Source organism: Dasypus novemcinctus, chromosome 2, assembly GCF_030445035.2.
Source record: "Dasypus novemcinctus isolate mDasNov1 chromosome 2, mDasNov1.1.hap2, whole genome shotgun sequence".
Lineage (NCBI taxonomy): Eukaryota > Metazoa > Chordata > Mammalia > Cingulata > Dasypodidae > Dasypus > Dasypus novemcinctus.
This window is the reverse complement of record NC_080674.1, coordinates 91,988,677-92,132,855: the sequence shown is the minus strand read 5'-3', so window position 1 is coordinate 92,132,855 and position 144,179 is coordinate 91,988,677. Positions and strand designations below refer to the sequence as shown.

Below are 144,179 nucleotides of genomic sequence, written 5' to 3'. Positions count from 1 at the left end.
AAAAGGTTCAGTAAAGTCTGCTATGTACACACAAAATACCTTGCATGCATGGTCTCCTATGGAAAATAAAGGGAAAAATGTTCCTTGAACGAATTGGCATGGAGCAAAGAGAAGGAAACATCCATAGAGGCAACAGATAGTATCTTAAAGAATATTGGGCAAGCAAGAACTTCAGTCAGAAGGAGCTTTGGAAAGGAAATCCTGGCAAGACAGAGAAATATCCAAGGGCTGGGAATGGTTGAGTTGCTGCTCGGGTGACAGATATCATCAACACTCTCTGCTCTGTGCCAGCATCATCTGCTTGCTTAGGAATGTCCTTGCATCCACAATAAAAACAAAATCTTCATGGGTCAAAATTTCTGGAGTGTCCTGGTCCATTTTTCCTTCCTAAGACTGGAATCAAGGAAGATGATGGTGTTCTGTGGTTTGTGGTGGATAAAGGTTAATGGCATTTCTTCTCGATGTCCAAGAAAGCAGACTGCATTCATGCTGAGTAGAGAATTAAGCTCAGTTCATTAAACCTGGACCAGATTCTCAAGGTTTGACTTTTTAAAAAATGAGGCAATAATTTCCTTTTTAATCCCACTAAATAGACTCCTTCTGAGAAGGGGCCCATTGAACCAGAAGAAATTTATTTTCAACATACTTTCTTTACTTTATTTTGGAGAAAAGTTTTTAATCAGTGTGTTTTATTCTATTTTGTTCCATTATACTTTCTGTGACCTTTGTCAGTATTCCATTAAGTTCAGTGTAAGTACAACACCAAATAGGGTGGCAAAATTTATGATCATGGAAATGTTAGTAATATTAGTTAATTTTTAATGTTGGTTTTGAGGACCAATTGTAATGGTAGTTCTTAGCCTGAGTGATTGCTCTCTGCTTCACAGAACAGTTTAGATTGTACTAAGGTGTTAAAATAAGCATATTTAGAATATTATTCAACATAGATTTTAAAAAATAATAAACCAGAAAAAACAAATGGGGAAACTAATATTTAAATGGAAGGTAATCCTTGAATATATTATGAGATGTCACTAAGCATATATCCATAAGATTTTCAAACATCTTTGATTAATTTATTTAATAAACATTTATTGAGAACCTCCTGTGACAAAACATTATTCTAGACACATAGTAGGTAGTCCTGATTATAGACCTGGATTACCCAAAATTTGAATTTTTGTATTTTGACCATGTTTTAATTATCCCCTTTAAAAACTTATAATTAAGCCCAAATGTGCTGAAATTTTGGTTCAGTCTCCCACATATTTTATTTAAAAATGTATCAATGATGTCAATCAAGTCTTAAACTTTTAAATGTTGATTTGGGTGGGATTTATGCTCTACAATGCTTATCTGCAATTATGTTGAATGCTGTGATTGTGCAGTTAAAAATATAGTTCATTGTGATTGTTAGATTCATATGTCAACTTGTCCAGGTAACAGTGTCCAGCTCTTTGGTCAAGCAACCACTGCCTAATTGTACTCTGAGGATATTCATGGGCTTAAACTATCAGTGAGTTGATTGCATCTATGGCTGATTATATCTACAATCAACTGAGGGAATTGCCTTCAGCAAAGAGAGACATCTCCTCCAACCAGTTGAGACCTTAAAAGGAGAAGTGATTTCAGCAATGAGAGAGAGAATTCCCATCTCTACTTCAGACAGCCAACTTCTCCTGGGGAAGTCATCAAGGACCTTCCTGGGAGTTCCTGCTTTGTGACCTGCCTTATGGAATTTAGATTCATGCAACCCATGGTCACATGAGACAATTTTATAAAATCTCATATTGACAGATACCTCCTGTAGGTTCTGTTTCCCTAGAGAACCCCAACTAATACTTCAATCATCTCTTAAAATGGTCTTGAAACTAGAAGAAATATTGAAGGAAACTCTGGGCTTTTAATTTTAGATGTTCAAATTTAAATTAATTGAATACAAAAATACATTGAGCACCTGCATTGTTCAAATTACCCTACTAGCATTAGATGTGATGCAACTTTAAAGAAAACAAGCCCTTCAAACGTAATAGTTCAGTAGAAAAAGATCACACTTTTAAGTAGGTGATGTAGGTAATGTGGTGGTTTGGAGCTAGGTAACAGAAAAACATTCTCTTAAACTTAATGCATGCCTGTGGATGTGAACTCTTATAAATAGGATTGTTTGATGAGGTTACATCAATTAGGGTGTGGACCAATTGAATCAGATTGGGTCTTAATTCTGTTGCTGAAGGTCTTACAGGGAAGACCACAAGAGCAAAGCCACAGGGAGAGGCCATCATCTGATGGAACTTGAATTAGAAGGGAAAATCCAGGAGAAGCCACCATGTACACTGCCATATGACAGAAAAACCAAGGAAAAAGGATTGCTGGCAGTCAGTCCCAGAATGTTTTTGGGAGAAATCATCTCTTTGATGCCTTGATTTTGGACTTCTCCTAGACTCAAAATTGCAAGCCAATAAATTACCATTGTTTAAGCCAACCCCTTGCATGGTATTTGCTTTAGTAGCTAGGAGCCTAAAACAGGTAGGAAGTAAGAAACACTTCAAGAGAGCTAGGAGATCAGTACCTTACGCAAGGGAGATTATGTCCAGTTCTTGTGAAGACTTAATAGAGCTGGGATAGGCCCTGACGGAGATAATGTGGTTGTGAGAAATGTAATAAAGCAGATATTAAAAGTGGCCAAAACTGTGTGGAGAAAGCCTTGATAGGAAGTAATGGAAGAAAACTTGAAAAAGGTGGGTCAAAACATGAATGCACAGCTGAGGAATAGGTATCATATACAAAAGGAAATGGGGTGTCTATGCAAGTTCATGAGCAGGGCACTCAATGTTAAACTAACCTTTAGAAAGACTAATTTGACAGTGGCAAATAGGATATCAGAAAGAGATGGTTTATTTATTCACATGAGCAGGAATTCTAGTTGCACAGCTGGTGTCACAGATTCCACCCAATTTTTTGGTATAACCCATTTTTAAGAAATTCCAGATAGTCAAGAAGCAACCAAATAATCATACCCAAACAAATTTTTATTGCTGTTAAAAAGTTACTACTCCCCCACCTTTGGAAGATTGTCTTCTAGTACAAAGAACAACTAATAAGAAAACAACCCCTTCTCTAAAATGTTACTTTTACTACTTTAATGTATTTAGTAAGAGATAAAGAGACATGATTAAAAATGGAATACTGAACCCATCATTTTTTGGGACTTTCTAGTTGTTAACATTTGTCCTAAGCTTATTGTCTGAGTTACCATATTTAATCTTCAAAACTACCACATGAAACAAGCATGTTACAATTCATATTTTGTGAATATGGAAATCAAGGCATTGAGAAGGAAAGTGAGAGACATATGTACAACTGTAATATCTATCTCAAAGTCCCAAATTGATGGAAATCCATAAGAATACATTCAATAAGCTCAACTAGTGAAATAATTAATGCAAGAAAAATAATACAAATGTAAGGCCAATGCATAATAATAGAACCTGTGATTTACTGAATGCTAACTGTGACTAATATGTTGGCTGAATTACAGATATTATCACTGCATTGTTTAGTTAAACATGGAACACCCTCATCATATCTTAAATTTACCATGAATCAGCACAATAGGGCTATTTTTCAGGGGAAATAGACAAATAAAACATTAAATATTAGGATGTGCAATATCTAAATAGGAAGCTTCCACACGGTGTTGCCATTTTGATGACAAAAGAGAAGCAGAATATTGAGAAACTGGAGAGTGATTGAAAGGAAGAACCAAGTTTTTAAGATGTCAGAAAATATTTCCTGTGAGAAGTGGCAAGACTGTGAATCTGAATTAACATGCTTTAGTGCTTTTATATCTTGTTGGCTGTGTAACTTTGGGGCAAATTATATATCTTTTTGGATCTCAATTTCTGCATCTATTAAACAAAGGAATTAGTTAGAGGTTCCTTTGAATAAATGTAAATGTAAAAGCTAATGAAGGATGCATATTACCCCAGGCTTAACTGAGGTGAGAAGGATTTTTTTTTTCCTAAGTGAAAATTCTGCACAAAAACATCAGTGAGATGTGGAAAGGGCAGGCATGGAGCATTCAGGGAACTTCAAGTTCATAACCTGTTAGGGAAGGAGTGATTGGTGAATGTTGGGGAGTTTTGAGAACTGAGCCTGTAGAATTAATAATTACAGAAAAATCAATAATAGGTACAGCAAAGGTGCAAAATGCTGGAGGAGGAAGTTTTACAGATTGTTACCTCCACTAGAAAAATAAATATATAGAAAAAGAGATTTGAATGAACTAGGTGGTAACCCTGAGACTAGACATCTAGAACAATTACAGGAGTACCAGAAAAATCAAGAGGATGCCAAACATTTAGCTTTTGTGAATGTGTTAAGCAGTGACTAGTCCCTATTCCTCAGACTCACGGCAGCAGCTTTGGAAAGGGCTGTGGCTGTGGAAAGGGCAGTGGCTGTGAAAACATGACCAGGATTCCCTAAGTGACTAGCTGGGGCTGGGGTAGGCAGAGAAAACCTTGTCCTCCAAAAGTTGAGGTTGAGGGGAAATCTGAGGGATCAATAGAGAGGCTGGCTTCAGTTTGGGCCCACTGTCCAGCAGCAGATTCTGGACTCTCACCAGCATCCCACAGTAAGTAAAGAGCCAATGAACCTTTTTTTGGGTTGGTTTTCTTTCTTTTGTGGGTGGGTTTCTTGGTCTTGCAGATCCCTAAGACTTCAGGGCAGATGCTAACCTAGGTTTCCGTCCAAGAGTCAAGACTGGCTTCAGGTTTTATATTAGCATTGGCCTGGATGTAAAAAGCCAGTGCACCTTTTCGTTTTTGGTTGGGTTTCTTCTCTTTTTCTTGTGTTATTTGGACTGCCAGGTACCTGCGGGTCCAGCGCAGACCTTAGCCTTGGTTGTGATCCTCTCAGCAACAGTGTCTTCTGGTCTTACCTCAGTATCTACTAATCAACCAGAATTTAAAGAGACAGTGTGCATCTTATTTACTTATTTATTTATTTCAGTTTGTTGGTTATATTTTTTCTTTCTCTTTTTTTTTTTTTGCATTTTTTTTGGTCAGGAGGATCCACAAGGAGTGAGCATGGAAGCTGGTCTATGTTTTGGCCTCAACAATAGTAGCTTCCAACTTCCCATCACATGTATCAAAAATTTTGGAGAGGTATAATACTTCCTTTGTAAAAAAAACTTTCTTTTTTAGTGTGTATATGGTGTAAGATGGTGTTTTATCTATTTGTTAGTATATATTTTCTCCTGTTCTTTTTCTTCCCTCTCTTTCCTTCTTTTTTTTTGTCTTTTTTGTTTACTTATTTTTATTTTTTTCTTGTTCTGATGGATTGAAAAGTAGGAGAACTAGATTTTAAGTGACCACAACCCAAAATTCAGAATATCTAATCCTCAGGAAAAAAAAAATTATAAAATATACACGGAGAAAGGAAAGTATATCTCAGTCACAGGGAAAACAAAAAGAATTTGACAGAAACTATTAGAGAGGAAACTTAGTCCCTGGAACTACTAATCAAGTATCTCATACACACTTTCTTAAATAAGATATGTGAACTAAAGAAAAACATGGAAAACAACTAAAGGAAATCAGAAAACAATATATGAACAAAATGTGAACTTCACTAATGAGGTAGAAATTACAAAGAATGAAACACAAAAAATTGGAGTTGGAAGGTACAATAAATAAAATGAAAAATTCAAAAGAGGGGTTCAGAAGTAAGGATCAACAAAGCTTGAAGATAAGGCAATTGAAATTGCCTTATTTGGCAGTGGACTTGGCCCAGTGGCTAGGGCGTCCGTCTACCACATGGGAGGTCCGCGGTTCAAACCCAGGGCCTCCTTGACCCGTGTGGAGCTGGTCCATGCGCAGTGCTGATGCACGCAAGGGGTGCCGTGCCACGCAGTGGTGTCCCCCGTGTAGGGAAGCCCCATACGCAAGGAGTGCACCCCGTAAGGAGAGCTGCCCAGTGCAAAACAAAGTGCAGCCTGCCCAGAAATTGTGCCACACACACGGAGAGCTGACACAACAAAAAGAAGCACAGATTCCCTGTTCCACTGACAACAACAGAAGCAGACAAAGAACACGCAGCAAATAGACACAGAGAACATACAACCGGGGTGGGCGGGAAGGGGAAAGAAATAAAAATAAATAAAAAATCTTTAAAAAAAAAAGCATATTTAAAAAAAAAGAAATTGCCTAATTTGAGGAGGAGAAAGAAAAAATGAATTAAAAAATGAGCTCAGTATGAGGAACCTGTGGCACAGTATCAAGTGTTCCAATTATGCATACTAGGAGTAGCAGAAGGAGAAGAGAGAGATAAAGGGGCAGAAAACAAATTTGAAGAAATAATGACTGAAAACTTCCCCAATTCTGGTGAAAGTATAACTATACAAATCCAAGAAAGTAAATGAATGTCAAAGAGGATGAACCCAAAAATATCTACACTGAGATACATAATGATTATATTATCAAATGTCAAGGATAAAGACAGAACCCTAAAAAATAGCGAGAGAGAAGTGATGTGTCACATACAAGGGATCCTTAATATGATTAATGTCTGAATTTTCAATAGAAACTATGGAGGCCAGAAGGCAGTGGGAGGACATATTTAAAGTGCTGAAGGGGAAAAAAAGGTTATTATCCAAGAGCAATATACCCAGCAAACTGTCCTTACAAAGTGAGGGAGAAATTGAGACATTTTGGAACAAAAAGAGCTGGGGAAGTTAATTATCACTAACAGGAAATTCTAAATGAGTCTTTCATGTAAAATGAAAGGGCACTAGACAGGAACTCAAAGCTGAATGAATAAATAAATACTGCTGATATAGGTAAACATACAGGAAATATAAATGCCAGTGTTAATGCATTTTCACTTGCAATGCTGTTTTTTACTTCAAATGCACGTGGAGTGGGATAGCTCAGTGACTGAGAGCCTGCTTCCCATGCCTGATGGCCCATGTTTAATCCATGTTTAATCAAGTGCACAAAAATAAACATAAACCTTTGTTATTGGGTATACAATACATAAAGATGTAATTTGTGACAAGAACATAAAAGAGAGGGACAGAGCGATATAGGATCCCAGACTGTTTAGGTGATTGAAGTCAAGTTGGTATCAATATAAACTAAATACTAATAGATTCATGATTTTAAACATAATCCCCACGGTAACCATAAAGAAAATATCTAAAATACTCTATATAAAACAAAATTAGAAGCAATTCAAAGTGGCTCATTATAAAAGGTAATCTAAACAAAGAGGAGGATAGTAATGGAGGAAAGGAGCAAAATAATAAGGAATAAGAGATATAAAATCATGTACCAAAATGGCTAAGTCATGCCTTATCAATAATTACCTTAAAGGTAAATATATTAAATTCTCCAATCAAAATGCAGAGCACAGCAGAATGAATAAGAAGACATGACCCAACTATATGGTTTTTATAAGGGATCCATTTATATCCAAAGATCAAAAAATTGAAAGTGAAAGAATAGAAAAAATATATACATTTCATGCAAGACCTGGAGTGGCTATATTGATATTAGACAAAATAGAATTTAATCATAAAATGGTTACAAGTAACGAAGAAGGTTATTTTATCTATTGATTAAAGGGAAGAAGATATAGTACTTATAAAACTATGTGCACCTAACAAGAGGGTCCTAAAATATATGAAGCAAATTTTGACAAAATTGAAGGCAGAAATAGTTCAACAAAAATACAAATATTGTTTGGTGATTCCAATACATCACTTTCAATACTGGATAGAATGTCTGAACATAAGAACAAGGAAATAGAGAACCTAAACCACACTATAAGTCAACTAGGTATAACAGGCAAATAAAGAACATTTAAAACAATAACAGCAGAATATACATTCTTTTCAAGTACACATGTATAATTATCTAGGATAGACCATATATTAGGGCACCAGAGAAATTTCAATAAATTTTAAAATATTATAGTCATACAAAGTAACTTCTCCCATCACTATTGAATGAAGTAAGAAATCATTTTCAGAAGGAAAAATGGAAAATTCACAAATATGTGTAAATGAAACAGCTCACCTTTACACAGCCAATGAGTTAAATAAAAAATTACAAAGAAAATCTGAAATACTGAGAGATGAATGAAAATGAAGACCATATCAAACTTATGTGATGTAGGAAAGGCAGTGCTCAGAAGGAAATTTATAGTTTTGAATGTCAATATTTTAAAAGAAGAAATATCTCAAATTAATAATCTAATTTCTCATCTTGAGAACTACAGAAAGAGGGGAAAAGAAACTTAAAATTAGTAAAAAACAAAATAATAAAAATTAGGGTGGAGATAAAGAAATAGAGAATAAAAAAACAATTGAGAGAATTAAACAATGCACAAGATTTGGTTCTTTAAAAAAATTAACAAAATCCATTGACCTTTAGCTAGATTGAGATAGAAAAAATAAATAAAAGACTCAAACAACTAAAATCAGAAATGAAAATGGTGATATCACTACTGACCTTACAGAAATATAAAGGATTATAAGACAATACCGTAATTTGTACACAACAAATTGGTAATCCAGAAGAAATGGAAAAATTCCTTGAAATTCACAAATTCCCTAAAGTGACTCAAGAAGAAATAGATATCCTAACAAACCTATAGGCAGTAGAGTGGTTGAATCAATAATTAAAAATCTTCCATGAAAGACAACATCCAGGAACAGATGGTTTTACTGGCAAATGCTACCAAACATTTAAATAAGAATAAAAAACAAACCTTCAACTCTTCTAAAGAATTCAAAAGGAGGAAAGACTTTCTAATTCATACTATTTGATTAGAATTACCCTGATACCAAAGCCTGATAAGTATATCACAAGAAATAAAAATTACAGACCAATATCCCTTATGAATTAGATACAATAATCCTCAACAAAATACTAGCAAACTCAATCCAACAGCACATTAATGATCAAGTGGGATTTATTTGAAGAATAAGAAAGTGATTCAATATAAGTAAATTACTCAATGTAATAGACTACATAAGTAGAAGGGGGGGACACATGACATCTCAACAAATGAAGAAAAGGCATTTGACAAAAATCTAGCACACTTTACTAAATTTAAAAAAAAAAAACACCCAGAAAAATAAGAATATAAGGGAACTTTCTCACCATGAAAAAGGCCACTTACAAAAAACTCACAACTATCAGCATCTTCAAAGTTGAAAGACTTATAACTTTCTCCCTAAGATCAAGAACACAACAAGGATGCCTGATTTCACCACTGCTATTAAATTACATTCTAGAAGTTCTAGCCAGAGCAGTTAGTCAGAGAAAATAATAAAATATATCAAAATCAGAAAGGATGAACTAAAATGATCTGTATTTGCAGATGACATGATCTTCCACATAGAAAATCCAAAGGAATCCAGAAGAAAAACTATTAGAGCTAATAAACAAGTTTAGCAAAATGTCATGGTATGAGATCAACATGTAAATTTCCATTTTTTCCTATAGGAAATTAAGAAAACAGTTACATTTATAATAGTATCTAAAAGATGCTATTAAATGTAACCCAGGACAGAAAATTTATATACTGAATACTATAAACAACTACTGAAATAAATTAAAGATGACTTAAATAAATGGGAGATATACCATGTTCATGGACAGGAAGAGCTAACATAATTAAGCTGTGTCTTAGTTTTCCTTCTGCTAAAATAAATATTATAAAATGGGTTGTCTTAAAAACTGGAATGTATTGACTCACAGTTTTAGAATTTAACAGACTTACTCCTTCCTGCGGTAGGGATCTTTTGGCTAGTCAGCAATCTTTGGGGTTGCTTGGCTTTTCCATCACATGATAATGCACATGGAGGTCTCTTCTCTTTATTCTTCTGGATTCATTTGACTTTCAGCTTCTGTCTTCTGTCTGTGGATTCTACGTCTGAATTTCATTCTGTTATTAAGTGTCCAGTGATACTGATTAAAGGCAATCCTGATTCAGTTGGACCACACCTTAACTGAAGTAACATCTTCAAGAGATTCTATTTACATGGGCTCAAACCCCAGGAAAGGATTAAAATTAAGAACATTTTATTCTGTGGTACATAATTCAACCTACCATAGTCTTACCTCTGGACCCCAAAAAGACATTTTCTTCCCACATGCAAAATACATTCATTCTATCACAACATCTCACAAACCTTATTTCAGTAACAATACTAATTACAAAATCTCATCAAAATCATTTATGGGCATGGTTTGTGTTGGGGTAAAATTTCTCTCTGATAAACTTGTAAAAACTAGAAAACAAGTTATCTGCTTTCAATATAGAATGGTAGAACAGGCATAGGATAAAAATTCCCACTTCAACAGGGAGAAAACAGAGGTCAATGATCCCAAACAAGTCTAAAACCCAGCAGGGAAAACTCCATTAGATCTCAAGGAGACTTCCATGGCTTGATGCTCTGTTGTCTGAGCCTGGTAGAATGGCAGTCCACCTTTTCCAAGTACTTATGCAGTGGTCATGCTCTCTCCAAGTATTGGGGTGTAGCCCCACCCTCTCCAAGCATCAGAATGGTGGATAGGGTTTCTACAAACACTGAGGCAGAGGCCCCACCATTTCTGAACAATGAGGTGGCCACACTATCCCTGAACACTAGGACACATGACCTAGTCCCTCCAAGTTCCAGGGAAGGTGACTTGCACCATTCAAGCACCAGAGCAGATATGGCCTTTCCACACATTTGGGTGGGCCTGCTCTCTTGGTTCAAAGAGATGTTTTCAGTCCAAACTTCAGCTTCTATTGAAGCCCTTGAAGTCATTATTTCCTCAATCTGTCCCTTCTCTGTTTCTTTCAGTCCCAGTTGGCAGGGTTTCTGCTCAAACAAATTGTGAAAAACTGTCAGTTTTGTCTATTCCAGGGTGTCCAAACCTTCAGACAAAAGAACATTCCATGGATAACTACATTCTAAATATTGACTTCATCTGAAATGCCTGACTGGATCATTGTTCAGTCACAACTTCTGTTCGGTTAAACCCTTACATGGAAACTTTTCACTGGAAAGTCACTTCCTGAAAGTTCAGGGACATCCCTCTGATAGACCTGCTTCTGGCCCTAGTCTCAGAGTGCACTATCTGAATAGGCTGCATTTTCAGGCTGATCAGTAGCTGGTTCCTTTATGACAGAGTTTAATTTTCAATTTATCCCTTTCCTCTTACATTTTATCATAAGCTCTAAGGAGAAGGCAGGCTGCACCTTCTACATGTACCTTGAAATTATTCTCCACTAAATATCCAGCTGTTTCTAGCTATTCTCCATGACTTCTCTCTATGTCGGAATTTCACTCTGCCTATGGAGAACTCCAGTAATCTAATTAAAGCTTACCATGATTCAATTGGGCTACACCTTAACTGAAGTAGCATCTTTAAGAGATCCTACTTACAATAGGTTCACACCCACAGGAATGGATTAAGTTTAAGAACATGTTTTTCTAGGATACATAATTCAATCCAAGAAGATGTCATTATTGCCCAAAACAATCTACAGATTCAGTGCAAGCCCTATCAAAATTTCAGCATCCTGTTTTGCAAAAACAGTAAAAGCCAATCCTCAAATTCAAATGCCTCTGCAAGTGGGCCCTGAAGAGCCAAAACAATTTAGAAAAAGAACAAACTTGGAGGATGCATGTATCCCAATTTCAGATTGTACTACAAAGCTACAATAATCAAAACAGTGTGTAAGTGTTGTATTTGCAAAAAGACACACAAGTAGACCAATGGGACAGGGCTGAAAGTCCAGAAATAGACCCAGACATCTTTGCACAATTTATTTTCAACTAGGGTGCTAAGTACATGCAATTGGGGAAAAATAATCTCTTCAACAATTGGTGCTGATGAAACTGGATATCCACATGCAAAAGAATGAAGTTAGACTTTGTACTCATACCAAATATGGATCAAGAGGCTAAATGTGACTTAAAACTATAAAACTCTTAGAAGACAAGGGGAAATTCTTCATGACCTGGGATTCAGCAATAGATTCTTAGTAATGACACCAAAAGCATGAGCAACAAAAGAAATAATAGATACACTTGACTTCATCAAAGTATAAATGCCTGTGCATCAAAGGAAAGTATCAGGAAATTGGAAAGATAACCTACACATTTGGAAAAATTAGTTAAAAACCATATATTTAACAAACACTTAATATCCAGAATATATAAGAAAATTTACAATCCAAGAACAAAAGGACAAACCAATTTGAAAATGGGCAAAAGACTTAAATAGACATTTCTCCTAAGATATACAAAAACCTAATAAGCACATGAAAAGTTGCTCAACATGTATAGCCATTAGAGAAATGCAACAGAAAAACCACAAATGGATACTATTTCATACCAACAAGGTTGGCCTTTATTGAAAACAAAACAAAACAAAAAATGTATTGGAGAAGATGTAGAAAAATTGGTGCACTAGTGCATTGTTGGTGGTAATGTAAAATGGTGTAGTTACTGTGGAAAATAATAGGGTCGTTCCTCAAAAAGTTAAATATAGAATTTCCATATGACCCAACAATTCCACTTCTAAGTATATACCAAAGAAATAGAAAACAGGATCTCAAACAAATACTTGTACAGCAATATTTACAGCATCATTATTCATATACCCATTAGGTAGAAACAACCCAAATGTCCACCAACAAATGAATGGATAAATAAAATGTGGTACATAAACACAATGGAATATTATTCAACTGTAAGAAAGAATGAAGGTATAAGACATGCAGCAATGGAGGACACCAGAAAAATTATTCCCAGCTAAGTAAATAAAGAATATAAAGACAAATATTGCATGATATCACTTAGACATGACTAGAAATAGGAATTATGCAGGGAGAGTACATTAGAAGTTAGCAGAGGATAAGGGAAGTGTGAAAGGGAAGTGTTTGGGAAAAAAATAAAAGAATATTATATCTCAAAATTTAGAAAAAATAAAAAAGAAGAAACCAATAGAGACTGCATGTAATAATGCTGAAGAGCATTGGCTCAGGAATCATATCATCAGGATTCAAATTTCACTTTACTGCTTATTTGCTAAGTGATGTGTAAATTACTGAATGTCTATTTATTTCCTTTATCCTTAAAAAAGGGAGAATATTGGGTCCTTCATAGCACTATTTATGAAATAAATTAATTATCAATATCTCAAGAAAATAGCTGAATTTATTACTTGACAAGCAAAGGTGAATAGTCCTTATAGTACATAGTAAATCTAGATACGTCAAACTATTAATATGGAGTTGGGGAGATTGGTGAACTTTCAGGAGCTGGAGTGTTTGGAATGTTTTTAGCTATGGAAGGATGGTGACTGCAAAATGGTTGACCGCAGAAATGCTTCACTGACTCTCAGAAGCATGGTCACCAGAGTGAGGCTGCTACTGATTGGGACTGTCACAGATTGGTTACTGATGTGAATTTTTCTGATAGATTGAGATGGGTTTAAAATTGGTTCTAGTGGTTACTTGTTCTGTGACCCCCAAAAAATCAGTCTTTTCCCTTCTTGAATATAAAATAATGGATAATTTTATTCTCTTATGTGCTTAGAGATGTGTCTGCTTACAATAAGAATCAATTACTATTACTGGTATTATTGTATATTATTAGATTGAATTGGGAACTTTTTTTCCCTGAAAACAATGGAAACTATCTACAGAAGGATTTTCAGCAACTGAGTAACATGATTAAATTTGTGTTTAAAATTTGTGTTTGGTAGCAATAGGGAGGTCAATGGGAAAAAACATATACATTAAAATTGTATTTTCTGTCTTTGGCTTCATTAGTGTCATGAGCTGTTGATCTCAGATGCATATTTTACTGAGTCATAGTGGCACAAAATGAAGAAAAGGAAAAAGGATTAAAAGTTACTTCATATAGCCTTGTGGCAGGAACACCTCCCTCACCAATTTTTACCAATAAAAATAACGTGCATTGGAAGTTCCAAAGCATTTTCACATTCACTGGGTAAAAGGGAAATCAACTAATTCTCTAACGTAAATGAAATGAAAATTCATTATACAAATTATTTGAATTTGATACAGGTGTTCCTTTCCTATTTAGGAAGTTAAGAAACGAGAAAACAGCTACAGATTTGTTATTGATTTAAAGTGTTCTATTAGTCAGGAAAAAGAATTCTCAGTGCTATACTCCCAAGTTTTCTTCTGAGGAAGTCCTCTTTATTAAACAGAATATGAACATCAGAAAGAAATTAACCAAAAAAGTAATATGTAGTTTATAATATTTGGGTGATCAGGTTGGTCAAATAATTAGGGAATTAGAAGCTACTGGTTCTAAAACCAAATGTTGATTTATTAGTAGGGGCCACCCAGATAATATTGGCTCTTGTGTCTGTGTGATTTTGGAAATGCCCAGTTCCACGCCTAAAAGGAATATGGAGGTTAAATATCTAGTAGAGCTGTCATGAGCCTTCTCAGAGAACTCTCATTCTACTGCCTGAAAAGGGAAGCACAGAAAGAAAAAGATTACACATGAATCTATTGGTAGGAATCTGTCTTCACAAAACTCAACTGTTCCATCTAACTCTAAGAATTCCAAGGAAGTTTGAATAAAAGCAGACTTTTCTCTTTTATACTGACTTCATATAGAAGGGATTCAGGGGATCAACTTATTCGTGAAAGTCTCAACTTGACCTCTTATAATAACACAATTTGAAGCATTATTTTCTACCACAGGATAGCTAGCATATATTTTTCTTGCAGCATTCCACCTCTCTAAGCAAACTGAATTTGTATGATATTCCCAACATGCTTATGCTCGGTAAAGAAAGGCCAATTTAAGGAGAAGCATTACTGGAAAGTAAAATCCAAATCTAACTGTCATAAATGATCTTGGATCCAATAAAACAAGTTTTCAAAATCAAATACAAATTGCAACACAATTTGCCACTCCCATGCACAAATCAAACTGGTTTAAATTGATGTGTGCCTTCTAAGTTTCCTCCTCCCTATACACCTCTCAACAAAATGTAATCTGCCAGGGAATGTAAAATTTAAATGAAGGAATTGTGTATTGATGACCTTGTGTATTTCTACATTAAAACATGACAAATTTTGGGCAGTCACTGTGTGTTTTTGAACACCAGTGATTTATTCCATTTGTCTCCTGTGAATGTATATTGTGGTAATAAACATCAAAACTAAGGGAGGATGGGTGCTTCTTTCTGAAACTGCCATAGTCAACACCTTGAGATGGGGCCTAAGATTCATCATATCCCAAATTCCAATTTAGAGGGTGTGGAATTTTAACATGCAATGTTTTCAACACACTGCAAACATTTAATAGATACCAGTTAGGCCAGTAGTTGTTAAGACGAAGTTTACTGTTCAAAGTTCTTACTATGCCTCCAGGGTTGATCCCTATGTATCTCTCCAGCATTGTGTACCAGCAATCTGTCACATTCAGACTTGAATTTCCAGCCATAGTGAGTACTGTCCCTTCCCAGAAAGAATGTCTTCAGAACATGCCCCCTCCTCTTCTCTCCATTGTTTTCTAGCCATTTTCTATGTCCAAATTTCTTTATTTGACAGATCATCCTTGATGTAACTACCAACCCATAGATTACAATCACCTGTAGATTTCAATCACCCTGTTATTTACTTATTATAAAGTTTTCCCCATAGTTCGCAATTTTCTTATTACATAACTATTTTCCCCTTAAGGCTAAGACTTTCTGAAGAACAGGGACACTAACTTTCTTGTTTACCATTGCATGGAGGCCTTTAGGCCTGTGTGGCACATACAAAGTACCTTAAATATGGTATTGAAAACATATGTAATTCTATCAAGTGCTTCATAAATGGTATATTCCTGCATAAATATTACCTCATCTACCATGTCTGTAGGTCACTTGAGTTTTGGCCTGTTTAAGAAGACCAGTAGTGAGAAGACTCCATCTTGTCTTCTGAGCACCCCAATTAGATTATATCAGAGAATTCTGAGTCAGTCAACTGAGTTCATGGTCTATTCACTTTGATATTAAATTCCCATGTACAGTCAAGTTTCATTACAGAATGATTCATCACTATTAATGTAAAGCTATAGCTCTGGTCAAATTATGTCCACTGAACACCATGATCACAATCAAATGACGAGACTTTCACAAGCTTTTGAATATTAGACTTGTTATTTTCTAGTAAGAGTAATGTATTATACCTTTTGCCATCATGAGCTTTTATAGAGGTTTCCAAAATGTCTTTCAAAGGAACTATTAAAGCACGTTTGGTTTTCTAATGATGCACAGTCAATTAAATCAGTTGACTTACTTCTTGAATCCTATGTTATTCAGTAATCTTTATTATGTATCTGAGTGCTGTTTGGAAACCATAAGCTTTAAACAAAAGCTTACACTTTATTTTGATTTGAGAAAATATGACCTTGTCTGGAAGTACATAATTTTCAAAAGTACAAATATGGAAATGCTTTATTCACTGATTTTCTGGAAGGGATAATGATTTTTTTAAAAGCATGTGCATGTTTTTTTTTAAAGTAGATGATAATGAATGTAAATCATTCTGCAAAACACTGTGAGCTTATTTTCACATTTGTTTGGGATTAAACTACATCCATAAACTGCTTCCACATGTATGCTAATTAACTCTGCAGCAGAACCAACTATGCTACTTTGAGGATTATAGACAAAAGCTTTATTAAATCATACCTTTCAGTTCACCATTTATTGCCATATCTCTGATCATGAAGGCTCAGTTATGAGCAAGTCTATTTTTGGGTCTCATTTGGCTCAGGGCATTGGTAATAGGATATGGGATTTTTTCCTTATAGATATAAAAGGTTCAACACAAACCAGTCTGACATAGATCCACAGTTATTATTATTTTATAACTGTCAACAATGGATCTAAAATGAAATGGTGGTTTTCTAGCAAACAAATCTCAAGATAAAAAAGTCCCTTGGCTTTGGCATTGAATAGCACCATTGCTACCAGCTCCTGAAGGCCAGAGATGGAGTAGACATTCAGCAACATGCGCACGGGTAGGGCTAGGGATTTTAAGTCACACACTAGCAATATTATTTTGAAGGCTTCAGGAGGTTTAAATAGAAGTGTCTAGTCTTATCTGTTTGGAACTGCTTCTTTCTATTTGATGCTTCATTGTTAGCTATAGAAGAACAAAATGGAAATGAAAATCTTTGCTTTTCTGAGTGTGTGTATGTGTGAAAAAGAGAGAGAGCAAACCATGTTTTAAATATAGCCCCTATTTACTACCACAAATTGGCAGAGAGATGGATTCTGATAATATAAGAATCTTCATGTCCTCACTGTGTTAGTGCTTTATTTTATTTCGGTTTGGAATAGGTATGGAAATAAAAATCTTTAAGAATTTTCAGAGCATCTAGTTCTATTTTGATTGAAATACAGGCCAAACCCCTCAAGATAGCAGTTTCTTTCATAGTTCATACTACCTTTTTATATTTTTATAATTATTTAGATAATAATAATGTGCAAATAATGCCAGAAACAATAATAACATGTAGCTTTCAACTGTCACAGAATAATAAAATATTCCAGAATTCCCATTGCTCTTGTTCAATAAACATTTCCTTCTAATCATTATTTTTCCTTTACATTAAAATATACTACATTGATTCATTTGTACATTTAGATGGTAAAAGATAAATTAGGGAATTTAAAGATTTATAGATTATAATAACAAAAGGAAATGGCTCTTTCTTATTTTATCTCAAATATTTCTAGATTTAAAACAAATGCTTTTTATTTAATTCTATTTAATTTTATTTAGTAGAGCAAGAATTTTTCAATCTCTGCCCCATTAGTTTGCTTCCCTACTTCAGATGTCTAAGTAGCACATGATTGCAATGTGAGTAAATATCTATCGTATTACTATGATTATATACATTTTGGATTCAGATAAAAGGAGAACCCTTGAGCCAAATTTCAATTTCTGTGAGATTCCCCACTTCACCAAATTACATATACCTATAGAACTAACATGATGGAGGGGAAAAAATCTGGGTCATAATTGCTATCATTCCATACCAGAAAGAAAAGCCATTTATCTTATCAGACCGTAAGGATCCACTGAAATAGGTCAGAAAGGGTCTGAAGCTACTGACAAAACCACAACACTGGGCCCAATTAACAATACCATTTTTAATTAACAGTTCCTGATTCTTTGCCATTGAAATATTCACGCGCTAGGTGTGAAATGGCAACCCCCATTTGTCATCTCTGTCAAAATTAATTTTGAAATCCCACAGTCGTCCTTGCTCAGGATAGAAGTGAATAACCAGAGCATACTTCGTACCTGCCAATTTTAATTCCAGGACAAAGACTAGGAAGATAGAACCAATAAAAATGATTGTATCAGCTTTAGTAGGACAACTCATATTGATTTTCTTCATATCATTTCTAATGCTACAAACTATGCCAAGATTTATTCCATATTTTGGGATAGGTCATGACTGGCATTTGAAAGTTCTGGCCCTCAATTCATTTTAAATTTTCATTCAAAAAATGTATAAGCTCTAATATGTTTTAAACACTAACCTAGGCATCTTCTCAGGTTATATTTCATACTGAGGTCACAAATTCGAATGTCAATTTGTTCTGGAGAGCATTGCAATCTAATAAAGAAGGAAGAAATCACTAAGTTTCTGTAAAAGTGAGTACTAAGAATGAGAATATGATCTCTTTACAGAGATGTAAACATAGATCACCATAGTGATAGCATGGTGTGAAAGGAGGATAATCTATAAGGATTAATAAGGATAAAGGATAAAGACCAAATAAGCAGCCTAAACCTGGGTAAGACTTCTTGTAAATGGAATATTTTATACACATAAACTGTTTGGGTTGAATACTACTGTGTTGAAATCATTCATGTGTAATTACTGAGCATCTAATTAAATTATATTTTTACAAATAAATAACAGGATTTTATAGTCATCTTGCTTTATTCTCCCCAAAATCCTATGAAGTAGATAGTGTTATTTCTATTAGACAAATGAAATACTTTACTCAAAGACATAATTGACCATCCTAAGTTTACAGAGTTAGAAGTGGTACGGCCAGTTAACACAACATATTGGTCAATTCATTCATTCATCCATTCATTTATTGACTCAACATTATACAAGCTTAGGTATTAGGAAATCTAGAGATGGGTAATGCAAATGTACTGCCCTCAAAGAGTTTACATCTGTCAGAGTTAAGAAATATTTTATCTATGAAATTATGATTTACATCATACCAGGTATCAGGGTAGCACAGATAAAAGAGAGTGCTAAATTCTTCCTGAGGGAAATGGAAAGTATTCCAGAAGAAAATGGCGTATTTTTTTCCCCCAACACACATGTTTCCTTTGTCCATTCTGTGGAAAACACAGTTATCCTCAGAGGAGAAAATTCATCTAAAAACACTGCATTGTTCCAGTGTCAAGAAGCTTATATTCTAATTAAGGAACAAAATACCACCCTTGAAATAACAGAAAAGCCTTGTAGTTTTCAAGGTTATAATCATTGCCTAGGTCTTCAGTTATACAAAAAGGAGACTAAAGGGCGGTGCATGGAGAAGCTGCCTTAATCCTCTACCCTGAAAGGGAGAATTAAGCTGAGTTTATCAAGGGTAAAATGCATTTAAAGAGATTAAATTCAACAAATGTTACCTGGAAATACACTAGTTTGTTTAAATTACTGTACTATGTTTTATGTGGGCCTGAAGATGAACAAGATAAATATCTTATTTCATTGATACTGTATCTATTTTTTCCAAACTCTGACAGTTTTCTATGCAGAAGACATATGCTAATAATTAATTTAGCAATAACATTTTCTTCATTTTATATGCTAATTGTTATGTTAGGAAATATGAGTAGGCAAAAGAAGAATAAAAATTGCATGCGCAGTTTTTCCTTGCTATTTTGTTTTCTACAGTCCTGTACACATACACATACACACAAATTTCAGTACAATTACATTGTATATATTTTAACACGTTTTTTTTTATATTATATGCTAGTAAAGATCATCTAGAATTTCATTTTTAATAGTTGGGTGTTATCGTATTATGTATTAAATCAACATAACACATATTACTTAATAAGTTCTTTCAAGGTTCTTGCATTTTCTCACTATTATAAATAGTAAGTCTTTTCATAGTTAAACCTTTCCTATTTGTGCATTTCCTTAAGATAAATTTCAAAAAAGGAATTGATTTAAATAGCCCCTGGTATTGTGAAAACTTATTTTCTCAAAATCCCGAGCCTCATTATATCATCATTAAAAAAAATAAAACCAGCTTGAAAGGCAATAGTTATATTTCATTGCTTTAATTTGTATTCATTGTTATTAATATAGAACTATTCCCTTTGTATTTCTTCTTTTGTTAATTTTTGGTTTGTCCCTTTGTCCAAAATCTTTCCAATGATTTTTTTCTAGATTTGTGAGAGATATTTGCATATTAATTGCTTTGCTTCTTTGCTCTTAGATATGTTACAAAGACGATGGGTTTTTACTTTGTATTTTTATTTAGTGAAATTCAACAATATTTCCCTACACACTTTCTATTTTGGTCAAATCATACATAAAATTTTTCCAAATTATAGGCTTCTTATGAATTTAGTCTTGTGTTTTTCATTTAGATATTTATTTCATCTAGAATTTGATGACTGGTGTAACATAAGATCTAATTTTATTTTTTCCTAATGGTTAACAATTTCCTCAATGCTATTGAATTCTGTCTTGACAGTTTTGGCCTATAATATTCATTATATTCTCAATTATTAAATATACTTTTATATGTTTCTGATCATTTTCATCTTTACCATTGACTCATCAATTTCTGCATCACCGTTTTATTTATTGAGTCTTTAAAAGTAAAAATTACATATAGTTAATATTAGTTTTTCAAATATTTCTCATATATAACTCCCAGAACACCCTTCAAACAATTTTGTTAGATATGGAAAAACAAGCCTCCTGACATTTTCTTCATGATTGTATTAAGTTCATGTATTAATCTAAGGAAAATTGATATCTTTGTATTATTTACTCTTCTAAACTAGGTATATTGGGTCATCACCTTTTATTGTATCTTCCTCAATATTCCCTAGAAAATTAATAACTATTGATTCTTCATTCCAGAAAACTTGTATTAGAGAAATTCTTGGATTTCATTAGGCAGGAATGAAAAAAGTGGTATAATCCTCTTGAATGAATTACACAAAGGCTAATTCAGTCTTGAAAATGTTTACCTCTTTTTCTTAGAAGAAAAAATTTGCTAAGGGATCGCCAAGTTAAACACTATGTAAAGACATAACATTTACAGTAAACAAATAATTTTTACTACTTGTAGTTTTTATCAGTCATCTTATTTTATCTTTAAATAAATAGAATTTGCTAAAAAAAAAGCTCTGTGAAATTTTCTTGTTAAATCAAAAAGCCAATGAGACAAGTGCTGTAAAGGAAAGCAACGTTTGTATGCAGAAAGATGAAATGCCTCCAAAATTCAAAATGGTCAGGTTAAATATCTGAAATAGATACATACATGGGTGAACCATGAACAGTGGTCACCACCAAAGGTCTGCATCTAAGTCAATGAAGATAATCAAATTAGATACTCATCAGGTGATGGAAACATCAGGTCAGAAATGAATATTTGGAGTAGTACATACTTTCAAAGAAAGAGTACAAGAGCCTGGAAATGAAGAACAGGCCAGGAATGTAACTGCCTGGAGAAATGTCTCCAGATACATTCCAAGGAATAATACAAGGATACAGTCCAGGTGCTTATAGGAAAATCTTTTTTTTTTAATTGGTTCATGCTAAGCAGAGACACCTCAAGGAGGTTAAAATACAGACTTCTATGAATTTTTTTTCTGTGAAAACTTCTGGCAGCATAATTATCTTATGTATTTATAATAGTAGTATATAAAGTTATGAATATAAAACTTTGAGTTATTCCTCTTTAATAGAGATGAGTTTCCTGAACCATATTGAACTCACATTACACACCTTGTGACCAAAGACATGCATCAGCAATGTGAAATAAGGAATTAAAAAGTTATGTTCAAGACATGCAAAAAACAGGAATGTGAGATCCATACAGAGAGAGGAAAAAAAAAGGCAATAGACACTGCCTTTGAGAGGGCCCAGATTTTGGACTTAGTAATCTTCATAGCAATAGTATTATGTACATACTCAGTGAAATAAAGGAAATCATATTTAAAGAATTAAAGGTATGATGACAACATCTTACCAAATAGAGAATATTTATGAATAGATAGAAATTATGTTTCTATGTATATATATATGAAGGCCATGGGACAAAATTGCAATAAACAAATGAAAAAAATTACGAAAGTTTCTCAATGGTAGATTTGAGTTGCCAGAGGAAAGAATTGTTGAACATTATCTATAGAGATTATGCAATATGAAGACAGGTAGGAAAAATTTAAGCAAAATGAATAGAGACTCAGAAAACTGTGGCACCATTAAGTGTACCAATGTATATGCAATTAGAGTGTTAGAAAGTGAGGAGAAAGAGAAAGGGGCAGAAAAAATATTTGAAGAAATGATGGCAAAAACGTCCCATATTTGATGAGAACCATTAATGTACACATCTAAGAAGACTTACAAACTTCAAATAGTATAAATCCACACATAAAATGATCTATAGGCAAAATATTAAGTGCAAAAGACAAAAAGTAACTCTTGAAAACAGCAAGAGAAAAAATAATTCATAATATACAAGAGAAGCCCAATAAGAACATAGCTGACTTCTCATCTAAACAATGAAGGCAAAAAAGCAGTGGAAGGATATATTCAAAGTGCAGGAAAGGGGTGAAAACATTAAAAAATCTATTAACCAAGACTCTTATATGCAGAAAAATTAACTTTTCAAAATAAGGGTGAAATTAAAACATTAAAAAAAAAAATCTTGGAGAGAATTTGTTGTTAGCAGATGGCTCTAATGAGAAATACTAAAATAAGTTCTTTAGGCTGAATGCCAGTAACCCCAGACAGTAATTTGAATCTGCATGAAAAAACAATGAGTGCCAGTTAAGGTAATTAAGTAGGCAATTTCAAAAGATAGTTTAATTGCATAGTCATCTTTCTTCTATTAATTCACTTAAAAACAAGTGTATAAAACTTTATCTATCTATGTATCTATCTGCTTATCAATCAACCTGTGTTGCTTTATTGTGGGCTTATTACACATAAAATTATAGTATATTTGACAATAACAGCATAAAGGATATGGGTGGGAAAATGTTATATTGGATAAGGAAATGGCACTATATAGTAACTTGAATCCATGGAATAAAAGGAAAGAAACAGAGCTAGTAAGTAAGAAGTTTAATATAACAAACTATATAACTATATACTTACTCTCTGTTCTTCTCTAAGCTTCATTAAAAGGCATACATTATATAAAATAATAATTATAATTATATATTGCAGGCTTGTAACATATATAATAATAACAAAAGAAGGGGAGAGGGAAAGAGCTACATAGGAGTAAAATTTCTACATCTCACTGGAATTAAGTTGATATAAATATGAAGTACATTCTAATAAATTAAAATATATATTGTAAACTCTATGATTAAGAATACAACTCTAAACTCATAGTTAAAAAATCATTGAAGGTATTAAAATGCTGCAGTAGAAAATGTTCACTTGAGAAGGCAATAACAGAAGAACAAAGGGACAGAAAAGTTATGAGACATAGAAAACAAAAAGCAATACAATAATTTTAAATGCAAGGATAGAAAAAATAAGATTGAATGTGGATGGGTTAAACAATTCAGTCAAAACACAGAGGTTGACAGGCTGGATTAATAAAAACAAACAAAAACAAGAATCAATTCTATGTTGGCTACAGGAAATACACTATATTCAAAGACAAAAATAATCTGGAAGAAAAGAATAGAAAAAGATAAGCCATGAAAACAGCAAGTAGAAGAGTACTAGATAGGAACTAATATTATAAGACAAAATAAGACATTTGTTTACAAGCCAACAAAAATGTCACTATAGAAAAAGAAATATTTCATAATGATCGAAGGAAATCAAAATATTTCATCAAGAAAATTTAACAACTATAAAACATATGTTCACCTAATAACAGAATCTCATAATACATAAAGCAAAAATTGACAGAATTTAAAGTAGACAATTCAATAACAATAGTTAGAGATTTCAATTTAATAGAACAACTAGAAAAAGAATTTTTAAAAAGGCTATGAACACTTGAACAACACTATAAAGAAACTAAATCTAATAGAAATTTATAGAAGAGCCCATTCAAACAACATTCTATCTATTCATCTCAAGTACACATGCAACATTCTTCAGGAGATTAGACTACAGGCTAGGCCATAAAAAGACTCAATAAATTTAAAAGGATTGAAATCATATAAAGTATTCTCTCTGATCACAATGCAATTAAAGTAGAAATAAATAACAAAAGAAATTCAGTAATTTCATAAATATGTGGAAATTAAACAATGCAACTGACTTCAATAGCAATATTATTACTTTTACTTATGTACTATTAAATGTGAATGCCACTGAGAAAGTTCTTACTCCTGATGTAGAAAATTATCTGTTAATTATCATATAAATATATTTCTGTGCTTTAAAAAATATCCAAATGAATGCTGTTAAGGTATATGCCCAGGGATCTAGAACTTTATATAGGGTGAAGGAAGTCTTGAGTCTAGGCCATTTGGTGTTCAATAAATCCGAATTGACCCTCCTCCAGTCAGTGAGAATAATGCCAGTAATTGTACACCTGGTCCATTCATTATCTCACTTCTGTTTTTTATTCTATACATATTGATTTATTCTTATTATATATACTAGGTGTTAGTTTCAACCCACACTCTCATAGCAGTTCATTGCTCCTGTCTTTCTTCCTGGTTTTCAGTTCCATGCTGACAAGTCAGAAATACCTTGTGAGAAACTAAGGCAGGTCAAGATTCCCACTAATCATCATGATGGTTTAAGTATCATTTTCAACCTTTCTTAGGAAAATTTTTGAAAAATATCTAAAATGACCTCCAGAAAATGTGAACAAGTTTATTCAATTCAACTGCTCCTTTGAAGACAACTAGAACCACTATGTATGTGTGTGCTTGTGTGTGTTTAAACCTCTTCGTAAGCATCAGAAAATTATCAGAGCAATGAGAAATTGTGGATAAATACCCAGGAAGGAAGAAAGCCCATCTGGGGCTACTTTTTCCTCATGAACTTCTTCTGATTCTGAGATCAACAACAGAGAGACTGAGAAGCTGAACAGTAAATTCAACAGACTTTCTAGAGATTCAGTCACCAAACTACCCCTTGTAAAATACTCAGCATTTAGCTGTAGAGCCTAAGGGCTCCACTCTAGGAAAAAATCCATGAGATAAAATATTTTGTACTGAATGATAATAAAAGTCCTTTACGTTGAATCTTGTGGAATCAAGTAGGGGTACACTTACAACAAACCATATAGTTTTAAACACAGATATTAGAAAAGAACTTGAAAACTCAATAATCTAAGTATCTATCTCAACAAATTAGTAAAAAAGAATAAAAGAAAAAAGATAAACACATTAATTTATGAAATAGAAGCAAACATATAATATGAGAGAACCAACAAAGACAAAGTTTGATTCCCTTGAAAAGACTATTAAAATTGATAAACCTTTTGTGAAAATTCACAATTTTCAAATTTTAGGAGCTTAAAGAGTGGCATCCCTATAGATCCACAGACATGAAAAGGATCTAAAGTATATTATGAACAGGTTTATTAAAATAAATTTGAAAATTTAGAAAAACAAAGCTTGCCAAAACTAACTCATGCCTAACAAGACTATCTGAATAGTACTCTATTTTGTAAGGTATTGTATCTGTAATACAAATCTTTCCACAAAATAAACTTCAGGCTCAAGCATCTTCACAGCTGAAATCTACCAAATATTAAAGGTTGAAATAACATGAATCTTAATGCAAATTATTCCAGAAAATGGAAAAAAGAGGGGAGTTTTTTCATATCATTTTATTATAACAAACCCTGACACAGATTGTTAAAAGGAAGGAAAAGTAAGCCAGTATCACTCATGAACAAAAGAACAAATTAACAAATCAAAACTAGTGACATAAAAAATATATCAAATTGGGATTCTTATAGAACGGCAAGTTTTGTTTAACTTTTAATTCAGTCTATGAAATGACCAAGTAATAGAATAATGGAGAACAATTATATCATCTTCTCAACACAAACAAAATGAACTTAAAATATTTCAATATGCACTGTGATTTTTAAAAAATTAAAACAAGCAAACTAGTAATAGAAAGGAATTTTCTTAATATTATAATGCTTATCTAAAAAACAGGTATAGCTAATACTATAATTAATAACAAAAGGTTCCTTTTCTGCTGAGATTAAGAAAGAAAAATTCCTATAATCAAACTATGCAACTCTATGTTGAAAGATATAGCTTATTCAAGAAGGCAAAAAAAAAGGATCATTATTATAACAAGTGTGGGTGTTTGATATTATTGATGAATTCCAAAAAGAAATATTGATTATGTTTGTAAACTGGTCTGTTCCTCTGGACAAGATTAAATTATTTTATGATTAGGGCTTTGACTGGGCCATGTCAGTAGATGTTGAGTCTCTGCCCCCTTGGTGGGGGGGGCAGGGGGATCACAGAGAAGACATGGCAGAGGACAAAGTTTAGAGTTTTTAATGCTGGAGCCTTGGGAAGTAAATGCACAGAGATATGGGAGGAAAGAGAGAAGAGAAAAGAGAGAAGTTTCCATTAGACACGGCAGAAGCCCAGGGAAGAGAAATGAACCATTTGCCTGATAATTTACAGATGGCCTTGTGGAAAGAACAGACCAGCTGAGCCTGGAGAGGAAAAGCCCCAGGAGAGAGATGAGACTTATCCCAGCCTACAGCTCATATTGGAAGAAGCTGGGACCATTGAACCTTAAGAGGAAGAGGAAAGCTGAACCCTTGCAGCCATCAGCAGCCATCTTACTCCAACATGTGGCAACAGACTTTGGTGAGGGAAGTAACTTATACTTTATGGCCTGGTGAATTGTAAGCTTCTACTTCAAATAAATGCCTTTTATAAAAGGCAACAGATTTCTGGTACTTTGTATCAGTACCCCTTTGGCTAACTAATATAAGGTTCATGCCTGGAGAAAATTTAAAATAATTTTCAGATAAATTATTAGATGTCAATTTAGTTAATTTGTCACAAAGATCAATATCTTAAAATTAATTATATTTCTATAAGTGAACAACAAATAACTAAAACAAAATTTAAAATTATTTACATTTTGATTGCAAGGAAATAGGAAATATCTAGGTTTGTGTCTAATAAAAGATAAGCCAATTCTTGGCACAAAAACTACAAAATATTATTAAGATATATTAAGGAAAACATAAAAAAAAGAGTGTATTAGTAAGCTGATGCAGAATATCAGAAATTGGTTGGATTTTATAAAGGGTATTTATTTGGGGTAGAAGCTTACAGTTACCAGGCCGTAAAGCATAAGTTACTTCCCTCGTCAAAGCCTATTTTCACATGTTGGAGCAAGATGACTGCCAACATCTGCCAGAGTTCAAGCTTCCTGGGTTCCTCTCTTCCTGGGTCTTGCTTCTCTTTCCTCTGTGTGCTTACTTCCCGGAGCTCCAGCTTAAGACTTCAGCATCAAATTCCAACATCAAAACTCCAACATCAAAAACCCTCCTACTCTGTCCTTTGCCATGTCTTTTATTTGTAACTGCCAACCACCAAGGGTCAGGGACTTAACACCCTACTGATATGGCCCAATCAAAGCCCTAGTCATAATTTAATCATGTCGAGGTACAGAACAATTTACAAACATAATCCAATAACTATTTTGGGAATTCATAACTATATCAAACTGCTATACTCCACGCTCTGAATTCTAAAAGTCATTACAATATTCAAAAAACCCTTAAATCAGTAACAATGCAAGTACTAAATCATATCACAATCAATTTAAAGAAACACAGTTTGTCTTGGGGCAAAGTCCCATCTGCTGCAGATCTCTGAAACTTACAAAACCATTTATCTGCTTCTAAAACAGAAATGGACAGACATAGGATAAACATTTTCATTATAATAAGGAGAAATTCGGAGGGAGACATGAGTCATGCTTTCTCTACAGTTCAGTAGACCTGCAGGGCATCCTCTGTTGGATTTCAAAGTCTGAAAGTCATTCTTAAGATGATGGTTTCTTCTCCTTGGGGCCACATGGGGACACACCCTTTCCACAGGTTTGCCCAATGGCCATTTTCTTGGTTCCACATTCAACCAAGCATCTGGGTGTTGATCAAGCTCTAGATCTCACCCTCCAAGAGCATTGGGGTGATTGCCATACTTCACCCAAACTTTGGATTAGAGACAACTCCCCTAATACAGGAAGACAACATTCCAGCTCATCTTTGGCATGCAGGCTCAAGACTCTCAGAGCAATGAGCTGACCACCTTACCTTCCCTAATCCATGGGAACAGTGAACCCCTTTCAGATGTATAGGGTGCTGGCCTTAACTGCCCTAATCCTTAGGGAATGTGCTTCACCCTCTCTGTACCCTGGAGTAGCAAAACTCTCCCAGAACATTAGGCAGGAACATCCACCCTCTTCAACTGCTGGGACAAACTCACTCTCTCTTTAGAGATGGATGGGGTTTCTCTCTTGGCCCAAGGTGATGTCTTATTTCCAGATCTCAGCTTCCATGCTTTTCTTCTTGAAGTCATTTTCCCTTCAATCTCTCCTTTTGTGTCCCTTTTATTTCAGGGTGAAGGTGATTTTGTTCATACAACTTTTTGAAAAAGTCTGTTGGTTTAGCATGCAGGAAGCAGGGTATAAGCCATCAGACAATAAGACTTTCCACAAATCTTTCCTAGATAACTGCATCTTCAACCCTGATTTACAAATTCCAAGTTTGGTTAAGTCCTCCAATGGGGCATTTTCATCTGGGAGCTTGATTTCCAGAGGCCTGGAGTTTCTAGAATCAGTTTCTATTTTCTTTATGCTCAACAGTTCAGTCCTCAGCATCTCTCTCTCATCTAGCATTTTGCTGTAAGTTGCAAGCAGAAGCCAAGCCACATTCTCCAGGTTTACTTTGGAAAAATCTTCAGCTAAATGTCCAGGCTCACCGCTTTCAAATTCTGACTTCCATAAAACACAGGAGTTAGTTTTGCTAAGCCCTCTGCAACTTTAAAGCACGGATCACCTTTCCTCCAGTTTGCAATAATAGTTTCATCATTTATTTCTAAGGCATCTAAAAAAGTCTCTTTGGCATCCATATTGCTATCAACAGTCTCTTCAAAGTGACCTATGCCTCTTCCATCAGGCATTTCACAATTTTCTTCCAAAAAATACCCCTTACCCATTTTTAAAACCATTCCAGCATTTTCATAATTGCAAAAGCACTACTCCATTTCTGGTACTAAATTCTGTGTTAGTCAGCCAAAGGGGTGGTGATGCAAAATACCAGAAATTGCATGATTTTTATAAAGTGTATTTATTTGGTGAAGAAACTTACAGTTACCAGGCCATAAAACATAACTTACTTCCCTCACCAAAGTCTATTTTCACATGTTGGAGCAAGATGGCTGCTGTCATCTGCCAGCATTCAGGTTTCCTGGGTGCCTCTATTCCCAAGGCTTGCTTTTCTCCAGATTCAGGGTTCTTCTCTTCCTAGGGCTTGCTTCTCTTTCCTTTGTGTGCTTACTTCCCAGGGCTCCAACTTAAGACTTCAGCATCAAACTCCAACATCAAAACTCCAACATCAAAAACCCTCCAATTCTGTCTTTTGCCATGTCTTTTATCTGTAAGCCCCTACCCACTAAAGGGCAGGGACTCAAAATCCTGCTGATGTGCCCAAATCAAAGCCCTAATCATAATTTAATCATACCCAGGTACAGAAGAGTTTACAAACATAAAAAATATCTATTTTTCGAATTCATAATTATATCTAACTGCTGCAAAGAGGAAAATAATTTAGGCAGGAATTGGAATACTCAATATTCCCCAAATTGATTTATAGATTTAAGTTTCTCATTGAAGTCACATTATGTGGGATGTATGTGTATGTAAATTGATAAGCTAATACTTAACTTTATATAGAAATTGTAAGAGCTTAAGAAAAGCCGAGGCAATATACATTCTCCTGTGTACTCATTCTCCTATTTGAGAATTTGTATTTCCATTTGTGATCATTTCTTTTCAACTTGAAAAAATTTCTTTTTTATATTTCTGGTAGTGTGTGTTGGCAACAAATTCTCTCAGCTTGTGTGGAAATGTTTTCTTTTTATCTTAATAATTGAATGATACTTTCTTTTTTCTTCTTTTTTTTTTAAGATTTATTTATTTATTTATTTCCCCCCACCCTGGTTATCTTTTCTCTGTGTCTATTTGCTGCATCTTCTTTATGCGCTTCTGTTGTTGTCAGCGGCACGGGAATCTGTGTTTCTTCTGTTGCGTCATCTTGTTGTGTCAGCTCTCCGTGTGTGCAGCACTATTCCTGGGCTGGCTGCACTTTCTTTCTTACTGGGTGACTCTCCTTACGGGGAGCACTCCTTGCGCGTGGGGCTTCCCTACGCAGGGGACACCACTGCATGGCAGGGCACTCCTTGTGCGCATCAGCACTGCGCATGGGCCAGCTGCACACAGGTCAAGGAGGCCCAGGGTTTGAACCATGGACCTCCCATGTGGTAGACGGACACCCTAACCATTGGGCCAAGTCTGCTGCCTGATACTTTCATTAGATATATAAATATGTATGGCAATATATATTTCTTTATCTTTCATCACTTTAAAGATGTTATTTGGTTGTCTTCTGGCTTGCATTTTTTCTGATAAGCTATTCACTTCTTTTGTTCTCTTATGTGTTTGTGTCTATTTTTAAAGTACTTTTCTTTAAATTTTGTTTTCAACCATTTGAATATGATATAACCAAATGTAGTTTTATTTTGATATATCTTACATGGGCTCATTGAGTTTCTTAAATAATTGAGTTATTCAATTTTTGAAATAATTTCTCTTCTTTTGGGTCTCTAAGTACACAAATGTTACATTGTTCTACGTGTCTCTTAAAAGTTATTCTTTAGGAGCAGGTGTAGCTCAGTGGTTTGAGCACCTGCTTCTCACATATGAGGTCATGGGTTCAATCCACGGTATCTCCAAAACAAAACAAAACAAAAACCTATTTTTAATATAATTTTAGTTTTCTTTCATCTATGTGCTTCAACTTGAATAATTTCTATTGATCTATTTTCAAGTACATGATTCTTTTAGTCTGTTAAGCCCTATATCCAGCTAATTCTTAATGTATTTTTATTTTTCAGTTCTAGAATGTTAATTTTATTTTGGCAGAATCCATTTTTCTTACTGAAAAATAAAATTTTAGTTCCATTTTGTCTGTCTTTTCTTCAGTATGTTTAACATATTTAAAGTAGTTATTTTAATGACGTTTACCTGTTAATTCCAATATCTGAATCATGTATAGGTCTGCTTCTGTATATTTATTTTTACATTTCAGTTTATGTCTCATCATTTTTCACTGTATTTAGAACCACATATTTAAAATAACCAATGAATTTAGAGTAAAATCATTTACCCAGAGAATGTACACCCCATTCTCTGTCAGACATCTAGTTTGAGAAGATTATCTTAATCCAATTATGAATTCAGGTGGGATAGATCTGGATTGTAGTGTATTTTATTTCATCTTTGATTTCAAATGTTTTAAGAGTGAGATTTTTCCATAAGGGATTATAGACACTCTTTAGCTGAAATTGGAATTGAAGCACTGCAAGAATATGGAGATTTCTCTTTCTAGTCCAGCCCACAGTCTCTTTGCTGCCACTTTATCAGCAAAACTGCATGTGGTAGAACTGGCTGGACAGAATAAAAAGCTCTGAGTTTGGGGATACTAACCATACCAATTCATGCAACTGTGAGAAACTCTGCTGTATTTCTTGATACCCCAACAGAGCATTTCTGCCCATGGCAGGCCCATTTATTGCCCACTTATTCCAAGATATAACTAATGCTAACTGGGCCAATGGTATTTGCTTAACAAGGAACGGCTCTTTCCTCTCTGGAAACTAGTTATTTTAGACTTTCTACATGATTCCCTTAAGTCTGAAAAACAATATTTTTAGTGTACTTTAAAAAATTTGCTTTAGTTGTTATGGCAGGAGTTATGAACTCTTGCCATCTTGTGCTTCTTAAATGGATGTGGAACTCCTCAGGCTACCTGTAATTTACTCTTGTTCATTTACTGTCTTAAAAAGTAACTGATACTTTTTAAAAAGTAATACTTTCTTATTACTAAAATAATACCTATTACGGTAAATGCCACGATAGAACCAATAGAGAATCTATGCCATAACAACAGCTTCTTTTCATAGAGTTCTTGCCATACGCAAGGTGATGGTTAAGTGCTTTATATGTACTATCTAATTTTATTCCCACAACAACTCTATGAGTTAAGTAATATTATTAATCCAATTATACACATTTATTTCCATGTTGGACATCTTCATCCAAGGAAGTGCTTGTTAGACCTTTGTTCCATATCTCTTTCCTCTCCTATAGAAAAAGAACATCTAGAGCTTGGGGAGACAATAGTCATGATAGTTATCTAAGAAACAAAGACTCTACATTAGTAAGAAATAAGGGGTTGAAAGTAATTTCAAGGGATGGCATCATAGTCACTCCTCAACAACAAATTATAACCCCTAAAGTTTCTAAACTAACCCTTCTTCGTTCTTAGGACCAGCACTCTCAGCAGTCTGTATAGTCAGGGGCTACATACATTCCATTAAAAGATACAGAAAGTTCCAAAAATGTTGCAAAATTAAACAAATTTGCAAGATCTACTGAGAAGTTATTTGTGTAGCTTATGCCAATTTTCATTTCTAGAACTTCACCTTTAAAAATTAGTGGAGCAGGAGAGGGAAACCAAGATGGTGGCAGAGTAAGGAACTCCAAGAGTCAGCTCATCCTACAGGGCAGTTAGTAATCACCCAGAGCTATCTAAAGCACCTATTTGGGGACACAAGAGACCCGAAGAACATCCTGCAACATCCTTGAAAATATGGAAGGAGGAGACAGCCCGTCTGCAAAGAAGATTCGAGAGTAGAGTCCTCCATGCCACAGAGGCCAGTGCCTGTAGTGCAAGCCACCTTGGGAGCTATTCCATGGCTGGAGTTGGAAAATCCATTTTCAAAAAATGTGGGAGGAAGACACAGTGTGGCACTGACTTTAGCTATTGATTTCTAATTTGGTGGGCTAAAGTATAATCCTAAGAACTGCTAAACTTGGAACCTGTCCAAGTCAGAAAGAGGCTAGTAGATGCCATTTTAACTCTGCCCCTGGCATGAAGGGAAATGGGGCTGATTGAAAATCATAGTGATATAGGGACTGGTTTATTTCCACCCATATTGGATCACAGCTCTAGCCTAAACCACAGCCCCACTTCTGGCAGGGAATAAGCTGGTGGGGGACCTGCACCACCTCTCTGGGAAACTGCAAGTCACTCTGTAGGGGCCTGTGCCCATCCTACTCTAGTGATGCAAGCTGCCTCAGTAGCTATTATGTGGCTGGAGTTAGAAACTCCATTTCCCATAAACAAGGGAGGAAGAGATGGTTGGCCACCAACTTCAGGTACTGATTAGTAAACTCAGCTGACTAAGGTATAATCCTAGAAACAGTTTAGGTTTGAACTTGTCCAAATTGGAAAGAGGCCAGTGACTGCAATTTGACTCCACCCCTGGCATAAGGGGAAGCCGGGCTGACTGAAAATCACAGTGAAGTGAGGGACTGGATTCTTTCCACCAAGATCAGACAGCAGCTCCAGCCCCACCTCAAGCAGAGAGGAAGCTGGCAGGACCTGCACCAGGCTCTCCAGGCAACTGCAGGTGCTTTCAGCCAGCACAGACTGCATAGTCGGACACCTGGGGCTACATTTCTGCACCACAATAGGATGATAGAGGAGCTGGGATTGTTGGCCTCTCCTGGCACCTGCAGGTATTCTCAGCCCACATGAACTAATTTGTTGAGTGCCTTTGAGTCCATCTGCTTCCCTGCCCCCCCCACATAGGACAGAAGGGGGCTGATGTTCCCTCAGCCTCTCAGAGAAATTGCAGGTGCTTTTGACCTGCCCAGGCCCAACTATTTGACACCTGTGGCTCCACCCTCACCTGCAAAAGGTAAAGAGATGGGCTGTTTGCCCAGCCTCTCTGTGTAACTGCAGGTGCTTTTGGCCTACACAGCCTGGACTGGTGGGTACTTGTGTATCTACCCCCACCCCCCAGTAGGAAAGGAGGTGGCTGGTGTTTGTTGGATGCCTATGTATCCATGTCCACCCCCAATAGGATAGGAGTGGTCTGGTGTCTTGACAGCCTCTCCAGGCAATGGTAGGTATTCTTGGTCTAATGGGGCTGAACTGTTGGGTGCCCATAGAGCCACCCCCACTACCAAATAGGATAGGAGGTGACTGGTGTTTCCTTCACCTCTCTGGGCAATGGAGGGTACTTTCAGCTTACAGGGACTGAACTGTTGGGCATTGGTAGTTCTGTTCCCAACCCTTAAAAGGGAGAAGGGACAGTACTTCCTCAGCCTCTCAGGGCAACTGTGCCCTGAGATTAGATTGTTGGGCAATCTAATCTAATTCAGATTAGATCACTGGGTACTCCTGAGAGTCCATTCCCCAGGCAGAGAGGGGGTCTGGTGCTACATCAATTTAACTGGGCATCTGTGGTTGTTTTGGATCCACATGGCATAGATTGCTGCCCTCAACTACAGCTCCATCTCCACCCAAGTTAGGGGAGAATGGAAGTGAAGATTCATCTGTCTCTCCAGGCAACTACAGAAAGTCTTTTCCCCCACATCTTGGATTAATACACATGCTACAGCTCTGTCCCTATCTCTGACAGAGGAGAAAATTTGGAGAAGCTTCATCAATTCAAGGGGGAACATAAACAGCTTAAGACTCCATAACTTACAGAACCAAAAACATCCTTGGCTCCTACTGCCCAACCAGCAAGGGAGAAAAGGCAAAAAAGCCTTAAACTAAAGGGAGAAACTGCACCCTAAATAAATACAATTAGTAAGCCAGATGTGAAGCCACCAAAAAAAAATTACAATCCATGCCAAGAAACAGAAGATATGGCCAAGTTAAAGGAACAAGATAAGCCTCCAGGTGACATAAAGGAGTTGAGACAACTAATCATAGATGTTCAAACAAATCTCCTTAAGAAATTCAATAAGATAACTAAAGAGAATAAGGATATTAAGGGAAGCGGACTTGGCCCAGTGGTTAGAGCGTCCATCTACCACATGGGAGGTCTGAGATTCAAGCCACGGACCTCCTTGACCTGTGTGAAGCTGGCCCACGCGTAGTGCTGATGCGTGCAAGGAGTGCCCTGCCACGCAAGGGGACAGGGGAGCCCCACATGCAAGGAGTGCGTCCTACAAGGAGAGCCGCCCAGCGCGAAAGAAGTTTAGCCTGCCCAGTAATGGCACCGCACACAAAGAGAGCTGACACAACAAGATGACCCAACAAAAAGGAATACAGATTCCCATGCTACTGACAACAACAGAAGCAGACAAAGAAGAACACACAGCAGACAGACACAGAGAACAGACAACTGGGGTGGGGGGGAGGGGAAAGAGGAGAGAAATAAATAAATAAATCATAAAAAAATAAAAAGAAGACACTGAGGGCGGCAGACTTGGCCCAGTGGTGAGGGTGTTTGTCTACCACATGGGAGGTCCACAGTTCAAAACCTGGGCCTCCTTGACCTGTGTGGAGCTGGCCCATGCACAGTGCTGATGCACACAAGGAGTGCCATGCCATGCAGGGGTGTCCCCCACGTAGGGGAGCCCCACATGCAAGGAGTGCACCCTGTAAGGAGAGCCGCCCAGCGCGAAAGAAAGTGCAGCCTGCCCAAGAATGGCACCGCACACGCGGAGAGCTGACACAACAAGATGACGCAACAAAAAGAGACACAGATTCCCATGCTGCTGACAACAATAGAAGTGGACAAAGAAGAAGACGCAGCAAATAGACACAGAACAGACAACCAGAGTGGAGGGGGAGGGGAGAGAAATAAATAAATCTTTAAAAAAAAAAAAAGAAGACACTGAGGGAACATAAAGAAGAATTTGAAAGCATACATAGAAAAATATCAGACCTTATAGGAATGAAAAGTGCAATAAATGAAATAAAAAATATACAGGAGGCATATAAGAGCAGATTTGAGGAAACAGAAGAAAGGATCTGTGAGCTTGAAGACATGGCCTCTGAAAGTGAACATACAAAAGAACAGATGAGGAAAAGAATGCAAAAAATGAACAGGGTCTCAGGGAAGTAAATGACAGCAAGAGATGTGCAAACATATGTGTCATGGATGTCCCAGAAGGAGAAGAGAAGGGAAAAGGGGCAGAAGGAATATTTGGAGAAATAATGGTAGAAAATTTCCCACCTATTGAAGGACAAAGATAACTGTGTCCAAGAAGCACACCTACTCTGATCTGAATAAACCTGAATAGACCAACTCTGAGACACATCCAAATCAGAATGTCAAATGGCAAAGACCAAGATAGAATTCTGAGAGCAGTAAGAGAAAAGCAATGCTTAACATATGAGGGATACCCAATAAGATTAAGTGCCAATTTCTCATCAGAAACCATGGAGGGAAGAAGGCAGTGGTATGATATATTTAAGATGCTGCAAGAGAAAAACTAGCAGCCAGGAATTTTATATCTGGCAAGATATCTTTCAACAATGCAATAACCAAAAAAAAAAAAAAAAGCTGCAGTAGCTCTACTTAGATAGACTTTAAAAGCAAAACTATTATTAGAGAAAAGGAAGGACATTGCATATTAATAAAATGGATGCTTCACCAGGAAGAAAGAACAAACATAAATGTATATGCACCTAACCAGAATGCCCCAAGATACACGAGGCAAACACTGGCAAAACAGAAGGGAGAAATAGACATCTCTACAATAGTAGTTGGAGACGACAATTCACCACTCTAAGTATCGGACAGAACACCTGGGCTGAGGACCAATAAAGAAACAGAAAGCTTGACTAATATGGTAAATGGACTAAACCTAACAGACGTATACAGAATATTGCACCCTAAAACAGCAGTATATATATTCTTTTCAAGTGCTCATGGATCTTTCTCCAGGATAGACCATATGCTGGCTCACAAAGCAGATCTCAATGAATTCAACGAGGTTGAAATTATACAAAGCACTCTTTCCGTTCATAATGAAATAAAGCTGGAAATTCAGAAGTGGCAGAGAAAGGGAAAATTCACATATATATGGAGATTAAACAACACACTCAAATAATCAGTGGGTCAAAGAAGAAATTTCAAGAGAAATCAATAAATATCTCAAGATGAATGACAATGAGAACACTATATATCAGAACCTATGGGAAGCAGTGAAGGCAGTGCTGGGAGGAAAATTTATAGCCCTCAATGCTTACATTGAAAAAGAAGAAAGAGCTAAAATTAATTATCTAACTACACAACTGAGGGACTAGAAAAGGAACAGCAAACTAACCCAAAAACAAGCAGAAGGAATGAAATAACAAAGATCAGATCAGAAATAAATGAACTTGAGAACAACAACAACAAAAAAATAGAATTAACAAAACCAAAACAAAGTAGGTTCTTTGAGAAGATAAACAAAATCAACAAACCCTTAGCTGGACTGACAAAGAAAAAGAGAAAGAGAAGATGCAACATGGATGGTGCTTCAGAGGTAATCACCGGACATTGTAAATCCTCACAGGGCCCACTGGATGGAATGGAGGAGAGTATGGGCCATGATGTGGACCATTGTCTATGAGGTGCAGAGATGCCCAAAGATGTACTTACCAAATCCAATGGATGTGTCATGATGATGTGAACGAGTATTGTTGGGGGGGGAGAGGGGGGGTGGGGGGGTGGGGTTGAATGGGACCTCACATATATATTTTTAATGTAATATTATTACAAAGTCAATAAAAAAAAAAGACAAAAAAAAAAAAACATAAATGAAATAAAAAATGAACTGGGAACATTATTATTGACCCCACAGAAATAAATCATATAAACAACTTTATGCCAAAAAACTAGACAATGTAGTTGTAATGGGAAAATTCCTAGCAATGTACAAAACTCCTACATTCACCCTAAAGAAATAGAAGACCTCAGCAAACCAATCACCAGTAAAGAGATTGAAAAAGTCATCAAACAGCTCCCCAAAATGAAAAGCACAGGAACGGATGGTTTCACAGGTGAGTTCTACAAAGCATTCAAAGAAGATTTAATACCAATTTTACTTAAGCTCTTCAAAAAAAAATGAACAAGAAGGAACACTACCAAACTCATTCAATGAAGAAAAAAATCACCTTAATACCAAAGCCAGATAAAGATATTATGAAAAAAGAAAATTATAGACCTATTTCTCTAATGAATCATAGGTGTAAAAATCCTCCAAATACTCGCTAATTGAATCCAACAACACATAAAAAGAATTATTCATCAAGATCAAGTGGGTTTTATACCAGGCCTACCAGGGTGGTTCATCACAAGAAAATCAATCACTATAATACACCACATTAATAAATCAAAGAAGAAAAATCACATGATCTTACTGATTGATACAGAAAAGGCATTTGACAAAATATAGCCATCTTTTACTTTTTAAAGAATTATTTTATTTATTTTGGCCCCCCCATTACCTCCCCCCCATTCCTCCCCCACCCTCCCATTGTCTGCTCTCTGTGTCCATTCACTGTGTGTTCTTCTGTGTTTGCTTGTATTCTCATTAGGCAGCTCTGGGAACTGATACTGGGACCTTCTGGAATGAGAGAGAGACGATTTCTCTCTTGTGCCACCTCAACTCCCTGTTCTTCTATGTTTTCTTATTTTCTTTCCTCTGTGTCTCTTGTTGTGTCATCTTGCTGCACCAACTCTCAGCATTGGCCAGCACTCCTGCGCAGGGTGGCTTTCCTGTGCTGGACGGCATTCCAGCATGGGCCCACATTCTGTGTGGGCCAGTTTGCCCTCACCAGGAGACCCTGGGCATCAAACCCTGAACCTCCTATACGGTAGATAGGAGCCCAATTGGTTGAGCCACATCCTTTTCCCAGCAATCTTTCTTGATGAAAATACTACAAAAGATAGGAATTGAAGGAAACATTTTCAACATAATAAAGGTCATATATGAAAAACCCACGGCTAAACTGTACTCAATGGTGAAAGCCTGAAAGCTTTCCCACTGAGATCAGGGACAAGACAAGGATGCTCATTATCACTACTGTTGTTCAATACAGTGCTAAAAGTTCTAGCTAGAGCAATCAGGCAAGAAAAAGAAATACAAAGCATCAAAATTGGAAAGGAAGAAGTAAAACTTTCACTATTCACAGATGATATGATCCTAAGTCTAGAAAGTCCCCAAAAATCTACAACAAAATACTAGAGCTAATAAACAATTTCAGCAGGGTGTCCGGATACAAGATCAATGGTGTTTCTTTGCAATTATAATGTGTAATCAGAGGAGGAAGTCAGAAAAAATTCCATTTACAATAGCAACTAAAAGAATCAAATATTTAGGAATAAACGTAACCAAGGATGTAAAGCACTTGTATTCAGAAAACTACAATGTATTGCTAAAAGGAATTTTAAAAGTCCTAAATAAATGAAAGAACATTCCATGCTCGTGGATTGAAAGACTAAATATCATTAAGATGTCAATTCTACCCATATTGATTTACAGATTCAATGCAGTCCCAATAAAAAATTCCACCAGCGTTTTTTAAACAAATGGAAAACACAATTATCACATTTATCTGGAATGGTAAGCGGCCCCGAATAGCCAGAAACATATTAAAAAGGAAAAGTGAAGTTGGAGGATTTTCACTTCCAGGCTTTACATTATATTACCTAGTGACAGTAGTTAAAAAATAGTATGGTATTGGCATAAAGATAGACACATAGAAATATGGAACTAAACTGATGGTTCAGAAACAGACCCTCACATCTATGGCCAAGTGATTTTTGACAAGCCTGTCAAATCCACTGAGCTGGGGCAAAACAGTCTTTTCAACAAATGGTGCTAGGAGAACTGGATATCCATAGCCAAATGAAAGAAAGAAGATCCTTTTCTGATACCTTATACAAAAATTAACTCAAAATGGATCAAAGACTTAAATATAAAAGCAAGTGCCATAAAGCTCCTAGACAAAAATGAAGGGAATTTCTTCAAGACCTGGTGGTAGGAGGTAGATTCTTAAACCTTATACCAAAAGCATGAGCAACAAAAGAAAATATGGATTAATGATTCATCCTCAAACTTAAACCCTTCTGTGATTCAAAGGACTTCATTAAGAAGGTGTAAAGGCAGCCCACTCAATGGGAGAAAAAATTTGGAAACCATATATCCAATAAGGGTTTGATTTCTGTTCTATATAAAGAGATCATACAACTCAACAATAAAAGAGTAAGCAATCCAATTTTAAAATGGGTGAAAGATTTAAAAAGACATTTCTCCAAAGAGGAAATACAAATGACCAAAAACAAAAACAAAAAATGTTCCTTATCACTAGGTATTAGAGAAATGCAAATCAAAACAACAGTGAGATATCATCTAACACCACATAGAATGGTCATTATTTAAAAAACAGAAACAATAAGTGCTGGAGAGAAGGTGGAGAAATAGGAACACTCCTTCACTTTTGGTGGTATTGTAAAATGGTACAGCCTCTGTGAAAGACAGTTTGGTGGTTACTCAGGAAGCTAAATATAGAACTGATATATGATCCAGCAATTCCTCTACTAGGAATATATCCAGAAGAACTAAAAACTATGAAAGAGGGTGGGTTGGGGAAAAAAATATACCAATTTATAGGGACTATATACCAAAATATAGGGACTATAGTTACTAATATTTTGATGATGCTCTTGCATAGTTTGTAACAAATGTTTCACAACAATGCAAGGTGTTGGTGCAGGGGTGATGCATAAGACCCCTGTATGATGTTAGGCATGTTTATTTTGTAAGTTCACAATCTTTACTATACACTTATTGTTTAAGCATGTTCATGTATGAATGACATACTTCAATAAAAACATTTAAAAAATTTTTTTAAATGTCAGTGGAGCAAGCTCTATCTACATACAATCTATATATGAAAAGGATGGAAAGAATGGTGCTATGGATTCAATTATATACCTCAAAAAGTTACACTGAAGTTCTAATCCCCAGTACCTGGGAAGTTGACCTTATTTGGAAAAAGAATTGTTACAGTAGGAATTAGGCAAGTTAAAATCAGTTTACAGCTGAAAGAGTCTTACTATAGTGTAGTTCCTTATTTTTCTCAGATTTCAGATAGGAAGAAATTCTACATTTCACTCCTCATTTCTTGCAATTTTTCATAACTGGGAAAATTGAGGGTTAAGAGGATTTTAGAGAATCACCCAAGGTGAGACATTCATTAGGGGCTGAGCTGAGACTTTGACTCAGGACCTACCTGAATGTGTCATACCGCCTGGTCTCTCTGAGTTTTAACAATTTTTACACTAAATTTGGGAAAATGTAGCAAATTAAATGGAGCAAATTCAAAACGAATCTCTATCAACTCTTTGTGCTATAACCTGCTTTGTAATCTATCTTGCCCTAAATGTTCCTCTCATTTTGCTAGTTTTCTCTGATGCTGGATTTCATTTAAGGTTTAATTTTAGGAAGTTGGATTTTTAATAAGATGTCTTTAAATATTTTCCATATTTAGTCAGTCTTTCAGTTCTTACCCATACATGGAAGAGCACATAGGGAGCTTAGGAAAAACCTATATTGTTGACTACTAGATGAAACCAGAATTCACGTTCTCTGACTTTTAAGATTTGAATGCAATGCTGGCAATCTCAGTTTATCAATAACCTAATATCTTAACATGACACACTTTCCAGAGGGTTTCTTTATCCTCCTAATGTTTCTTATGTTTCCACGAGTGGGTCTTTCCGCTAATGTTTTCAACTTTACAGATACCTTTTTCCTAAAGTGCATTAATTCAGGTCTTATGTCACCACAATATATCAGTTTATAAATATATGAAGAAGCACATAAAATATTGGAAAATTCATTTCTGACCCTGTTAAATCACAAAAAGGCAAATCTGGGTTTATTTTTATAAAACTATAAAGAGCTTGAATGTTTTTATTGAATATGTGCAATTATCATCCCTCATTTTTTTTCTAACAAACACTTAAACAATTAGTAATTCATTGCTTAGGTGGTTGCTTTGTTTCAGTGAGGTTGTCAATACTGAGCCCTATGACTCCTTATGGAGTGGAGAGAAGGTGGGCAGGAGGAGGAAGGTGGGAAGGAAGCAGAAGGATGGCAGGAAGCAATTTGTTTTGCACAACTTTTATGAAAAAGTGTTCTCTTCACTTATTGCACAGAGTTACTATTATTATCATTTGGTGGGCCTGAGGCATGGGCCACACACGTCATCTGCCTAAAAATAATTCTGTGGCTTCTCTGGGTGTCATTATGCTATTTGTTTCTTAACAACTATTTATGAATCTTTATTAAAATTCAAGAGGGCTTGGGCTCAGAGCCAATGATGGGACCCATCATACACTAATAGAGCACAGTCTGTCCCTTGGAATGTTCTGGCAGGATCAGAGTAGGGTGCATCAAGAACTAGGCACTTGTCAAAGAATTTGAGATGTAGGGACTATGAAAGAGACAGGACAAGACCACTAGGCTGTATCTTTCCCAAACAAGACATGTGGCATTCAGTCTGCTCACAAAATGAGAAGGAATGGACTTGCTGAACCAAAAACAACCTGGATGAGAGTCATGCCACCATTCACCTTGCTGACGGATTTAGGGGAGAGAACTTTGACTTGTCTGAGGTTTCTCTTTGAAGTCTTCTGAAAGTACAAAGGCAAGACAACTGAGCTTTAAGTAGATAAATATGAAATCACAGAAATCTACGATGGGTTTAGATGGTATAATAGCATCAATTATTTCTTACATATTTTGAGATGCAACCTATGTTTATGAAATAAAAAACTCTATAAAAATTGGGAAAATACAGAGTGAAGTTTAAGACTTAAGTTCCAAATTAAATATCTATTATTTTTATAAGTAATTTTTTTCTGAATTAAAATACTCCTATAGAAAGAAGGGCAAATCAGGCTGTGGTATCTGTGTTTGGGAGTGCTGGTGGGGATGGATGTTACTAGAAAGCTGCAGGATTAGTTGGGCAACAAAATTCAGATCATGAAATCATGATATGCAGCAACTAGCTTGGATACTGCACCTGCTCTTACCTTTATGCATTCTCCAGCCTTCTTTCTCTGTTCATGGCCCAGTTATATGAAGCTAAAACCACTTTTAATTTTAGGCAATAAAAATCGTGCTCTTTAGTGATGAAGGAGGGACTTTATTTTCATAGTGCAATATTCAAATAAAAAAATGATAGACCTAATTTATGTTTGTGGGCAAAATGGTTTAAATCTCTTCTCAAAACCTTGTTTAGCTTTTATTCAGAAAGTTTGGTTTGTGGAAAAATGCTGGTCATAGCAGTCTTCCATCTCACATAGAAATTGTGGCAATGACACGCAGAGAAATGAATTCAGAGAAACAAATGCCCAACTTATCCTAAGAAGTTAAATAACTGATGGCATAGAGATGCTAAATTTTCTAAATTAAAGTAAGTGAAATGTTACCTTTTCTGATAAGGGAAAAGGCTTGAGAGAAAGTAGTTATGTGTCTTTTTTTTTCTTTTTCTCTTGCATTTAGAGAAAACATGATAATAGAAGAAAATTATTCATGATTCCAGTAATTATGGCCTTAGAGGAAAAAAATCGCTTAAAATATGATTTTACACTAAATTGATATTATAAGTTTGACCTCTACAGAAAACACATCTTGTAACAATAATAGAGCAAGTGCTGGGGTAGAAACCAAAGTTGCAGGTATCTGCCCTTACCTTTGGAATGTCAATAAGAATTTTGAAATAGGGAACTAAGAATAAAGATAATTAGAAGACAGAAGAACAAAACAAATCCAAAGGGAAGGAATTTCTAATTATGCAATAAAAAATGTGCCTCCTTATTTGGATTAGAATGCAAGTTATCAATTTATCTACATATTAGTATCATCTGAGGGGTTTAAAAAGAAATAGTAATGCTCAGCCTCCACCCCAAACCAAACAAATTAGAATTTGAAGGGAGAAGATTGGAAAAAGAAGCAGTGATGCCCTCACAGCAGGAATGATGGCATTGTTTTTTAATCTCCCCAAATTCCAATGTAAAATCGGACAACCTCTCAATAGCAAAACCAAATCCACATAGACAGCTTTTACCGTAAAATGAAGTCACAAGATAACTGCATGAAACCCTAAATGCAAGAAGTTTGGGACTAATCACCAACAACCATAGCACCTGCAGGGTATCAGTGTAAGAGCAGGAGGACGCATGAGAGAAGGATCCAAGGGAAGCAAGAGAGCATTTAATAGGCTTGAAAACAGCAGAACCCTAAAATACAGTCTCAGGCATTCACTAAGAAGTGGGAAGAAAACTAGTTTGGAATAACAGCTGAAACAGTGCAAGGTTTAGTTTACTTCAAGAATGGGTAAGTACAGGGGGGACCATAACAAGACCTAAAGAATGGGAACAATTGAGTCCTTATAAAAACACAAATCTGACCTGTCAAGGATTTCTTCTAGGACAGGTTTCCTTACTGAGGGGAAAAAAAACAACAAAAGACTGCCAGAGGGACATCAAAATTAAGGAGAAGAGAGACAATAAAGATAGAGTAAAGAAAAAGACTATATAAAGATCTGTAAGTGGAACAAAAACCCAGGAACCTCAGAAGGTAAAATGCTATGGTTTTTAGCACTGTAAGCAAAAAAGAAATGCAGAAAAGAAGCTTAAGCTTGTGAACTGGAAAAACAATTAACCCCCTAAAATTTCAGGAATACCAATGTCACATTTGAAAAATAGGCAACAAAAATTATTGAGGTCAAATCCTATCTTAACAGAAAAAAAAAGGAACAAAAAGCAGAATTAAGTCAATACTGACAATAAAAGATGCCAGAAAGATGCCTATAAAACAGATCAAAACTGGAATGTATTATTTTAAATTTAGCTAATATACTGAAGGGAATGATTCAAAACATGAAAGAACAACATAAATTAAAGTTATGAAAATGTAGAAATCCATTTGAAAACATAGCAAAAAATTGGAAATGAAAAATAATTTCAGAAATGAAGACTAAACTAGAAGGAACACAAATAACCTAAAAATTATATCTTATAAGATATGGAACGTAATAAGGAGGAGTTGCTTAAAAATAAAAATGAAACGAAGAGATAAAGGATTCAAGAGAAAGCAAGTGTATCAGTCTGTCAAAGGGGTACTGTAGCAAATTATCAGAAATCTGTTGGCTTTTATAAAGGGTATTTTGTGGTAAAAAGCTTTCAGTCTCAAGGCTGTGGAAAGTCCAGCTCAAGGTACCATAATAGGTACTTTCTCACCAATGTCAGTTGGCACGTTGAAGCAAGATAGTGGGAGATCTCTGTGACAGTTCAGCTTTCCTCTTGGGGCTTTCTCTTTCTCAGCAGCAGGCTGATGTAGAGTTCATTTCTTTCCAGGCCTTCTAGATCAATCCTAGCTGTTCTGGTCTCTTCCCAAGGTCAGCTGCAAACTATCAGGCAAATGGTCTTCTCTCCCCAGGGCCCCAGAATCAAAAATGATAGAGCTCTATCTCATCCTGTATCTATCTCAGTCAGTCTTTTTCTATGTTTCTGTTTATATTAGACCCAGCAAAGGGGTGGAGACCCAACCTGAGTTAATTCTTACTGAAGTAACCCAATCAAAAGCTCTAAATCTATTTCATCAAGTAATCTTAATCAAATTCCCTTCACGTGAATTAAGTAAAATGAAAGGGTATCACACCCAGAGGAATAGAATAGTTTACAAACATAATCTTTCTCTTTTTGGGATTCATAAATAATCTCAAACTGTCACAGCAAGATTGAAAATAGGCAAAGAAGATCCAACATATGGACAATAGTTGTTCCCAAAAGGGGTTAGGGGAAGCAAAGGAACAAAAATAATCCTAAAAAATTATTGTAATGCTTTGCAGCTATATGGACCCCAGAATACCATGTTCTTAAAGCTAATCCTTTTCTATTGGTGTAAACTTTTGTAAGTAGGGCCATTTTATTAGGTTATTTCAGCTAATACATGACCCAGGGTAGCCATACCTCCCTGAATGCGTGCAATCTCATCTGATCTTAGAAGCTAAGCAGAGTTGGGCCTGGTTAGTACTTGGATGGGGAGATAGAACTAGATGTCGACAGGCCATCAGACTTTAATAGGAGAAGGGGGATATTTAACACCTACCCCTGAAAAAACAAAAGAATAATTAAGATCCTGCAAGGCTAAACAGCCAGAGGTGTCCTGATGCCAAGTCAGTTCGAAGTTTGAAGATACCTGCAAGTCATATCAGGAAGAAATTAAATATTTTTAAAGTTTAAGATTAGTGGAACAGCTATCTAATTATATTTTAATGCTTATAATACTTAAATGTTTGGCTGAGTAGATGGATAAGCAGTATGTTGTAGTGTAAGGATCTGTATAAATTGGATGGATCTAGTTTCAGATCTTGGAATCACCATTTATTACCTATGTAACTCTTCTGAACTCAGTCTACCTCTGATTCTATTCCATTGTATGTAAAATGAGAATATTAAGCCATACCTTAGAAATTTAGAAAGAAAAATAATATTCATGTGAATGCACCTGTTTTCTTTGATTTTTAAATATAAGTTTGTAATTTTAATGTGAATTTTTACTAAGAAAAGAACAAAAAGCAGATACTATGAATCTATTACTCATATTTTAAAATTTTAACATTGTACTTTAAAAAATAAAGTAGCACAGATAAATCTAAAGCACCTGCATCCCTTTCTATTCCTTACTTACCTCCAAATTTGTTATATATTTTCCTTATGCATTTTTAACAGCTTTATTGAGAAATAACTCATATCTATTGAGCCATGCATTTAAAGTGTATAGTTCAATGCTTTTTTAGTGTTGTGCAATTTGGTAATTATTTAATTAATATTATGAGGCATTACCAAACTGTTTTACAAATCAGCTACCCCATTTTTCATTCTCATCAGTAGTGTGTAATGGTTTCAATTCCTATACATTTTCTTTAACACCTGTATTGTTGCTTTTTTTTTTTTTGTTCTACTGGGTGAAAAGTGGTACCTCATGTTGTTTTGATTTGCATTTCTCTAATGTCTAATGATTTTGAACATATTTTCATGTGTTTATTGGCCATTTATATATGCTGCTTTGAAAAAAAGTTTACTCAAATCCATTATCCATTTCAAAATTGGGTCATTTGCCTTTTTATTTCTTGATTGTAAGAGTTATTTGTAGAACTGTATGCAGGTCACTTACCAGATACGTGGTTTCCAAATATTTCTCCCAATCTGATTCTCATGAATTTTTATGCTTTATATATATACATTAAATATACAATATATAAGTATGCACATATATATACAATATGGACTATTAGTTTGTGTATTTTAATTTTTGTATACATGGCATTATTCTGATTACATTATTTTGTATTTTGCTTGGCTTCACTCAACTGCATGTACTTGATGTATCTCCTGGCTAGTCTAGTCTAGTACATTTTCTAGTTGATTCATTATAAATGTTGGCTGCTATTTCACTGTGTGAATAAAATGTGGTTTGGTCATTAGAATTACATCCTCCTGTATTCTTCCCTCCAGTCAAGTATATTTCAAAGAGGATTAGATGTCCCCAGACATATTAAGTATTCTGTCATTCTTAAAGACGTTTAAAATTTTTGCTATTATATGCTGATAGGTAAACTCTCTTCCCCCTAAAATCGACTTTCTACTGTCTGGATACTATTGCTCTATACAAATCCTACCCTAGAAACATGCCTTTAGTGGTCATAATTTATACAGTAATGCCTCACTTCTGTGGACTTTGAATTTATTTTTATTCTGTAGGATGAGGTAGGGTCATAGTGGTCATAGCAATTTAGCTTTATGATCCCATAATAGGTTTCTGAAGATTAAAAAGTAGGAAGAGGAAAGATATTCTGAAATTAAAACTTTCTGAGGATAATTCATAAAGTTAAAACAAATCACAAGTAGACAGGTAAGAGCTGAATTCGAAAACAAATAATCCACTGTGAAGTGAACATTGAGTGGTAAAGTTGCTGGGGACTTTTAGGAATGATGCTGAACACTGCAAGGTGTTAAAGACCTTGACAGCTCTCTCTGCCAGACTCTGTTTTAAAAGGGGCACACCCACCTCCATCAGACATTCTGTGTCAGAAATGCACTATACATGCTTCAAAGAGAAGCAGTTATTCTATTCACAGTGAAATGTCCTGATTCTGAGGAAGCTACACTTTGGCCTAGAAAAGTAGAGGGTTCTTGGAAGAGACTTTCAGATTTTATTGTTCTTATGTTTTTCACTTAAAATATTTTCTATATTTATGGTGCTTTGTCAGACTGACTGAAATTGAAGCAATGTTTCTTTTTTGTAATTCATTCACTCATCTCTTAGTACAAAACCATGGCTATCATATGTTTACCATGTTTCAGATTCTGTGCAATTATTTACTCTGGACATTGCCTTTTACTTTTATTGCTTTCTGGATTTTTATTTTTTATTCCATCTTGTATTACTCAACATATCAATTATTTTTAAATTTAATTATAACAGTTACATTGAGATATAATTCACATGCCATACAATTCACTCATTTACATTGTCAAATCCAAAGATTTTTAGTATATTCACATGTATGTGCAATGATCTCCACAGTTTATTTTAGAATATTTTTACCAATTCAAAAAGAAATCTCAGGGGACTTCTGGGGAAGATGATGGACTAGGGAGATCCAGGTCTCAGTCCTTTCACCAAAACAACTATTGAACAGGCCAGAACTGTCTGAAACAACATTTTGAAACTCTGGAGGCGGGAAGAGCATTGCATAACATCCAGGGAAAAGCAGAAGGAAAAGAGGCTGATAAACTACTGTAAAGGAAAGTAAACTGCTCTCTGAATAGTGGCAAGCAGTACCCATCCCCACTCTCATGTCAGGACACCTTGGGGTCCAGTCCTTGACTAGCTTGCTGGTGACAAGAATGGACATAAAACTCATCTCCAAGAACAGGGATGAGAATAGCCAATCACTGATCATGGATTTTGATTAGCAAATTTGGATCTTTGGGGGCTAGGCTCTGAGGTCAGCTATTGTTTCAACCACCCTGGACAAAGGCAGCAACAGCCATTGTTTCAACCATTCCCAGGCAGGTGAGCGGGCAGTGGAGATTTAAAGATTCAAGACTTCCTTAGGGCCATGGGGGAAAGTTAGCTGACTAAAGGGCTGCATGTTCTGGGTAGATGAGTAGCTCAGCTTTAGGGAACTGCGGGAGATGATTTGGCACCGTCCCTGATTACATCCCCAGGGCACTTTGGAACTCCAGTTTGTACCCCCTTTGTAGGTCCCTTGCCCTCTTCTGACTAAGAAAGACTGACTTGGCAAAAGTCCTCTCCCTGTGGTGTCACTCATCCCAGAATTTTCCCTCCAGGCAACAGCAGTTTGAAATAACAAAAGGAGTATAAAAACTATAGATATGGACAGCTTGGGACAAAGCCACGCTGACTGCAAACACCTGGGAGAAGGTCTGTTTCCTGGAAAACAGAGGGGAAAACTAAACTCCTGAAAACAAGGGAACTCCACACAAAAAATAAGCAAAAGCCCAGGACAAGAGAGAGGCGCAGAAAGGTATAGCCCCTGTGCTCTGCGTTCACCTCTCACACCTTCCTGACAGGAAGGATGAAGCTCAGGAAAACCTCTGTCTTATCACCAGTGGTCACAAAACCAAGCAACAAAAATCTCAAAGAATAAATTCTAGAGTTAACATTTTAAAGTATTAACTGTGCAGCATGCAATGAAGAAAAAAAAGTAAAAGACAAACAAAAAAATTGGAAATGACTTGCCAAAAGGAGAGGCTAAAATATAGAAAACACTAATGAAGGAAATGACAATGTGAATATACCGAACATTTAAATGACTTTAAAAAATCATCTTAAAAGTGCTCAAGGAGCTGAAAGAAAGTCTGGGCAAAGAACTAAAGAATATCAGGAAAACAATTAACAGGCAATATGATAGCCTAAATAAAGAGATGGAAGAAACTAAACAAACTACTGGAATTGAAATAACAGTAACAGAGATGAAAAAATGCCTAGGAGGGTTTCAAGTACAGATTGATGTGCTGGCAGAATAAAGAATCAGTGAACCTGAAAACAAGACACTTGAAATGAATCAGACTGAGGAGCAGAAAGAAAAATATCAAAAGGAAAAACAGCCTAAGCCTGCTATGGGACACCATCAAGCACACCCATATGCATGTATGGGAGTTCCAGAGGAGAAAAAAAGAGAAAGGGACAGAAGGAATATTAAAGAAATAATGACAAGGAACTTCCCAAACTTAGCAAAAGATGTGATTATGTATATCCAAAAACTCAGATAATACCTAAAAGCATAAAAATGAAGAAAATTACACTCCATCATATGTTGAGTACACTATCAAATGCAAAGGAGAAGAGAGTGCTGAAAGCTGCAAGAGAAAACCAATGTGTTATGTACAAGGAAGTCCTAACTAGAATTAGTGTAAATTTCTCATAAGAAAGCAGTGGGTTGAAATACTTAAAGTGCTGAAAGAAAACAATTGCCAGCCAAGAATGTTATATCTAGTAAGACACTCTTTCAAAAATGAGGGAGAGATTAAGATATTCTTGGGTAAACAAAAGCTGAGGGAATTCATCATCACTAGACCTGCCTTACAGGCAATGTTAAACAAAGTCCTTCAGACCGAAAGGAAAAGACACTATAGACAATGGGTCAGAGCAGCAAAAAAGAAATAAAGACCTGCAGTAAAGGTAAAAATTTAGGTAATTATCAATGCCAGTATTATTGTATTGTATTGTTTATTGTGTAACTCCACTTGTTACTTCCTACAGGTGCAAAAACATAAATGCATAAATAGTAATGATGAATCTGTTTTTGGACATACAATGTACAAAGATACAAGTGGTAACAAGTACAAAAAAATGGTGGGAGACAGGGGATGTAGGAAAATTACATGTACATGCTATTGAAGTTAAGTTAGTATCAAACCAAAAAGATTATAATTTATTTAGGATTTTATATATTAACCCTATGATAACCATAAAGAAAATAGATGAAAAGTATACTCAGATAGAAATAGAAGGAACTCAGTATTGTATGATATAAAAGAAGCAAATATATATAAAAGTAGGCATGAAGAATTAGGGACAAAAAATGTGTAAGACTTACAAAGGCTAAATAACAAAATGACAGAAAGAAAGCCCTGTATTATCAGTAGTGAATGTAAATATAAATGGATCAAACTCTCCAGTCAAAAGGCAGAGAGTGGCAGAATGGGATAAAAAAATCATGACCCAGCTACATGCTGTCTGCAAGAGACTCACCTTAAATTCAAAGATGCAAGTAGGTCAAGGGTGGAAGGATAGAAAAAATATACTTTGTAAATAGTAACCAAAAGAGAATAGGTATGGCTATACTAATATTGGTAAAAAAAGACTTTAAGTCAAAAACAGTTACAAGGACTAAGATAATCATAATATACTGATAAAGGGGATAATTCTAAAAGGAAGATGCAACAATTATAAATATAAACGCATTAATTGCAGAGCTCCAAAATATATGAAGTAAACACTGATGTTTCAACATTAATCATAAGAGACTTTAACACACCACTTTCAATAATGGATATATATCTAGTGAGAAGATCAGTAAGGAAGTATAGGACTTGTATGATACTCTAAACCAGCGATACATAACAGACATACACAGAACATTGCACTGAACAAAAATAGAATATATATATACTTCTCACATACACATGGATCATTTTTCAGAATAGGCCATGTGTTGGGTCACAAAACAAGTCTAGTAAAATAAAAAAATTGAAATCATACAATATATAATTTCTGACCAAAATAGAATGATGTCAATAATCAATAAGAGAGGGAGAAATGGAAAAATTAAATATATACTTAAACAACCACTGGGTTAAAGAGGAAATCAGAAATAAAATTAGAAATTATCTTGAGGTGAATGAAAATGAATTTAAAACATATTAAAATTTATGTGATGCAGGAAAGGCAGTGTTAAAAGGGAAATTTATAGCTATAAATGCTCACATTTAAAAAGAAGAAAAACTTCAAATCAGAGACCTAACCTCAAAAATAGGACAAAGAAGAAAAAAAAAGAAAGAAAAAGAAAACCAAAACCAAAACAAGCAAAAAGAAGGAAATAATAAAAGATCAGAGCAGAGAGAAATGGAATAGAAAAGGAGATATTAATAGAGAGTATCAATAAATTCAAAAGCCAATTCTTTGAACAGATCAATAACATTGACAAACCTATACCTAAACTGACAAAGAAAAAAAGAACGAGGATACAAATAACAAAAATCAGAAATGAAAAGGGGTGTTTTACTACAGACCCCACTGAAATAAAAAGGAGCATAAACAGGCACTACAAACAACTATATGCCAATAAATTAAATAACCTAGGTGGAATAGACATATTCTTAAAAGCACACAAACTACCTACATTGACTCGAGAAGAAGTAGACAATGTCAACAAACCAATTACTAGTAAGGAGATTGAATTAGTATTCAAAAGCCTCCCAACAAAGAAATCCCAGGACCAAATGGCTTCCCTTCACAGGGGGAATTCTACCAAATGCTTCAAGAAGACTTAACTCCATTTCTGCTCAAAATTTTATTAAAAATTTGAAGAGGGAATACACCCTAATCATTCCACAAGGCTAACATCACTCTCATAATAAGCTAAATAAAGATACCACAAGAAAACTACAAAACAATGTCTCTTATGCATACAGAAGTAAAAATCCTCAAAGAGACACTAGCAAAACAAATTCCAACAGCATATTAAAAGGACTATACATCCCAATTAAGTGGGATTTATTCCTGTTAGAAAAGGTTGGTTCAAGATAAGAAAATCAATTAATGTATGCACCACATTAACAGAATGAAGGAAACAACAACACATGGTCATTTCAAATGATGCAGTAAAAGCATTAAAAAATATATATAGCACCCTTAATTGATAAAAAACACTTAGAACATTCGGAAAAGAAAGAAACTTCCTCCAAATTACAAAGGCCATATATGAAAAACCCACAGCTAACATCCTACTTAATGGTTAAAGAATGAAAACCTTCTAAGATCAGGAAGAAGACAAGGATGTCCACTGTCACCACTGTTATTCAACATTGTACTGGAAGTTCTTGACAAAACAACTAAGAAAGAAAAAGAAATGAAAGTCATTCATACGGGAAAGGAAGAAAGAAAACCTCCCCTATTTGCATATGATACAATCTTATATACAGAAAATCCTGAAAAATCCACGGCAATGCTCCTTGAGCCAATAAATGAATTTAGCAAAGCAGTGGGGTAGAAAGTTAACACTACAAAATCAGTAGTGTTTCTATACACAAGCAATGAGCAAGTGGAAGTAGAAATCAAGAAAAAATTTCCATTCCCTATAGCAACTAAAATAATCAAATATCTAAGAATAAATATAGTCAAGGATATAAAGAAATTGTAATTGTACACAGAAAACTACAATGCATTGTTAAAAGAAATCAAAGAAGACCTAATAAATGGAAGGACTTTCTAGGTTCATGGATTGGTAAACAAAATATTGTTAAGAGGTCAATACTACTCAACACAATTTAAAGAGTCAATGCAATCCCAATCAAAATTACAACAACATTCTTTGCAGAAATGGGAAAGCCAATCATCAAATATATCTGGAAAGGCAAGGGATCCCAAATAGCTAAAGCCATCTTGCAAAAGAAGAATGAAATTGGAGGACTCAAACTTTCCAATCTTAAAACTTATTAAAAAGCCACAGTAATCAGAAGAGCATGATAATGGCTCAAAGGCAGATAATAACCCAATGGAATAGACTTAAGAGCTCATAAGTCAACCCTCACGTTTATGACCAACTGATTTTTGAAAAGATGACAAAGATCACTCAATTGGGCAAGACTAGTCTCTTCAACCAACAATGCTGGGAAAACTAAATCTTCATTAGCAACAACAACAACAAAAAATCGAAGATCCCTACCTCACGCCATATACAGAACCAGTTCAAAATGGTTGAGGAGATTAATATAAGAGATAGAACTATCAAACTCCTAGAAGAAAACTTAGGGACACATCTTCAGAACTTTGCCTTAGGCAGTAGTTTTTTAGTCTTTACATCCAAAACCTAAGCAACAAAAGAAAAAACAGATAAAGGGGAAGTCATCAAAATTAAAATTTTTTGTGCATCAAAGAAATTTATCATGAAAGTAAAGTGACAACCTACACAGTGGGAGAAAATATTTGGAAACCACATTTCCAATAAAGGATTAACATCCAGAAAATATAAAGCAATCCTACACTTAATAACAAAAGACAAACCACCCAATTTATAAATGGGCAGTCATCTCTTCAGAGAACATAAACAAATTCCAAAAAGCACATGAAAAGAAGCTCAACATCATTAACCATCAAGGAAATGCAAATCAAAACCACTATGAGATACCATTTCACACCCACTGGAATGGCTTCTATTAAAAAAAAACTAAAAAACAAAAAACAAAAAAAAAAAAAACCCAAACAGAAAATAAGTGTTGGAGAGGACACAGAGAAATAGGAACATTTGTTCATTGCTGGTGGTAATATAAAATGGTCCAGCTGTTGAAGAGACAGTTTCCTAAGTATCGATTTCCAATATGACCCAGCAATCCCACTACTCAGAATAGACTCAAACAAATTGGAAAGCAGGAATTCAGATAACAACACACTAATGTTTATAGTGGCATTATTCACAATTGCTGAAAGATTGAAGCAATTCCAGTGTCCATTAAGCAATGGATGGATAAATAAAATGTATATAATACAATGGAATGCCATTCAATGTAAAAAGGAATAAAGTCCTGATACATTTGACAACATGGATGAACCTGGAAAACAGGTTCAGTGAAATAAGCTAGAAACAAAAGAACAAATATTGAATGATCACACTGATTTTAACCATTAAAATAAACTCACAGAGTCAGAATGAAGAATATAGTTTACTAGGGGATGGAGTGAGGATACCTAATTAAAAATTAAGGCTTAAAATGTACAGGGTTCCTACTGGGAATGATGGAAAGGTTCGGTAAAGGATGGTGGTTCACAACATTGTGAATGCAATGAATAGAACTGAAATATATAGCTAAATATGGTTAAAAGGGTGTGTGTTAGATAATTTTAAAAATTCATGGAATTACACTACACAAACCATAGACTATATAGTACAATTATAAAAATGTGTTATCATTAATTGTAACAAATGTTTGACACCAATGCAAGGTATTGGTGGTGGGGTGGTGTATGGGAATCCTGTATTTTATGCATAATTGTACTGTAAACCCATAACTTCTCTAACAAGGAAAAAATTTTCATACCCTTTAGCTATCATTCTTTACCCCCACACCACTGCACTCCTCTCGATCTATGCCAACTTCTAAGCAACCACTAATCTACTTCCTGTCTCTATAGATTTCCCTGTTCTGGACAATTTTTATAAATGGAATCATATAATATGAGGCTTTTTGTTTATGGATTCTTTCACTTAGCATGACGTTTTTAAGGTACATCCCAATTGGAGTTTATAACAATACTTCATTCCTTCTGATTAATCATTTTTAAAAACAATTTAATTTTGTTTCTTTCCTCCTCAGGAATATTCAGCAATTCCATTTCTGAAGGCAGATCTGAAATTTGCATCAAAATAATCTAAGAATGGGAGGAAGTGGGTGGGGATTTTGGTACACAATGAGTATATGATGGTAATCATACTATATTTTCTACTTTTTAAAAATAGATTTGAAAACTTCTACAATAAAAATTTTAAAAATAAGTAAGTTGATTCAATTTTTCCCTGCTTAACCTAAATAGGATTATTTGTTTAACCTACTTGAGGTAGAAAATCTGAGGCATTCAGATGAAATATTTTGCCAGTTGTTTAAAGAACATTACAAATAATGTTTAAAGAACATTATAAATAATGCTCAATAATCTCCAGGGAATGTAGGTAGAGTATAAAGACATTTATATATATTTTACATGTATATGTAGCATATTCTTAACTTTACTAGAGTTCTTACATTGAACATTCTAGATAGTAGACTGAATGTAATTTAACCAAGATTTCTTGCTTAATATAATAGAACTGTATTGTTCCATTTGGTTGTTAATAGCCACATGTGGTTATATAAAATTGTATTTATTAAAATCAAATGAAATTTAAAACCTGGTTTCTCAGTAGCACTAGGCACATTTCAAATGCCTAATAGTCATATGAGGCTAATAGTTGCTGTATTGAGTTTCATAGATATAAAGAATTTTCATTATCACAGAAAGTTCTATTGAATGGCAATTCTATGGAATATTACTAATATTTGGATCTAAATATTTACTTTTTCTGCCTCTGCATCAATCTAACTTATTTGTTTGGTCAAGATAGAAAGTTCCTCCCTCAAGAGTCACATACTACCAGCCCTACAAGGGTATTCTGATGATATTTCCCATGGTTCACAGAAGAAATTGCCTTGGGCTGGAAAATTAACAAAGAGACCAGAAATTATAGGATACACAAACAATACAAAATTAGTAGTGTTAAAGTGACGGAAAAAATGACAATTGAGATAAAGTATCTATAACAGGTAACCTAAAAACCATGAGTTAGTGTATCAGGGCTCTCCAAAGAAACAGACCTATCAGATAGAGGAGAGAGATATCTTGCATGTTCTTAACATGAGACTGAGATTATGGAATTCATTCCTGCGACCAGAGAAACCGGCAATTTCACATTCCATGGGACAGAGCCCAAACTGAGAACTCAATGATGGTGATGAATTCCCTGGAGAAGTTGTCTGACTGAAGTAGAGATAGAAATTCTTCTTTCTGACTGTAAGATCTCCAACCCATTGGATGAGGGGACTCCTCTAGCTGCTGAAGGCAATGTCCTCTATAGATTGTAGATGTAATCAGCCATAAATGCAATCAACTGACTAAAGATTTAAAGTGACAAAATGCCCTCAAAGTAACAAGCCAGTTCTTGACCAAACAAATGGACACCATAACTCAGCCAAATTGACATATGATATAAACCATTACAGTGATATTGGAACAAACATGCAAAAAGAAGACTGTATTACCATGTCTGTCATTAATAGAGTTAAAAAGGCCTGGGCAAGCATTTTTTCTCATAGAAAGTAAAAATTATTTACTGTAACTAAGACAGAGCATTACTTTAGGATAGGGTCATACCTGATTCACTTCCTGATTTCATTTGCTGCAAAAAGGAACTAAGGCTATCTTTCATTTATTCATATTTGTTATATATAAAAATTATTTCATTCTCAATTTTATCAGATGAAGTAGTGAAGATACTGTGAGCTGCTTTTAATATGTAAAGAGAAGGACATATTCCTAGTAAATAACTTCATTTTGGTAGTGTTTGTTCCTGAGATTCTTTTATGTTAACTTGCTTATAAAATTAATATGGTTCATAGTTATGATTTTAGGAATTGATATATTCAATAAATTTGAACCTTTCTGATGCATAAAACCTATCTCTTTAAAGCTACATTTGAAGTGGCTTACTGTTTTGATAGATATAGAGCTAAAATAAATGAAATTCCTTTGCCTTATTAAATAAAATTACTTATGTTAAAACCTTTTAACTACCTAGATTCACAATTATGCCCAATGTTTTTTGTATCAATGCCAATACATTGATTTTCTGAGGCTTATGGGACAAGTTTGCTTCTGAAGTAAATGATTGTAGGTAAATTGTGGTTCTGCCTTTCCTTTCATTGTGAATTGTCCTTTCACAATAGGTCAGCTATTAGCCCTCTTCTTGTGTACCTAATCAAGTGTCAAACGTCATTTGGTGACAAATGAAGGTTTCCAAGGAAACCAAGTAGACAAGTTTTGATAAATGAGTATATTTAACACTATACAAATTACGTAGACATTTGGCTCTAGTTTGAGATTTAGAATATATCCCCTACCACACTCCTGGGCTTTGTGATAACTATTTTCTTCATTCTTCTGAGAGATTTTTCATTTATTTCTTGAGTAACTGGAATCTGAGTCTAGATACAATTAAGGTTGCTGAAATGGCTTGCAGTCATATTTCCAAGAAAATTATGAGTTTGTGTTTTTCTTTTTTTGGTGTGCTAATTAAAAATTGGGAAGATACAGAAATAAAGGTAAAGGCAGAACTAGTATAAGAATTAAACCAAGAACTAGAAATTTTATTAAGGCTGTTCTTGAAAGAAACCAGGGATGAACTCCTTGGCAGCAAAACCAAGAGTGAATTATTCTTCCCTGAGTATTGATTTCTTATATGTTCCTCATGTTAAGAACATCATGCAAGATATTTTATTCACCAGGTAAATGGTTCTTACTTTGCCCCTACAAATGTTTAGCTGAAGCTGAATGCTACATGAATAGTAAAATAATTCTGAAAATTCACCTATATAGTAAAGAAAAAGAGTAATTTAAATGTTTTTTTATTTTTAAAGAGTAATCTAATTCTTTAGATTACATAAATGTTACATAAAACATATAGGTGATTCCCATATGCCCTATCTCATCCCCTCCCACACTTTGCCACAATAACAACGTTTTAATTACTGTGGTAAATTTGTTACAATTGATGAACACAAAAAGTAATTTTAAGCTCTGGACTACATTGTAGAACTCAAAAAACATTTTGATCATTGGTATAAGTATTAAATTGTATGTGGAAATAATTTTTTATATATATTTTTAAGTAAATAAAGAGAAACAATTTGCTTTTATTGATTGCCTTATAGGGAAATATGAGTGAGCTAAAAATATAAGGAAATCTACACTGAATTATGAAGGCATACAGGAGGAGAGATCTCTGAAATAAAAACAACACACATTTTTTTTTCCCTTTAAAAAGGAAGACGGTTTTTGAAATCTCAGCATGGAATCACCATCTCAATTAAAAAATAGTTCTGAACAGGAACTTAAAATTTGCTAGGTCATTTATTTTATGCTCTGGCCATTAAGAGTGTATAATAAATAGAAATTAGAAAAATAGAAAATTAGTTTGAATTATGCTTAATACTATAAAGAATAAAATAACAGGGTTTCTCAAATGTAATATATTTTTTGCTCTGCATGTAATATTGAATCTCTCATTATCAATTGTGTAATCAAAGAGTCAAAGACCCAAATTGTCTTTGAGCCAAGTATGCCTGATCAATCAGCTGATGCTTAGCACACAAAGTGAGAGTATAGTGGTTTCCATGAGATTCCTTGGAATTAAAATAGTTATGAACATTTTCAAAGGGGCTGATTTTTACCTGTGTGAGGGGAGTAAGGATATCAATTCTCTCATTTTTATAATGTGAATCAGAATCTGAAAGGGATGGTGACACCCCAGTCAGAGTGAAAAGGGCTTTTTTAGGAGTCATTCTTTATGAACGTTCACAATTTCAGGAAGATGCTCATATGGTCATGCTTTAGGTTCTCCTTAACATTAGGAATTATGATCAGTAGTCCTCTAAAAATATCATTTGCTACTTCCATCAATTCTATATGTTATTAAAGATGTTTAGAGTTCCATATTTTGGGGCTCTTCGCTTCATGCCTTCGTGCTACGGGCCCATCCTGTCACCCAGGGCCACGCGGCACAGTAGTACAGCTTGAACACTGCAGGAGCGTAGACGCTGCCTTGACTGTTGTTTCCTACTTAAACAAAATCCACTCAGATTGTTTAATGCCGAAGTGCACACTCAAGCATGGCAGCCATAAAGAGAGTTAACATTAAAATGACATATCTTTTAAAAAACTAAGTGAGCTGTACCAAACTACTTGAAATTTCTTTCCTGTATTTTGAAAATAAACTAACTCAAGTTTCAGATCCTAAGCAGAAAATCAGCCACACTGATGGCTGTGTTTCTGGTATGTTGTTGTGTTAGGGATCTCAGACTGGCCCATCTTACTACTAAGATTTGTGATGATCAACTGCTGACTCTTTATAGTGAAGACAAACTCACTATAAATGTGGAAGTATATACATTTGTGAAAAGTGGTGAGGGCGAATGGTAGCACATGCATAGCACAAACTAGTAACATATAATACTAATTTAGTTTACATATGATATGTTAGTTGAGTTTATATAGTATATATAGTTTAGAGTATGCAATCCAACTAATATTATATGCTACTTTTCCTTCCTAAAAGTTTATTTAGGATTAGTTTATATGATAGCTCATTTTATGTTCAGGGAAGACCGGGGACAAACTGGGAACTTAAGGGGGGAGATGTAAAAGTAGGTTTGAAGACAGGCAAGGGAAGTGATGGTCTCCACATTCATCTCCAAAACTAAAGTTTAAATATTCGGGGCCATATATGCTGACAAGAGAAATGTCACCACAGATCACGTCTGTTACAAACTCCAGGACACATTTTGGTTGCCTAGGGTGCGTGTACTTTGACTCCTAGTCACAGTGAAGCAAACTCAGCAGCTCATGTTGGTCTGTTTTCCTTTAAAAAAAAAAAAATCAGTGATTATGTCTAAGACTTTTCCTAGTTTTCATTTCTGAGCCATCATTTTTCAGATAAGAGGCCACAAATTTCCTTTTTGCTTATGGTCTCAACTCAGATTTACATAGAGAACAAATAGTGACTCAAATATTCTTTATTTGATAATATATTGCTACCAGCATCACAGATAAAAAAGATATGTTCAAGAAGAAATCTTTTTCCTTTCTTTAAAAATATAACCCCAATTTCAGAATATAAAAGGGAAAGCAATTCTTTTGAAAAAAGGGTTTATATATTTTGCGCTAAAAAAAAGTAACAAAACATGCTTTGTTTTCGCCTTTACCATGTTTAGTGCTTGCACTTTTATATTTATTTGATACCTGCAAGAATGTGATTTTGACTTGTCTCTTGGATTTATACGTGACTTTTCCTTTAAAATATTTAAATAATAGAATAGAAAAAGAGCATTCATATATATTTCATTAAATGTGAAAATGTACTTATATATATCATAATGTCTCTTTAAGGAGCTGGCTTACTAATAAAACCTTATAACTGTTTGGTTCTTTATAGTTTGCAAAGTGCTCTGTAGCATAATAGTAGAAAGTTAGCGATAATAATAATGTTTTCAGTTCTCAGCTCTGCTGAAAGGAGGCCAAAAATGCTCCTAAACACCACTTAATGGAAGGCTTTCTTGAGGTCAACAAGGATGTTAGAATTCCAGGAGTGAGCAGCGGAGAATTTTCTCCATCTTGCAGAGTAAGAGGGTTCGTTATTTGATATTTCCAGGTAACAATACCAAATATGTAATTGGAGATAAATACTGTATGTTGTACAAGAGTCTTGTGCCAAGTATATTTTTTGGCACATATGTTTTCTATTTGATCGGACTATTCTTTTTCTATTATTTTCTTCTGAAAGCACATACAAACAAATGGATAATATATGAAAATGATGAGTTCTCATGCATTTGAGTATATTGTTAGCTAGCCTAGGTGGGGCTCTCAAAATAATGGATTTAATATATTGATCTTCTTGTAAAGGGCAAGTCTGATGGGGTTAATATTGAGGATTTTCTTTTCAAAAGAGACATAGCAAGTAGTGGATGTAGCTTAAGTAGTTGAGTACCTGTTTCCCATATACAGGGTTCTGTGTTCAATCCTTAGTACCTCCTAAAAAAAAAAAGAGAGAATAAGAGCATGTTGCTAGGCACTACAAAGTATACAAACACTTTTGAAACATATTGAACAACTGGGTATACTTGGGTTCCAGGGGCTGAACTAGGAAGTGCATGACTAGTTTCTGAGGATTTCTGTGAGCCTTTTCATCCTGCCCTTGGCTGACTCAATTCTGTAGCTGGGAAAGGGTAGGTCAGATATTTGAACTAGAGCGTCTTTGGAGAGTCCCCACCATTAAAAATAGTCTCTGTTGGCTTAAACTGTGAATACATTTGTATGTTTCACAAGCAAAAAGGAAAAAAGTAAAGTATAAACACTTTTCCTTACACTTATTTATAATGGATTTAATTGTTAGTAAGAGGCATTCGTGAAGAGATACTTTTTTCTTTTGAAATGGAATAGAGGGAAACGGACTTGGCCCAGTGGTTAGGGCGTCCGTCTACCACATGGGAGGTCCGCCGTTCAAACCCAGGGCCTTCTTGACCCATGTGGAGCTGGCCCATGCGCAGTGCTGATGCGCGCAAGGAGTGCTGCCCCACACAGGGGTGCCCCCATGTAGGCGAGCCCCACGCGCAAGGAGTGCACCCATAAGGAGAGCCGCCCAGCGCGAAGGAGGGAGCAGCCTGCCCGGGAATGGCGCCGCCCACACTTCCCGTGCAGCTCATGACAACAGAAGCGGAAAAAGAAACAAGACGCAGCAAATAGACACAGAGAACAGACAACCGGGGGAGGGGGGGAATTAAATAAATAAAATAAATAAATCTTAAAAAAAAAAAAAAAAAAAGAAATGGAATAGAGTAAATAGAGCATACATATTTTTCAAGCCTGATATACTAGCTTTGCTTTGGTACAAGAGCACTCTGCTATGCCCTATCTTGGTCCAGTAGATCCAGCAATTCATTACTATATCAGTTTACTGATCAATTACAATTTATTGAAAAACCCATGTGGTGGATTGAACATGCAGATAACAAAGACATGCTCAAGTCTTAACCCCTGGACTTGTGAATGTGAACTCATTTGTAGAAAGGACCTTTGAATAAAGGTGGGCCTTAATCTAATATGGCTAAAATCCTTACAAGCAGACGACATTTGGATATAGGAGTCAGCGGAAGCCAGAGAAAGAGAGATTGCCATGTAATGGGAGCAAAAATGCATGTCCAAGTCAAGGAACCCCAAGGATTGCTGGCAACCCAGCGCCAGAATGTTAACGACTCCAGAATAAAGCATGGCCTGTCAATACCTTGAGGTTGTATTGTTAGTCCCCAAACTGTGAGCCAATAAATTCCTGTCATTTAAACCAACCAGTGTATGGTATTTACCATTGCAGTCCTTGCAAACTAAGACAGCCCTATAGACCAGGTTGGGAAAGCAGAGTTCTGGTGTCCAAAGGTAAGAATTCTCTTGTATTGTGCTCAATTTCCTACCACCTAGTGATGTAATGAGAAACAGAAAAAGTGTTTTCAAACATCATATCTTTTACTTAGTGCTACAATGACTGAGCAGTAAACAATCTACTTTAGTCCATATATGTGATTCACATTCAACATATTTTCTTGATCCCAAATTCATGGACAGAAATGCTTCACGTGAGTAAATAATTCAGAAGTGTTTCTTGTACCCTTGCATATTATTTGTCTGATTTATATTCTTTTTTTTTTTTTTTTTAAAGATTTATTTTTATTTATTTATTTCCCCTCCCCTCCCCCGGTTGTCTGTTTTCTGTGTCTTTTTGCTGCGTCTTGTTTCTTGTTTCTTTGTCCGCTTCTGTTGTCGGCAGCGGCACGGGATGATTTATATTCTTTTCTGTGCAATAAGATGATAAATATTCTAGCCAGGGTTTTTTAATTTAATTTAATTTTTATTTTATTAATTCTCTTTGCTTTTCTTTTTGTTGCTCTTAACTGACATCTATTCACTTTAAGGGTGATTTTCCTGTTGCCAAGAGGCAGAAGGGACACACCAAGCATCACCTTCAGGAACAAGCAATTTAAGTACTATAATGAGATGGGTCTTTTCAGAGTCTATAATTGGTGACAAGGTATGGCAGCTTCATATCAGACAAAGACGTACAACACAGAGCTTATTAATGAGGATGGAGCGTCATACTCAAGAAAGCTTCCAGTGACGATGAGACAGGAGAATATAACACATAGTGTAGCTTGTTACTATGTCCAATATCTCCAATTTGCATCATAAAACCTTTATGTAAACCAATTCAGACTAATCCAGGATGGGATATTTTACCCCCTTCAAATTCACTAGGGTGGCCAGCAATCCATCACTTTGGATTCCAGCCCTCACAGACAACAGCAATAATCATCTAAACTTGTAGATATGCTCAATTTAATTGAGTTAGTTTAGTAACCTTCGCTGTATTAAAGCCAACTTGCAAAGAGATGTAATATTTTCACAGTTATGAAGACATAGCAGCTGGCCATAGTAAGATTTGATTGTGGTTCAAGAAATCAGATTTTCATCAAGTTAAGAACTCTTCATGGAAATACATATATGGAATAAATAATAAAGTAAAATGATGAACAAGGAGACCAACAAAGATATTGGCACGGCAGTAAGAAAACTCCTCTACTGACAATGCTGAAATCTGTTGCTCAGCTTACTCTGATGGTTTTTTACTAATATTTGGGGAAAATGATTCTTTTCAAAAAGAATCAAAAGATTAAAAAGTAGATTTCAAAATATTATACTATTTTAACATTTAGACACTCTATGGAACTTCAAGAAGTTCAAATTATTTTGTAAATATTAATCCATTAAGCTTTATACCATTTTCTAGGAGAGATACTAACATATTCTTTTTTTCATACGATAAACATTGTTTTAAAAGAAGTTTTATATTACAGAAAAGTACATCAAAGTATAGGGGATCCCATATACCCCAACCCCTTTCCTTTTAACATTCTCCCCTATTAATAACATGTTACACTACTGTGGTACAACTGATGAACAAATATTGAATCATTGTGTTACTAACCAAGGTCTATAGTTTACATTATGGTTTACACTTTGCACTGTACAATTTCATAGGTTTTGACAAAATGTATAATAGCCTGTATCCATCATTGCAATACATACAGAACAATTCCAATGCCCTAAAAATGCCCTATGTTCCACCTATGTTTCCCTCTACCTCCTCTCAGAAACTCTGGTAGCCACTATCTTTATATCAAATTTCTAAGTTCTTCCATTAGTGCAATAATAATAATAAGTCCACTTTGGCCCATGGTTGCTTTCCCTCCTTATGTTTCTTCATTCCTCAGTATTAAGGATTTTGGGATGGTGATGCCTGCTTTCCTTCAGATTGAGAGGGAACTTAGATTTTATGGGTCTGATGGAAGAAACTGTTTTGTTTGAGGTTGTAGATACTCTTTGTTTTTTGGATGGGGTTTGTCCATCATCATCATTTTCTTAGTTGTCCTGGTGAGTCCAATGAACTGGAGAGTAGTTGTTGGCTAAAATTCTGAGATTCGAGGCTCAATTTTCATATGAACACACCAAAGATTTAAGTCTCTCAGACATATATTTAATGAGTCTAGTGCAAATTAAAGGTTCAAATAAAAAGGGGTAGAAGAATCATGTGTAGGGAAATTATAAATAAGTCTTTGTTACAGTGGAGAAATAGGCTACCATATAATTCATGGTAAGGATCACCAATGGCGTGCTGATTTTATGGGGTTGTGTGCCTTCCCTACAGTGTCTGGATGTCTTTAGAGCCCTCAGGAGCACCTTTATTTGAGGTTTCATTGACTGTGATAGATGTGCATAAGCATAACCTCTGGAATGACCTTCCAACTCACTTTGAAATCTCTTAGCCATAAAACCTCTTTACTATTTAATGTTTCTCTCTGAGGTCATGTTTATTTTTTCCAAATGTATCATTGGTTGGGGCTTGGTATTAATCCCTCAGTGCAGGGAGGCTCATCCCCGGGAGTTGTGTTCCAAGCCAGGTAGCGGGCAGGTAGTGAGTTTGTTTGCTGATTTTGGCTTAGAGAGAGGCCACATTTGAGTAAAAAGTTTTCAGGAGATAACTTTTAAACAGTAGTTGCTATTAGCTTGTTTCAATTTCACAAGAATAAGTTCATAAGTACAAGCATTAACATTGGAGGTTTAGCATATTTGTTTTCTTTTATTAGGTACTGCCTATATACTCCAGAGTTTCTTGCCACTCTATTGGAGAATATTAAATTCAGGATGCGCGTTTAATATTTTGTTGTGTGGATCTCCACCCACTGAAATAACATCCTATGACACTATTAGCACATTCCATTTCCATAGAGGCATGCCCCAATTGCACTCTTCCCCACATATCCCACCACCACTGAAACCCTAGACTAGTGACCTTCCTCTGTTATAGTTGCCAAAAGAACACTATCACAATTGTATTCTCAACCACAGTCCTCCAGCCTTCCTCCAGCTCCTTCCTCCAGCCTTCCCCCAGCTTCCTGAATAATCTAACTCACCCCCACAACGCTGCTCACGCTCACATTCTAGCACTGTTGACCCCACTCAAATCACTGCACCATCACCACCTCTGTCCACTGCCAAAACCTGAAAAGATAGACTTTGAGGCAGGCAGATACAATTTTAGGGGAAGTCAAAGGAGGAACACAGGTGTTGGGTTCCTGGTGTTTTATTCTAACTGATAAATCATGCTTCTTCTCTTGTGAACAACAAAGCAAATTATTTAGGAAAAAAACCTTCTTATTAAAAGTAACACTGGGACATAATTTAATGAGAGTTAAGTGACCAAGATATCAAAGAATAAAACATTGCACAATCCCCTCACCATCTGCAGCATATTAACAAATTTCCTTGATGAACTGTTTATATTGTAATTACAAATAAAAATAAGGTTAAAATAAAACAGAGCAAAACATAAAGGATTGGCTAATTTTAAATGTCTGTTTCCTGGTTATCAAACATTCATTTTCATAGAAAACCACCTTCATTTCAGTAAGCATACTTAAAGGGGATTTTTTTTTTCTGTTTATAATTATGGACTCTTTATTCCACCAAGTTGCAGGGTTCTGCATTAAATTGTTACTCTGTGGTAATAGGGAGTTCAAGAATTGTCCAAGTAATTGGAATATTTCTTGAAGTCCAAATTTGGTCTTCTTTGATTATAAGCTAGAGAAGCCTTGACTCAATAAAACTTGTAGAAGCATTTAAAATTATAATTGTATATTGATGAAAATGTCCAGGACCATATTTTAAATTAACAATAATTGCACAGGTGTTATTACTAATGCATCACATATGACAAGTTATAAAGGAGCTAGAAGCATTTCCTTCTAGGCACCAGGACTCAGGAGGAAGAACTTTTCCTGTTTGATGGGGGGAGAGTGTTGTCAGGGTTAATATATTAGAATTGCAGATTCTAGGGCAAATGAATGGCCCTACCTTGTTTCACTCCCTCCAATCAAACTTTGCTTTCCAGTAAAGATTGTTGTTTTGATTCTAACCAATCCACTGGTCAAAAAACTAGAACAAATCCAAATCTATTCCCTGTCTGATTCAGTATTTACTGAGGAAGTGAAGAGGAGGGGAGGAGTTCATGCGGTTCATTAAGAATATCCAATGTCTCAGGTAATACATTTTGTATAAAAGCTACAGACTATTTCTCACATAGAAACTTCTAATTTAGTGCATCGACTTGCATATTCAATTTATAATTCATGTGCCTATTGTACTCTTGCCCATCTTCCTTTCTTTTATGAGTAGAAATGTTAAAAATGGACTTCTAAAGACCTAAGTTTAAATCTTGTCATTCCCCATTTTTATCCATGCTCCCCAGAAAACATTTACATTCATAGCAAAGACACAGATGCCAAATATGTTGAGTAGAGTGTGGACTTTGGTATAGAACAGTGATGAGCGTAAACACAGCTCATTTATGCCCTTAGACAGACTCTTCAGACTCTTGTATGTCTGAGTTTCAGTAGCCTCATTTATAAGCAGAAGTAAAAATATCCATTTTGTAGAACTGGTTTAGTGTTTAGAAATAATATATGTAATGTGTCTATCTTGGGGACTAACATGCAGTGTATGCATAGTGAATGATATTATTTTTATTATTATTATTTCTACTGTTATTCCATGGGGATGACAGGATGGATAGCCTTTCTTTTGCAACTATCTTGCTCTTAAGACAAGCCATGTTTGTGCCTTTCTCCCCATGATTCATTCACATCTTGTCTGGCCACCTGCTAGTAACCTTACCACTCTTTCACTTTCACTAAGTGTGTTAAAATAAGATGACAAACAGTTTGCCACTTCCAAGTGTGGTGACTCAACCTTTAGTGTTATCTGTGAGCTCAATTACCTTCTCTCACTTTATATAGGAGAATATTGGGAAGTAAGGATGTTATGTAATACTGTTTCTTTCCTTCTTTCTCCTGAAACTAAAAAAAGAAATTATTTTCCACATATCTTACCATTTTAGTTAAATAAGATATTTTGTTTACAAAAACAAATAGTGGCATTAGACAAGGATCTGTATAATATTCTAATATTAAAATTCAAATATATATGCTAATAAATAAGCAAATATCTATAAATCCAAGACTATTAGAGATGTATATTTCCTAACAGGTATGATAAACAGTTCAAATCATTTCAGTAATGAAGTCATAAAAACAAATTAACATTAGAAATGTGAAAGTAAGAAGATTTTTTAAAAAAAGATTCCAGGATTAAGGAAAAGGCTAGAAAATAAGAAATAATCCTCCCCCCCCAAAGACTGTTTTCAGTTCTCCAAAAATCTCTTCTAAAATACGTCCTACAAAATGAATTAAGATATATTTTACCTATATTTTTTGACAGGTGTCATTTTTCCAGGGCAAATTTTTCATATAAGTCACTTTTAGAAAGTAACAGCTGCTAATTATTTGCAAAGTTTGAAACTGGTGACCACAGTCTGTCAGGTGTTGAGTCAAACGTCTTTCATAATATTTGTTGGTGATTTTTATTCTCTTTGTCCCTTTAAATGTTTTTGCAGAAAGCCCAATATCACACTATACCTGGCTCAAAACAATTCTGAATTGGAATTTTTTAAACCTGTCTACTTATAAAGCCATACTACTTGCTCAACTTTTAAGGGAAGATGAAAACCAAACATTGAAATCTTCACTCTTGTTTTTTATTTCTTAGGGAACTTATTTTCTCTGAGTAATTCTCTAAGTGAATAATTGTGAATAATTGGTTTAGCTTCCTGATCCTTCAATTTTGTATAACTTATTCCAGTGACTCCTGGTCTTTTGGTGCCATAAATCTAGAGAACATCCCTGTTTATCAATGAGAAGAGGAAAAAACCATATAATGAATTGCTCACTTTCCTTCCCCATTTATTACCTCTGTAATTCAATGGTTATCTTTTATCTGGACATTTAAAAAAAAATAAGTGATAAGTAATGCAGAAAATGATCTTGTATTCTGCTTCCTCTTTCTCTAACAGGTTTTAAACATTTGCTGACCATGAAGAAGGGAGCAGGTATATTCCAGCAGAGAAAGATAGTAGCTGCCAGCTCTCTGGTAGCAATAGCAAGCAAATGTGTTGTCTTGATTTGTAAAGGGTTTTAATGTCATCAATAGTAATTCAGCAAAAAGAGAGTTGTAAAATGCAGCTCAAAATGTAGCAAATTGCATCATTGTTAGTGCTTTAGAATTTTAAAATATCTGCAGCAGATGGTAGAATGCTAGGAGCAATGTCTTGCTTTAGTGTCTAGGAAAAGTTTATGTCATCATAAACCCAAGCATGATGGCAGTTTCTTTGGCCTGGTGAAAAGAGTTGTTATTTATTTTTCTTCAAATAATAGTTTGCATTTAAAAATAAACATTAGGATTTCTGGGAGGAATGGTTCACTTTCCAAAGACATGAAAAATATTATATCGCATACTTAGAAGAAATGATTGAGATACTTTTCTCTTAGAAGAGTTCTCTGCATAATCTTGTCTAATCTTGTTTTAAATGCCCTGCATAAAGAACTCATTCTCATTTTCTTAAAAAAATTAATTTCTAGTAATTCACAAACTCATCAAATTTTAGTTCTGGAGGCTTTCTTAAAGATGAACGACTCATCCTATTATCAGCAATTGTAGGAACTGAATCCCTCAGGAGTTCCCTAGGAACACACAATTGAGAATAAGCTACCAGGTCTCTCTTCGTCTTCTTCAACTTGAATTTTTGTTTTGTATTTTTTAATGCATTCAAATATAGAAAATTAATAAACTAATTAATTTTTCTGACCCATATAAAAACTTTAAAATGGAAATTACTATTTGTCTGTGCAATCATTTTAGCTATAAATCTCCTAGAACCTTGAAGAAACTGACCAATGGGTTGCTTTCTTTCATGTGAAGATTGAATAGAAAAATAGGATACCCATGACATTGTGTTTTAATAAAAGAAGTAAATATGATGAAAAAAATGAGCTCGAAATAGGAAATATTTCACCCCCAAATATAAAGGATAAATGGCCTTGCATATTATGGTAGCTACTCTAGGGATAGGTACTGGGGCCAGACTGCCTAGGTTGGATTCTCAGCTCTGCCACTTAGTACTACACATGATACTCCATCTCTCTGTGCCATGGTTGTCTAATCTGTAAAATGGAGCTCATACCCATTCCATAGTTTTGTTATGAGGATAAATGATTTAATAATGTAAAACACTTAAAATGGTAAATAACACATAAAAAGCTTATAACAAATACCAACCACTTTTATTATTTTTATGTATTTAACAGCATGCATTACAGAGTTAATTTTTCTTTTTTAGGAAGACAACACAGCAGTGGCTGAGCCAAACAAGAATGTACAGGTAACTGGGGAAAGATGACCAGTACCAAAGAGTTGCGAGAAAAATAGGCCATAAAGCTGATTGCTAAATAAAGTGCTTCCAAAATTATAATCTACTTTATCTGCCTTATGGAAATAACCCAAAAGCAGACAGAAGTAATTCTCTTTTTTCTCCCTTAACCTGTACCTCGGTTTCCTCAACCCCTGCACTTGAGTTTCATTTGGTCTATCTATCTATCTATCTATCTATCTATCTATCTATCTATCTATCTATCTATCTATCTATCTATCATCTATCTATCTGGTTTCTTAAAATAAAGTATGCTGTGGACATTAGGAATCAAATCAAGTCTACTGAGAAAAAGTGCTTTGATAAAAAGTGAAAAAAGGATGTTGACCCTTCTGGCTTCTATCATGTGCTCAGCTTCCCATGAAAATATTTAAAAAAGAAAAGGTAATCTAGGAAAAGAGGAGCTTTTTTGTTCTGTCTCACATCATTACAAAGTCTGAGAGAGAGCCTCTTTCTGCTTGTTTCCCACAGTTCATACTGACTCCTGGTAGCAAGGGACCAGGATGACATTTCACTGACTAGTTTTCTTATCCCGCTTCCTCAATCTTTTCCTTCCTAAAGGCCATACACCCTATGGTTCAGGAGAAAATAAACAAGACACAGTCAAAACAAAGGCAGAACGGGTTGCTAGGTATGCTAAAGGAATATTTCCAGAAATCTTTTATTCTGAGCTTCAGTACTCAACTTGTTGTCCTAGTCACCAATCTATAGAGATTCTTTTCTTTTAATTTAACATTTTGGCCTCTCTCTTGCTCTCTCTTTGGTTACATGTAAAATCAGTTGTTAGGAACCAGCATTCCTTAGTCCTTACCCAGTTCTTGCAACTTTATAATCAAGAACAAAGACATAGATGCTGCTGGTTGGTGTCCCTGGCCTATACTTGTCACCACTAACAGTCACTTCTCTGATAGTTGCCTTTGAAAAACTATCTTATTTTTGAAGGTTATCTTCTTTCATAGATTCAGTCCTCAATATAAATGGAAAAAAAAGTCAGTCTTCCTCCACTGTCACCATCTATCAATTCAGCACAGTTTTCTAACTAAAGCATAGAAAAAATAAATCTGTTAGAACACAAGTCTTTCTTACATGGGTTCAAAAACGCTGCATAAAAAAATTAAAACTCAAAAATATGGGAAAGTAACCCAAATAAGAGACAGGAATAATATATTTCTACTATAAACAGAGTATAATCATTATATACGTAATTTCTTATGCCAGAGAAAAACCCCAGGACAGAGCTTTTTCCAGACACCTTGTATTCTTTGTGGATTCTCAGATGCTCTACTATTCTAGGAAGTGCTTCTAATTCAATCCAGTCCCATGAATGAAAAAATGTGGGTCTTTTTGTCATCTTCTCTATATCGCAAATGGAGATGAGCTATCATTGATTGTCAATTTTTGAATTCTTATTTGTTGATGCATAATAAAATTTACCTGCATATTTTCCTTTGAAATTAATAAATCACAGGCAAGGAGTATCTGTGAGGTAAAAGGGTCCTTGATGTCTAAGAATTCATGACCTGAGTATCCTCAGTTGGAAAATTGGTAAGATAGCAAAATCTTAGAAAATAAGAATATGTATTGATGTATGACCACTGGTAAAATTAGTCCCTATCCTCCCCCCTTTTAATTAAGTCTCCTATTTCCTTTATATTGAATCTTTATTGGTCACTTTCTAGATGATTGTCAAAAGACACTGCAAATCAAAGGCAGGTTTAATGTATCGCTGCATGAACCTGAATCTTGTAAAATGATGCTAGATTTTATGAAGTCGATATATCTTGGACTAATCTCAATCTCCCTTCTCCTTCCAAGGTGAGTTCTGTCCTTTTCTTTCAGGCACCTACATAAATCCTCAAGTTTTCTTGCTTAACATTGTAATCAGTCATAAACGTCTCTAAATGACCAACATTTGCTAGGTGCTGGAGAGACAAGAAGTTCGAATCATGCTTTCTTCCTTCCATGAGATTTTTCTAGTTGTGTGGGAGAAACTGGATATGAGAATAAAATAAAGTAGAAGCTAAGGGACAAATCAGTGCTGGAGGTGGTAAGTGCTATGGTCTCAGGAAGGAAGATGTGATTGCTGTTAACTGAGGAAAATATGCTTTAGAAGTCCAATTGTAATTTGCATGCAATCTTGGACTTTGCTATTCAAAGTGTGTCCCTGAGGCAAAGGCATCAAATTCACCTAGGAGCCTGTTAGAAATGATCTAAGACTTTAATGCTAACCTTAACACTGGCACAATTTATTTATTTCACAAGGAAAATTTGAGACAGTATCGATATTCTGTGTGCAGGAAGATTCTGTTTGCAGGAGTCTCTTTGGCAATGCAAGTGTAGGAAAGCTTCCACACAGAGTTCTCATTCCCAGGAATCATCTGTAGATTTCATATTCATTATCTCCAATTTGAAAGCAAGGAAGCATGGGAAACAAGAAAGAGTGCTTGATAGGATGTGTTTTATAATTTCAGTTTGGGCACAATCACATAATTACTCCAGGTAGTAGTTTCTCATCTATAAAATAAGGTTGAATGGTCACTAAGCTTCCTTTCAGCTATGAAAATCAATAATTCAATTTCAGATTTTAATACATTAGAAGCTAAAAGGAATGAGATTAACATTATTTAGCCTCCATGAAATCTTTCAGATAAAAGAATGTAGAATTGATACTGTGCTTAGAGTGTACATGAATACAAATTATTGTTGGGCTTAAAAACAAATAAGTGTTGCGCTTTCTCAATGCCATGTTGTTATTTAAAGGAAATTTTTGCTTACTTTAAAATATAAAACAGACTTTTTACCTCAAGTACCAACTTTGAAATTCTGTACATATTTCCTACATAAGCTAAATGTTGTTGGTGTAAGTTATAAATAAAGATATACTAATGAGCTTAACCTTGCCATATATCCTTATTTTCTTATTTCGTTTCCCCCTTTGACCTAATTTCCTTAAACTTCCTTTCTTAATAAGAGCTGTGCTACTTTGAAATATAGTTACTCCTTATCAAATGTCTTAACTTTCTAAAATTCATAAAGTAAATGAATATTGAGTGTCTCTTAGGGGCAAGGCAGTGCTAATCTCCATGGGGCACTCAAAGAATTAAGACAAATCCATCAAGTTAATATTTTTGATCAACAGAGTGGTATAATCAGGTTTATAAATTCAGGCACAATATTTACTGAAGAAACATCTACCATGTCAGTCAGACACTATGATAGGTGTATTTCATGCATGATCATACTTAATCCTAATGAAGATACTATAAGGCTGATACTTCTATTTAGTGACAGAAATACCCAAGGCTTAAAGAATCAAGTCATTTGTCAAAGTTCACTCAAGTTCTAATTGGAAGCTCAGTATACCATACTCACGCCACACCAGAAAGGCTTTTCTTACTTTGAAAAGTGTGTTAGAATAAGGAAACACAGGAACACTAATTAAATATAAAATAAAATGATAAGAACAAAACAAAACAAGAAGAAGAAGCTTCTGTTGTTGTCCAGCATATAGGTAATGAGGTCTTGAATTAAGGCAATAGAAAATGACCATCAGCATAGAGAGAAAGGCATGAAAAATCCATAGCAAAAGAGAAAAAAATTGTGAAAATTTATGCAAAAAGTCAGTAATTTTACAAAGGGAAGTTAAAAAAAAAAATCAGAAGCTTTGAGCTTCAGGGACCACAGAATCTAGTGCCAACTTTAAAAACTAGGAGTTCAGATGCTTGGGATTGGATGAGGATGGGGTAAGAAGAGGAAAAGACCTGGATGAAATTTACTTTATACCTCCTGAATTTACTATGTCAGTTTAATATAGGGATGTTTTCTAGAAACTAGCAGAAGAAACAAGAGGTACCTGTCCTCCCAAGAGTTAGATGAACTCACTGAGGAAAATAATAGAGAGTGGAGAAAGATACTGTGAATAATCACTGTTTAACACTTACCTTAACCCAATGAAAAAGAGAAGTTGAGGTCTGAGATGAGAATTATTTTTTAAAAATATAGATGATAAAAGTGATAGATGTAGTATATTGAATGCTCTTATGTTCAGGGCACTCTGGGCACTATTACTGATGGTCACATCAGCTCCACATGATGTATTACAGATAGGTGTGGTTGTTGAGAACATATGTACCCCAGAAAATCACGTTTCTAAAGCTAATCCATTCCTGTGGGTGTAAGCCTATTGTAAGTAGGTACTTTTGATTAGGTGACTTCATTTGAGAACATTTTGACTGGGCTACTTCACTGAGGGCCTTGCCCAAGGTGAGTCTTAATCCTCTTACTAGAGTCCTTTATAAATGGAATGAATATGGAGAGAGAGAGAGAGAAAGCCATGGGTACAGAGAGAAAGCCATGGAAGCCAAAAGCTGAAAGCAACAAAACAGAGGAGAAGGGAGAGACCAGAAGAGGCTGTCATGTGCCTTGCCATGTGTCAGAGGAGTCCAAGATCACCAGCAGCTGGTCTTTGGGGAGAGAACATCATGTGCCTACAACTGTAAGCCTGTAAGTTAATAAATCTCCATTATAAAAGCCAACCTACTTACGTTACATTACTTTCAGCAGCCTGCAAGACTGAAACAATGGGTAGCTCACCACCAAATCCTTCTGGAAGTGGATGCTCAGTCAGCAACATGCCCTATCCTGTTTACAAATAGACATGGTCTTATTTGATACTGACTTATTTTCACGAAGAAGTAATACGTGCAAATTACAGGCTGAGCAATTAAGTGACAGTGTATTTCCTTCATACACTCTTTCTTGTTTGCCATATGTATGCAGGTGGACTATAAGACCCTAGAGATGAAGTAGGCAAACTACAGTTCAAGTCCTAAATCATTCTATTGCCCACTACCTGTTTTGTAAAGAGTTTTATTGTAACTCAGCCATGGCCCTTCTTGCACATATTGCCTGTGCCTGCCTTTGTACTGTAATAGCAGAGTTGAGTAGTTGCAACAAGGTTACAAAGTCTAAAATATTTACTATCTGGCCCTTTACAGGAAAAAAAAAAATGTATGGATCCCTGCCCTAGAATAGAGCATACACAAAATTTGGAAGGAGCTTGGGTTCCCAAATTACTCCATACCTAAACCCAATCTTTCTGTACTATTATGTGAGCCCAGAAATGAAGCCCCACTACATTTGATAAATTATATTTCAGTGTTTATTAACACAGCAGTTTTCCTATCCTGATTAATGCATCCACATATGGATAAAAAAAAAGTTAGAGAAGTTAAATAAGATTACATTAGGATGTGAAAAGGACAGGATTTGAACACAGGCTCTAAAGTCTGCCCTATTTCTCCCCTTCTAGGTTCAAAATGATTATCTTTGGGTGGTAAACTCATAGGTGACATTTATAACTACTTTGTTTTCTCATTTATTTTCAAACGGATTTATTGGAATATAATTTACATATAAAAATTCATCCTTTAGAATATACAATTTAATTATTTCAGTATATTCACAATTTTGTAACCATCACCACTTTCTAATTATAGAACATTTTTGTCTTTTCATCACCTATAAAATAAGCCTCATCCATGGTCACTCCCCATTTTCCACTGCCCCCATCCACTGGCAACCACTAATCTATATTCTACCTCTATGGATTTACCTATTCTGGACATTTCACATAAATGGAATTAAATAATACGCGCTATTTTTTAACTGGCTTCTTTCCCTTCACATAACGTTTTCAAGGTTCATCCATGTTGGGAATGCATCAATATGCTATTCACTTATTGAATAAAATTCTATTGTTGGATATAACACATTTTGTTTATTTATTAATAGGTGATTGACATTGGGTTATTTCCTTCTTTTGACTATTATGACTAACATTGTTGTAAACAATGACATACAAGTTTTGTGTCAACATATGCTTTCAATTCTTTCAGTATGTGCATAGGTGTGGAATTGCAGGTCACATGGTAACTCTATGTTTAATATTTTAAGCAACTGACAAATTGTTTCCCAAAGGTGCTGTCCCATTTTACAATTTGGGCAAAGCAGGAGAATCCTAATTTTTCTACATTCTCTCCAAAACTTGTTATTATCTGTTTAATTTTAGTCAATCTTGCAGCTATGAAGAGGTACCTCATTTTGGTTTTGATTTGTATTCCCCTGATGATTAATGATGTTGAATATCTTTTGATGTGCTTACTGGCCATTTGTGTATCTTCTTTGGAGATATACAAATCCTTTGCCCTTTTTAAAAACTGTTATATGCTTTTATATTGTTGAGTTGGGAGAAGTCTTTATATATTCTTGATACATATCCCTTATCAAATATATGATTAACAAATATTTTCTGCCATTCTGTGGAATGTCTTTTCACTTTCTTTATAGTGTCCTTTGAATCACAAAAGTTTTTCATTTTTATAAAGTTTATTTTTTGTTTTGTTTTGTGGTGTGTGCTATTACTGTCTTAACTAAAAAATCATTGTCTAAGCCACAGCCACAAAGACTATATTTTCATCTAAGATTTTTAAAGCTTTAGCTCTTACCTTTAGGTCTATTATCCATTTAGAGTTTATTTTTGTTTATCATGTGTTGTAATGGTCCAGCCTCACTCTTTAGTATGTGGATATGTAGTTGTCCCAGCACCATTATTGAAAAAAACCTTATCTATTTTTCAGATTTGAGGTGTATTTATTTTGTTATTGAAAAGACAAATGTTATATAAAAATTAGACAAATTTTTCAGAATTAAATTTAAAATATTTAGAATAGTAGACTATTACAGAAATTGAAGGCATGGAAGTGATTCAAGGAAAATTTGGAAGACTAACCTATCAGTTGGAAAGGAACTTAAAGGGAAGATATTAAAGGGAAGAAAAAGAGACAAACCTTTGGGAGAATAATTTCAAAAGCTGGAATTGGGGTATTTCAGGTATGTGAATGATGTGGAGGTAGAACTTGTGAGCATGGACTATGTTTTCCAGAAACTTGGTAATGAGGGAGACTCATATTTCTAAGGAAAAGAGGTGGAAGAAAGATTCTTAAGATTCTAGAGGACATGTTTTTGTTTTTGGAAAAATATGAGTTATTAGGGAAAGATGGAGTATGCAAGGAAAAGAAGGAATAATTAATGAAAAAAGTTAGGAGAGGAGGTGACAATGGGCATAGGCTACAGAATAGTTATGGTCAGTGTTATTGAATGTAAGAAAACAGAAGGAGAGTGATTGAGTGAAAGACTGGAAAACTGGAAAGAGGAAAAGGGAAATGTCTTAGTTTGCCAAAAGGATGCCAATGCAAAGTACCAAAAATCTGGTTTTTATAAAGGGGATTTATTTGGGGTAAAAGCTTACAGTTCAAGGCCATGAAAAGTGCACATCCAGGCACTGTCAGAGATGATTTCTCACCAAAGTCAGCCACTGTTGATTCTGGCATGTTGCCACATGGTGAAGCAAGATGGCTGCGTATCTCTACCCAGTTTCTCCTTCCCCTCTATGCTTGCTCTCTCAAGATCAGCTGCTCTGTTTTCTTCCTGATATTTAGCTGCAAGTTGACACAGGGCTTGTCTCCTAGGGCTTCCTATATCAGTCTCAGCTGTTCTGCTGTCTTCCCAAATTCTGCTGTAAGCTATAAGACAAATAGCTCATCTATCCCTGAAGCCTCAGCAGGATCAAAAAGAAAGAGCTCTCTCTTCCTGTGTCTGAATGAGTCCTTTTATATCAGACTCAACAAGGGGGTGGGAACTCCACCTGAGTCACACCTCACTGACTTAGTCCGATAAAAAGCCCTAGAGCAATCTTAACAGGTAATCTAATCAAAGTCCACTCAGCTGAATTTAATAAAATCAAAGACTCTCACACCCAGAGAAATAGATTAGTTTACAAACATTATCTTTCTCTTGTTAGAATTCATAAAATAATCTCAGACTTCCACAGGAAAGTAAGGGAACAGGTACCGGAGAGGAAGGTTGGCAATGAGAAGTAATGGGTCTGGGGTAAAAGAGGATGCATTTTCCTTTCATAAACAAAGGGAATCCTCTGTCCCAGAGTCGATATTCTGATGTGATCATTTTGTCCAAGTTTATAAACAATGAGCTACTGTTTGCCAATTTACCTATGTAAAGAGAAAGCAACTGGGGGTTAACCCCAGATACATATTTTGCTTACCTAGGAACTTAAAAATATGACTCCTGAAAATCAAGACGTCTGGTAATCCTGAGTCTGCATTTAGGAGTATGTTTCAGGTTAGTGGGTCAGTTTAGAGCAGGGGTTCTTAACCTGGAAAGATTTCAGGAGGTCTGTGAGCTTGAATTGAAAAAAAAATCAACTTATTATCTTTATTTTCTCTGACCTCTAACTGAAATGATGTTGAGTGTCATAAAACTATCTGCCGCTACATTCTGAGAAGGGATCAGTGGTTTTCACCTGACTGGCAAAGGTGTCTGTGGAACAAAAAAAGTTAAGAATCCTTGTTTCAGAGAGAGAATTTGCTTCTCAGTTTTCCTCAGTCTTTACTCCTCCCCGCTTTGTATATTCTCTCTGCTTATTCACTGATTAACTGTTTAGTTTCATAGCATTGAAAAGGAGGAATTGTGCATGCTTAATTTACTGAAATGTAACATAGAAGGCAGAGTAAGGTGGTCATTATAAACAACCAGATCTAGCTTTATGGTGTTTAGAAATGCAAGGCCATTTTTATACAAAAATTGTTTACCATAAATGGGAGTTGGAGAGAGGTCTTAGTTTCCTGGTGGTTATCCCAAGATCACAAAATGGGGTGGCTTAAACAATGAGACTTTATTGGTTCTTGGTTATGAGGTTAGGAGAAGTTCAAAACTGAGGCAGTAGCAAGGTGACACTTTCTCTCTGTGGCATTATGGGAAAGGCTGCTAGTGATCATTGAGTCCTTGGTTTTCGGGTCACGTGGCAATGCGCGTAGTAGCATCTTTTCTGTCTTCCCGGTTCCATTGACTTCCAGCCAGTTTCTCTTCCATAAAACCTCCAGTTGGGCCACACCTTAACTAAAAATAACATCGTCAGAATGTTCTATTTACAAAAGGGTTTACACTTACAGGAGTGGATTAAGATTAAGAATGTTTTATTTATTTATTTTCTTGGGCACATAATTCAATAGGGAACCAAAAAATGTACAAAGATATTATTAAATTAGAACAGCTCCAGCTCTTCCTATGTCTTCTTTATGATAATGAGCAAGGAAAAAAAAATGTATAAAATTCAAGATCATCTAATTACCAGCAGGCTAGCTGGTACAAATGACTATTGCAGTTTCACATTTCTAAGAATCTGACAAAATAAGTGTGTTTTCTTATAATATTGCTTTGAGTTATTTTCCAAGCTAAGCCTGTTACAAGTTTATGACTTTTAATTTTTTTCTTAACTGAAAGTAAAGAATGATCCTCAGGTATATAAACTTATAACTATCATTATAGGACTTTTGAATAACTCCCTGAAACTATTAATATGTGAGGCTGAATAAAGCATTACTACTTTCTATTTGTGTTTCAGATTTTTCACTTCCGAAAACCTACAATGTTCTCTTTCCCATCAAGTACATACCAGCATTTTAGCAACTGGAAAGAATGAATTGAATCGTTCCTGCCATTATTGATTCATTGTATATGATATTATAATAATGCTTGATGCTTCCACACATTTAAATCTATTCAAATACAATGAATGTGCCCGCAAAGTTTTCTTTAGAAAAGTACAAACACGAGAAACCTGTCCTACTCTTCCCTTATCCATACTGTAGATAAAGTCTCATAACCATAATGGAGTACTCAGGAGAAGGGACAATCAGGAAGTTGACAGATTTCTTACTCTTTCCTTTGGCATCACAGTCTAGTTTTTCTGGTGTTTTATGGTTAACTCTACTGTTTTACTCTATTCCGTGTGGGACCACCCACAGGTTTTGTCTTTATATCTCCAATATGTCCCTTTTGTATAATCTGCCTCTGATATATTTGGGGGAAGTAAAGAGCAAAGGCTTTGGATGCCAGCAAACCTCATCTTCTGAGTATATCTAATTTACAACCTATATAACATTGGCACAGGGGCACAGGTATACTTGAAGAAAACCTCTATAGCACTTTAGTTTTAAAAGAGGATTTATTTTTTACTTTTTCTCTTTTTACAGGTTTTACTCTAGTTGAGTCCAACTAGACTCATATATGAATGTTAGGAAGAGAAATTTAAATACAGGTGCACACTCGCACATGAGCAAAACTTTGTTTACTGCATTCTTCCTCACCCACCACCTCCTATGGGAGCCAGAGTGGAGGGGCAAGGCCATAAAATAACATATTTAATAATGTTTGGTTCTTGCAGCAGCTATCATTATGAAACTGTCATCATTTCTGATAATACTTTATGTTTTGGTGGTGTTTATTTTTATTTGCACCCCAGAATATACTTGAATGCTTGAGCATATTCTTGTTGTTACTCAGGTTGTTTTATGGGGTGAGCGATACAATGTCACTTAATTGCTAGGTTTTAAAAATAGGGTTAGATTTGACTATCAATTTCAAATCAGTAAATATCACAAAGGTTTCAATCACCTGGTGCTGATCCTTTTGAAAAGGAGAAATTAACAACTTCGAAAGGCAAAATATAAAATTATAGCAAAATTTACTTCAGAGCATATTGGCATATTTAAGCATGAAAACTGTCTTTGATCATGAAGCTTCCTCTAAAATAATTTACTTTGCTATGTTTGCATTCTGATATTATAGAAAATAAAATTTGCAATTCTACAAATTTCTCACTTCCCTCCCTTTGTTTCTTTCTCTCTCTAATACCCTCGTCTTATCTTCCTTTTTTACTAACAGGGTTTGGTGTCTGGCAAACTTAAGTTGATATTTTCACTGTTTAATGGAGTAAGTATTATTACATTAATACAGAGAGTCTTTGCTAATCTTCCAGAACATATAGTGAGAACTCTTATTTCTAGTTGCCAGTAATCTCACTATGCTTCAAGGTAGGAGCTATATTTGGACGATTATACTCTAAATGATATTTTAAAATGTTTTAACCACTGATTTTTGACTCAGAGTAGTGAAATCACTATGCACTGATCAAGAAAAGACATTTTGTGTTATTTGGATTGTTACAATTAGTTACTGATAATGCAATGGGTTGTGTTTACCTCTAGCAGCTTAGTACTACAGAAAGGTAATGCATTCCTGGTTCCGTTTGGTAAGAACAAGGCAATCAAAGGCATCAACTTAAATTAACTTTTACAGTGCAAGAAATTTACTGATCTAAAAATTTACTAAGAGGGAGACCAGCACATCTGCCCCTATAGGAAATGAGTTTTGCATAGTAAGTGTTGATCTGCATAACCATATGATCATTGCAAGCGCTGATTACCAAATCTGAATCATCATTACTTAGCAAAGTTCTATAAATATACATGGCGCCATGTAATATATTCAGCTGTGCTAAATTAATGAAAGAGTCCTTACCCCAAGGAGCTTGGGGGTCTAAAACAAAGAATGGCACAAAAGACAAATATGCAGAACACACACTGAGTTGGGGAAAATTTTCAGGCGAAATAAATTCAGTGAAGGATTTTTATGGTTTGTGACAAAGGAGGAATTAAGGATCTAATTCAGAAACTAGAATATAGGTTGCCAGGACTGGGCTGAGGGTAGAGAATGGGGAAATAATGATAAATTGTACAGTTTCTATTTGGGATGATAGAAAAGTTTTGGTAGTGGATAGCAGTGATATTCGTAAAACACTTTGAATGTAATTAATAGGTTTGAGTTATATATCTGAATGAGGTTAAAGGGGAAATTTTAGATTGTATATATGTTACTAGAAAAAATTAAAAACAAACATAGGACTCTACAACACAAACAGGGGCCCAGTGACTACAGTTAATAGTACACTTATAATAACATTCTCTTTTAGCAGTTGTAACAAAGGTACCAAACTACTTCAAGGTGGTAAAAATGGGTGGTGGCAGGGTATCTGGGAACTCTGTTTTCTGCATGACTAATCTGTAAACTTACAACTTTTCTAATATAAATAAATAAACAAATAAGTACAAAAAAGATTAACAACAAAGTATCACTTGTGCATTATATATTTCACTAGAATAATCACTTTCAAAGTCTTTAGGAAAAAAATTTTGCATTTCAGATTGTTCTCATATAAGTTAAGTGCTGGCATGGGAAAGAACACCAATATTTTAACCTCTTAAACTCTCAGGAAAATTCAGATATGTATTTCTAACTGTGTTAAAAAAATCTACACTCAGTGTTGTGTATGTTCATGTATAAATGATATAGTTCAATAAAATTTTTTAATTAAAAAAAAAGCTAAGCAAAAGCACAAAAACAAACCTTCATGAATCTATTTAAATACTGTAAAATTAACATAGTCAAAACTGAACTCATTATCTCTTCTCTATTCTTTTTTTCATTCCTTAAGTCAGCTTGTGCCTTGGTTGAAGGCGTTGCCTTGTCCCAGTGATTACTCAAGACATTTCAAAGATGCCCACTCACTCCATTTCTCATCACCTGGCACCAAATTTGTACTATATTCTCCATTTCCACCTTCACTCTCCTTATCACATCTTCATAATTTTCCTTCAGATGATTAATGTGATAGTCTCTAGTTTAATCTGTCCTTTAAAGTCATTCTTCTAAAACAGAGGTCTTAGAGGTCTTAGCCACTCTGGGTGCAAAGTCTTTGATGACTTCACAGTGTAAATGTGGCAGTGCTTTAACTGGCTTCCCTGGCCCTTACAATTCCACCCAATCCTCCCTTTCCACCCTTACATCCTACTAATCACTACTCAGCTTATCCTAAAACTATGACATCTTTTACGCTCTTTGCATTGACTAATGGTCTTCCAGCCATTTTATATGGCTGTATATCTTCCTTCTACCTTCTCTATCATTGCACACCTAGGAAGAGTGTACTTCTTTCATGAAATTTACTCAAATAACCCAGGAGGATTTAATTTTACCCTTCTCCATATATGTACCTACATCTATGGTATAATTTGTTTTTGTTTACTAGATATTTTTTTTACCCTTGTTTCCTCTCCAACAGTAATTTACCCCTTATATCATCAAATGCATTTGGCCTTTCCTTTCAAAGTCTATCTTTTTCCTATTCTAAGTTTTGGTGTACTAGTCCCTTCTTGAAATCCAGGGGTGAGTTTTCCATTATTCTGGACCACAATGATTATTTCAAAAGTAAGAAAAGCAACTACTTCTTAAGTTCAGATATTTTGCTGAGACAGTGATGGTCTTTTTTCCCTTTGATTGGACCTATAAAGCCTGAGATTGCTTAATTTATATTTTCTACCATGAGGGGACCAAGACTTTGGTTAGAGTCACCCCCAAGTAAGGAGAGATAAGAGATTCATTTTAATGATACATTTTGAGTTCTTTATCCAGATGCTTCTAAAACAGACCCATCCTTGGACTATTCTGTCACATAAATTAATTCTTTGCATTTTGCTTAAGACAGTGAGAGTTGGGATCTGACTCATGCATCTGGAAGAATCCTGGTTTTTTTTATTTAGGTCTTCTAGTAAACATTTGCTTGCAGCTATTTTCTCCAGTATATAATACACATTCCGTGAGGACAGGGAATGGTTTATGTCTCCTGTGTCTCCTCTTGTACTTATCTTCATGCCTTGAGTTATTAGTAATTGAAACAGAAATGATGTTATCATTCTGTCAAGAATGCTTCCCAAACAAATCCTTCAGAAATGGGAAATTGGACTGCATGACCTGAGGAGCACCTTCCACCTCTCAGAATTTTTATGTGTAGAATAATTTAAAAATACCTAAGGGTGGTCCATGTTGAAAAGCTAATTCTGATGGCAAATCCAGTAAAAAAATATATAATGACTAGTGCTTTGTAAGAGGATGCTATATTGGGACTCCTTGATCTATAGAGGGACCTAGGGGTAATTATGCTAGTGACTTTATCAGTAAAACAGGTGGATGATTAAGACCCTGAGGGAGAAACCTAAACCATTTAAAGTAAACAATGTCAACAAAAAATCATTGGTGAATTGTGAGAAGATGGCATCAGATTAGGCAGCCAGGGTTCAACTCTCTCACAAATGCAACAGAGAAAGAGCCAGAAGCTGTCCAGGGAACCTGCTTTGAGAGTCAACAGAACCAGGAGGGTGAGAGACAGAGAGATGAAGAACCCAAAACAACAAACAAGAGTTACCAAACCCTCACTGCAGTTGGGAAGTGTTCCCCTCACCCATCCCCTAGATATTAAGCAGGGGTAAAATCCCTCGCTCACTGCAACAGACTGAGTGGGGAATAGACATCATCCTCCCTGGCAGCTATTATGAGAGAGGGGTAGTTGGGTGAGGGGGCTTTTCTTTAGTGAATTTGGCCAGCAAAGCCTGCTTTGAATCTCCATTCTGTCCAGACCAAAACACAGGAAAACAGAGATTGAAACAACTCTATGGAAAGGTGCACCAACGCGTGCCATCTGTTGGCTGTTCTGGGAATTGTATGGACAAAAACTGCTTTTGGTTCCCTCTGCACCCTAACTCCAGGGAGAAAATCTGTGCAACATTAGTGAGTCCCTAACCTGAGTGCCCCAAGTTACATGAGTCTCACACTAGCAAAGCTGAAGGGAGAAATAGATATCTCTACAATGATAGTTAGAGAATTCAATACACAACTTTCAGTGTTGGATAGAATATCTGGAGAGAGGATAAATAAAGAAACAGGGGGCTCAAATAATTTGATTAATGAACTAGACCCAACAGACATCTATAGAGAGAGCATTACACCACAAAACAGCAGGATATACATTCTTTTCAAGTGCCCATGGATCCTTCTCCAAGATAGACCATATGTTGGGTCACAAGACAAATCTCAATAAATTTAAAAAGATTGAAATTACACAAAACATTTTCTCTGATCATAACAGAATGAAGCTGGAAATCAACAATGGACAGAAAAAGGGAAAATTCCTTAATATATAGGAGATTAAACAACACACTCTTAATCAGTGGATCAAAGAAGAAATTGCAAGGGAATTCAGAAAAAATCTTGAGAAAAATGAAAGTGACAACACAATATATCAAAGCCTATAGGACACTGCAAAGGCAGAGCTGAGAGGGAAATTTATAGCCCTTATTGCTTATATTAAAAAAGAAGAAAGAGCTAAAATTGATGATCTAACTGCACACCTGGAGGAACTAGAGAACAAACAGCAAACTATTTGCAAACCATGCCAAAGGAAAGAAATAGTAAAGATCAGGAATAAGTGAAATCAGGAACAAAAACACAATAGAGAGAGTCAACAAAACCAAAAGTTGGTTCTTTGTGAAGATCAACAAAATCGATAAACCTTTAGCTAGATCAACCAAGAAAAAAAAAGAGAAGACACAAATAAATAAAATCAGAAATGAGAGGAGAGACATTACCATTGACCCTGCAGAAATAAGAAAGATCATAAGAGGACACCAAAAAACTAGACAATGTAGATGAGATGGACAAATTCCTAGAAGCACACAAACCACCTGAACTGACCTTAGAAGAAATAGAAGACATCAACAAACCAATCACAAATGAAGAAATTGAAAGAGTCTTCAAAAATGGATGTGCAATCTAAGGAGAAAAACAGAAAGAAAAAATCCATTCATAATAGCAACTAAAAAATATCAAATATTTAAGAATAAACTTAAACAAGGACATAAAGGAGCTGTGCTCAGAAAACTACAAAACATTGCTAAAAGAAACCAAAGAAGACAAATAAATTTGAGGACATTCTGTGTTCATGGATTGGAAGACTAAATATTGTCAAGATGTCAGTTCTACTCAAACTAATATACAGATTCAAATCAATCCCAATAAAAATCCCAAAAGCATTTTTTGCAGAAATGGAAAAGCCAATTACCAAATTTATTTGAAAGAGTAAGGGGACCTGAATAGCCAAAATGAAAAAAGAAGTACAAAGTTGGAGGACTCTCATTTCCTGACTTCAAAGCATATTATTTAGTTACATTGGTAAAAACAGCATGGTACTGACATAAGGAAAGAAAGATTGACCAATTGAACTGAAGCAAGAACTCAGAAATAGACCCTCACATGCATAGTCAAGTGATTTTTGACAAGACTATTAAGCCCACTCAGTTAGGCCAGAATAGTCTATTCAACAAATGGTGCTGGGAGAATAGCCATAGCCAAAAGAAAGAAAGAGGATCCCTATATCACATCTTGTATGAAAATTAACTCAAAATGGATCAAGGACCTAAATATAAAAGCAACAACCATAAAACTCATAGAAGAAAATGTAGGACAACATCTTCAAGATCTTGTAGTAGGCAGTAGTTTCTTAATCCTTATACTCAAAGCATGAGCAACAAAAGAAAAAATTGATAAATGGGACATCCTTAAAATTAAACACTTTTGCACCTCAAAGTACTTAGTCAAAGGGTGAAAAGGCAGCTTACTCAATTGGAGAAAATATTTGGAAATCACATATCCGATAAGGGTTTAATATCTATAATATGTAAAGATATCATACAACTCAACAATAAAAAGCAAAACTACCTGATTAAAAAATGGGTAAAAGACTTGAAAAGACAAATGTCCAAAGAAGAAATACAGATGGCAAAGAAACACATGAAGAAATGTTCAATTTATCACTCGGGATTAGGGAAATGCAAATCAAAACTACATTGAGATATCATTTCATACCTATTACCATGGCCACTATTGAAAAGTCAGAAAACTGGAACTGTCGGAGAGGATGTGGAAATATAGGAACACTTACTCACTCTTGGGATTGTAGAATGGTACAGCCACTGTGGAGGACTGATTGACAGTTCCTAAGGAAGTTGAATATAGACTTGCCATGTGACCTGGCAATACCATTACTAGGTATATACCTGGAAGAACTGAGAGCAGTAACACGAATAGACACCTGCATGCTGATGTTCATAGTGGTGTTTTCACTATTGCTACAACTCAGGTATCCATCAGCTGATGAATGGAAAGAAAAGCTGTGGTATATCCACAATGGACTATTATTCAGTAGTAAGAAATGAAGTTGTGAAGCATATGACAGCATGGATGAACCTGGAGGACATTATGTTGAGTGAAGGAAGTCAGACAGAAAAGGTCAAATACTGTGTGACTGCACTATATGTACTAAATATATTTTTTAAACTCATGGAATTAATAATTAGATTATAGGTTACCAGAAAATAGAATGAGGGTAGAGAATGCAAAGCTGCAGGTTAATCTGTGCAGAACTGGTAAAAAGGTTGTTTGTAAATCTTTGAAAATGAATAGAAATGTTCAAAGCATATCGTGGTTTTGTAACTAGCAGCACTATTATATGGGTATGACAGTGGTTGAAAGGGAAAGTCTAAGGTCTTGTTTATTACTAGAAGGAAAGCTAAAACATGAAACATAGGTCTGTATAAGATAGTAAAAGCTCCTCTAAAACATGAATATGGGTGATATTGCATATTAAGACTGTTTTTATGATATATAAATACAAATAAATTAGAGAGAAAGAAATAGAATAGCAACTAGGTATGAAGGGAAGCATAGAGAGTTTGATTTTTATGATTATTATTATTATTGCTGGATAATGAAATGCTCTAAAAATGATTGAAATGATGAATGCACAATTATGTGATTGTGCCAAGTACCACTGATTATACACTTTGGATAGATTTATGCTTAATTAATATGTATCAATAAAATTGATTTGTTAAAAAAATAAATTAATACATATATACATATATACATACATGCATAGGGCATTAAAAAACAGGAGAAAATTACCGGTATTGCCCACAAATAGAACTCAGGCACTTGGTGCCCAGTGACCCCTTTTATAAACAGATAATTTCCCCTGTGATTGGCCTTTACATGTGAAAGAAAACATCATCCCATTGGACACTATCTAGCTCCATCAAGCAAAAAAGTGATTCATATTAACATGACCTTACTGGTGAAGAGGTGATTGTATTTATTTTTGCTCATGAATAAATTAGCACTTTAAAAATTCACGGGAGAAAAAATACTGTATGAAATTGTTTTCACTTTTATGGAAGTTAAGTTTATCGAGATGATAGTATTATATAATTTTATTGAATGAAATGTAATAATATATTCTTTGGGTTCATAACAAGATTAAAATTGACTTTGAACATAATACAGAACTTCTCTGTTGAAAGGGAAACCTAAAGCTTTTTTCATCTCCGAGGATGTGTTGTCATAGGACAAACCTGCTTAAACACAACTGAAGAGTTGGGCATATCTTGGTTCAAATCCTGACTTCATTTAATTTCCATGTGACTGTGGGCTAGATACTCAATTTCTCCAAACCTCAATTTTCTAAATTATAATCTCAGATGGTTGTTGTGATGACTGAGTTAAGTAAATGCATGTAGGGTACTTAGCGTCTGGCACATAGCCCCTAAAATAATTTTTGTTGACATCATTATCATCATTATTACATAGGTCAAAAGAATTTCAATTCAGCAATATTCAGGGCAGTAATAAAAGAGGGAACTACCTAAAATATAATAAACTACTAGAGGAGTTATCAGCTTTAAAAATTTTTTGCAATTGTTCAGTTATTTAGTTAGGCATGTGATCACATATAGAACAATTTTTCTTTGTGAAAAATTAGGGCCTTTATCTTTCTACTACCATGTGAGTTAGAATCATCCAAGTGACTGCTTCTCTATGTCTCTGTTCCTACCACCTAATGTTGGAGAGAGACTTCTTAAGGTAGCTCAATTCCAAGAGCTAGGTACCAGGTCATTCAGAGAGAAATAAGAAGCTTTTACACGATAGTTTCCTGGAACTGCTTTCTACAAAGATGCGAGCAACCAGGAATGACTAGTCTGCCACAGAGACTATGTGCTCTCTCTTGGTTTTCCTCTTTCCCAATTTTTACTGAAAACTTCTTAGTATCTATTTGTCCATCATCTTTTGGTTCTTCTCAACATTTTATCCTCTGCTTTGCTTTTCTTGCCCAACCCTTTCCCTGGATGATCTCATCCTCTCCCATTGTTTCAAATATCACACATGTACTGATGACTACAAACCTCTGTATGGACCCCAAGATCCAAAGAGCCACTTGCCTCCTGTATCTTTCCACCTACTAATGAAGTTCAGTACCATGTGAGCTACAGGAATTGATCATTTGTATACCACATATTCTTCAATAGCTAGTATTTCCTCTGGGTTGAAATCCAGATCGCGCTTCATTTTGTGCACATTGCTTTGAGAACTTCTCTAGCCTCATCTCCCAACACTCCCTGCTTCCCACTCTTGCCTACAATTGTGATAACATCTTCCCATACTGTGTTTATGCTGACCTTCATTACACTGCACATATCTGGCCCTCTTGAAAGACCCTTTGTGCCAACTTCTTGGTCTAAATAACTCTTGGCCCTTAAGTCTAAGCTGAGATGTCACTTTCTCCAAGAAATTTACCCTGATTTCCCTCATTCAAGACAAAGATAGATGTTGTTCCCTTCTTCTGAATCTAGAGCATAAAATTCTTATGCGATTTGAGCACTCAACACGCTATATCTCTAATGCTTCTCTCCCAGAAGACACTAAAGGCAAATTCTATGCTGGAATTGTGTCTTATTCATTGATACATTCCCAGAACCTAGGACAGTATCTGGCAAACAATCAACACTTAATAAATATTTTCTGAATGAGTGTTATGTAGACACAGTGTAAAGTAGCCTTTGGCCAAAGCAATGATTACAGTATTAGCAAATCTGTGCTATATATTTTTTTCTTCAGAACAGTTCACTTTGATTTATCTTGAACTGTTATGCAAGCTGTAACTAAAAACGACTGTGCTTGACACTGACTACAAAAATACCACTGTACAGACTGTGTTTTTAAAATCCAATATTGAAGCTCAAATCATTTATAGTGGTGTCCATATTAAAAGCTCTCTACCTACGTTCGCTAAGTGTTAAAATATTTTTTTTTACTTTTTTCCTACAGATTTCTCCTCCAGCTGCTACCATAATAGCTTCCCTTACTTGGTCCACACTTTTCCTAAATGCAAACAAATCAGACTGTGCCACAGAATCCACCTAATTCCAGGAGTAAGCAGTAGTCCTATGAATCATCCACTGAATCATTCAGCGTAAGCTGCTATTAGTCTAGTGTGGCATTTGAAGGTACATGTAGAGGTTGATTTGACCCATAAAGTGCTACCTACACTTTCTACACTTCAAAATGTATCACATTTGGAGCTAATGTTAGGGTAAGGTAGTGCATGCCCCATCATTGTCTCTTTCTAGTATATGCATGCAAATGGATTTTAAATACCTCATACTTCAGGTTAATTAGTACCCCAGATATAATCAGTGTTTCCTCTTAGATCCTTTGTTTTTCTCCTGGTCCATGATGTTCCTGGTCAGGCATTACTGTGAATCAGATCCTAAGTGTCCAGGTTCCGTTTTGAAAGTATCTCCAGAAAGGAAGCATGACTAGTAATAAAGATGGGAGGAAAAATAAGAAAGCCTGAGGTTAGTTCTGCCTTTATCTCTGTTGTAGTTGGCTACATGCTGCCAAAGTAATATATCAGAAATGGGTTTGGCTTTTACAACGGGATGCATTAACTTATAAACTTAAAGTTCTGAGGTTGAGAAAAAGTCCACTCAAGTCATCAGACACCCCGAAGATATGGTGCTGCCAATCCTGAACTCTTGCCATGTGGCAGGGCACAATGGAGATAATAGTCCTTGCCTTCTCTGCCAGGCCATGTTGCCTTCAGCTCTGGCTTCTTTGTGGGCCTTCTCTCTCAGCTTCTCAGGGACCTCTTTCCATGCCTCTGTGCTCTGTTGCTTCCAGCCCCTGCCTCCAGGGAGCTCTCTTTCAGCCTCTTGGCCTTTTCTCTTTCCCTGTGGCTTTTAGCTGTGTTTGTGACTTTTTAAGTTCTTCCATTTATGAATGACTCCAGTAAGCGGATTAAGACACATTGTAGGACATGCAGTCTAATCAAAGGCCCTTAAGTGAAGTAATTTAATCAACAGGTCTCACCTAATATAGGTTTACATGTACAGAAATGGATTCATTTTAAGAATAGGATTTTCTAGGGTCCTCGAAAGCTTTAAACTGCCACAAACACTTATGGATTCATTCACTTAAGTGAGACACCTGTTTCCTGAACTTAATTTTTTGATTTGTGGAATGAAGCTTTTACAATATTTATGGTACCATTGTGAGATAATTAAGTCAGAAATTATGATGGTGGCACTTTGTAGCTTTTAAAAATACTACATAAGATTTTAGTTATCTTTATCATATTGCTAGTCACAAAGATAAACACTTGTATTATTTTTTCTTAAAGTTAAAAGTTTTTTTCTGAGTCTTTATTGAGGAATACCAACTTTTATTTCATTTCTGACATTGGTCAGAATAAAGAGCTTAGGTGATGGAGTCTTACAAAATTAACCACAGCTTTACTTGTCATTACCTGAGTTTCTTAGAGCAAATTACTTAATTCACAGAGACTCTGGTTACTCTCTCTGTAAAATGCAGCTGACAATTATATCACATGGTATTACAGGACTAAGTTAACGTGGGAAGAAAGTCCTGTATCTAATAATGTATGCAATGATTGAATGTAGTGTCTCTTGCAATGTCTGGGTCTATTTCATAGCATTTCACTTTGTAGGTAGTTCATCCTGGCTTGGCGGGATCAACAGAAGCCAGAATGTAGGAAGATCTTATCTCTGACTTGTTTTATTTATTTAAGGGCCATCATGTAGGAGAGAAAAACTGCTGAAATGTCCTTTGCATGATCAAAAGGTAGTAGAAGGATTTCCATCCTGGTGCTGTCCCTTGCTCACCATGAGACTTAGACAACTCTTAGCAGTTTGTTGGTCTTTAATTTTTCTTCTACTAAATGAGAACATTGGATATCACAATTTATCCTCTTCTTTCTAGGTCTCTGACTCTAACTACATTCTGAGATTCCCAGGTAGGCACCTCTTTGTCCATCATGCAAAGGAACTCTATCCAGGCTTTCCTCTGTTACCTCTTTCTATTCCTTAGAGAGTAAGATAACAACAGCTGCAGCAGCAGGAAAGAATCAGTGAGGATTCATCATGTGCCAGGCACCATAATGAATGCTTTATCTGGATTCATTTACTAAATCTTCACAACTACCCAGTCATTATCCTCATTTTACACCTAAAAAAACTGAGGCCTTGAGTGGGGTTGCCAGATTGAAGGTGATCAAATATTACATTGGTCCTACTTACACAAAAAAATTATTCATTGTTTATTTGAAATTCAAATGAAATGTGCATACTGTATTTTATCTGACAATGCTAGCCCAGAGAGGTTAAGTAACTTACCTAAAGATTCACAGTAAGTGGAAAAGCCAGGCTTTAAACCCTTGCAGTCTGCCTACAAAGGCCCAAATTTTTCTTCTAGAATTTACTAATTACAAACATTTTCAAAGGAAGACCATTTGGTTAGTAAAAACAGAATTAAGGTAGGAATTACCATACCTGATTATTGAACTATATTCCTAGATTGGGTGGGTTGTAAACAGGGTCAAGGCAAAGGCTTCAGAAGGCTTAGAGCTCTGGACCTCGTAACTTAGGGCCTTGATGAGTTGGGCAATCTGATTTGACATCATGAACAGAACAAAGTTTAAAAGCAAGAAGTTTTGTTTTTGTTTTTGTTTTTGTAGTGTTGTTAAGTTTTTGAGGTTTTTTTTTTTTTTTGTAGTGTTGTTAAAAACACTTACTTTTCCCCCTTGCATTGGAAAACAGCCTGAATTGGAAATAATGCTACAGCTGAAATAGCTATAAGCAAGTTCAGAAATGGCTGTTAAGTAGGCTTCTTTGTGTAAGATGGGACTCTGCAACCGCTGTGCCAGTAGTGAGTTGCAATGCACTGAAGCAGGAGCTCTGCCCTTGTGCAGACAGGTCATTATGTATCTAACCTTCAGCACACTGGGTGAACAAGAGAGCTTGGGCTGCAGAATAAACTAGAGATCTGTTAATTATGGCAATTACAAAGTGTGACTATTATTTACACCTCTCTGTTCCCCCTTCTAGGCAGCAAAGATTGTAACAAAAAAACAGGCAGACAAATCTGAACAGAAGAATATTTTGTAGGAGGAAAATATTGGATTTAATTAATCTCCCTACTTACTTTTTCTATAAAATTTGGGTATTTATTTATTTAGGAAGGCTGGGGGAATCTTGACAAATATACTCACTGCTGAGTATTCATATTTAAATAAATCAGAGAATAAGGGAAGAGAGCAGCAAAGCTAAAAATAAAAATAGAAGTGAAAACATATGTGATTGAGATATCTGAATTAAAGTGGGATTGAAAATCATCGGTAATTGATTCCTTGGATGACAGAAGAGCATAGACCTTTTTTTCTAAGTTAAGAAATTTTATTGATTTTTAACTTCACAGCTAAAAGTATTGATATCAAGTAATTTTATTGTAAATATTCTGAGGATTGCTGAGATGGTCCCCAACTTCATAGCTTTTGTTCCAAAGTTTTTGTGTGTGTTTGTTTGTTATGCCTCAATTCTTAATATGCCTGAAATGGTATATTGATCTAGAAAAACAACACTGCAGAGGTTTCTGTATTCTGACCTTGGATTTCAGTAGTGCCAAGCATTTTTGCTCTTGCTCCCTTCATGCCTTTTCTCCTGAAGAGCAAACAGTAAAATATAGCTGTTGCCTTCAGAATAAAATCCAAACTGCTTCCAATGGTTTAGGGGCCACCCATGATGTGGTCCTTAATCTCCAGCTTCACATCATCACCTTCTCCCACTTCTCATAATTACTTTTTATTTAGAAAATCCAGTTAATCTTTTTTTTTTCCATTCCAGTCGTGTCATAACTGCTTCCAAGCATGCTTTAGATACCTTATAGTATAGTTTAAATTGACTGAGGGTAGAGGATGTTAGATACAGGAAAGAAACTAGGAGTAGGATTTAACAAGAAGTAAAAGTAATGTATTTAACCTTGTTTTGCAGGGACTGAATGTTAATAGCATTAGAAAAGTTCAAATGCTGGTGATGCTAGTAATTGTATAGCTTCTGTGGAAACTTATGTGATGTTTAAGGGCAAATATAGTGTAGAATATGGATCATAAGGACAGTTTCGACCTCTGAGTAGTTTACATACAGAGATTGTTTTCCCTATCCTGATGGAGAAAAACAGATGCCTGTGGTACATGCTCATGGCATGTGGAAAGCTTCTAATCCTAGATATGGAAAGAGATTGGTTTAATGTGTAAATATCTGGAACCACTGGAGTGTTTCCCTAATATGTTCTGTGGGCACTGAAGAAAAAGTAGGACACACCAGTACTGCAAATAGTCCAGAGAGGAAGAAAATCCTCGAGTTGTTCTCAATAGCTCTTGTTTCACTCAATAGCTTAGTGAACTATTAGAGTCATTGATTGATCTAAATGTGAGGAAAAGAAAAAAAGAGAAGTGCTTAATAGTTAATTTTTTTTTTCTTGCTTTTAACCTTTTAAAAGCCTTTAGATTTACTAAATGTTAAGAGTTAGTAGGGGCATTACAGATCATTAATTTATACCCACTTCTAAGACAGGTATCCCTTCTATGTTCCTAACATATGATGTCTACCTTCTGCTTGAAAATAGCTGGGCAACTAACTCATTCCAAAACTATTCCCAGTTGGGATTTTTCTCAATTGTAGAAATCTTCTCCTTCTTACCCTAATTCCACTTTTCTACAGGATCATCTTCTGGTTTTGCTGCTAGAAGCAATATGCTATGCCTTACCTTTTTTCTACAGGAAAGCTTATAAATTAATTGAAGACAAACACACATACTCTTTATACATTTAGATAAAATGGTTCCATTCCATCCTTCTGTTCTCCACATTAGGTGATTTTCAGTCCTCTTACTCACCAAGTTCACTGCACAAGATGTGCTTCCCATTCAACAACGTTTCACTGAAAATGGGACCCTCAAAACTGGCTAAATAGTTCTGTTATAGTCTGCCCTGTAAAAAACCTAATGAGTGGTTTTCTCTGACCATATATCCTTACATTTTATCTGTGAAGAGCTATCCAGCTCACTAAAATGCCATAACTTTGGGGAATCTCTAATGTCATGAATTTCTAACAAAATTTTTAGTTCTTAGTTATGTGTAAATCAGGTGCATAGCATCGAGCAAATTGTATTTTCCAGATAACAGCACTTTATCATCATTGATTCAGGCAAGGCCATAATATTATTTAAATTTTACTCACTTTATCCTCAGTTATTATTCCCATTATCTTGACACTCTCCCAAAAGCAATTAGTTCAGTGTGTTAGTATAATTTTGTTTATATGTGTTCTTACAAGTGTGTGTTGTCAGTTATTTTGCATGCATTTTAAATTTGTATGAATGGTATTGTGCATGTATTTCAGTTTTTCCATGGATTTTCTTAATCAGCGGTAATCTTTTTAAGGGTAGATATTTTGCTTTTTTGCCCCAACTGCTACCTAGAACTTCGCAGCCTGCACTAATTAAAATTTCCCTGTCTTTTCCCAGTGATGAATATGCTGACTGCCTCCAACACCTTGATGCAACAAATAGTACTAACAGTGATGAGCATCCTTCACCCTGCGTCAGATTTAGGGGATTGCAGGACCATGGAATGTAATATCTGGATTGCTCTGTCATGTGACCATAACAGCCTACGTGCATGTGCATAAGGGTCTCTATATTCCTATAGCCTTGCTAAAATATGGTGGTTTCCAGGTTTCCAATTTTTGCCAGTTTAAAGAGATACCTGTTGCTATGATATTGCTGTTTTAATTTTTGTTTGCTAATTATGAATCAGTCTGAACATCTTATGTCTGCTAGTTTTCTTTTTAATTTCCTCTTCTCTAAACTTATTCATTTCCTTTGCATTTGTTTTTTTATTGGTGTTTCTATCTATTTTTGTTTTTGAATACTTACTGATTTTATTTTATTTTTTAAATTTATTTTCTCCATTATCTGCTTTCTGTGTCCATTAGCTGTTTGTTCTTCTGTGTCCACTTGTATTCTTGTCAGAGGCTCCGGGAATCTGTGTCTCTTTTTGTTGTGTCATCTTGCTGCATCAGCTATCTGTGTGTGTGTCCTCTCTCCTGGACAGGCTGCACTTTTTTTGCACAGGGCGGCTCTCCTTATAGAGGGCACTCCTTGCGCGTGGGGCTCCCTTATGTGGGAGACACCCCTGTATGGCACAGCAGTCCTTTTGTGCATCAGTGCTGTGCATGGGCCAGCTTCACCATGCAGGTCAGGAGGCCCTGGGTTTGAACCTTGGACCTCTCATGTGGTAGGTGGATGCTCTATCCATTGAGCCAAATCTGCTTCCCATTACACTTACTGATTTTAAACATTGCAAAATATCTTTCTTCAATCTATCATACATGTTTTATTTTTGTCCATTCACAATTATTTTGCCTTATGATTTTTAAAGTTTTGTTTTAAATGTTACTCTTCACACATCTCAGTCTCAATGGTATTTTCCTAAGTTTTCTTCTGTTAACTTGGTAAGTTTTTAATCCATTTAGAGTTCAACTTTGTACACAGTGTCAAGTTGTGAGCTGATTTATTTTACTTCTCAAAATGAGCCACTCTTACCCACAACATTTAATTTAAAAATGTACTTTCCATTTTGAGTTACATCATATGTTAAAGTTCACAGCTATACATGGGTTTATCTCTAAGCACCTTCTTTTGATCTTTCTTTTGTCTGTTCTTTGGGCAAATATATAGATTTTTATTACTATGACCTTTTAGTTTATCTTCATATCCGTTTGGAAAAGCTGCCATCATTATTCTCTTCTTCTTTTAATACTTAGCTCGGGTTTTGTGGTCTTTTATTTTCTATGCAAATTTTAAGGACATTTATCAAAACACCCAGCTAAAACAAGAATAGAATTGCATTGAATTTATAGATTAATTTAAGGAGAATTTACATTTTTATAACGTAAAGTCATCCCATTCAGGAAAATAAAAATGTCTCTCCATTCATTCAGACCATGTTTATGCCCTTTATTAAAGTTTTAAAGTTTTCTTCCTTTATTTATTAAATGCTACTTTAATCAAATTTCTAGATATATGAATTTAAAGCTATAACTTTGAATCTATGTTTTTCACTGTCTCTTTTTTATTACCATTTAATTCCAAATATTTCTTTATTTCCTTTATGATTTCCTTTTCATCCTTAATTTTATATATAACGCTAACATATTACTACATAATCCTAGGTTCCAAGTACATGCTATTTTAAAACTCTCATTTTACTATTAATTTTTGCACTTGTTGCCTTTGGGTTAGAAATCATAGTTGGTAAGATAATGAATCTTCAGAATTTACTTTATAGTCAAATGTGTGATTTATTTTTTGTAAATTATTTGTACAGTCACTGGTTCTTATGTTTGTACATTGTGCATGTATATACAAATCTGTCCATAAAAATAATATATACATTTTCTCTTTTTATATATATATGTATATTTCTATAGAAAAAAGATGTAATGTATGTGTGTATATATTTATATGTGCATATGTGTCTATATACTAGTTTGAGTTAATGGTCGTTTCTACTGCAATGAGGAAAAAAAGATTGTCCTAAGTCATCCTGGGAGAGATGCAAGAGAAGAGCATAGAACGTTTTCCTCTTTCCTACCCTCACATGACAGACTTCTGATTTTACTCCTCTGAAGACAACAGCCATTTACCATCTCCCCATGCAGGGTAAGTTTATCCAGAAATCAATCAATTTTTGTTTCTCTCTCTGTTTGTCCCTCTCAAACTTACAGTTTCTCCAAGTTGATTCTTTGGTATTTGGAAGGGGCTTGAAAGGTTGGATAGGGATAGCCAATAGACCATGTTAGTACGTAAATCAGATAAGTAAGTAAGTAAAGTCATCAAGACAGGCTGCTCCATTTAGTTATGGAGGCTCCCGGGTGTATGATGAGGGCTCGGCAGTGATTAAAATAGGTAAGTATAGGATATAGGATGGGACAGGGAGGGCTGGAAATAGCCAATGAATTATTTAAAAAGGATAATCCCAAGGATAGCCGCCAAGTGGGGATAATAATGACAGGAAGGAAAGAGAAGGAGATAAGCTGGACAGCTGGTTGTAGTCCATGGGCAGGAATCAGAACCTCACAGAGAGAAAACAAACTACCCCCAAGAACACAAAGATCAACGGGCTTTGCTCCTCGTGGCTGGCATGGGGGAGCTGTGCCTTGTCAGTGCTCACTTTCAACTCTCTGAACTCTTTGCGCCGTGGCTTTCCTTAGCATTTTGCCTCTTCAATGCCTCAAAGCATTTTGTTGCCGTTGCTTTATAGTTACTTATACACTGTTTTAATCTGATGTAAACGACACTGTTTATTCCTGTGATCCAGTCTAATTCTAGCATCACATGGTCTCGATCATCAGCTACTCCAAAGAGGCTGTCAGAGAAGCCTGGTCCCTGACCTGGGGCCTGATAATCTCCACAAGGTGCCGTGCTTGTTACCAGTATGTTTTCACCCACCACACTAACTATATTTCTTCGCTTTCATTGAAAACTAACCAGTACAAAAACATCCACTTCTAAGGCCATTTTTAAAACCTACTTTTTCTTGAAGGTACCTGTTGGCAAGAATTTAATTACTTTTGATGATTTGGGACCAAACAAATTTATATAAGATGTTATAATACCTACCCAGGGACAGGACAATGTATTTTTTTAGTTAGCTGTATTTTCCTCTTAAAACACAGTCTTCACTTAGCATAATCCAAATATGTACGTGTAACAAAATTTCTTGACTGTTTTTAGCAGTTTGTTTTAGTAAAGATGCCCTCCCCCCATATTGCCAGACAAAATATACTGTTTTCAGGACTGGTTTATTTCTACAATGGAAAGAGTTTGGAGAACTAATTTAAGAATGTTCAAAAAGAGCACAAGTAATTGCTGTTTGAAACCTAGACTCAATTTCAGGTAGATTAAATTGTAATCTTCTAGGAAGCTCTGAAAATCTGTATCCCATCTTGCTGTCCTTTATACAACTTAGTGAAACATAAATCCTCTAAGGCTGGAATGGTCATGCCCTATGAATATAGTCATATTTTAAAATACATTTTAGTTACCAAATGGAAGGAAGTGATCTGAAGATTGTCTTTAAAATAAATAAATTGTTGCAACCACAAATTTAGCAGTGGAATGACTTGAGCTGCCATAAAAGGATGAAAGGAAACTGAACATGGATCAGTTATTCTGTGAAATATTTTTGATGGAATCATTCAAGTGAAGGACCTCTTTTGCCTAAGCAATGCATATGCTCAGTGTCAAATTTCTGCAGATTGTTTTTTCTAGCATTGCTTGGCCCATTTCTGAGCCCTTTTCAGACTGTGTGAGAAAGGTAGTTTTATTTTTTGTGACTTAAAATATACTGTCATCTCTGCAACAAGTTGAGCTTTTGTATTTATTTTTCAGTGCAAGAAATCATGAAAATTTAAATTCTGAAATCATGGAATTGGACTTAGAAAACAATTGGGTTTTGGAACATCTAGCAGTAGAATCAACTGGGAGGACCCAATTTCATCCAATTTGTAGCTTGATTTCATCCAGCAAGACATACTTAAGCATAAAGACCTAAAAGTGGTAGGTGTTGTATTGAAATAGCATCGCACTTAGGGTGCAATGAGGCATAAAGTAATGCTGAATGCTTTACATTCACTAACACGACATTATTCCAGCATGACACACAATCCAAAGCTTTTGCAATTACACCTGTGACCCCAAATTAGATTTTAAAACATGTATATATGTATATGCATTTTAAAAATTTTCCCTTCGTTTTGTCTCCTAATAGTGTAGAAATGCAAATGCCGGTGGCTTCCTAAAATAACTCTGTGCAGGCAAATATCATCCTCCCTCTCAAACGACTTTTCTTTGGACAAAGTCTGGTCTTTTTAGCAATGGATAAGACTGAAACTTTGGTTTTAGGGAAGGGAGTTTAGGGGCTGAGAAGGCACTGTTACTCTTCTGGTGAATACGCACTATTTATGCAAAATGCTTAAATTGCTTTCTCAATGAGGTAATTTTCTTTTATTTTTTAATATGGATTAACAGCAAGTCTCTGATGAGGTTTATAAAACTACAGTGACAGTGCCACCTGGCCTAGTATAAAGTCGCCCCTCCTCTCCTAGTGTCAAGACTAAGTCACGGGGACTCTAACATTTTCTCTGGGCTTGGGAAGCATTTCTTTTCCCTCTGAAGCAGCTTCCCATTACTAGAAGACTCAAATGGGAAAAATCTCCCAAGCAGCATTTGCTGCATGCCCATAGCACTGGGCCATGAAAGGCCTGGATTGACATGCATGTTGTCTGAATATGCCCAATGTTTGAGCCTTTCCTTTGTACTGTATGTTCCACAGCTTCCTGCCTCACTTAGAAGATTGTTATCATCACTTATCTTTCCTATTTTTAGAGCAGATTAATTTGATTTAGTTAAAAGAGGACAAGGGAGAAAAGTAAGGAATAATGGGAGAAAGTCAATATTATTTCTTTCAAAGCAGTTTGGTTTAGAGTCATGTTAATAAGTCTGGAAAATTAGAGTTGGAAAAAGAAAATCAATTTTGATGCTATATTCTAGTTTGGAAAGGAACATAAATCTACACTACCACCAACTTCCTAGTACTAAATAATTAGTACTGCTTTGAACTCATGTAGGAGAAGCAGGGGACTAATCAGTTTCTTAAATCTATCAATATTATTAACAATATCATGAATACCAAGAATTGTCTTATAAATGCAAAATCATCACAAGATGGCATACATCATGGGAGGAAAAGAAAAGTGACATGTCTACCTTCTGTGGTTGTAGGAAGGCATGGGACTTAACAGTGGGCATCCATGTGAGTCTTTGCCTCCCCTTACCCCCAACTTGTTGAATATCAGATTTTAGCACCTCATTCAAGATGGTTTCTGAAGGTATTATCCTCAAAAATTACTCTAAAATAGGAAAATCAATGCAACTTATAGCATGGATTTTGTGCAATCTAAAGCTAAGGGAATCTTTTGTTTTTTTTTTTGTTTGTTTGTTTTTTTAAAGATTTATTTATTTATTTAATTCCCTCCCCTCCCCCGGTTGTCTGTTCTCTGTGTCTACTTGCTGCGTCTTGTTTCTTTGTCCGCTTCTGTTGTCGTCATCGGCACGGGAAGTGTGGGCGGCGCCATTCCTGGGCAGGCTGCTCTTTCTTTTCACGCTGGGCGGTTTTCCTCACGGGCGCACTCCTTGCGCGGGGGGCTCCCCCACGCGGGGGACACCCTTGCGTGGCACGGCACTCCTTGCGCGCATCAGCACTGCGCATGGCCAGCTCCACACGGGTCAAGGAGGCCCGGGGTTTGAACCGCGGACCTCCCATGTGGTAGACGGACGCCCTAACCACTGGGCCAAAGTCCGTTTCCCTCTTTTGTTTTATGGTTTCTTTTTTTCCCTCTTTTCTCTACTTCATTTTGAAATTTTCAGAAAAAAAAACACAAATGTCTGAGAATATTAAGGTTTATTTGTTAAGCATGTAAAAAATTTAAGTGGTCAAGGTAGGAGGAAAATTCTAGGAGGGAAAACAGAGAAGAAACAAAGACTGAAGAACAGTAGGCTAGACAAAATTACATTCTATGAAGTTGGTCGGAGTGATTTTGAAAAGGAAATGAAAGAAAGAATGCAAAGGTCATGGGAGTAAATTAAGGACTGCTAGAATTTCCCATTTGGAATGGACAGAAAAGAAAATGGTAGAAAACACATCCACAACACAGATATAAATGCATATATTTTAGAAAGATGTTAACTTCCAATAAGGAAAATATTTCATTATGGAGATTAAAGAAGAAAAGAGAGATTGTGTAAGGTGCTACAGAAAATGTAAGGCAAAAATTTGGAAAAATACAGATATTGTGAAAGGGGGAAGAATTCCACAGATTTAATCCCTTACATAAAATGGAAATATATGAACATATATTCTATAGGATTGTTGTATGGTTTAAAGAAATGTATACATGTAAAGTACTAAGATCACTTATTCAGCACATGCTCATTATTTTTATGTGGAAGGGAAAATGGAAGATATTAAGATTCAGAGGTTCAACACAACAATGAAATTGTATTATCTTTCAAAGACATGGTAAAAATAAAGGGTCAATAAATGTTTTATTAGGGTGGTTTAGTTGGGGTGGATTTTGCATTGTAAGTGGAACAATGTACTGGAACCAATATATACTCACTGCTCCCGGTTTTTCAATAAATGAATACTTATTGAGTGCATATATATGCAAAAGTATAAAAAGCAAATCTCAATACCTGTTCTCAAGGAGTTCATAGGGAAATTACAGATGAAAGACAGTTACAATCAAATGTTGTAAGAACACTGATTGAAATATGTACAAAGCATTATTCTAATGATCAATAGGAAACAAATTGGCCTGGAATTTTTCTTCATGATGGCATCTACTTAGCAATAGAGTTGTGTAAGAATAGAGTCAAAGTGCTCCTAGATAATCTGAAGGCAAGATTCAGGCCTTGATCCCTTGAATACAATCTGTAATACAATTTTTGCACCAACATTTGGTGAGTGGTCTCTCTCTGTCCCCACAGGGAACACAGCCACGTTTTACCAGGGGAGCTATTAGGAGGACAGAAATAGTCGCTTTCTCATTTTGGTGCACTTTTCTTCTATATTCCAATGGAATGGAATATAAAAAAAAGAGACTTTTATTGCTACATTGAACCAGACTCACAGTGACCCTCAAGAGAAACCCTCTTGATGCTAAAATGGTATAAAGTCTGAGGAAATGATAGAAAGTAGGGAAGGGAGTCAGAAGTGGACACACCCTGTCGCAGTGGTAGATAATTACCTCTGACCAAGCCAAGTTCCTCAGACTGGGATTGCAAACATTTTCTGGGTGAAATTCACACCTTTACCTTCTGGTTTCTTGGTAATAAGAATGAGGGAGGGGAAGCAGTTTGGCCCAGTGGTTAGGGCATCCATCTACCACACGGGAGGTCCACGGTTCAAACCCCGGGCCTCTTTGACCAGTGTGGAGCTGGCTCACGCACAGTCCCGGTGTGCGCAAGGAGTGCCGTGCCACACAGGGGTTTCCCCTATGTAGGGGAGCCACACATGCAAGGGATGAGCCCCGTAAGGAGACCTGCCCAGTGTGAAAGAAAGATCAGCCTGCTCAGGAATAGCACCACACACATAGAGAGCTGACACAACATGATGACCCGACAAAAAGAAACACAGATTCCCATGCTGCTGACAACAGAAGCGGACAAAGAAGAACACGCAGCAAATAGACACAGAGAACAGACAACTGGGGCAGGGGGTGGGGGTGGGGGGCGAAGGGGACAGAAATAAAATAAAATAATCTTTAAGAAAAAAAAATGAGGGAAGTCACTGGCTGTTCACCAATTTCCGTGAATTTCTGAGTGAAGGAGTGGGAAGTCATCCTCTAGGATAGACTCTTACCTTCTTCTCTCTGAGCTACAGAAGGGTTAATAGTGATCACTAGGGAATGACGCAAGCATGGCTCATCATCTTACACAACTCGGTGGTACAAGGAAGTATGGACCTCCCTGTCCTCAGTGTACCTGAGCCTTTGCAGCAGAGGTACTGAAAGGGAGAGATCAGAAATGCTATGTTATGCAAAAGGAGCAAAGAATAGGCTATATTGGTCAGGGCTTGTGCACAGGACTTAAGCATCAGTGTCCTGTACCCCTGACTACATGCTGTATTCAAGCAAGCTTGAAGCCACTCAACACTGAGCCTGGACTGTCTAAGCAACAATGGCCTTCCTAACTCATATATTCCTACTAACTGCCACTGTTCCTCCTGATTCTATCTGTCACTTTGATGGATCAGTAATATATCCACCAACAATACTATGATCAAGAGGCTAGATTAGCCATACTTGATTTATCTGCAAGGAGATACAGTCTTCTTTCTTGCAATAATTTGATCTGACTCTGCTTTAAACAAGGAGCATGGTATCAATCTCCTTTCTTGTCTGGAAACAGTTTAGACATTTTCCCTGATCAGAGTACTCCTCAGATTAAGTCAACATGCTTTCATTTAGCTACCTTTTGTATGGATTTGGCTTTATGCAGCTATCCAAGCCATCCGAAAGGAAAAACAGTTTGGGGAATGAAAAGGCAAAGGAACCCAGGTAAAGGATATTTTTCCTGAAATCTGCAACTCTCTGAAGCCTGTGCTTCAGCTTACCTCTTAGCGAACAAACACTTCCTTTCTATCCAAACTACCACTGCCAAATCATTAATTGTAAAATACTGAACAAACCTTCAGCAATAAAAGGAGGCTCTAAAGAATATCTGTGAAGAAAAAGTAAAAGGGAAGGTTTGCCTTACTCTTGCCAGAATACCCAGCTCTTACATTTTCCTGGCAACAAAAGCCAAACCTGAAAGCTTATTCTGATGCGCCAACATTTTGACATGGTATGAAAGTGTACTTATGTGTGGTAAATTTCAATTTCAAGGACTTAGATAATATTACTGTAGTTTCACAAACCTGTAAACCCGATTCCATACACACTGGGAAAAGAAGTTACCTTCCCCCACTTGTCTTTCTTTCTTTAGTGTATCCTAGTGTACATAGACTTGTGTACAAACACAGACATACAAGCACACACGCACATATGCATATTGTGGGGCCAGGGCAGCCTTTAGAATACAGAAGACAAAAGTGCCAAGTATAGCCAAGCAAGATCAGAGAGTACTTTATCCCAGTTTTCTCTGAGGTGTCCTCTTGATTTTCCTTTGCTTTTTATTAGTGCTACCACTAACCCCCTAAAATAGATCTTAATATTTAAATAGGAGTGAGCCCAGACCAAGAGCAAAGAAGGAGTAGTGTCCAGAGAATCAACTTTTCTTGGGGCTTGGGAAATGCTTACTCACTGGTGTGATGCTTTGAAAAGTTTTGCTTCATTCCTATGGGTCTTAGTTATTTTTCTTTCCTTTAACATAGGTGTATAGCTTATTCTTGTTTGTTTGCAGAGTGAATTCCAGGAAGACATTGCAAATGTCTTAAATCAGCATATAATAAATATCATAGTATAGTTTATTTCTCATATAAACTGATAAACAAAGGTAAAGTATAGCTGAAATATTTGTCAACAGGTAAATGTGGCTTTGAGCTATGAGATGATAAATTTAGTGGACTCGTTGTTATGGTACCCTCAGTGTTGACTGAGCATTATTCACCAAATCATGACTCTACTGGCCTATCTTTATATAGAGTTTGAAACTTAAAATGATTTTAGCTTGTTCACTATGTAAGCTGTTATTTCTTTTTATACTGCAAAAAGAAAAAGAGTGATTTGAGGCTGCTCTTTAACATGGTACAGAGAAAATGACAATAAAAGAATGGGGCAACTTTTTAAATAAAAGGAAATTGTGAATAGAGATTTGTCTCTGATAGGCTTAACAAAAACAATGTTGCAGAGCCTGCTGCACAAACCCAAATTGAACATAACTCATATATTATTAACTCCATAATTCTTCCACTGTGGAGAAATGAAGGGCATTTTCACCTTTTGAAAGTGAGAAATTCAGTTTGATTATTTATGTGCTTGAATTGTTTGTATTAATAATAATAGTCTCTAATTATTATCTTACATGAAGATTGAGCCATCTCCTGCTGGATTGTCATGTGAGGGACAATCACTTTTCAGTTCTGTCTCAAGTCACATAAGTCATGGAGTTCTAAGAGTAGCAAATATCCACAAAATTAATTTTGGGGGAGAAAGGTAATAATAATGTAATACATATACATGTGAAACTTCCCAAAGTGTGAAAAAGCATCAAAATCGAATACATAATTAATTTGATAGATTCCGCCAAATCACAAGAAGGGCTAATATTGATAAGTTTGCATTTTTTCAACATTTTCACTTGTGTAGGATGTTTCAATGTGAACAATTCCAATGTAAAAGTGGTTGTGATATCTTGGTTGTGATATGCTGGTGATGCAAATAGGATGATTTAGACTCCTGTAACCATCTAACTGCTATTTTTAAGGTTAGTTGATGTAACAGAGGTGAGATTTGCTGGCACTGATGCTCCCAGTGGTAAAACACTTACTTCCCCCCCCACCCCAATAACTTCTCTTTGCATATAAACAACTCTGATATAGTAAGATTTGGAACAAAGAACATACTTATTAACAACAAAAAAAGAGCAACTCTTCTCATTGAATATTTGTTTATCTTTGCTGTCTCCTAACAATGATATTATACCAGTGCTAGCAGTTGTTGCCTTAACTCATGAAGATGATTATTTATAAATAATAATGAATCATCATCATTTCTGAAAGGTCAATTTAAAATTTCAGTTACTTGGTTTGGATTAAGCTGTTTACTGAAAAGGATGAATATTCAGAATCATTCCAGTGATTCTTTGGTTCAAGAACAACATGGAATATCTTTATCATCAGGCAGTTAATCAGACTGCTAACCAGCTAGTTGACTCATTGAGTAGAAAGAAATAAAGTAACTGCTTCACTATAAGCCTAAAATATAATTATTTTGGATTTGATTTCAGATTGGATGATTTTGTTGCCAATTGGTGACTTGTGATTAATATCTTTTGCTATCATAAGTCTTTATTTTCAGATGTTGGTAGTATACACTTCATTTCCATATATGCTCATTAATATCAACATAGAAATAAATATTGAGAGCAGAACAGATAGTAGAAAGTTGTAAGAGATGCATTTTGGTTAAGTTAGGCTTTGAAATTTTTCTTTGGAATTTTGTTTGTTTGATTTCCTAATTCTGCACAAATATTTATAAAATTAAGTTGGCATAAAATTTATCTTATTTTCTTTTGATATTTTATCTACAATTCATAGTAGTACTTGTGGGGATTAAAAGGCCTCTGGAGGATCTGAAAATGATTGGAAATGACCATTTGATAGTACTGATAACATGATAGCATAGAATTACAGTTTGAATGGGATTGAATATTTTTCTTCCTTTTTTAAACAAAAATGTTTATTAAAAGTATCATTAGTGAAATGATATATCTGAAAAATTCAAGAGCATACATGTAACAATCCATGCTATTTATGAGACTGCTAAAAAGGAAATAGTGGCTCTTTTTGTGCAGTCATAATATGTTCATTAATACAATTCCTTTGTCTTTAACAATTGCCAAAGATTTTTCCAACTCTCCAAGCTTTCATCCAGTACTAAAGCACATCAAGTCATGGATAAAATTTAGCCTCTTTTTAATAACACAAAGCAATGTTGGATGTCTATTCCAGTCAGGAAGTGAAAGTTATATCAATACAAAAGTATCCATTTATGTGGTGTGAAATTTCGTCTAGTCGAAACAGCAGCTTATAGTTAAAATAGAAATTATGTTCAACTCGGACTGCACACTATTAAAACAAAGGACAAGTTATAGATCAAGGGAAAGCAATTAGTCACACTAAAGTATAGACTTTAAATATTTCAAGAATTATTTTATCTTTTGAGGGAGGCTCCCTATGCCTCTTACTGTCTTGCATGTAGCCAGAACTTTGTTTCAACTTCTGTTACTTCATAAAACTTGACATTTTATCTTCCTGATAAAGATGGCAAAATGTCAGTCATAAGTCAAATAGCCCTTGTAAGACCTTTTTGGGGTTTTTCAACCCATCGAAAGATACATTCTTTGTTACTAACCAATACATACAAAACATGTATTTGGTAGATGAAGAGGTTAATGGCTTCAGGATCACAGATGAGTTTTAATGACTCATTGAAAATGTGTATTTGTTTGCAATGACTTTGTTTTCTTTTTATCTCAGGAGAAATCCCTTAATGTTTCAGTATTCAAAACTAAGATTATACAAGGCAGAAGAAATATGATTTCTTCAAAGTATACTAATAACACTTCCTCCCAGATGAGCAGGGACTATATGGTCCCATTGGTGGAGGGGGCCATCTTGGAGCTCCAGCAGGCAGAACCTTACCACTCAGGAGTCCGATGCCTGATACATTGGAATGCGTAAGGGTTTCATGGAGAAGTTGAATGACACCCTGATGTGCGGTCCCTCTTGCGTCCCTTTCTTGCCCATGCTAGCAGAGAATATAAAGGCCTAGGAAGAAAACAGTTGGGTTATCAGAACTCCATTTTTCAAAGTTGTAAGATTAAAAGTGCATTGATCATGACACCAAATTTAGTTATTTAGTGATTGCCCTAATTGCCAACTAAACTTTCCATATCATAAGATTGAGAACAAAACCTTTTAGTTAAAATGTTGTTTATAGGGCAAATATTTCATAGTAATTAAATTGCTAATTTTGCTACAAAAAAGGGCATAATAGAATTCTAACCAATTATGTATCTGATACAGTCTACCAAAGTTGATAATTTATTTGGATAATTAGACACTGGAAGAGCGTCTAATATATAGTAGGTGGTCAATAAATTGTGTTTAATTGAATAAATGAATAATTCAGGACAAAACATTACTTTTCCTTCTGTAGCAGATTCCTCTTCTTTCAGCCTGATACATGTATTTAACTAAACCTGTTTTTTCACTAGTTTTATGTAAATAAATCTCTTGTATTTATTAAGTTGAGTGCTGCAATTTAATAGAACTAAATCTGAAAGGAATTACTAGAACATGAGTTTTATAATCATAGTGATGATTTGAAACCCAGCTCTACCACTTGCTACTTCCACAATATTTCAGTTCTTCAGATTTTCCAAAGATGATAATGCAAACAATAACAGTATTTACTTCAAAAAACATGAGAGAATTAGAGACAGTGATATATGTAAAGCATTTAGAACCTTGTCTGTCACATTAAAAATGTTAGCTCTTATTACTGTCCACATAGTCTGGAGCTGAACTTTCCTCTTGTTCATGTAGCTCACATCCCTACTCTTGACTAGGTGATTTCTTGGTTTCATGCGAGGGAACTTTAGACCTTAAACTAAAAGAGGTACAGAGGACTAAACTTGTTTTCATTTAAATAACGTAAGGGCATATTAATCTTACGCACTGCTGAGACTGACCTAAAGATTAGTCCCCAGGTTGATCCATCATGAGTAGCTTGTAGCCAGTTTGTCCTCCTTACCTTAGAGCAAAGCTGAAGAAGTGTCCTTCTTCAACAAACTAGACATTAATTAAGGTAAGCAGAGGACTAGAGTTTATAATTGGTATTGTAAAGTACAAAGAATGTTACAAATAGCAGTGAGCTTACTAACAAAGAAAGAAAAATACAATGTCCCTTCCTCCAAGAAAAAATAGAAGAACATCTCTTTTTGAAGAAATATACTTAAAGTTGTAATAGAAAAACTATTAGGAAAACTCTTCTCCCATTCCCACCTTTTCCCTTTGAAGTAATGCACAGAACTGAGAACATTTTCAGTATAGCTCTTACTCATTTTCTCAATTAGGCAAGGTGACAGCCAAGTACCTTGATGCGGATACCTTGTTTCCTTTCCAAATTGTACAGAATTTCATCAAATTTTTCCATGTTGTCTCCTGTATGTTCCGTAAGTTTGTCCCTCTTCCTAATTTCCCTGTTTCTCTCAGTATCAGTTCGTTTGCTCATATCCTGAGTAGCATCCTTGATTTCTTATCCCATATCTAATAATTCACCAGACTGACTCTGTAACTTTACTCTTGTAGCTTTAAAATGAGAATCTTTCTGTTCATCCTCATAGAGTATAACGTTCTAGTTTAGAGCTCAGCCTCTAGAACTAAGTGACCTGAGTACAAACCCCAGTTCTTCTTTGTGATCTTGGGCAAGTTCCCCATTTGTAAAATGGGGATGACAATATTACCTGTCTCAAAGAATTGTTGCAGGTATTAATACTGCAGTGCATGTAAGGGGCTCGGCTCCTGCCCGCCTGTGGAAAGCCTCAATGCTCTTATAAATTTTGTTACTTTTGTTGTTTTCATCACCACCACTCTAATCAGGACTCCACACTTTCTTTCTTGATCACTGACAAAGATATTCCCTTCTTCAGTCTTTCTCACTGCCAATCATTCTGTACAATATTGCCAGGTTATTCTTCTGATCCCATGATGCTTGACAGATTACTCCCTGCCCCAAATGGCCAAATTGTTTATTTTGACACATATATCCTCCTTTCTATCTCAGCCTCTCCAGTCTCATCTTAATTTACTGGTATATGTTTAATTGATAACTTACCTGGAGTGTACACACTTCTGAGCATGCTACATACTTTTCTGCTTTTGAACTTTGTTTCTACCATGCTTTCTTCTTGAGTGTTTTTTAACCATGGGAAAATGATAACCTTTAGCAGCTTTTTAAATCCTACATCAAATAACACATCTTTCATTAAAAAACTTTATTGGGTTTCAAGTCCAAAGTGATCCTTCAATGCGTTCCTTCAATTGCTCTTCCATAACATTCTATACTTTCCTCAGATTACCTATGATTTTCTATGATGTACTGTATTTGGTTGTTGTTATGCTGGTCTTTTCTTCACGACTCCATTATAAACTCCAAAGGGATGGGTCCTGTGTCCTGAACATTGTTTGATCATCTAGATCAGTGTTTCCTAAAATGTAGAGAGGGTGCTAGTGGATGCATAAAAGATAGTTTTAGTGGTACAAAATTAAGACCCTAAATAACACTGAATTTTAGTCAGGGTCCCCCAGGGAAATAGAACTGATAGGATATGTAAATATTATGAGTTTTATTATAGAAATTGGCTCACATGACTGTAGAGATTGGCCACAAGTTGGGAACTCCAATGAAGGTTTTAAGAATTCCCTAGGAGAAGTTGGCTGGCTGCAGCAGAGATAGAAATTCTCTTTCCTAACTAATAACATCATCAGTGCTCCCTTTATAGCCTTCAAATGATTGGATGAAACTTCTCCTATTGCTGAAGGCAATCACTTTTGTTGATTGTGGATGTGATCAGCCATAGATACAATTAACTGACTAATGATTTTAATCCCAAGAATACCCTCATTTACAATCAGGCCTGTGCTTGCTTGACCAAAAAAATGGATACAATACACTAGCCAAGTTGATGTGTGAACTTAACCATCACACATAATAAGAAATATATTATAGTTAAAAAATCCTGCTTATTCTGAGGAAAAAAAAACACAGTTTGCTATTACCTTTAAAACTTCTTTAATGCCTACTAACTTTTTTTTTTTTTAACATAAAATTGTATAGGATTCGGGCTCAGAAACTTTAGAAGTCATCCATAGCTAACTAGAACTTTAAAAGCTTTATTTCCCTTGCATATATATTTTCCTGTTAAGAAACCATAATGACTAAATAATAGTGCAACTGGTACAAGGATTTGGCAAAAGTAACTGGAGATATTCTGGAATGGCTAAAGTTTGTCATCCAGCACTGTCAGAGTTGTCTGCTAGTGGTAGGTAATGCAAAACAATGCCACTAATTCTTTTATTTCATTACCAGCAGAAATGACTCAATAGCCCCAACTTATTTTTTTCTATATCCACTGAAGTTTTCAGACTGGTCTCCAAGTCACCACTTAAAACCAGATTGCTTCCTTTAACCTCTCTACGTAGAAACTCTGTAGTTGCAGTGTGCTGGGAAATGGCCACAGATCTCTTCTGGCAGCACTGTGATTCATGTGCAGATGCTAAGGCTCTAATCCAGGCTGCTTGCATAAACCCCAAGAAAAGTAGAGTGCATTTAATTTCCTTTGTAAAGAGTTGACTGTAAAGAGATAATTTAATACCAAATGTAAGACTGGTATATAACTTGTGTGTTAGACTGAATTTTGTACCCCAAAAAAGACAAGTTCTTAATCTAAATCCATGTTCCTATGGATGTGAAATCATTTGTAAATAGGACCCTTTGGTGATATCCAGATGCAGTGAGTCAGAGAGAACAGATTCAGGAGAAGACCAAGGACATGGTCAAGAAATAAGAAAGAGAGAAAGGTGCCAAGAAACCCCAAGGACTGTGGCAATCCAGCACCAGAATTGCTCTGGCTTCAGGGAGAAAGCATGGCTTAGTCAATGCCTTGATTTGGACTTCTAGTCTTCAAAACCATGAGACAATAAAAGCTTGTTGTTTAAGCCAATACATTCTGTGGTATTTGTCATAGCCTGGCAAACTAAGACAATTTGTCACTCATAGAGGTAAATGTCTAGGATCAGGGAACTTTCCTTTCAAAGCTCCTTTGGAAAATATACTGCTATTATGACTTCTCTGTTGCCACTTTAGCATCTGCATAACCTTTGAGAATGCTGCTGGCTGCTTCTGAAAGTCTGCATAGTGGAAGTCAAGCAATGGCCAGGGATCAGCTGCCTAAGAATACTTTAAGAAAAAGAGCCTCTGGAAAAAAATCTCTCTTCAAAGAAATGTTTCCTAAGCAATTTTAAACTCCAAAAAACCAGCTAGAGAGTGACAGTTGTTACATGGTTCATTCATATTAATACAATCAAGTTATACCAATCTGATGTAAATTTTTTGACTTAAAAATATGATTCTAATTTGTTGAATATCAGTGTTAAGTTCTGTGGCTTGACATTTGGAGTTTGCGTTTAATAGCTCTGGTGATCCAAATATGGATCCCTTAGTCCATATTTGCTCGTACCCATCCTCCTCAATCCCTATAAATAGGGAAGAATTAAGCCCTGTTCAACCTGACTCTTATTTCAGTTCCTTGTGGGACATTAGCAGATCTCAAGATTTAGAGGAAAATATTAATATCTCTAACGCATTTTCTTAGTGGGAAAAAAAAAGCAAATAAAGAGTGGAGATTTCACAGTGGCCCAACTACAAAAAATCCCCAGTCCCTGCGTCTGATCTGTAGCTTGAAAACTCACTCCCATTAATTTTTCACTTTTATAAGTCAGCGGGTTATGTTTTTACTGGTGATGTAAATAAATATTCTTAGTCACAATTATCATCAATCAATACATCTAATACACGTACACACACCCCCACATATTTATGTCTAGAACTGACATGTCATTTTAGGCTTACTTTTTATTTCCCAAATGTATTTTATCTAAAATTATACTTTAATTGACACTAAAGATATGTTGGTTAAACACATATTTGGAAAAATCTCTCTGTGGAAGCACTTAAAAGTATGTACAGTATTTGAACTGTGAGAACATGTTTACACCTAAATACTGACAATGCTATCAATGACCCAAGTACAAAGGGACCAATGTGAAACCATCTTCTGCTTTAAGACTTAAGTCAATATATTTAAATGGATAATACTGCCTATCAAAAGAACCTTGGATCTTGAATTATTGGTGGATTTCCTAAAGATCATTTATTCAAATCTTCTTACATAAAATGAGGAATTGTCACATAACAGCTTAAAGTTGTCCCTGTGTTCATCATCTGTGCTGTGTACTGAATGAGTCAACCATTGTTCATCATGAAAACACTGAGTCACATTTCCATTGCTGCTGATCGTGCTGTCAAGTGATCCATGACATAAAGGAAAGGCTGGGTTCTTGGCTAACATGTTCTCTTCCTGGCAGTTCCAACAACTTTTATAATGTCATTGAGCCCCTGTCACCCTCATCACCTTTGTTCCTTCATTAATTTAATTATAATTAGTTTATTATGAATTTTGCTATACTATCGCATATTTCATTGAGAAAACATGTTAGTCAATACCAAAAAAACAAATTTTAAATATTATTGTCTCAAAGACAGATTAAAAATGTTATTGTTTAACCAAGTGCTTCTATTTCTTCATTAATATCAAACATTCAAAAATCCTACTTTGGTTTAATTGAGTATATGGAGAGAAAACAAAGAGGTTAGTTATATATGTTAAGAAATCACACTTTTCCACATCGATATTACCATTGAAAGAAACAGCCCTTTTTCCCCAAATATGTGTTTCACCAACAATGCAATGAGGTGATGTTAATCAAAGTAGAAACACTTTTTATTTTTATTTATTTTTTGTTTTCTCTATCACTTTTTTTGTCTTTATTCATTTTTTTAATATTACATTAAAAAAATATGAGGTCCCCATATACCCCCTACTCCCCTCACCCCACTACTCTCCCCATAGCAACGTTCTCCTCCATCATCATGAGACATTCATTGCATTTGGTGAATACATCTCTGAGCATCACTGCACCTCATGGTCAATGGTCCACATCATAGCCCACACTCTAACACATTCCATCCAGTGGGCCATGGGAGGACCTACAATGTCCGGTAATTGTCCCTGCAGCACCACCCAGGACAACTCCAAGTCCCGAAAACACCTCCATATCTCATCTCTTCCTCCCATTCACCACACCCAGAAGCCACCATGGCCACTTTCTCTACACCAATGCCACATTTTCTTCGATTACTATCACAATAGTTCATGAATAGAATATCAGTAAGTCCACTCTAATCCATATTCTATTTCTCCATCCTGTGGACCTTGGATTGGTTGTGTCCATTCCACATCTATATCAAGAGAGGGCTTAGATTCCACATGGATGCTGGATACAATCCTGCTTTCAGTTGTAGGCACTCTAGGGAAGCATATACAAGACCTTGTAATAGGAAATGGCTTCATGAACTCTGGAAACACTTTTTAAAGGCAAATATCTCTTTTAACACAGTCTAATATGGCATATTGGGCCATTCCATTATCAAAGGAATGTAGGCTTTAAGTTATCTATATCTTTTGCCCACAAGTAACTCTTAGGAATTGGTGATTGGTGTATCAAAGCTATGGTAGGCTTTTCTCCTTTATTAGCAGGTTTTAAGCATTGCATTTTTTGGCTACTCAGAAAATTGTTTTGACTTAAGGTTCAATGAAACATCTGTTTTCCTCTACTTATATTTCAGTGCACAATATTATGCAACCAAAGCAGGAGAGACAGAAGCATTTTAAGCAGGAGTGGTAGAAGCATTTCACTGCAGTGTATTCCACAAGAAGAGGCTAAATCATGAGGAGTCTACATCTAAAATTGCATTAGTGTTCTCAAACTACAGGAAGCTTGCTAATAGTTACATTCATTAATTTTATCTCCTTTGGTTCATTAATTTTATGTTGTTGACTTAAAAAATGACACTGTGCTCCCAGCCTGAAGATTGTAAGTCTTCCTTTGCGATTTTTTCATTATCACAACTGGTCAAATTAGGTTAAACTACACTCATGGTATATAAATAAAACTTAATAAATGAAGTTTGTCTTTTATGAATGAACCAAAAGGATTACCAATTAAAAAGAATGAGTCACTAAAAATTGTTCTATGGGGAAATGTACTGTCCTCTTTTTAATGAGGCTGAGGACAGGAACAAGAAGACTTCTGTTTGATAACAATCACATTCAGTTGATACGAGGTGGTGTGAATATTAAATCATAATAAAATGATCATATTTTATGCACAAGAAGATAGGGTTAGGGCAGGTTAGACAAATCATCAGTCAAGAGTGTATTTTACTCCAGATCAAGATGTTTTGGGCACATGAAATCATATTCTTCTTGTCCTTTCCAAGCCTATATCTGTCTAGGGAGAAAAATGGATATCTCCCCATAAGACAATGACAGAAATAGGCTGTGGATATGCGTCGATGTCCAATCAGCAGCAATATGCATAATAATACGTGGCACAGCTTGTGTAATGAAGTTCCCAGCGTGCAGTCTGGAAAGGTATCCTCCAGTGTGTACGGTGATTTATTTCCTCTGTCAAGAGGCAGGACAGCCAGGACTTGTCCTTCCGTATTCCACCTGCAAAAATACTCTGTCTTGAGAAGTGGTAATGGGTTCTGCAAGTGCTGTACAGGGGCATTGTTTTGAACCCCTCATTTAGCTGGGCTATTTCCCATCTCTTTTAATTCTTTGACTGGAACATTACAGGGAATTTTTTTTTTTAAACAAAGCAATCTCTAGTGAGAGGGACTACCATATTGTGCTGTAGCCTTGAAGGAAGTATTCAGAATGATGAATAAAAATACTTTTTGCTGTGATAAAAGCATATAAAAAAATGCAACAGAACAGTTTTGTGTATAATTTAACAACTTTCCCTGTAATAAAGATAAAAGAAAAGCAAAATTTGGGTTTGAATATTTAAATTATTCAAGTGTGTTCATTCTCCATAGCCATTATTTCTAGTGCTAAAGTGACTCCTTATTAACTGTACAGTTTTTCTTGACCATTTTAATTAGATTTTGATGCTGAATTTTATTTTAATTTCCTTACAATCCTTTTTGAACCTATGGAAGTTCATCCAGTATTAACTATTTTTTCTCCAATCAAGATTTTTATTTACTTAATAAGCTGGAATTAAAAATTTAAACCAAACAACTTAATATTTAAAACTTATTATCTCTAGTTGTAATCATTCAATAACAAAATGTCTTCTATTTTTCAAAAGATTAAAAGTGGAAAAAATAAAATTGAACAAAAAGTTTATTGCTAATATTAATACAAATTATTTCTGTCACCAGGATTTTTGATATCAAGTGTTCTTATGAATGTTTTCAATAGGAGTTTCCTCACAGAATTTATTATTTAGAAAGCTGTCATTATTTATTTTTGGAAAATACACTTTATTTCCTGTATCTCTAGCCTTTCAAAAGGCTGCATTTTGAAATGTTAGTAAAAATCTCATTTTGGGAACTTCCAAGTGGAAATAATTCATGATTTGTCTCTAAATAAAAAACATATCAATGATAAGTACCTAATATGATGGAAAATAATTATTTTTTCAAAGAAAGGAAGAGAGGAATACTAGAATTATCTTAATGTTCACATAAAATATATCTGATGAATATTTTAATTAAGAGCTTTCATATATTTCAGTGTATAGGCATTATTTGAACAAATCTGTTTGAAGAAGCCATAAAGTCATGGTTAAAATTCTGGATGGTCTGTATTATGGTTCAGACAGAGTTGGATCCAAAATCTCCACAATTTACTAGCTGTAAGCCCACAAGCAATTTATTTGAGTGCCAGATTCCTTATCTGTAAAAGAGGAAAAATAAGTCCTTGGTTCTTGCAAGTTTAAAACAGTTAATTTTGTAAAAGTTTTTTGGCCCAACAACTGGCACCTAGTGAGTAATGTAAGTGTAATACATTCAATAAACATATTTATGCCACTTTTCATTTCTGCCACACAACAATTCTATAATTTTTGACCATAGCCACTAGAATGTTTTGCTCTCTAAGAGTTCAGATTCAAGTCTTTAAGCTCTAACAGTGATAATGTTGTGATAATTTTGATATTTCTCTGATGTCCTTTCAGTCATTTAGACAAGAAGTATCTCAATTTGTCTCCAACAGTTACTTATTTCTTATCATGCAGGGCTTGGTAGGAAACTGTCAAAGACCAAAACTACTTCTCTCTTTTGGGGAGTGATGTAGGTTGAATTATATACCCCAGAACAGCATGTTCTTAATCTTATCCATTAGTGTGGGTGTGAATTCAATGTAAATGGGACCTTCTGAAGATTTTATTTTTAGTTTAGGTGTGGCCAACTGAATCAGATTGGATTTTTATTTTATTTTATTTTTTTAATTTATTGAAATATATCACTCATACATAAACATACATAAACAATAAATGTGTAATAGTTGTGAATTTACAAAACAAACATATATAACATCAAACAAACATATATAGCATCTTACCCTACCACCAATAACTTGCATTGTTTTTAAACCTTTTTAACTAATGATTAAAGAGCATTGACAAAATATTACTACTAAACAAAGTATTTTCCCCTAACCAATCCAATTATTATTATCTTTATATCATTTATATATGAACATACATAAACAATTAAGTATATAGTAAAAGTTGTGAACTTACAAAGCAAACATGCATAACATCACACAGGGGTCCCATACATCAACCATCCACCAACACCTTGCATTTTCATGAGACGTTTGTTACAAACTATGCAAGAACACTGTCAAAATCTTACTACTAATCATAGTTTTTTATCTTACATTTGGTGTGTTTTCCCCCAACCCACCCTGTCATTATTTTTTAAATATATTTTTTTATGAAAGAAGTTGTAAACTTATAAAACAATCATGCACATGTGCAGAATTCCAAAACAACACCTCTCCATCACATTGTGGTGTGTTATTTGCTACAGATAAAATAATATTGTGTCTATAGTGTACATTTGGTTCACATTTTCCATACTGCCTCAGTATCAACACAGTACATCTTTCAAATAGATGCAAGAATATTATGTTATTACTACTAACTACAGTCCATGGGTCATTCCAGCTGTATTTTTCCCATGCTTCACATTCCTAACACCCTGCAGTAGTGATATACATTTGTTCTAGCTAACAAAGGACACTCTTGCATCTATACCATCAACCACAATTCTCACCCACCTCTTGGTTTATTGTCCTATCCAGTAACTAGATTATTCTCAAACATTCTGTCAGTTGGCATTTACATAACTAGACTACCATTTTCAGTCACATCCCCATTTGTAAACTATTACTCACTGTGTGTTACCATCCACTCTATACATTTCCACACTTTTACAGTAAAGTTAATTAAAACTTCTACATACATTAAACACCAGTAGTCCCCTCAGACCTTCTCTTATCTCTTTTAAGAATCCACCACTTACCACCAGGTCTTGAAGATATTTTCCAATAATTTCTTCTAGAAGTTTTATGGTTGTTGCTTTTATTTTTAGTTTTTGATCCATTTTGAGTTAATTTTTGGATAAGGTATGAGGTAGGGGTCCTCTTTCCTTCTTTCAGCTATGGATACCCAATTCTTTCAGCACCATTTGTTGAATGGATTGTTCTGCCCGAGCTATATGGTTTGACAGGTTAGTCAAAACTCACTTGACCATACCTGTGAGGGTCTGTTTCTGAACCATAGATTTGGATCTGTTGGTCTATTGTGTCTGTTTTTAGGCCAGTACCATGTTGTTTTTACCACTATAGATAGGTATTATGATTTAAAGTCTAGAGATGAGGGTTCACTTTTCCTTTTTATGATGTTTCTGGCTATTCAGGACTCCTTACCCTTCGAAATAAACTTAATGATAGCGTTTTCAATTTTTTCTTTAATGCTGGTGGAATTTTTATCAGGATTGCATTAAATCTATATATCAATTTGAGTAAAATTGACATCATAATGATATTTAGTCTTCCAATCCATGAGCATGGAATGTTCTTCCAGTTACTTAGGGCTTTTTTGATTTGTTTTAACATTCAGTTGCAGTTTTCTGAATACTAGTGCTTTTACATCATTGGTTAAGTTTATTCCTGACTATTTGAGTTTTATCTGTCATATTTTGTTTTCACCACTCTTTTGACATTTTAGTTACTTTTGTTGATGTAATCGTCATTTCAGGACTCTCGCCTGTTCAGGCCCCTCTCTCTTGTCTTTTCTTTTCAGGCTCTAGCACACCCTTTAGTATTTCCTGAAATTCTGGTCTCTTCCTTAGAAATTTTCTGTTTCTGTTTATCATAAATATTCTAATTTCACCCTCATTTTTGAAAGACAGTCTTGCTGGGTATAAGAGTCTTGGCTGGAAGTTTTTCTCTTGTGGTATCTTAAATATATCAGACCACTGTTTTCTTGGCTCCATGGTTTCTGGTGAGAAATCAGCACTTAATCTTATGGGATATCCCTTATATGTTAAGCATTGCTTTTCTCTTGTTGCTCTCAGAATTCTCTCTTTGTCTTTGGCCTTTGACTTTCTGATGAGCATGTGTCGCAGAGTTGGTCTATTCGGATTTTTTTCGATGGGAGTATGTTATGCTTCTTGGACAGGGATATCTATGTCTTTCAATAGGGTTGGGAAATTTTCTACCTTTATTTCTTTAAATATCCCTTCTTTCCCTTTTCCCTTCTCTTCTCCTTTTGGGACACCCACGATACATATATTTCCATGTCTTTTGCTGTCATTTAGTTCCTTGAGAACTTTTTCAATTTTTTCCATTCTTTTGTTCATCTGCTATTTTGAATGTTCACTTTCAGAGGCCATTTCTTCAAGCTCACTGATCCTTTCTTCTGCCTCCTCAAATCTGCTCTTATATGATCCCAATGTTTTGCTTTTTTAATTTCATTGATGGCAACTTTCGTTCCCATAAGATCTGCTATTTTTCTATGTATGCTTTCAGATTCTTCTTTGTGCTCATCCAATGTCTTCTTAATATCCTTAATCTTTTTAGCCATCTCATTGAATTTATTAAGGAGATTGGTTTGAACATCTATAATTAGTTGTCTCAACTCCTTCCTTTTATCTGGAGGCTCATCTTGTTCCTTTAACTGGGCCATAGCTTCCTGTTTTTTGGTGTGGATTGTAATTTTTTATTGGTTTCTTTGCATCTGGCTTACTAGAGTATTTTTTCTAGGTGCAGGTTTTCTCTTTAATTCAGGGCTTCCCATTGTTTCTCCCTTGCTGTTTATGCAGTAGAAGCCATGCATGTAGTTAGTGCTGTAAGCTGTGGAGGCTCAAGCTGCCCTCATTGCACCAGGGACCAATGAACTTCTTCCAACTTTCTCCTTTGCCAGGAGTAAGGACAGAGTCACAGCTATGTGAAATAATCCATGTGCAGGCCTAGACTGCAGTTGTCCAGAGAGACTGATGAAGTTTCATGCCCCTTTCTCCCCTGCCTGGGGCAGGGATGGAGCTGCAGGTATGGGCAGCAATCTATGCAGTGCAGGTCCAAGATTATCGCAGTTGCCCTGGTAGACTTCTGATTTTCAGTCTATGCAGCCAAAGTTCCCTGCAGTTACCTGTATAGGCTGGTGCAGGACTCTACAGCCTTCTCCCCACCAGATTTGGGGCTGAAGCCTAAGCAGGCTGCCAGCTGATCTGCATGAAAGAAACAGGTTCCTGCCCAAATGAGAGTTTCAGTCAGCCTGGCTTCCTCTCAGGCTGGGGGTGGCATCAGAATGGCAGCTACTGGACTCTTTCTGACTTGAGCTGGTTCTCACCCCAGCTGTTCCCAGGGTTATCTCTTAGCCAGCTGAGTCTGTCAATCAGTAGCTGAAATCGGCAGCCAACGGTTTCCTCTTCCCCTGTTTCTGGGAAATGGAGCTTCCAATTCCCATCACAGAGCAGCTCCTGGGGCAGCTTGTGCCACCAGAGCAGGACAATCACCAGCCTCCATGGCTTGGCTGGTAATTTCCTGGAGAGGCTGGCACAGGTCCCCACAGCTTCCTCCCTGCTGGAGGTGGCACTGGGGCCTAGGCTAGACCTGCAATAGGATCTGGATGGGAAGAAGCCTGTCCCCACCAGCACTGGGATTTTCAGACTGCCCTGCTTCCCCTCGTGCCAGGCACAGAGTTAAGATGGCGGCCCCCAGCCTCTTTCTGTGTTGGACAGGTTCAAGCCTTAGCTCTTCTCAGGATCATACTGCTGCCCACTGAATTTCCTTATCATCGCTGAAATTGGTGCCCAACCGTCTCTTCCTTCCCCATTTTGGGGAAGTGGAGCTTTCAGTTCCAGCCACAGAACAGCTCCCAAGGTGGCTTGTGCCTCCAGCTTGTGCACCGGCCTCCATGGCATGGAGCGCTCTACTTAAGAGTCTTCTCTGCAGACAGGCAGTCTCCTCCTTCCACTCCCCCAAGGACATTGCAGGATGCTCTTCTGGTCTCCTGGAGCCCCCAAACAGATGCTTCAGCTCCAGAGAGCTGTGGGTGTTTGCTAACTGCCCTGTAGCAGGAGCTGACTCTAGGAGCTCCTTACTCTGCCACCATCTTGCTGGTTCTCCAGATTGGGTTTTAATATGGATTACTGAAATATTTTATTAGCAGAGTGAAATTCAGACATAAAAAGAGAAGGCCATAGGAGGTATCTGGATGTCAGTGGAACCCAGAAAAGAAAGGAGAATTTCCATGGGCATTGCCATATGACAGAAAAGTCAAAGACCAAGGATTTCCAGCAGCAGTGCAAAACACCACAGTCTTCAGGGCGGAAGCATCACCTTGCTGACAGGTTCATTTTTGACTTCTCATTGTCTCAAAGTCATAACCCAATAAATTTCTTTTGTTAAGACAACTCATTATATGATATTTGTCTTAGCAGCCAATAAATTAAGCCAAAGTTTGGTTCCAGGAATGGGGTGCTGTTATTATAAATCCCTAAAAATTTGAAAATGACTTTGGGATTGGATAACGAGTAGAGGCTGACAAAATGGCGAAGTGCTGGTAAAAGCCTGGAAACTTTGAAGAGCCTGTTATTAGAAATATGGATGATAAATATATTTCTGATGAAAGCCTACAAGGAAAGGAAGAACATGTTACTGGAAACTGGAGGAAAGATGATCCTTGTTATAAAATGGTAGAGAATGTGGTGAAATTGTGTTCTGTTACAGAATGGAAGACAGAATTTATAAATGATGAAACTGGATATTTAGCTGAGATTTCCAAGCTAATGTGAATGGTACTGCCTGGTTTCTCTTTGTAGGTTATTATAAAATATAAGAGGATAGGAATAAGTTGAGAAATAAACTCTTAAATACAAAGGAACCAGAGACTGATTATTTTGAAAACTGAATGCCTATCCAGATAGTATGCTCTGAGACTAGGGCCAGAAGTAGCTCTATCAGACCTCCATGTTATCATATGTGACCCAATTTCCTTTCTTTCTACAGCAGCATAGTATTCAATCATTTATACATACATACATATATATATATATATATTTATACCATATTTTGTTTATCCATCCATTGGTTGATGGACACTTGGGTTGTTTCCATTTTTGGCAATTGTGAATAAAGTCTCTAGAACATCAGTTTGCAAATGTCTATTTGCATCACTGTTTTCAATTCTTCTGAGTATATTCCTAGTAGAGGAATTGCTGAATCACATGGCAGTTCTATACTTAGCTTTCTGAGAAACTGTCTTCCACCGAGGTAGCACCATTTTACATTCCCACCAACAGTAAAGGGACTGTTCTTATTCCTCTACATCCTCTCCAGCACTTATTGTTTTCTGTTCTTTAAAAAATGGCCATTCTATGCCTTGTGAGATGGTATCACATTCCTGTTTTGATTTGCTTTACTTTTAATAGTTAGTATATTGAACATTTTTTCATGTAATTTTTTACCATTTGTATTTCCTCTTTGGAGAAATGTCTATTTAAGTCCTTTGACTATTTATTAATTGGTTTGCCTGCTCTTTTATTGTTGAGTTGTATGATCTCTTCATATAGAATGGAAATCAAGCCCACATGAGATATGTGGTTTCCAAATATTTTCTCCCATGAGTAAGCTGCCTTTTCACCTTCCTGACAAAGTTCTTTAAATCATGAAAATGTTTAAGTTTGAGGAGGATCCATTTATCCATGCTTTCTTCATTGCTCGTATGCTGTCTGTTTAAAGTTGAAGAATCCACCACCTACCACCAGGTCTTGGGGATGTTTCCCTACATTATCTTCTAGGAGCTTTATGGTTCTAGCTTTTATATTTAAGTCTTTGATCCATGTTGAGTTAATTTTTATGTAAGGTGTGAGATAAGGGTTCCTTTCTTTTTTGGTTATGGATATGCAGTTCCACTAACACCATTTGTTGAATAGACTGTTCTGCCCCAGCTGGGTGGGATTGATAACTTTGTCAAAAATCACTTGACCATAGATGTGAGGGTCTGTTTATGAACCATCAGTTTGGTTCCATTGGTCTATGTATCTAACTTTATGCCAGTATCATACTGTTTTTACCCCTGTAGCTAGGTAATATGATTTAAAGTCTGGAAGTGAGAGTCCTCCAACTTCGCTCTTCGTTTTTAAGATTACTCTGGCTCTTCGGGGTTCCTTACCCTTCCAAATAATTTGATAATTCTGTTCTCCATTTATTTTAAAAATGCTCATGGAAATTTTATTGGGATTCCATTGAATCCATATCAATTTGGGTAATATGGACATCTTAACAATATTTAGTCTTTCCATCCATGAGCAGGGAATATTCTTCCATTTATATAGGTCTTTTCAAATTTCTTTTAGCAAAGCATCATAGTTTTCTGAATACAAGTGTTTTTCATTCTTGGTTAGGTTTATTCCTAAATATTTGATTCTTTTAATCCCTATTATAAGTGGAATCCCCCCCCCCCCAACTTCCTCCTCAGATTGCGCTTAATTAGTGTATAGAAACACTATTGCATTTTGCATATTATTCTTGTTTCTTGCCACCTTTCTGAAATCTTTTATTAGCTCTAGCAAATTTTTGGAGATTTTTCAGGACTTTCTAGGGATAGGATTATATCTGCAAATAGAAGTTTTATTTCCTTTCCACTTTGCATGCCGTTTATTTCTTTTTCTTGCATGATAACTCTAGCTAGAACTTCTAGCACTATATTGAACAACAGTGGAGACATTGGGCTTCCTTGTCATGGTCCCAATATCAATAGGAAAGCTTTCAGTCTTTCAATGCTGAGTACAATGTTAGCTGTGAGTTTTTCATATATGGTCTTGAATGTATTGAGAAATCTTCCTTCAATTCCTAAGTTTGTAGTATTTTTACCAAGAAAGGATGCTGTATTTTGTCAAATGCCTATTCTATGTCAATTGATAGTTTCATGTGATTTTTCTTCTTTGATTTATTAATGTGGTGTTTTATGCTAATTGCTTTTCTTGTGTTGAACTTTCCTTGCATGCCTGGTATAAAACTCACTTGATCATGATGAACAATTCTTCTAATGTGTGGTTGGACTCGATTAGCAAGAATTTTGTTGAGTCTTGCATTCATATTCACTAAGGAAATGAGTCTGTAATTATTTTTTTCATGACATCTTTATCTGACATTGGTATTGCAGTGATGTTGGCTTCATAGAATGAGTTTGATAGCATTCCTTCTTCAATTTTTTTGTAAGAGCTTGAGTAAGATTGTTATTGAATCTTCTTTGAGTGTTTGCTAGAACACACCTGTGAAACCATATAGTCCTAGGATTTTCACTTTGGGGAGTTGTCTGATGAACGTTTCAGTCTCTATATCCGTGATTGGTCTGTTAAGGTCTTCTATTTCTTCTAAGATCAGTGTAGGTTGTTCATACATTCTTGGATTTTTTCCATTGCACCTACATTATCTAGTTTGTTGGTGGACAGTTGCTCATATTATCCTCTTAAGATCTCTTTTGTTTCTGTGGGGTCAGTAGTAATGTCTTCATTTTTATTTTTTATTTTATTTAGTTGCATCTTCTTTCTTTTTCTCTTTCAGTCTAACTAAGGGTTTGTCAATTTTGTTAATCTTCTTGAAGAACCAACTTTTGCTTTTGTTATTTCTCTGCTTTTTTTGTTTTTGTTGTTGGTCTCAGTTTCATTTATTTCTGCTCTGATCTTTGTTATATCATTCCTTCTGCTTGCACTGAGAATAACTTTCTGTCCTTTTTCTAGTTCCTCCAGCTGTGTAGTTAGGTCCTTTATTTTATCTCTTTCTTCTTTCTCAACGTAAGCATTCAGAGCTATAAAGTTCCCTCTCAGCACTGCTTTTGATGCATCCCATAGGTTCTGATAGCTTTGTTCTCATTTTCATTTGTCTTGATGTCTCTTGCAATTTCTTCTTTGACCCATGGCTTATTTAAAAGTGTGTTGTTTAATCTCCATATTTTTGTGAATTTTCCCTTTTTCCACCTGTTGTTGATTTCCAACTTTATTTCATTATGAGCAGAGAAAGTGTTTCGTATAATTTCTATATCGTTGAATTCATTGAGATCCGCTTGTGACACAACATTTGGTCTATCCTGGAGAAAGATTCATGAACACTGGAGAATAATGTATATCCTGCTGTTTTGGGGTTCAGTGTTCCATAATGTTTATTAAGTTTAGTCAATTTATCATATAATTCAAGCTTTATCTTTCTTTATTGATCTTCTTCACAGATATTATATCCAAAGTTTAGAGTGGTATATTGAATTCTCCAACTATTATTGTAAAGATATATATTTCTTCCCTCAGTTTTGCCAGATTTTTCCTCATGCAACTTGGGGCATCCTGTTTAGGTGCATATGCATTTATGATTGTTATTTCTTCCTGATGAATTTCTCCTTTTCTTTAAAAAAATTAAAAAAACAAATCAATTTTTGATACACATTAATAAAGCATAAAATTCATCCAAAGTGTATAATCAATGGTATTTGTTATAATCACATAGTTGTGCAATCATTACTCCAACCATTATTAGAGGATTATCATTATTTTGACAATAATAAACAATCAAACAAAAGAACCACACACAAGAAGATGACACAACAAAAAGAAACACAGATTCCCAGTGCTGCTGATAAGGATAGAAGGGGTCACAGAAGAATACACAGCAAATGGACACAGAGAGCAGAGAAGTGGGGGGTGGAGGTGTGTGTGTGTGTGGGGGGGGGGGGATAAATAAATAAATAAAAAGAAAAAAAAGAAAAACAAACAAGAAAATTCCTCACCTTTCAATCTTTCTATGTTTCCCCTGCTGTTCATTGCAGCTATTTCTGCTATTTCTGGCTATTCTTGCACAACTATTTATTTGTTTATTAAAGTAGTTTCATTGAGCTATGGACATATACCATATGATCTATCCAAAGTGTATAATCATACTATTTTTAAGTAAAAACAAAATATTGTACATTCGTCACCTCAAACATTTTAGAACAATTTCATTCTCAAAAAAAAAAAAGACCCTTCACCCCTTAGCATTCCTTCCACAGCCCTACATAACTACTAATCTAATTGCATCTTTATAAATTGATTTATATTTTCATTTTAAATAAGTGGAATCATAAAATATGTAGTGCTCTGTGTCTATCTCCTTCACTTTGTATAATTTTTTTTGTCTGATATTAACATTTTGTAGTATTAGCTTACATTTGTTCAGCTTTTAATATATAATGTCCTTCTCTGTCTCTAAAGCTACTCCACCTTTTTTTTTGTTTTTGTTTTTTTGTTTTGTTACTACTTGCATGGAATATCTATTTCCAGCCTTTCATTTTCAATCAATTGGTATCTGTAATGATTAGGCTATTGTGTCAACTCAGCCAGGTAATTGTGTCTAGTTGTTTGGTCAAGCAAGCACTGGGTTAACTGTAATACAAGGGCATTTATGGACTTTAGTTACCATTGACTTTACTGCAGTGGTAAATCATAGATAGCAGGTTATAATTACATCAGCCAGGGAACTTGCCATCAGCAATGAGTGATGCTTAACCCAATCAGTTGAATGCCTTCAAAGGGGAAGTGATTCCAGCATTGAGAGAGAATTTCCCAGCCCAACTCTGGACAGGCAACATCTCCCAGAACTCATTAAGAACCTTCATTGGACTTTCATTGCAGCCCCTGGTTGCAGCCTGCAGGCAGAACCTGGACTTGTGCATCCCCATGGCTGTGTGAGAAACTCTTATAGAATTACATACTATTAACAGATATCTCTTGTTGATTCTGTTTCTCTAGAGAACCTGACTAATACAACTTGGTACTGGGAGTAGTTCTTGAGAAACAGTCTTAAACATGGGGTGTCTGAAGTGGTTCTGGGAGTTTCGCAATTGTCTCTTTACCCTAATTGGACTCAAGGGTACTGATGACTCTCTTTGCAATAGCAAAGAGGCTGCTAACAATCCATGGCACAAGTTGGCAATCGAGATACCCAAAATAGCATCACTGGATTCCCCTCCTTCCATGCTTATAAGAAGCAAGGACCTGGGTGAGAGTGTTTTCAACACCTTAACAGAGTTTGTGGAGTGAAATGGTATAATGGTATTGGCTGGCTCCTCCTAGATACTCTGGATACTGTTACAAAAGAACGAGATGAGTTAAAGGCTTCCAATTTGAAACTTAAACACCTAAATGGATGGTGTGAAAGTTTCTATGTGTGTTCTGAAAGAAAATCTTGTCTCTTATAGCCATAGGCTCAAAAAGAACCAAACTCAGACTCTCATTGGATGAATAGTGGAGTTACAAAGGAAACTAAAATCTCAGCCCCACAAAGTTTCTGCTGTTAAAGTGAAAGCATTGACTGGAAAAGAGTGGAATCCAGAGAATTGGGATGGAGACTGATGGGATGATGATGATATTGATAGAGACGTTGGAACCCTGAATTATGCTGAGACTTTACCCAATAAACCTGCCATGCCCTACCCTGTCCAGACCACACCTTGTCAACCTTGTATCATACAGCCACCAGCCTGCCCCAGGGTGTCTGAAACAACTTCCAGCCCTGAGGTGGGTACCAGCCAAACTGAAGCCTGCCCTGCCCAGTCTCTGGCCTGCCCGAGGGAGTCTGGGCCTCCTCCCAGCCCTAAGGCACATACCAGCCAAACTCCAGCTTGCTCTGCCAAGCCTACAGTCTGCCCTGAGGAAACTGCCTTCCAACCCCTGCCTGAAGAGATTAATCCTGTTTCACCACAAGAAAATGCACGAGAATGCCCTGAAGTCGGTAGCTTGCAAGGCATTTCTAATCCTTCTCCTTACCCAACCCACCACCTCTCTTGTCTTTGAGACCTATTACTAGACTAAAATCACAACAAGCCCCCAAAGGTGAAATACAAAGTGTGACTCATGAGGAAGTAAGGTATACACAGAGTGAACTGAGTTTTCCAATTTATATAGACAGAAATCAGGGGAATATGTATGGGAATGAATCCTAAGCATATGGGATAATGGTGGAAAGAATATAAAGTTGGATTAGGCTGAATTTATTGATATGGGCCAACTAAGCAGAGATTCTGGATTCAACACTGTAGCCCAAGGAGTTAGAAAGGGCTCACAGTTTGTTTGGATGGCTGATTAAAACATGGGCCAAAAGATGGCCTAGCATGTCTGAGGTTGAAATGCCTGATTTGCCCTGGTACACAGTAGAAGAGGGAATTCAAAGGCTTAAGATTGAAAAGCTAGAATGGATTTACCCTTTGAGAGTTGCCCACTCACCCCAGGAATGTCCAGAGGACACACCTTTAACCAGGACTGTGAGGAATAAATGTGTAAGACTAACTCAATCTTCCCTGAAGAGCTCTGTGGTTGCTCTTCTCGGTAGTCCAGATATTACTGTAGGGAGGGCTGTGATGGAATTAGAATCCCTAGCCATTATGGGGATGATTGGATATCCATCTGCTAAAAGTCAATTATGGGCAGTTAATCACCAAAGTCAAGGTGGGCAATAAAAGGCAGATTCAAAAAAACATTCAAAATAGTCTGAGTAGTGTAGAGTTATGGCAGTGCCTATAACGTCATGGGTACCAACAGTCAAATAGAAGGGCAGTCTACTAAATTTATTTGGGATCTGTATAAACAGAAGGGTTCTGGGTCAAGTGAATGAAACCCTAAATCAAATTACATATGCAGAGAATCACGGCCCCTTAATTATTTGCCAGAATTGAGACAGTTTACAGACCCAGAGTTGCTTGAATGAGGAGGAGGCCAGGTCTCCTTGGGGAAGGATACTGTTAAACTGCCCAAAATTTATACTCTTAATCTTCCTCCCACCTTTCCCCAACGAGATCTATGCTCTTTTACCAGAGTAACTGTGCTTTAGGGAAAAGGAAATGATCAGACATTTCAGGGATTATTAGATACTGGCTCATAAGTGACATTGATTCCAGGAGATCCAAAATGTCACGTAGTCCACCAGTCAGAGTAGGGGCTTATGCAGGTCAGGTGATTAATGGAGTTTTCACTCAGGTCCATCTCACAGTTGGTCCAGTGGGCTGCTGGACCCATTCTATGCTTATTTTCCCAGTTCCAGAATGCATAATTGGAATAGACATACTCAGTAATTGGCAGAATCCCCACATTGGATCCCTGGCTGGTGGAATGAGGGCTATAATGGTTGGAAGGGCCAAGTGGAAGCCACTAGAACTGCCTCTACCTAGCAAAATAGTAAACCAAAAGCAATACCAGATTCCTGGAGGAATTGCAGAAATTAGTGCACCATCAAAGATTTGAAGGATGCAAGGGTGGTGATTCCCACCACATCCCCATTCAACTCTCCTATTTGGCCTGAGCAGAAAACAGATGAATCTTGGAGGATGACAGAAGATTATCACAAACTTAACCAGGTGGTGACTCCAATTACAGCTGCTGTCCCAGATGTGGTATCATTGCTTGAGCAAATCAACACGTCCCCTGGTACCTGGTATGCAGCTGTTGACTTGGCAAATGCTTTTTTCTCAATTGATATTAGTAAAGAAACAGTTTGCTTTCAGCTGGCAGTGTCAACAGTATACCTTCACTCCTGCCTCAGGAGTATATGAACTCTCCAGCCCTATGTCATAATATTGTTTGCAGGGATCTTGATCATCTCTCTCTCCCACAAGACATGACACAAGCCCATTATATTAATGACATCATGTTGATAGAACCTAATGAGCAAGAAGTAGCAAAGACTCTAGACTTATTAGGCATTTGCGTGAGAGAGAATGGGAAATAAATCCAACTAAAATACAAGATCCTTCCACCTCAGTGAAATTTCTAGATGTCTGATGTTGTGGGGCATGTCAAGATATTCCTTCTAAAGTGAAGGATAAGCTGTTGCATCTGGCTCCTCCTATAACCAAAAAAGAGGCACAACACTTAGTTGGTCTCTTTGGATTTTGGAGACAACACATTCCTCATTTGGTTGTGCTACACTGGCCCATTTACCTGGTGACCAGAAAAGCTACTAGTTTTGATTAGGGACTGGAATAAGAAGAGGTTTTGCATCAGGTCCAGGCTGCTGTGCATGCTGCACAACCACTTGGGCCATATGATCCATCAGATCCAATGGTTCTCGAAGTTTCTGTGGCAAATAGAGATGCTGTCTAGAGCCTTTGGCAAGCCCCTATAGGAGAATCACAATGCAGACCCTTAGGATTTTGGAGCAAAGCCCTGCCATCCTCTGCAGATAACTACTCCCCTTTTGAGAAACAGCTTTTGGCCTGCTACTGGGCCTTAATAAGGACTGAATGCTTAACCATGGGCCATCAAGTTACTATGAGACCTGCATTGCCTATCATGAGCTGGGTATTGTCTGACCCACCAAACCATAAAACTGGGCATGCACAGCAGCACTCCATAATAAAATGGAAGTGGTATATACAACATAGGTCTGGAGTGGGTTCTGAAGGCATGAGTAATTTACATAAGTAGCCCCCTACCATGGTACCTTCTCTTTCCCAGCCCACAGCTTTGGCCTCTTAGGGAGTCCCTTATAATCAGTTGGCTGAAGAAGAGAAAACGCAAGCCTGGTTTACAGATGGTTCTGCACAATATGCAGGTACCACCCAAAAGTGGACTGCTGCAGCACCGAAAGACAGTGGTGAAGGCAAACCCTCCCAGTGGGCAGAACTTTGAGTAGTGCAGCAGATTGTTCATTTTCCTTGGAAAAAGAAATGGCCAGAGGTCCGTTTGTACACTGATTAATGAGCTGTTGCTAATGGTTTGGCTGGATGGTCAGGGACTTGGAAGGAACATGATTGGAAAATTGTTGACAGAGAGATCTGGGGTAGAGGTATGCGGATTAACCTTTCTGAGTGGGCAAAAGACATGAAAATTTTTGTGTCCAACATGAATGCTCACAAGAGAGTAACTTCAGCAGAGGAAGATTTTAATAATCAAGTGGATAAGATGACCTGCTTTGTGGCTAATGCTCAGCCTCTTTCCCCAGCCACTCCAGTCATTGCCCAGTGCACTCATGAACAAAGTGGCCATGGAGGTAGGAATGGGGGTTATGCATGGGCTCAGCAACATGGACTTCCCCTTACCAAGGCTGACTTGACTACAGCCACTGATGAGTGCCCCATCTGCCAGCAGCAGAGACCCACACTCAGCTCCTGATATGGCCCAGTCTTCAAGCTGACCAGCCTGTTACGTGGTGGCAGGTTGACTACACTGGACCACTTTCACCATGGAAGGGGCAGTGATTTGTTTTAACTAGAATAAACACATAGTTTGGTACAGGCTTGCATTTCCTGTACACAATGCTTTTTCCAAAACTACCATCCATGGACTTACAGAATGTCTTATCTACTACCATGGCATTCCACCCAGCATTGCTTCTGATCAAGGAACCCATTTCACAGCAAATGATGTGTGGGAATGGGCACATGCCAATGGAATTCACTGGTATTACCATGTTCCCGATTACCCTGAAGCAGCTGGATTGATAGAGCAGTGGAAGGGCTTTTTGAAGACTCAATTACTGTGCCAACTAGGCAGCAATACTTTGCAGGGTTGGGGCACTGTTCTCCAGGAGGCTATGTATGCTCTAAATCAGTTTCCACTCTATGGTGCTGTTTCTCTCATAACCAGGATCCATGGGTCCAGGAATCAAGGTGTAGAAATGGGAGTGGCACCACTCACTATTACCCCTAGTGACACACTAGGAAAATTTTTGCTTCCTCTCCCTGCATCCTCAAACTCTTCTGGTCTACAGGTTTGAGACCCAAAAGGAAGAGTGCTGTCACCAGGGAACACAACAATGATTTCATTGAACTAGATTTTAAACTGCCACCTGGCCACTTTGGGCTCCTTTTACCTCTGAATCAACAGTCAAAGAAGGGAAATACTTCTCTGGCTGGGATGATTGATCCTGACTATCAAGGGGAAATAGGACTGCATCTACATAATGGGGGTAAAGAAGAGTTTACCTGTAACACAGAAAGTCCTCTAGGGCATCTCTTAGTACTGCCATGTCCTATGATTAAAGTAAATGAAAAATTGCAATGACCCAAACCAAGCAGGACTAACAATGGCCCAGAATCTTCAGGAATGAAAGTTTGGGTTACCCCACAAGGCAAAGAACCACAGCCAGCTGAAGTGCTTGCTGAGGGTAATAGAAACATGGAATTGGTAGTGGAAGAAGGTAGTGATAAATATGAACTTTGACCATGTGACCAGTTACAGAAATGAGGACTAATATGATCATGAATCTTTCTTCCTTGTTTCATTATGATGATGATGGTATATATACACAAAATGAAGTTCTTTGTCTTCTTCCCAAACTTTCCCCATATCATACAACAAGTTATATCTATTTCATGTCATAATATTTGAAGATGTCAAGTTTGAGAGTGAATATTATCCAAGAACTTTCACCTTATTCTGTATGGAATTAATGTCTTTCCAGTTGTACCCAAGAGAGTTGAACATAGTTAGGCAGAAATATATATAATATGCAAGTCTGCTATTGTTTTTACTTAGAAACTAAGTATGGTTTAAAGTAATGTGTATGGTTGCTGAGATGACAAGGGGTGGACTATGGTTGTTAGGCTATTGTGTCAACTCAGCCAGGTAATTGTGCCCAATTATTTGGTCAAGCAAGCACAGGGCTAACTGTAATACAAGGGCATTTATGGACTTTAGTCACCATTGACTTTACTGCAGTGGTAAATCATAGATAGCGGGTTATAATTACATCAGTCAGGGAGATTGCCATCAGCAATGAGTGATGCTTAACCCAACCAGTTGAAAGCTTTAAAAAGGGAAGTGATTCCAACATTGAGAGAGAATTTCCCAGGTTGTCTTTGGACAGGCAACATCTCCCAGAACTCATCAAGAATCTCCTTTGGACTTTCATTACAGCCCCTGGTTGTGGCCTGTCTGTGGAACCTGGACTAGTGAATCCCCATAGCTGCATGAGAGACTCCTATAGAATCACATCTTATTGACAGATATCTCTTGTTGATTCTGTTTCTCTAGAGAACCCTGCCTAAAACAGTATCCTTGGGTCTAAGGTGAGTCTCTTGTAGACAGCATAGATGGCTAATATTTGTTTATCCATTCTGTCAGTCTGTGTCTCTTAAATGGGGAATTTAAAATGCTAATATACAATGCTGTTACTGTAAATGATGTTCTTATTTCATCCAATTTGACCTTTAGATTTTGTCATATTTTATTTTCACAAGTATTTTTTTACACCTTTTTGCTATTTTTACTGATATAATCTTCATTTCTAAACTCTCTTTCAAACCTCCCTCCCCATCTTTTCTTTTAGGCAAGTAGCACTGCCTTTAGATATCCTGCAAAGCCAGTCTCTTGGTTACAAAGTCTCTTGGTTTTTGTTTATCTGTGAATATTCTAAACTCACCTTGATTTTTTTTATTTTTTATTTTGTTAAATTTATTGAAGCATTTCACCATAAATAAACATACATAAACAATAAGTGTATAATAATAGTTGTGTGCTTACAAAACAAACATACATAAAATCCCACAGGACTCTCACATTGTCCTACCACCAATACCTTGCATTGTTGTTAAACATTTTTAACTAATGATTAAGGGTATTGTCAAAATATTACTACTACCCAAAGTATTTTCCCCCAATCCTCCCTATTTTTATTATTATCTTTATATCATTTATATATAAACCTATATAAACAATAAGTGTATAGTAAAAGTTGTGAACTTACAAAGCAAACATGCATAACCTCATAAGGGGTCCCATACATCAACCCTCCATCAACACCTTGCATTTTAATGAGACATTTGTTGAAATTATGAAAGAATATTGTCAAAACCTTACTACTATCATCTTTATCTTACATTTGGGGTATTTTTCTCCCAACCCATCCTATTTTTTTTTTTTTTAAGATTTATTTATTTATTTAATTCACCCCCTCCCCCCGTTGTCTGCTCTCTGTGTCTATTTGCTGCATCTTGTTTCTTTGTCGGCTTCTGTTGTCGTCAGCGGCACGGGAAGTGTGGGCGGCGCCATTCCTGGGCAGGCTGCACTTTCTTTCGCGCTGGGTGGCTCCCCCTACGGGTGCACTCCCTGCGCATGGGGCTCCCCTACGCGGGGGACACCCCTGCATGACTCCTTGCGCGCATCAGCACTGCGCATGGGCCAGCTCCACACGGGTCAAGGAGGCCCGGGGTTTGAACCGCAGACCTCCCATGTGGTAGACGGACGCCCCAACCACTGGGCCAAGTCCGTTTCCCCCATCCTATTTTTAAAAATTTTTTTTATGACAGGAGTTGTAAACTTATAAAACAATCATGCACAATTCCCAAGCAACACTCCTCTATCAACACACTGCACTGTGGTGGAACATTTGTTACAGATAATATCATCTGATAGTTACCACATCCATAGTGTACATTTGGTACACATTTTCCTTACTGCCCTATTACCAACAGTACATCTGGCATAGATGCAAGAATATTGCACTATTACTATTAACCACAGTCCAGAGGTCACTCCAGTTGTATTTTTCCCATGCTTCTCCACATTCCCACCACCTTGCAATAGCGATGCACATTTGCTCTAACTAACAAAGGACACTCTTGAATCTGTACCATCAACCACAATTCTCATCCATCTCTTGCTTTACTTTGCTGTTCAGTTCCTAGATTATTCTCAAGCACTCTGTCAATTGGCATATACATACTTAGACTACCATTTTCAGCCACATTCTCATTTATAAACTAGTTGTTACTCACTATGTGTTACCATCCACTCTATACATTTCCACACTTTTACAGTAAAGCTAATTAAAACTTCTACTTACATTAAATATCAGTAACCTGTCTCAGTCCTTCTCTTATCTCCTTTAAGAATCCACCACCTACCAGCAGGTCTTGAAGATATATTCCTACAATTTATTCTACAAGCTTTATGGTTCTTGCTTTTATTTTTAGGTTTTTGATCCATTCTGAGTTAAGGGGTCCTCTTTCCTTCCTTTGGTGATGGATATCCAGTTTTTTTTCAGTACCATTTGCTGAATGGACTGTTCTGCCTGAGCTGTGTGGGTTTGACAGGCTAGTCAAAAATCACTTGACTATACATGTGACAGTCTATTTCTGAACTGTCAGTTTGGTTCCATTGGTATATGTGTCTGTCTTTATGCCAGTAGCATGCTGTTTTTACCATGATAGCTAGGTGATATGATTTAAAGTCTGGAAATGAAGGTTCACTTTTCCTTTTTAAGATGTTCCTGGTTATTCAGGACCCCTTACCCTTCCAAATAGATTTGACAATCATGTTTTCAATTAAAAAAAAAATACTGGTGGAATTTTTATAAGGATTTCATTGACTCTGTATATCAATTTGTGTAGAAGTGACATCTTAATGATATTTAGTCTTCCAATCCATGAGCATGGAATGTTCTTCAACTTATTTGGGACTTTTTTTATTTCTTTTAACACTGAGTTGCAGTTTTCTGAATATAAGTGCTTTACATGATTTGTTAACTTTATTCCTGACTATTTGAGTTTTATCCGTCATATTTTATTTTCACCACTCTTTTGATATTTTTAGTTACTTTTTTTCCCCATATAATCTTCATTTCTAGATTCTCTTGCAGGCCACTCTCTCCTGTCTTTTCTTTTCAGGCTCTAGCACACCCTTTAGTATTTCCTGAAAATCTGGTCTCTTGGTTAGAAATTCTCTGTTTCTATTTATCTATGAATATTCAACTTGCCTTCATTTTTGAAAGACAAGTCTTGCCAGATATAAGATTTTTGGCTAGAAGTTTTTTTCTTATAGTATCTTAAACATATCATACCACTGTTTTTGGGAAATGGAGCTTCAAATTCCAGTCACAGAATAGCTCATGGGGCAGCTTGTGCCACCAAAGTAAGATAATCACTGGTCTCTGAAGCTTGGCCAGTAATTTCCTGGAGAGGCTGGTGAAAGTTCCTCCAGCTTCCTCCCTACTGGAGGTGTGGTTGGGGCTTATGCTAGAGCTGCTGTCTTATTTGGATGAAAAGAAACCAGTCCCTACCAGCACTGTCATTTTCAGTCTTCTCTGCTTCCTTCATGCCAGGCATGGAGTTAAGATGGCCTCTCAACTCTTAAGAGGCTACCAGCCTCTTTCTGACTTGGACAGGTTCAAACTTTAGCTGCTCTTAGGATTATACTTTAGCCTGCCAAATTTACTCATCAGTAGCTGAAGATGGTGCTCAACTGTCTCTTCCTCCCCCATTTTTGGGAAGTGGAGGTATCAATTCCAGCTGCCCATCAGCTTCCAAAGTGACTTGTGCCTCCAGTGAAGAATGAGCACCTGCCTCTGTGGCATGGAGTGCTCTACTTACGAATCTTCTCCGCCGATGAGCAGTCCCCTTCTTCTATTCCTTCAAGGATGTAGCAGGATGCTTTTCTGGTCTCCTGGAGCCCCAAAACAGGTGCTTCAGCTAGCTCCAGATAGCTCTGGATATTTACTAACTGCCTTGTAGTAGGAGCTGACTCTAGGAGTTCCTTGCTCCACTGCCATCTTGCTCATTGTCCCTCACCCTCATTTTTGAAAGACAATCTTGCTAGATACAAGATTCTTGGCTGCCAGTTTCTATCTTGCAGTCTCTTAACTATATCATATTACTGCCTCCTCACATCCATGGTTTCTGATGAAAAACCAGCACTTAATTTTATTGGATCCCGTGTATGTGATGCATTGCTTTTTTTCTTGCTGCTTTCAGAATTCTCCCTTTGTCATTGGCATGTGACATTCTAATTAGTATGTGTTTTGGGTAGGCTAATTTGGTTTTATTTGGATTGGAGTACATTGTGCTTCTTGGACAAGGATATCTATGTCCTTTAATATGTTTGGTAAATGTTCTACCATTATTTCTTCAAGTATTCCTTCTGCCCCCTTTCCCTTCACTTCTCCTTCTGGGACACCCAAGACGTGTATGTTTGCACATCTTCTGACATCATTTTGTCCTTGAGACCCTCTTCAATTTTTTCCATTCTTTTCTATGTTCCTGTTCAGAAGCCATGTCTTCAAGTACACTGATCCTTTCTTCTACCTTCTCAAACTGGCTGTTATAAGCTTCCAGTGTATTTTTTTAAAAAGATTTTAAAATTTATTTCTCTCTCCTTCCCCCCACCCCAGTTGTCTGTTCTTTGTGTCAGTTGCTGCATGTTTTTCTTTGTCCGCTTCTGTTGTTGTCAGTGGCATGGGAATCTGTGTTTTTTGTTGTTGTTGCATCATCTTGTTGCGTCAGCTCTCCGTGTGTGCAGCACCATTCTTGGGCAAGCTGCACTTTCTTTCGCGCTGGGTGGCTTTCCTTACGGGATGCGCTCCTTGTCACGGGGGACACCCCTGCATGGCATGGCACTCCTTGCATGCATCAGCACTGCACGTGGGCCAGCTCCATATGGGTCAAGGAGGCCTGGGGTTTGAACTACGGACCTCCTGTGTGGTAGACGGACACCCTAACCACTGGGTCAAGTCCACATCCCCATGCTTCCAGTGTATTTTTAATTGCATTTATTGTGCCTTTCATTCCTGTAAGATCTGCTATTTTTCTATGTATGCTTTCAAAATCTTCTTTGCGCTCAGCCAATGTCTTCTTAATCTCCTTAATCTCCTTAGTCATCTCATTGAATTTATTAATGAGATTTGTTTGAATATCTATAATTAGTTGTCTCAACTGCTTTATGTCATCTGGAGGCTTACCTTTTTCCTTTTACTGACCCATATCTTCCTGTTTCTTGGTATGGATTGCAATTTTTTGTTGGTCTTGGCATTTGACTTACTAGATGTATTTATTCTGGGCAATGTTTCTCTCTTTAGTTTAGGACTTTCTTGCCCTTTCTCTCTTGCTGGTTGTTTAGTAAGAGCTGAGGATGTAGTTGGTGCTGTAGGCTATAGAGGTTACTGCTCACATTGTCTCAGAGAAGCTTCTCCCAACTTTCTCCACTGTGAGGGGTATTGAGAAAGCCATGCAGGCCAAGACCATTTGTAGTTACCCAGAGAGTCTGATGAAGCTTCAGCCCCTTTCTCCACTACCTGGTGAGGATGGAGTTCTAGGTGTGGGCAGCAAACTAAGCTGTATGAGTCAAAACTCACTGCAGTTGGGCAGGTAAGCTAATGTAGCTCTGGCACCCTTTCTCCACACCAGAGGTGGGGATGGACCCTTCGGAGTTCCCCAAAATCTAGTCCATATGGCCCAAAAGTGCCTGCAGTTGACCTGAAAGGCTGAGGGAATACTGCCTCTTCTGCCCTTTATGGCGTGAGGATGGAACCACAGGCATCCCACAAACTAGTCTATTTCGGCTGAAAGCACCTGCAGTTGTCTGTAGAGACTAAGGAAACACAGGTGCCCTCTTATCCTATTTGAGGTAGGGGATGAAGTCATGGATGCCAAACTGTCCAGTTCTTGCAGGCCAAAGCACCTGCAGTTGTCCAGAGAGGTTGAGGAAACACCAGCCCCCTCCTATCCTGTTGCGGCACAAGGATGGTCCTACATGTGTCTGAGTATGCAGTCTATGCTTGCTGAAAGTGTCTGCAGTTGCCCAAAGAAGCTGAAGAAATGCCAGCCCCTTCTTATGGAGGAGTGGCGGGGGGGGGGGGGGGGCTGCTGGTGGAATCCAAGGTACTCAACAAACCAGTTCATGTGGGCAAAAAAACTTGCAGTTGCCCAGGAAGGCCTAGGCAACACAGTTCTCCTCCTTATCCTATTGGGGTACATGGATGACATCACAGGTATCTGACTATCCAGTCTGTGCTGGCCAAAAGCACCTGCAGTTGCCCAGAGGAGGCTGGGGCAAATCTCCCTAGCTTCCTCCCTGCAACAGCTGAGGCTGAGGAATAATAATATTTATGCAAGATCTTATTTCAGTTAACATGATGCAAACATCAAGTCATGGCAGAAAAATAACTATGTGATAAACATAACAAATAAAAAGTGTACAGTAGATGGCAAAGTGCAGAATTTGTATAAAAACTTCTCTGACCCTCAATTTTCTTATCTTCAAATTTGGGTATCGTCTTTTTATCAGTTGTGAGAATTAAACAAACTACATGTAATGCATATGGCACAGTTCCTGACACATGCCTCCAATGCAATAAATGGTCACTATATTACAAGGGAAGAAAACCTGAGGTTTAGAAAATTCGGTTATGACCTTGAGTCACAGCTCAGGAGTTTTTATAAAACAATTTTTCTGAAACACCAAACAGTTTGGATCAACACAGGCTAGCATGACCATTCATGTGTCATTATCTTCCTTGTTCCCAGAGGTATCCAGGCCCCAAATGTGAACTTTTGTTGATATGAATAAATTTTTAAAATTTGGAAAAAATGGGTTTTATAGATTTATAACTAGAAGCTAGATAGATAGATATAGATTTAGATATAGGTATGTATAAATATCTTCACGAATATCTTTCTTTCTAAAGTTGGATCAATTATGTTGTGGATTCACAAGAAAGTAAAATCTGTTTCTTACACTCTAGTTTCAAGAACTAAGTTTTTAAGAAACTCCAAAATGCTGAATGCTTTTTAACATTATACGTCTTGAACATATGTTGGCAATTTGGAGAATAGGTTTGACCTATGTTTATATGACAAACAAGTAAAATTATATAAAAGAGTATTAACTAAGCATCTAAAAAAATATCAGCAATAATAATCCTGCTGGTCCCTGAACACCCACATAAATGCATAAGGAAAAAATCAGTAAAATTCATTGAAATATTTTGTTTTCCCTCCAAATAACCACACACCTAGGATGCATATTTCCAGTATTCTACAGTTCTACTCTTCTCTAATCAAGTGCTATGTTGGTGAATAGAGGACAATAGCCAAGGGAGTGTAGAGGGTAGAAAAATTCCTGATCATCAGGAATCATCTTTCTAAAGCACATCTGGTCATTTTACTCCAGTGTGCAAATTCCTTCAATATTTCTCCACTGCTTACATATAAAATTCAAAGTTCCTTTCTTGGTAGACCATGTCTTTCTCATTCTCTTCCATCTTGTTTATTCTCACTGTCACATGTGAACGTAAATTGCAGGCTTACTTGAATAATTCCTGAAATGGTCATGCTCTATTTTGCATATGTCACATACCCTGTACTAAAATGTTATTCCCAAATGACCCTGTCTGACAAACTTCTGCCCATTCATGAAGACAAAGGTCAACTGTGACTTTTTTTTTGAAGAGTTCTAAGTTTCCCTGCACGGTTTATCATTTCTTTCTGTATTTTGCCCCATATCTACAACCAGTTTTTTTATCCTTCTGTCACAGCACTTAGCAAGATTTTATGCCATCATACTTGAAATCCACCAAAAATTATGGAAAAGGAGTATTCAACTCCTTTTTTGGTATAATGTTAAGTTGTATAGATTATTAATGCATGTCCACTGAATATAACCATTGTTTGGGGATATAACTGCCTAGATTTTACTGGCAACATAAGATTAGTGGTTACATTAAAAAAAATCATTCCCATAATGACCATTAATTGAAATTTTGACTTTAAGCGAAAAGTTATTTGTGAATATAAGCTTTGTGCTTAGAGAATATGTGTTTATCTCTCAGTATGGGTGTATGTAAATTCTACATCATTAGTGAATTCATTGGATATGTATCCTTTGCAAAATATAATTATAGGTATTTGATAGAAGAAAAAAAAAAAGATATTGCTCTTATTGTTTATGTTTCTGACAGCCTAATCAGCCAGCAAGTTACTTAAAAACAAGAACTCTATGTTCTTTATCTGCTTATCCCTGGATCTTAATACATTGCTGGTATAATATGTAGTGAAGATCAAGAAATGCATGTTAAATGAGTGAATTAAAGTGGCATCCCTTAGGGGATTTTAAGTTCCTTCAACATAAGATCCCAGAAATTTTCAGGAATGTTAACAATAAAAATAAGAAGACCTCACTTTTCATGGTGACAATGATATCTGTTTCTGTTTAAAAATAAATTGATGAAATGTTATTCAGCCCTTTTTCCCCTTTGAAACAGTCTGTGCATTTTCTAGAGGGTATTATATGAGCATTTAGTGGTTTCATGTCACTGACTTTGTTAATCAACTGAAAACCCCTAGAAGCTGTGATGGCTGACCATTATACTACTCCAAGTATTTGTTTATTTAGTATTTCTTTTTTTAAATACTTATAAGGTAATGTTGATAAATGACAGGAAACAACAAATGATGAAACAAAGATGAGTGAAGAAATATAACTCTATAAAACTGTCTAAAGATGGTCTTCAGTTTCTTTCATCTGATCAGAATCCCAAATAGCACATCAAGATGTCTCTACTGCAAAAGCCAATGTTAAAGAGAAAAATATGGTGATGAATATATCTGGTTTGTATTTTTATCTACTGAGAGAAAGGCACTCTATATCCATTATGCGTTATTTGTGGAGATATACTTACAAATGGTCTAAATTCTTTTCTTTTTATCTCATTATTTAGAGGAAAAGTAACACAAAATATTACATTTTAAATCTTTCATTGAAAAATAAGAAAATTATAATTACTTCAAATAAACATTTCTTTTTTTTTTTTTAATTGAAAAACAGTTATATTTCAATCTACTTGCCAATAGACTTCCAGTCTTCTATCTGAAGTGGATATATCATTTTGTAAACATGTTTAAAGTCAAGATTTTTTCTAACATAATTAGGCTAAGGAAATTAAATATCATAAATCACTTGTTAAGTGAGAAAGGTTGAAATTTGTCTTTGCATGCAACAAAATTATCAAAAAACGAATATCAATTCCATAATATATTTTCTAATATGACAATACAAGATAAAATTATCTTATTAAAATAACATCATTGTGACATTACATATTGTCATAAAATGACAAAAGATTTCATAAAATATTAAAAAGTCTCCCTGAAATGATACTTTTCTGTGAAAGGACCTCATAACTGAAAAAAAGATAAAATCTTGGAAAAATACTGAGGTATGTGTTGAATATAGAATTTGCAGATACATTTGGATTCTATGCACCAGTATTTCATTTACTTCCACTCCAATGCCCACAGTGTGTATGTGATCTTCAAATGATGGGAGTTTTTCAGTTAGATTATAAAAAGAGAAGTCATAATTGTGTGTGCTGCAAATCTCTGTTACAATTTTGAATAATGCACAATGAAGCCATATTGCCTAACAGATGCAGTCAAATTTGCTGATGATTCCCTCATGGGAGTGCTTTGGAAAGATTAATACCTCAATGGAATCTGAATATGTATATACCTATACATTCCCAAAATTTGGCCAGTCTGACCATTTGCTGCTGCCCAGCACATCTAAGCTGCTTAGATTCTTGGGAAGGTATAAGGGCAGGGATGCAGCAAGGATACAAGTGATCAGTATGCAATGCCTACCGTGAGCCACTGGAAAGCCACTATCAAGTGCCTGTAATTATGACTTCTGAGTATTCAAATAATAAAGAGTAACTTTAGGAAAATACCTAATAATTTCTTTTTCTATGATATATCCTATATGTTCTCTAACTCAGGCCCTGTGCTATACTGTCTTAAACATCTCCAGAAAACACACATCCTTGGGGGGAACTGTGTCTTGCTGTTAGCCTTAATCCCTGTTAAATCCAATATTATTTCTTTTTTGACTGCTGCCTGCACTGTTTTTTAGAGAAGGACTGCATTTCTACTTA

The 144,179-nt window shown here is 36.0% G+C and overlaps 1 pseudogene; it reads left to right on the top strand.

Moving 5' to 3' along the window:
- The first annotated feature begins 129,654 nt into the window (after positions 1-129,654).
- Positions 129,655-133,735, top strand: LOC139439983 (uncharacterized; annotated as a pseudogene).
- Positions 133,736-144,179: the final 10,444 nt, after the last annotated feature.